The sequence below is a fragment of the Quercus lobata genome, chromosome 8, assembly GCF_001633185.2.
Source record: "Quercus lobata isolate SW786 chromosome 8, ValleyOak3.0 Primary Assembly, whole genome shotgun sequence".
NCBI lineage: Eukaryota > Viridiplantae > Streptophyta > Magnoliopsida > Fagales > Fagaceae > Quercus > Quercus lobata.
The window spans coordinates 36,613,993-36,758,171 of NC_044911.1; the positions used below are offsets into that span (position 1 = coordinate 36,613,993).

Genomic DNA, 144,179 nt, shown 5'->3' on the forward strand with positions numbered 1-144,179 from the left:
CTATTCTCATATGGGTCTATCTTTTGTAAAGAGCATTCCCTGCTAGGAATGCAAAATTACCATGTAGAAAATAAAATACCAAAAGATACCCCCATTAGCTGGTGCATGATTGTAGCAAACAATATGCATATTATTGTAGCATGGTGTAAAACATATTTTGATTGATTTTTTTTTTCTCTCTCTTGTTTTGGTTATAGTGGGCTTGTTACTTTTGTTTTTTGGGCTGTTAGTATTGCTGCAAGTGGTGTAAAAGAACATATTATTTTATTATAATTTAGTGTAAAATAAAAAATGAGATGTATGATATGTTGTTTATGTGGTAATGTAAAATAAATAATGTGGGTTTTGGTAGTGTACAAAAATGCATATTTTTTATAAGAATCTAATGGAAATGCAATAATACAACTGAATAGGCTCTTGACCAATTTTTTTTTTCTCTGTTTTTCAAAAGAAAGTATCATGTATAAATTCACAATTATCTTAGATTAGTTTGTTTGTTTGCTCTCTTTTATTTTTAGATAGACATCTTATGATTAATTTTGAACTTGGGTATATAGGAATAAGCCCAAATTTAGGTAAGCCCACTTGAGAGAGAAAGAAGATAGCAGAAACTTGTGGCTGTGTGGCACCATGTTGTCTATGCGCCTTATCCACTGGCTGTTGTGGTCGTTATAACTTCAACTATAGTGATAATACATTCTCTGACATTTGCTTCCCTCTTCACAATACCACCAAGAATTCTCTACCATGGCTTCCTCCATTGTGTACCCAGCAATACCTTCAGAGGTAAGCTTCATCGATATCATCTAAGACTAAGTTTCTTCGTTCATAAATGTAGTCCTCAGGTTGCCAAATGCCAAACCTTTGTTTGGAACTTAACATGGTGTTGTTTTTCAGCTATGCTCTAGAAAGAGTGCAATTTTCTCTTCCTCAAATGCACTTCTTGTCAAGCCCACAAGGACCCAGATGGTGGGGAAGGGCAAGGGAGTGAGAATCACTTGCCAAGCCACAAGTATTGCCGATGATCGAGTTCCTGACATGGCTAAGAGGGAGACCTTGAATCTGCTTCTTCTAGGTGCTCTTTCACTTCCGACTGCAGGCATGTTGATTCCTTATGCTACTTTCTTTGCCCCACCTGGGTGAGTCTTGCCCCCTTCCATATTCTTTTTTCTTTGTTATTTACTTTCCCCATTAATTTCTTTATATGATCGATTACTTTATTTTTTTTTGCTGATTAGAATATGGTTGGCTGGGGCTGGGGTGTGGGAGGCAAGTCCGGGATTCAAGTCACTATAAGGAGTTTCATATGCCTATACACTTAAATTAGGTTAAAGTAAAATTTTTATATTGTATAAAAAAGAAATAAGAATATAGTTGGCTAGCTGCTATGTGATTTAGATTAAAGTTATTTATATAGTCTAAAAATCGAATGCATTTATTCTCCCACATTAAATCGTCTGTGGTCTTTATTTCTTTCCATAGAAAAGATTTTCATTGAAAATTTCTTAAGCCGAAAGCTAACTTTTTTTCCTCCTTCCCCCACAAATCTAACTAAATGAAACATGATATATTTTATCTCTCAAAAGTTTAAGCGGTTAAAGCAGTTAGAAAATGGTTAATTCAATCATTTAACCTTAATTCTAATACTCATTTTTCATGTGTTAGTCTAAACTCCCATTTAATAAGTGAAGCCCTCTAGGTATGACTTTTAACTTTTTAAATGGGAAATAGAAAGGGAGACAAGGTTCAGGACCACATGCTCCCAAAAGGCTAAACGGTTAGGATTTGTGAATTTAATTGTTTAACTATTGTTCTAACACTTTACCTAACGTGCAGATCTAGACTCTCCCTTAATAAGTAGGGATTAAGATGTTGGGTTTTTTTACTTTTTTAAATGGAGGTAGAGTAGAGACATGGTTCAACTTCAGGACTTCTTGCTCTGGTAAATTACCGACTTTTCTCAAAAGTTTAAGTTATTTGACAATGATGAATTTAATCATAATTCAAACAATGTTTAGAATGGAGGGAGACAATAGGGAGAGGAGAGGAAAATAGAAGGGAAAGAATATAATCAAACATCATGATAAGATATATACAAAAGAAATGGAACCTTAAATTTTCTTGGTGGTATTTTGACTTGAAACAACAATGACAGGTAGCGAGGCAAATTTTCAGTAAATTTTACAATATTGATTAAGAATGAATTTAAAGGCTGTTGCTTTTCAAAAATTTACTTTGTATGATAGTTGAATACTCTAAAGTCTAAACTCACCTTTTGAAAGGAAACATCAAAAAATTTTGAATGAGCAATCATCTCCTTATCTGGGAGGAAAAGAAAATGATGATTGATGATCATGATTGGCACATTAGAATGCAGATATGTATTATATAAATATTTCTCCCCCATTATGCTCATCCAATTATCTGTCTTCATTAAGAAGGTATATTAAGGTGAGCAATAACTTCGTTGGTATAAATGGCTGATAAAAGTAGCGTTTTTCCCAGAGAACAGGATAATAAGTAAGTCTAGACCTATATTTGCAAGTTACTGGAAGATCCATCTCTACAGTGGCTTCGATTTATATTTTGACATCCTTTTGAGGCCAAAGAGATGAAACATAGCATTGTCAGCATAAACTCTTTCTTATTTTTTATTTTCTATTTGAAGTCAGCATAATCTCATTGATTTGCTTGAAATGTGAGGGAAAGTTGTCTTCTACAAAATGGAGTTCCTTATTATTATCTTGACTCTATTGTCACTATATGAACATTGCCTCTGCCTCTAAATCCAACTCTTTGCAGCTAAGTTCTAAAATTGCACTGGCATCATGCCTATTGCTCATTGTATTTGGCATTAATTTGCCGATAGTTATGTTTGTTATCATCAAGATACCAATTTTTTGTTCAAGTTGGAATCTGAGTTTTCTAATCTCTCTTCTTATGCTTAATTGGAAAACAATTACAGATCAGGAGGTGCTGGTGGTGGTACCATTGCAAAGGATGCCCTTGGCAATGATATCATTGCAGCTGAATGGGTCAAAACCCATGGCCCAGGGGACCGGACCCTTTCACAAGGACTAAAGGTACTGATATATCACACTAGTCACCACTGAAACTATTTGCCATAAACATGGATTCAGAGAGTTTTTATTAATATGTTTTCAAAGGGAAGGAGCATTGAATACGCACGATTGAAATTTTACATGGAAGGCATGTTTGGGCACCCTATAACTCACAACATGCTCTCAAAATAAGGTGTTGGAGTAAGAATATAATAAAATATGTGAAAAGCAATCCATAGGAAGGCAGAGACACTAAGGATATGCTAGGACTTAAAAAATATGTGACAATCAGAGACTTTTCTAAATGTAGGCATGAAGTATATACTAGGAATTTAAGATCATGATAGAGCAGTTGTTATGATTGAAAGAGAGAGAGTAAATATTAACTTGGTTTGACTTGATAGCCTACATTCGTAAGCCCTAAACAACTAAATCTTTACTATATTAACTATATTATTGCAATGAGTTTATTGAGAGTATATAGAATGCAATCAACCCTAAACTAATTATTACCTAGTCCTAGGTTGTAGATATACAATACAAACTATTGTTGTTAAAGCGGAAGTACTTATATCTATTTGTTGAAATAAAGGAAGTTGAAAAAGAAAATTGACATAAATATACATGATTGACGATACAACACCAAGAATTTACGTGAAAAAGGAAATTTTACTAGCTAGTATAATAAACCTAGACCAAAGTCAGTGGGTTTTAAGCAGGATGTCTTTCAAAGTGCTGTATACATCGTCAATAATAGATTATAGCACATTTCAAATTTAGACTCATGTACAGTTATAGAAAAAGCAGTATGGATTTTTCACTTTTGATTTCCAGGGAGATCCAACCTACCTTGTTGTGGAGAAAGACAGAACTCTGGCAACGTATGGAATTAATGCTGTCTGCACGCACCTTGGGTGTGTTGTGCCATGGAACACAGCTGAGAAAAAGTTCATTTGCCCTTGTCATGGATCCCAGTACAATGATCAAGGGAGAGTTGTTAGAGGACCTGCACCTCTGGTAATTGAAACATAACTTTACCCTTTCTTGGTTTCTTGGTTATTCAATTTCTTCTAGTTCTAGATGACATTGCATGTAAAAGTACCATTAATAAAATGACCTACTTATTTGAATGACCTCTATGTTGAAATGGTATCAATGTTTAATGTGATTTAAAATATTTTTGAGAAATTTAGCCATCTGAATTCCCTTATGATTACCAAAAGTTCTAGTTCTTTGAACATCTGAAACATATGAAGCATGCGGATGTATAACTTTCCTTCGCATATTTATTGACTTCTTTCTTTCTTTTTTTCTTTTTTTTTTTTTTTTGTACTTGTTGGAACAGTCTTTGGCCTTGGCCCATGCAGATGTGGATCCTGATAATGGAAAGGTTGTGTTTGTACCATGGGTCGAAACAGATTTCAGGACCGGTGAAAATCCATGGTGGGCTTGATTCCCTTCTCAGCACGTCCCTCCATCATATATCCTAAGTTGAAATGGGTAATTAATCAGAATGTTATGCACCATTGTTTAAGCATACTGTAACATTGATTTGAAAAGTTTGTAATCTTAGCACCAAAAAAAAAAAAAAAAAAACGGAGGGTTGTATTTTGTAAAATGAAACAAAAGATTTTGATTCTGTCACCGTAATTATCTGATATTGACAGTTTCTTTTGTTCTATTGATTGCATCTTATTGCATTTATTATTTGTATCTTGTACGTATACAGTTTCCACAAGAAACAAAACACGTTTGTTTTTTAAAGATAACATTGATTCTATAAGGGTTCTTTGAATCCACTAGAATAATATTAGAGAAAACTCTTAATAAAGTTTTATTGATTTATAGGTTATAATGTGTTTAAATAGAAATCAGAAGGCTATGGGGAGATGCTTAGAAAACACTAAAGCAAAAAAAAAGGTAGGAAAATATCTAAAAACCCTAATTTGCATTAAAGTACAAATTTGATGGCAAAATAGGAAAAATTACCAAAAATGAAAAAAATTGATATAATTGCGAAATCAAATATATTGTCTCCAAGAGACTCTTAAAAATTAAAATATAAGAGACATTATTCTAAATTTTAAGTTAAAAGTTATAACAAAAATAAAAATTACTAAAAATGGCAAAAATAAAGATTTTAGAGACTAACTAAAGAAATTTTCCTAAAAAGTGACTAGTCTTAACCGAAGGCAATGAGTTTTTTTCTTAGTGCCGTTTCATATGATATCACTAATTTTCACAAAATACGATCATTAGAGCATTTGCAGCTGGCCTTGTATATCCTATATGTTGATATATTTTACCATCAAACCCCTAAAATTATGCTCCAACTGGATTGCCAAATTGTGCCAATTGTAAAAAATTTTACAATGTTGCTACAGTACCATCCTATTTCTAGGATGGTATTGTAGCAAGATTGTAAAAATTATAACAATATTTTAATTGGAAATATCAGCTCACTCTCTACACAGTCTCTTTCATCCCTTCTCTCTCTCTCCATAGCACATCTCACCAAGAGGTCCAAGCATCTCTTCTTCTCTCCCATTCCTCTACCAAGCACTCTTTCTCACCCCATGGGTCAGCTGGGTCAATTTTCTCAGCTTCATCACGGTGATCCCTCCCTCTGAACCCAAACCCAACTCTCCCCTCTCTCTTCTGATCTTGCCCAACTCATTGAATCAAAGCTCCATGGCTAGTGCTTCGAGCTCCATGGTCTAGATGGCTAGATCTTCAAGATCCACAAAATGTTTGGGTTTGTTTTGGGCATGCAAAGGCCATGGGTGGCTGAATTTGTGGTGGTTGGGGTTTTTTATCTTTGAATTTTTATGGTTGCTAGTATTTTTTTTGTTTGGGGTTTATTGCTAAGATTTTATTGCTAATTTTTTGTTTAGGGTTTATTGATGAGATTTTATTGCGATGGTGGCAAAATTTTTCTAGCGTGATTTGTGGGTCCAGCGTGTGGGTGATGGCTAGGTTGCTAGCCAGTGGGTATTGCTGAATTGGGTATGGTTTTGATATGGATGGTGGTTGAATTTTATCTCTGCTCTTCCTTTCTTTGTGAGTATGGCTGAATTGGCATTGGAGAGAAAAAACATCAAGGCTTTTTTCAAGTTTCAGCAAGGCATGTATTGTTGGGTGGTTGGTCTGGGTTTGGGTTGGTGGTCGGTGGATGAGAAAGAGAGAAAAACAGAGAGACAAAGAACAAAGATGAAGAGAGAAGAGAGAAGAGAGAGAGATTTTATATATATATATATATATAATTTTATTTTGTAATTTATATTATTTTAATATATTGTAGGTAAAAATAAAGGTTGGGATGCCGAATGTATTGTAAAATGATATTATATAATTGATAAAGTAGTTTTTTGGAAAGGTAAAATAGGATATGATGGCATTTCCGGATGGAAATGCTCTTATCATCAGTGATCTCCATTAGCGCTTTTCTATTTCTTGGATTTCTTGCACACTAAATTTTGGCCATTTTTTGGCACAAGGAAAGCATGTGCTATTCATATATTCTAGGCAAAAACATCATTTTGGTCCCTACATTTTGAGGTCACGGTTAATTTGGTCCCTACATTTTGGTAGCAGTCAATATGATCCTTATTATTTTCAACTTCTAATTAATTTGGTCCTTACCGTTAACTCACTAATGAAAAACGCTTAGGTGGCAAATGGTTTGCATGATTGGTGCCCATGTGACTAACATAATAATATAAAATTAAATAATTAAACATCAAAAATCCACATAAGCATTTTAATGAAGAAAAAAAGGCTATGTCAGATAAACAAAATCTAAAATAATAATAATAATTGAAAAAAAAATTAAAGATTTTTTTTTTTTTTTGGGTAAATCCTCGATTTCTTCTAATTTCTTTTGTATTCTTGCACTTTCTTAGGTACCAAACATAGTACCCAGCAACACAACAATAAAAAAAAGTTCCTCTATATCTTGAACAAATACCAAACACGTAAAATGTAAAGAAACTGCAAAAAACTTGGACAAGAAATAATTCAATAAAATTGTACAAGCTAAGAAAAGACTCATCAAATTCCCAATGCCTTGCACTTCGATTAGTCAATTCACATCAACAAACAACCCAAATCAAATTCAAACGGCATTTTTCCTTCGAATTCTTTGCATCAACGAAATCCACTATAGAGGCTGATTTGCCTTTGTCCTCAGTCCAAGCATGTCGCACTGCTGCAGTTTAGCATCATTCAACTATTGGGCTTTCTTGGCGTCGTTTATGGCCCAGCAGTCTAAAGTTGCCCTTTCTCTCTTTGACTTTAGGGCGAGGGTTTGTGCAAGTGATGTGAATTTTGTTTTGTTAGGTTGTATTTAAGAATATGGGTGAATGGTTAGGGGTCGAGGCAAATTTATGCAGCCTAATATTTTTTTATTTTATTTTATTTTATTTTCCAGATTGTTGTGTTTCTAGGTAAGCGTTTGGTAGCTTAAAAACTGGAAGAGTACAAAAGAAAATAAAAAATAAAAAATAAAAGCTGAGGAATTTTGTTTTGAATTCTTTTCTTTTTTTTTCTTTCAAAATTTCTTTTTCTTTAGATTTTGTTTATCTGGCATGGCCTTTTTTTTCTTCATTAAAATGCTTATGTGGATTTTTGCTGTTTAATTATTTAATTTTATATTATTATGTTAGCCACATGGGCGCCAATTATGCAAATCGTTTGGCACCTAAGCATTTTCCGTTAGTGAGTTAACGGTGGGAACCAAATTAACTAGAACTTAAAAATAACAAGGACTATATTGACTGCTACCAAAATGTAAGGATCAAATTGACCATGATTTCAAAATGTAAGGACCAAAATGATATTTTTGTTCAAAAACACGTGGCATAATTTGCTTATGTAAGTTGCCTACAAAAACACAGGAACCAAGCCAGTAGTTAAGCAGATAAAAAGCCTTCCAAAAAAAAAAAAAAAAAAATCAATGAAGGAGCAATCAGAACTAAATTATATATTCCAAAACAAATTGCGTCGATATCTGTCTCCGAATTCCTAACTTTTTTTGTTTGTATATGCTTTACAATTAAGTTAGGATATCTCCACATTTAAGTGAGATGATAGACAAAAAGGATTAGTCTCAGCTTCTCACTTCCTAATCGTTCAAATTAAATGAAGTGGTTCCACATTCCCATAAAGTCAATTACAAGTTGTCTCAAGTTCTCAACAAAAAAAAAGAGAGGGAGATAGAATAAGGTTCAACTTCCATTTAAATATACATTATACAATAATTTAAAATAGTATTCTAAATATAATTCAGTATAAATATCAGTAAGACAACAATCATTGAATACATAAATAAATATTCCCTTTGTCTCACCTTTTTTGTCCTCTATTCCATTTTGAGATGTCTCAAAATATTTTTCTGTTTCCAAAAATAAAAGTCATTAATTTACTAATGTTCCTATTATACCCCTATTAATTTACTAATTCAATTTTTTGATAAATTTTTTTAAGGGTAGTTTTGAAAACTTATACATTTTTAAAAAATAGACAAGATAATAAATGATGTTCCCTTAAAAAATTTAACTTTTCAAACAGGACAAAAAAAGTGAGACAGAAGGAGTATAATTAAATAACTAATCATATACGTGGTTAGTCTCTCGGAGTTAGAGTAATGGTAAATGTGAAACTAAGAAAAAAAAAAAGTAACTAATATAAGTTTTTACTTTTAAAGTGCATGACTTTCTAACCATACACGTGGTCAATTTCTTGAAATTGGACCAAGCACTAAAAGACTTTTTGGATTTGAAAATCTGTAGAACATTTATCAAACTACTTGATTAAAATGAGAGAAAAACTAAAAAAAACATAGAAGGGAAAAAGAAAGATAAAGAGAATGAGAAAATAATCACAGATATAAATAAAGATCTATTAGTTGTAACAGTGGTGTATTTTTTTGTTGATGAAGAAGAAAAGTATAGGGAAAAACAAATTTATTTTGGTGTCAATGGAAAAGTAAGCCAAAACGCTAGAATTTTTTTTTTTTTTTTAACATATGAGCAAAAATTTGAAACTTTTTTTTTTTTTTTGGTTATAAAATTAAATATTTTCTAAGTAGTACTATTGATAGAACACTTTCACAATAAAACTTAGGTAATAAGTTGTTAAAGGTAGGAAAAAAGTGATGTTAGTTGTAGGTACGGAAAAAAACTAATTACAACTTGCCACTTAACCTTTATATGTGAAATTATTGTGAAAGTAGTATTAAGATGATCGTATTCAAACTTGTATTAGCTAGGTTTAAACAAAATTTAGGATTAGAGGTTCAAAAAAATTAATATATATGGCCAACCCCCTACCCCTAAGGTAAGGTCACCCTTTTTTTTTGGAAGGGGGGGGGGGGGGGGATGGGTGGGTTCAATTATAGAAGAACTTGGGTGCACTAATTTTACTAGGTGAAACTTTCAATCTCTCTATGTAAATTTTTTTTTTTTTGGTAAATAAAAAATGGTTAAAAGGGTTGACTAATGTGACTTCCCTACTAAGCATATTCATTAGTTTGGTTGTAAGTTATAACATTAAAATGAAACTTAACATTTATTTTTGGAAATTTCTTACTCATACAATTATATTTCCTTAAAAATTATTATTTTTAAATTTAAGAAAGATATGTGTTATTTTTTATGATTTTTTATTTTTATAATTGTTAAATTTATATGAAAAGTTTGTTTACTTGAAAATATATTAAGTCTTGAAATTATTGCACTTACTAAGAAATACCTTTTTTTTTTTTTTTAGGAACCCCCCAACTCGAGGAGAGCAAACTTCAAAAAACTAAGGCAAATCTCTTACAACATAACAGTAAATATTTGGAGGAACTTCCTCCATCCAAACCCTTAAAGGAAAAGAAAATCTAGCATCCTTAGCTAGAGAATGGGCAACATTGTTACCTTGCCACCTTACATGGATGATATTAGAGGACCGAAAGTGCCCCCTTATAGACATAAAGTCTTTTACTAAATGGCCAACCAGTGCATTTGAAACCATACCCAACTGTAAGCACTTCATCACTAGTTCAACATCGCCTTCAAAACACACCTGGCTGAAATCGAGGTCCCTGGCAAAAATAGCAGCTTTCCTAGCCGCCAACATCTCAAGAATTTCCACTGTTACTGGCATCCGCACCTTCTCCAACAGAGCCGCCAACACCTACCCTTCGTTGTTGCGAATGACCACTCCAATACCAGGTTCCTAATCCTCACCGAACACCGCCCCATCGAAGTTAGCTTTGAATGAAAATCCAAACGAAGGCTGCCATCGCACTGGGCTGGGTCTGTTTCCTCTCACCATTCCCTGTTTTCCTTGCTAAAACTCAGCCAACAGATCCGAGGTAGAGTGGGCAACTCTAGAGCATGGCTGAGGATTATTGTTCGCTTTCAACTTGTTTCTCCGCATCCAGATCAGCCATGTCGTCATCGCAAACAACTCTAGACTAAAACCTTTTGCCTTGGTAAAACTCACAAGGTCACTCATGACTTGAAGGCTTTGGCCCTTTCTCCTCACCTCCCCAAAAGCTGGCACCCAAGCCTCATGGACCTTCTCGCAGTCCCATAGAGTGTGAAATTCATCTTCAGCCATGCATCCACATTGGTCACACGTCGAGTTGTTCACCACCCTTCTTTTTTGGAGATTAACCTTCGTTGAAAGGGCTCTTGAGCAAGCACGCCATAGAAATACCTTCACCTTATTTGGCACTTTCAGCCGCCAAATATCCTTCCAGAAACGTTTAATCACCTTCAAATTTGAACTAGAAGGTAGGGAGTTCATCTCAGACTCGCACAACAACTGATAGCCAGTTTTGATAGAGTAGGAACTCGACTTGCATCTCGGCCAAGAGAGACAGTCCTCTTGATCTGTGACACATAAGGAAATACTCTTGATTCTTTGGGCTTCAAAAGGCAGGAAGATGTCATCCACTAGTTGCTCATTCCAGCCTCCTTCACCCGGCTCCAACTAATTAGCTACTGACCAATTTGAAACCTCTTCAATTCTTGGAGAAACTACACAAGCCGAGGCCCCCCAGGCAACCACTTGTCATTGTATATGTTTATCTTAGTGTCATTCCCTACTCGCCAAAGTAAACCCGACTGAACCAACTTTGAGGCCTTTACTATGCTTTGCCATGCATACAACCTTGATGCTACCTTAATATCAAAAACTGACCCACTTGGGAAATACTTCGCACTAAAGACCAGGTAAAAGAGACACTTACTAAGAAATAACTAATACAACCTTTTAAAAATGAATAATTATTCCTCATTTTCAAGAATAACTATTCATAAGAAGTGATTATTCTTTGTAATAAAAATATAATCAAATTAAAAAATAACTAAATCATAAGAATAATTATTACATTGTTACGCTTATTATAGTCTGCCAAGTATGCTCTTAACATTTTGATTTTATTTCAGAATTTTTCCTAATCATCAAATGATACAAGGAAGACCTTCACAAATTTTCCGGCCGACTTTGACTTTGTCCAACTTGGAGGAAATAAATCGTAGTAACCAACAAATACGGTTGAAACTTGAAAATATAACACACTGCCACATATAATTAATGTCGTAACAGGTGCTGGTACAGCTTTATTAATTATGTATACCCTTAAGAATGGCATCAGCTCCTTCCTTGATCAACTTCCACGCAGCAGCCACGTGGTGATCTTCAGTAAGGGTGGCTCCCACAGCAAACCTCAGGATATATATACCACCGACTATTGTGTGGGTCATATAAACCCGCCCACTTGAGTTGACCCACTCAAGTAGCTTCCGGTTCAACAACTCGGTATAACCCGACCCGGACCATGAAAACGGGTTTAACCGAAAACACACTAACCCGAATCGCCTTGGCACGAGGATTTCGAACCGTGGATCGGATTTCACGAGCCCCTCGAACACCTTCGCCATCCGAACATCGGACCGGATATGACTTTGGAGGTTTGCAACACCATAGCTACGCAATACAAGCCATAATCGGAGCGACTTGAATTTCCGACCCGTACCCACTTGCCAATCCTTAAAATCCACCACAGACTCGGACTCACTTGCTCTGTTTCTCAAATACTCCGGGTTTGTACTCAATGCCTTCACCAATAACATTGGGCTTTTGACCCACAAACAACAACAATCCAAGTAACTTAGTAGCCACTTATGTGGGCTTAGACTCAATGAATCAACTCCTTCAATCCCATTGAAATGTTGCCTAAACTCGGGACAAATACATGCACTACCACCATAAGCAGCATCAACATGCATCCACATACCGTACTCACCTGCCACGTCAGCAAGAGGCTCGATAGGATCAACGGCTGTGGTTGAAGTTGTCCCCACCGTAGCACAAAGGTAAAGTGGGATCAACCCGGCTGCCACGTCAGCCTCCACAGCCTTACGAAGGAGTACAGGGGATAAAGAAAAAGCTGCATCAAGGTTTGTGTGGATGGATTTTATGTTACATGGAGTTATACCAGCTAGTTTAGCAGCCTTGGTGAAAGTGGAATGTGTCTGATCAGAGCAATACACAACAAGCTTTCGAATACTTTGGTTGCTGCCATTTGTAGCTAGCACGCGATCTCTGGCGGCAATGAGAGTGACAAGAATGGCTTCACTAGTGGTGTTTTGAATGATACCACCACCAGTGCCAGAGAACATGAATGAGTTTGGGAGTTTAAGCATGTTAGCCAACCAATCCATGACTATCATTTCAAGTTCTGTGGCAGCAGGTGAGGCTAGCCAGTTGAAGCCAACAGAGTTGAATGAAGTGCACAACATTTCTCCTATAAAAGCTGCAGTACTCACTGTAGCTGGAAAGAATGCAAAGAAGTTTGGACTTAACCAATGGGTCATGCCAGGGATTATGTTTTTGGTCACGTCGGAGAGAATGGTTTCTAGGGGTTCAGGAAGGTATGGTGCAGTTTGGGGAAGGAGAGTACGGAGGTAACCAGGTTGGACTTGGCTTAGAACTGGGTAGGTTTCGATTTGTTTGTAGTAGTCAGCTATGAAGTCCACCATTTGGTGAGCTTGTTTTCGAAATTCTTCAGGGTCTAAGGGCTTGAATTCACGTTGGGGTGAGGAAGAGTTATCGGAGCTCAAGTCTAGGCTACCCATTTTGAAGGAGAACAAAGAAGTTGAAGAGGATTAATGGTGGTGTGCAAAATGAGCTGGTTAGAGGGGTTTAAATTAAGGGAGATAGGGAGCATGTGGGACAAATGGGACGGATGGAAATTAGACGGTTTGGTGTTTTTTTTTTGTAAAAATGTCCAGTCATTATAACTTTTGATTACAAAGTGGTTGTGGAGTGGAGTGGGGGTAAGTACCGGTGCGTAGATGGATTTTTTTTTGTTGTTGTTGAGATTTTGGTCATTGAATAGGAGTACGTTGGCTTGTCTTTACAGAAAGTGATCGACGTTCTTGTCTGATAATTTGGTCAATGCACACACATCCTTACATTGAGACTGGTGCCTCCACAGTCATTCTATCATGACTTTTCTGATTATATTACTGTGCTGTCCTTCATTTCATCATGACTTTACTGATTGTAGAAATGTAATAAGGACTGTGCTATACGCCTGCCTATACCTCGTTTCATCATGACTTAAATTCTCGAAATAGAAGAAATGTATGGATCGTGCCGTGCCTCTTTCCATCATGACTTTCCTAGATGTAAGGGTATTAGAGCATTAGCATTGGAAAATTGCAATGTTATTCTATTTTACAATTCTAAAAACCACTTTATCATTTATACCATCCTATTTTATAATACTTCCACATCTCAAACTTCTATTTTTATTAAAATATTATTTTTTAATCCTTCTTTAATATTTTTTTCTAACTGAAACTTTTGTTTTCCTAGGCTTTACAACAGTTTTTTTTTCCTCTCTTTCTCCTTCAACCTTTAGCACCAGCTCAACACACAAAGCCACACACTGATCCATCGGAACAAAAACCCAGAAAAACCCAAGCCACCACTGCCCACTGCCCACTGCTCACCAAAATCCCACCGAAACAAAAACCTATACTAAAAAAAAAAAAAAAAAAAACCCAGCGTCACAACAGAAGGAAAAAAAAAAAAAAAAAAAAAAAAAAAAACCCATCGGAAACCCAGAATAACTAGCCGCTTCAGCCACAACCCAACCACAACAAAGCCACACACACACAAACACAAACCATCAACAGAGCCACACAAACCAGGCCGCCGATCAACAAACCCACCACCCAAGCCACTGATCAAACCATCAACGGCCACCACCCAAGCCACCGATCAGCTAACCCAAACCACCGATCAACAAACCCACACCCAGGCCGTCGAAATACCCAAAAATCGTCATCGGAGCCACCATCGAAGCTACCGATGATCCACCCAAACGATCCACCCACCGATCAACGGATCCACCATTTCAAACCCACCGATCAACCGATCCCAGCCCAATGATCCAAACCCAGCTCGCCGATCCACGCTAATCCAACCTCCAACCTCAAAAATCCAAAACCCAGCACCGGTGCAACGAGAGAGAGGCAAGCCGTGCGATGAGAGATGAGGGAGTGGCCGTGTGAGATGGGTGAGCAATTTTGGCAATGATGCTTCGGAGAGGAGAGAGCAGATGGAGAAAGAGAAGGAAGAGTGAGAAGAGAAGAGAAAAAATGAGAGGGATGAGAGAGAAATTTCGGTTGAAATAGGAGGAGTATAATATTATTAATTTTTTACAATTCTATGAACAGTACAATTCTATGTTTAGAATTGTACTATAGCAGTATTGCAAAAAAATTTGCAATACTGCTGTTTACAATTTCCTGATGCAATAGTTTTTTAGGTGTAAAATGCTAAATTTCTCTTAGATATAGCATTAGCATTTCCCAATGCTAATGCTCTAATAGTATTGGGAAATGTTAATGTCAAATTTTTCAAGAAAAAATTGACATTTTAAACCTTAAAAACTCTTGCATCAGGGAATTGTAAACAGTAGTATTACAAATTTTTTTGCAATACTGTTACAGTACAATTCTAAACAAAGAATTTCACTGTTCACAATATTGTAAAAAAATAATAATATTTTATTATGTTTTTTCCCACGAAATCTTCTCTCTCTTCCTTCTCTGTTTCTCCGTTTGCTCTCTCCTCTCTTCAGACCCAAACATCATCTTCCTCCCAACATCAACATTACACCATCATCCATCGCTGAAGCTTCACCAAGCCTCTCACCCATCTCCATCGCTGAAGCATCACTACCCACACCCACTGTCACCACAGCCACAGCCACAACCACAGCCATAGCCACCACAGCCACCACCACCACCCACAACCTCAACCCCAACCACCATCAACCACCATAAACCAAAACCCACTCACCCACCCACCTGCCACCACCGTAAACCCCAACCCAAAATCAACCCACCACTAGCCACCACCACCATAAACCATACCCACGATCAACCAAAACCCACTCACCCACCTACCTTCCATCACCGTGAACCCCAACCCAAAATCAATCCGCCACCAACACCATAACCCATACCCATCCACAACCAGCACCCAAAGCCACTCCGATCAATCCACGAACCCAACCACAAAAATCAAACCCCAACCCAAAATCAATCCGCCACCAACACCATAACCCATACCCATCCACAACTAGCACCCAAAGCCACTCTGATCAACCCTCAAACCCAATCACAAAAATCAAATCCCACCAAAATCAATCAAAACCCAACAAAATTAAAACTCACCGAAAAACGATCTACGATCCACCGCAGAGACCCACGATCCACGATCCACTGCAAAGATGCAGAAATTCCATGATCCACGATCCATCGCAGAGACCCATGATCCACGAAAAACCACTGCAGCCCAGCCACACCCAGCACCAAAGAGACCCACAAACTCGAGAGGCAGTCAGGCATAGAGCAAGGGAAATGGAAGGGCAGAGAGAAAGTGACAGAGAGTATGGAAGAGAAAGTGAAAAAAAGGATGAAAAAAATGATGAAATTCCAGCCAAGTCTGAAAAAATGTAGCAGTTGGAAATAAATAATAAAGAATGATTAAAAATAGTATTTTAATAAAAATAGAGTTTTGGGATGTAGGAGAAATGGTAAAATGGAATAGTATAATGATAAAGTGGTTTTTGGAATGGTAAAATAGAGTAGAATTAGAATTTTCTGATACTAATGCTCTAAGGACTGTGCTGTGCCTTTTTCTATCATGGCACTTCACTACCTTTGTAAAATACATTCTCAAAAAAAAAAAAAAAAAATTACCTTTGTAAAATACAAAATACAAACCTCGTCAATGAGGTTTGGGCTAATATTATTAGGTATTATCAAGATTTTTTGAAGTTATCTAATTTGTTCCTATTGGGTCTCAAATAATAAGTGAAAATGTATTTTTCGTCCTTATATTTTACCTTGATTTTCATTTTAGTCTCTACATTTTATTTTTATCACATTTAGTTTTTATTTTAAAAAAGGCCAACCATTTTAGTCCCTACAGTCAGTGTCCTAACGAAAATATCCTAGGTAGCAAACGACGGATTAAAATATTAATTTTTCTCTCTTACATGTCACTACTCCTGCCAAATCACATTCCCACCTTAATTTCTTACACGTGAGCCTCATGTGACACACACATGTGTGTGTCACTCCCTTTTAAACCACCACCTCCAACAGAATATCAATCCCTAAACCCTATTTTTCACGATCTGAGCTCCTCTGACCTAAATTTCTTGCTCCTCTCCTCTCGTACATCTGAGCTCCTCTACCTCTGCCCTTACCTCAAAATCACAGACCATAGAATCAAACTCTGTATCAACTGGTGGAAGCTTGAGGAGAAGAAGTCCAATGAGATGCTTCTGTGGTGAGAAACCAGTGGTAGTGGTGTCATGGATAGCAAACAACCCTGGCAAAAGATTTTACGGTTGTCCAAATTACTAGGTAATGTCTAATATTAAAGATTTTTTTTTCTAGTATTTTGCTGCGATTTTGGTAAGCATACATATGGGTTCAATCTTTGATTTCAATTTAAGTGATAGCTTTGGGCTCTACTTAGCGCATAGGAAATGGAACTAAAGTGCTGATCAGAGTAGATAAAAGGCTACCTAATCCTCACTCTCGAAAGGTGATCACACCCACTGGCAGCTCTACAGCTAACCCAGGGGGTTCAAATGAACCCCTGGCTTGGCCCAAAAAAAAATTATATATAATTTTTTTTTTGAACCTTAAAATAAAATTTTCAACACCCTAACTCTAAATTTTGTTTAAACCTAATTGAAGTAAATTTGAAATATGATTAAATTAGTGCTATTTTCACAATATTTTTACAATAAAGGTTAAGTGACAAGTTGTAATTGACTTTTTATCTAAACCCAAAACTGACATCACTTTTTTACATTTCTTTGACAACTTGTCATCTAGATTTTATTGCGTAAATGTTTTGTCAGTAGTACTACTCTTAAAATTGCTCATTTGTTAAAAAATAAATAAACCTTCTTTACTGTTGATGGTAGAATGAAACTATTTTTTCTTCCACTTTTCTTTTTCATCAACAAAAAATTACACCACTTGTATAACCAAGTGTATTTACATCTATGATTCTTTTCTCATTCTCTCTTTCTCCCTTCTATGTTTTCTTTTAATCAAGTAGTTTGATAAGTGTTCTACAGTTTTTTGAGTCTAAAAAGTCTTTTAGTGCTTGCTTCAATTTCAAGAGAATGACCACATGTGTACGTGGTTAGAAATCCATACATTTCAAAAGCAAAATCTTATATAAGTTACTATTTATTTTCCTTAGTTTAATGTTTATTTTCAGACCTACTCTTAGATGTGTTACTATTCTTCTTTATCATATATTTTTATTTAATTAATATTACATATGATTATAATAAATTATTATTAATTTGACAAATATTATGATTAGTTATTTATTTATATTTATTTATGCATTCTATCATTGTTTTCTTACTGATCTTTAAACTATTAATAATTATTTTAGACTATTTTACAATCTAGTTGTATTGTATACTATTTAGAATACCATGTTAAATTATTGTATGTAATATGACAATTGTATATACAAAAAAAAAAAAAAAAAATTATCATTTTATTTTTTACTCCCCCACAACAAAATCCTAGCTCAAGACACTATTGACCCCCCTAAAAGAAAATCTTGAAGTCGCCACTGATCACACCTCTCAGAAACTTCCTAGGTAATATATGGGTTTGTGATCTAACAAATGAGGAGGAATCAAGTTGGCTACTTGACCAGGTCCATCAAGAATATTTGCCCCATGAAGCTCAAGCCATTCTCAGCATTCCTCTCAGTATCCATAAGCTAGATGACTCCCTCATTTGGCATGGTACCTCTCAAGGTGTTTACTCAACCAAGAGTGCCTATAAACTCCTATCTGAATCTGATTGTCAAGCACAAGCTAGTTCTTCAAGTCCATCTGCTCATAGTGGTTTTTGGAAGTCAATCTAGAGTCTAAATGTCCTTAGTAAAGTGAAGCATCTTATTTGGAGGGCTAGCTGCGATTCTTTTCCCACTAATTAAACCCCTTAAAGTGACATGTTACCCAAAATTCTATGTGTGAGATGTGTAAGGAAGATCATGAGAATGCAATCTATGCTCTTTGGGGATGTATTTCAGTCAAGGAAGTGTGATGGGAAGGGCAACAATTTAGACCTTCTTAATCAGAAAGGTTTGTTAATTTTGCTAATCTTTTTGTTGGTATTCTTAGTTTCCCATATTCACTTGATGCTAAGATTTTTGCTATGGTGGCCTGGAGCTTGTGGTATAGAAGGAACGCTCTTCGACTTCAATAACCTTCCCTACCAATCTCACATATTTTCTCTTTCGTAGTAGATCACCACGAGAATTCCAGGAGGTTCATGATTATCCTCTCCCTCCCCCTCTCCCTAAGCCCACTCACGGAACTTCCTGTATTCCCCCCTTTCACGCATCTTTCAAAATCAACTTCAATGGAGCTTTGTTCAAGGACATCTTTGCTTTTGGTCTAGGAGTAGTTATCTGCAACAACCAAGGGGAGGCCATTGGTGCAATGTTAGAGAATATCTCACTCCCTTACTCGGTGGTGGACGTGGAAGCTTTGGCCTGCAGAAGGGTTTTAATTTTTGCTCGAGAACTTAGTATTACTGAAGCTGAAGTTGAAGGGGATTCGGCCACGGCCATTGATTTCATCAATTCTGAAGGCTGATGTATGGCAAGTCGTGGTCACATAATTGAAGATTCACGCTTAGCTATGCTTGATTTTGGCTTTATTTCTTTCTCTCATGTAAAACAATCTAGTAATTCTGTAGCTCATCATTTAGCAAAAAAAAAGTAAAAGTTTTGTTAGAACCTCAGTTTTGGTTGGAGGAGGTGCCTAAAGACATCACTCCTTTTCTAAACCATGACAAAATTTTGATTTAATAATACTCACGATCTTGATTCTAAAAAAAAAAACAAAAAAAGGGGTCAACCCACCCATGTAATCTACAAGTTGAAATGACTAGTGGATCCAACAAGTTAGTGAATGGTAAAATCGTCTTTCTCTAGGGATAAAAAAGTCACTGCATATACATATAAATATATATATATATATTTTTTTTTTTCAGAAAGTTTAAGAATATACTACCGATGATGTGGCCAATTATTAGTAATGAGTAAAAATATTATATCAATGATGGATTGAGATAGCAACTAAAAATTAGTTTCATTTAGCTCAATTAATAAAAAAATTTATAATTGAATAAAAAATTTAGAATTTAATTTCGTCGTATACTAAAAATCGATTAGTATCTTATAATAAAATATAATCTGGAAGCTTTTGAAACTCTCAATCAAAAAAAAAAATAGACAACTAATATAAACGTGTCAACTTAACTAACTATTATTTTGAATGGTCCCAATCCACTTTTGTCAGGCCTAAATGTACACGCCATTCCATTACGACTGTCATGTGCCTTGTACTATTAGAGCATTCACATCAGTTCATGCATTTTACACATCCATTTTTACACTAAAAACCTACTTTTTCTATTTTACACTCTCACTTTTACAAAATACCCACGTCAGTTCATCTATTTTAACACCTTCTTTATTAAAATAATCAATATTCTTAATTTTTTTATTATTTCCTCAACTACCGTGCGCGTTCTCTCATTTACCAGATAAAAAGCTCTTTCTCTCTCTCACTCTCTTTCTCTTAACTCGTTTTCTTTGTTATTTTTATCTGATAAAGCTCTCTCTCTCTCTCTCTTTCTCTCTGAACCCAACCCATTTTTCTCTCATTTTTTCTGTTCAAAGCTCTCTCTCGCTCTCTGTCTCTCTCTCTGAACCCATTTGCTCTCTCATTTTTCTGATAAAGCTCTCTCTCTCTCTCTCTCTGAACCATTTTTCTTTCTCATTTTTTCTGTTAAAGCTCTCTCTCTCTCTGTGAATCAACTCTCCCTCTCGGTCTATACCGATCCACAACTCCCTAGCTCCGATCCACAGCTCCCTAGCTCCGATCCACAGTTCCGATCAGGCAAGCACCGATCTCCCTAGCTCCGATCCACAAGCGCCGATCAGATCCGACCAGATCAGATTTGACCGAGATCTCCCTAGCTCCGATCCACAAGCATCGATCAGTTATTGCATCTTCCTAGCTCCGATCAGGCAAGACCCATACCCACGAGCTCCGATCAAGCGAGACCCACGAGCTCCGATCATTCCGATAAGCACCGATCTCCCTCTTTTTTGTTTTTCCGTTTGGGTTTGTTTGTTTTTCCGTTTGGGTTTTTTTTTTTTTTTTTTTTTTTAGCAAGTATATCTCTGTGTTGGTTTAAGCACCGATCTGTCTCTTTTTTGTTTTTCCGTTTGGTTTGTTTGTTTTTCCGTTTGGGTTTTTTTTTTTAGCACCGATCTGTCTCTTTTTTTTTTTTTTTTTTTTTTTTTTTTTTTTCCGTTTGGGTTTGTTTGTTTTTCCGTTGAGGTAGTTGTGCACGGAGAAGAGAGAGAAAAAATGGTGCGAACGGAAATTAATAAAAAACTAAATACACATGCTACAGTGCCCGTGTAAATTTACACGGGTACTGTAGCTCGTTGAAAATTTTAGATGATTATGCATGATTTTAGCTGAACTGATGCAGTGTGGTTTTTGCTCCAAAATGTGTAAAAACGGTCAAAATGTGTATTTTACACATTTATACACAATTATGCCAGAACTGATGTGAATGCTCTTAGGCCTTTACCAATGATACAAATATACCATTCACTGACTTTCTAGACCAATGAAAAACCATCAGATTGGCCCATTTCCTCCATCACTCAGGATGCTACTGACATTAGTGTATTTTTTGATAATGGTGAGTTTTACTGGGTTAAGAGATCTCTAAACTCAGCAACTCACTTATTGTGTAATAACTGTGTTTTGCCTCCCCCTATCTTGAAAGCTTGTAGGAAAGATTATTGTACCTCCTGTTGTTCTTCTTAGTCTAATGAAATGATAGATTATCAAAAAAAATAAAAATAAAAAAAAAAGACCAATGAAAAAAATCAGAGCCATATAGATATCTCTTTGCACCTGGCCCTAACTTCGTTCAACAATGTTGTTCAAGCAAATTATCAAATTCTTATTTATAAAAGTTTCAAGACATCAAAAATATTCCCCTTAACTCAATTGGAACATATTTTTGCCTTTGAATAAAACTCATGTCTGAACTTTGAATTCCTACTATTCAAAAAAGATGTTGCACAAAAGAGCCATTGGAAACACTTCGACACAAAATATTTTGAAAACTATTATGGAAGTAAGAAAGATATCAAAAACAAATAATATTAACAAAGAGAAAAATTAGGAAAAAAGAAAAGAAAAAAGTGGACCCAATCTTACATAATAGAGGACACCATATAGACTTATGACCAACCAGAGAAATTTTCACTAATAAATATAAAGATTACAAAAATAATATAAAGACGTTCTCCCAAAACCTAAATCCCAAATAAACTTAATGTACTTTTTCTTACCAATAACATGGACTAGAGAATTTTTTATTCATCAATTCTAATTTGCCTGACAATGCCACAACACTTATATATTAGGTTTTCCTCCAAATTTTTCCTGTGAAACGATTTGCTTGTGAAAGTCTCTATTGGGAATTATTTAAATGTTAGAAACTCATGAGTAAAACTCACCCTTGTAAGGAGATGGTGCCCAAGAGTTTATAGACATATGGTTAAGCTTACACTTAAACCATGCAAGACATTAGAATCATAACATACCACTACACTCTACAGCCAACATCCATGACAGCTCACTCTAGCGACATTGACCCAATGGTAGCCTTTTCTCTTTTTGGCGGCTCCACTCACTTATTAGTTATTTTAATCTAGCCTTTAGGTTGCCCCCTTCAAGATCCGATTACAAAGTCACAATCCATTTGATCCCATATTCAATGAGCTATGTCTGATTACTTGACACGGTGGTTGGCTCTAGTACCAAATGTTAGGAACCCATGGTAGAACTCACCCTTGAAAACCGGCTTGCAATGGAAGGATACCCAAGAGTTTATAAACACATAATTAAACTTATACTTAATCTATGTGGAACATTAGGATCATAACACTAAATCTCTTAAAATTGCTATGAAATTCCAAAAAGAGATAAAAATGGCAAAGCTTGAAAAAGAGGAATTCATTGTGAGATTGGATAAATCAAATAAAAAGAATGAAATTTGTAGGAAAAAAAATTTCCACTTCAGATGAAAAACTTAGAATAAGAGTTAGTTGAGTCTAAAGCTAAACTAGAAAATTTGTGTAATACCAAGCCTACTGATGATAACATATCAATTTTTGTTCCCATTAAGCTTAAAGATGACAAAGTTTATATTCCTCCTCTTAAGAGGATTCAAAAAAAAAAAAAAAAACCCACTAATTTCGCTAGGTTTTAAAAAGGTAAAAACTCTGATATTGGTACTTAAATTTCCAAACTTGTGTCTAAACCCACCAGTAAATTGCAAAAAAAAAAATAATAATTGATTTTGTGCCTACCTATCACCACTATAGTATTGTTGATCACATTAGACCAAATTGTTCTTCGATGAGGCAAGAACCAAAATATGTGACTAAAATTCCTTTTAGGAATAGTGATGTTCCTAAATTTATTCATGTCTGTCATTTTTGTGGTGTCTCAGGTCACATTCATCCTCACTATCATAAATTAAAATTTAAACTTTCTGTGTTTCAATCTAGGATATGTGATCATGTACACAAATGCAGAAAAATTGTTTGATTTGCTTTAGAAAAATTTAAGATTGTTAGCTTATGAAATAACATTTTAGGATTTTTGTCTCTCTCAAAAGAATTTTATTCTTCCTAAAATACAATCTATTTTTCATAATTTTTCACTTTCAAAGCCAAAGACATGTGTTATGAGGGTGAAAAAAGACTTTTTGAAGTGAGTGTTGTTTCTTTATCCTTAATTTAATTCTTTCAATTATTAATGGACATGTTTCCTTTCTATTTTTGGTTCTTTTATTATTTTTGTTTGTTTTGATTATTTAAAAAAAAAATCCAAAAACATCTAAAATTTTCAAACAAACAAAAATATTTTATTTTGTGTCTTATTTTATTTTTCTTGAGATGTATTATATGAATTCTAATATCTCTCTCAACTTAGAACATACTTGATATTGTAGAGTAACATAGAAAGTGTGTGTTACATAACTAGGTGTATGACTATTTTGAGATAAATACAAATTGTGGTGTCAATTGTATAAAAGTCATGTATGCATTGTATTTTCTACTTTAGCACATGCACACTTATTACTCGTTATTAAATCTGTTGTAGGTTAATTTTATGAAATGAATATTCATTGAGAACCTTGAGCTTTTTAATCGAGCATTGATATGAGTCTTGAAAAAATTCTATAGTAAAAATGGCTATCTCTATTTTTGTATGGTGAGTATTTACTAGCTTTTATATATACTCATAGGTTAATTAAGAAATTGACATTTTTTGTTTATGTGCCCTTTATAGCTTAGTTGAGTACTGTTTATGCACTTACTAATTTAGTTAAGCAAGTGTTGGTTTCTATGTGATTTATGACTAAAATTTATGATTGAATTACTTGAGTCAAATATCACTCATTTTGACAGGAATAACTAAAAAATCCAAAAAGAAATGTATAAATGACAATCTCACCACTAATGTTCGTCAATCAAAAATAACCTAGTGCTAAAAACAAATCCATGCAAATTAAGGGATGCACAACACTTTAGAAAAAGAAAGGGTAAAACAAAAATATATATATTTGGGTTGAAAATAAAAAATTTACAAAAAAAAAAAAACTTGTATGCCTTTGCTAAAAAACTTTATTTTTTATGCACATGTCTTTTGAGAGATGTGAAAGTTATTGGATGTATATGGAAGATGATAGTCCCCATCAAACCGTTATGATATAACTCAAGTGATTATTTTTTATTTTTGTAATCATACCTCTCATAGGTTTTAACACTTGCTCACTAACTAGTTCCACAGACTATATGCATACACTTTGCTAAACTGGGTATTGAATTTGATTCTTCAACTACTTGATCATATTTTTAGTTCTGCATATGTTAGTACATGCTAATCTTGATGTGAGAATTGTTGAATTTAAAAAAAAAAAAATATATATATATATATATATATATATAAATATATATATTTGGAAAGATAAGGTGGATAATAAATGTGCAAATCTGAATAAAATATCTTAAAAAAAAAATGTGCATAGAAAAAAAAGTTAAAAAAAAAAAAAAAAAAAGATGTATCCAAGTTCAAAAATCTTTGATTGACGTAAAAACGTTGGAATTTTGATTATGTTTGTGTTCATAATTTTTTCTCTACTCTTGAAGTTGATTTTAATTCTCAAGACACCTTGCATTCTGAATTTTTATATCATTGAGATCTATATTATATAGTCTAAATTGATTGTGCTTGGAAGTATTTGCATGCATCTGTTTATGAGTCACATAGTAACAAATTTGCATATATTCAAAGAGAAAATATTTGTATTCATGTGAATCTTTACTTATTTCTTTTAAGTTTGGTTTGTGTTTCTTTATTTATTTTTCCCGCCTAATAAATTTCCCCAAAATTGTTTTACCCAAAAATTGTTTTATCATTCTTATATTTTTATAAAGGGAGAAAACTGTTTTTAAAACCTATGCTCTTCATAAGAGAAGTTGCCTCTATTTTCTATAGAGCTTATTTCTTTTGTGTTTCCTTAATTGTCACCTATCTCTTGACCTCTCTTGTGCATATTTTCTATCTACCTTTTAATTGGATTGTCTTTGTCAATACGTGACAAAAAGGGAGAGAGAATTTGAGAAATTTGGGAATCCTGTTTAAAATGTTTTTAACTATTTTTATTTAGGAAGAGATGAAATTGTTTTTGAATGGGGAAGGAAAAGAAGTTTTCGATATTTCTAACTTAGGGGGAGAGTTAGTTTGAATTATTCTTGCATACATGCTATTTCAGTAGGCTTTGCAAGTTTATGTATTTGGGGGGGTGTTGTACTGATTGCTTATGATTCATATTTTCTTAGTTGTGTTCAACAAGTTAGTATCAAACTATTTGCTTTATGCCTCACATGTTTTATGCTTATATTGATAACAATTTATTTTATAGTATAGTGATTCATATTATTTATCTGCCTTTATTTTCACACATGCGTTTATGTGCTCTTTTGAGTGTTTCAGAAAAAGACAGGTACATTCCGATCAAGATCTTCTACATCTTCTTACAACTTTTGGATTAGGAATCTTAGATTGGGATTTGTGATGTATTTGGGCATTTTATTGTATATGGGCAATATATTGTAAATGTGATTTTGTCACGAATTGCCAAAGGGGGAGATTGTTAGATTTTGTTTACGTTGGCAATTCATGAGCAAAAATATTTTGTAAGTGTCTTTAGAGATTTATTTTTGAAGATAGGATTGCTACAAAGTTCTGCAATTCAGAATGAGAATTTGGAAATTTTGACTAATCAAGCACATAAATTCAATCGATCGAAATTCGTATATCAGATCAGTTTGCAGATTTTAAAGCCCAGCTTATCGTCCAATCTACTAGGGTTTCGTGCCACATATTCTACTGTATAAAAGAGACTCTATAGGATGAGAGAGAGAGAGAGAGAGAGAGAGGTGTCTCTTATGCGTCTTATTATATATCTTGGGTTTCTATACCCAAAGCTCTCTCATATCTTCCCCCGATAATATTCTTTGAAGCAACTCAAAATCTGGTGTTGTAGAAGTTGTTGATCACACTAGTCATCAAAGGTGCTAGAGATTCAAATCTTCAAGGGAATATTGACGTCGTGGCTTGGAGGTTCACATTGCAGCAAATTACTATCAGAGACATCTGCTAGATTCAAAGCTCAATCTGATAGCTGTAGTTAGATTTATAACGAATAGGGTTATTCTAATTGTAAATTTATATCTAATAGTGACTTTCTTAAGCTCAAGATTGATATGGTCAAGTCCTCCCAAGTTTTTCCCGTGAAACAATTTGTTTCATTGGTTTTCTAAGTCATCATATCATGTCTTATTTAATTTTTTGGACTTGCATGATATTGATGATTTATTTAATCTAAGACTTTTATAAAATATCTAATTAACAACTCGACCTTAAAATTGGTTAAATACAGTATTTTGACAGGGGTCTAGACCTTTTTTGTAAAAAAAAAAAAAAAAAAAAAAAAAAAAAAAAATTATATAAGATAGAAATTCTACTCTAATCTAATCTAAGTATATATGTGTATAAAACCCTCTACTGGAGATTTGATTCCCGATCCTTACCCTCCACACCTCACAAGTACTTATACTTGTAGAGTAATCATCGTACTAAGGCTGTGCGGTGGTACAGGGGTCTAGACCTTATAAAATCAATCCCAATAGAATTCTCTAATTCAAGATAACTATAAAGAATACTATATTTATAAAAGAAGGTACTTAGTATGGCAAAGTTGACATGAAGCTTGAAGACATGAGAGGTGCTTACCTAACTTCACAAATAGCCAAAGAGGACCTAATAGGCTAATACACGTATACACACTGTATAATAACTTATTAAATGCAATATATAATAATGCATTTGACAAATAATAAATTAATGAAATATTTTTATTCAGAAATCTCTTCAACAGTACCAATTGTCTAAGAAAACTATACAATAAAAATTAATATCAACATTTAACAAAATAATATGTCCATGTAAATTAATATCTAAGCATTAAATTAGTATCAACATAAAATTCACAAATTATAAGCCATCCAAATGTATAAGCATTAAAAAAAAAATCAATTTTCTATATATATATATATATATATATATATATATATATAATAAGAGAATTGATTGAGCATCACAACTCTTAGCCTGCTTGATGATGTAGTTGAAATTCTCCATCATATTATACTTGGGTGATGCACGACTTATTTAAAATTTATATGTAAATAAATTATAGTCATGTTGATAATAAGCCATGTGATAAAAATGGATTAATTTTATAATTTGTAACTTCGTGCAAGTATGGTATTTAGTATGTAAATTTTATTATATATATTGAATTAAATTTATTTAAACTGCCACAAACATTTAGTAATAAAATTATAGTTGAGGAGAATTTATATTTTAGATGATAGAGTTTAATGTAGAGTAAAGTATTGGCAATAGTTTTTTTAATTTACAATAATCGGACAGTTTAAACACTTGTCGCAAATATATAAATAAAAAATTTTAATCAATGCATTCTATGAAACCCAAGAAATAGCCTGGTGTAGTTATCGAATTATAAAAAAGAAAAACCAATGAAATAAAATGGGAATCTACCTAAAAATCCTATATTAATAATAAGTAAAAGGATGAATATTAAAATTGAGTTGAAAAAATGATATTGAGATAAAATGAGAATCTACCTTAAAAGCCTATACAACCTTTTCTTTACAACATTGAGATTGAGTGTCAAGAGTCTTCAACCGTCTTAAAATCCATGGAATCTCCTACGACAACACTGAAAAAGAAAAGAAAAGAAAATATATCTAAAAAAAAAAAACACACACACACACACACACACACACATATATATATATAGCAATAACTAAAATTGAAAATGCAAATCAGAAAGAAATTAAAATCTAAGTTAAAAAAATAGAATAACATAGATCACAACCTTTGAATTGTATGTCAATTTAGGAGTCTTCAACAATTTTATAGGATGCTTGCTTGGAATCACTTGTGAAAAAATCAAAAATAAATTTTTTAAAAAAAGAATTACAACATATAACAAATGGAATGAAATATATACCAATAGATAAAATTGAAAATATAAATTAGAAGGAAAATTAAACTAAATTAAAAATAGAATTGTATATTATACAACCTTTAAATTTGATGTCAATTTAAGAGTTTCCTATGACAAAATTGATATAAAAATAAAATAAAAGATCTAAAACTATATAAAAGAAAGCGAATGGAACATGTATTTCATCAATCCTTTGAGAGATTTGATTCTCTAATGAAAAACAACAATAATTGACTCCATAATGAAAAACAACACTATTTCAAAAGTACTAAGAATTAGCTTTCAATTCCTATTAAAAAAATAAGTATGATAATCACTAACCTTTGTTGTTTATTGTTGGATTGAGATTGTGATATGGTGATAGATTGAACCTATTAATAACACAAATTTCCTTACCATTCCATCTTAATGTTACAAATTGCATCTAGATTGTACCTACCTTTCATGATGGCATAACATCTGTCATCTTAGATTCATTGGATACAATTAACAATTTTTCACCCATGCAAAGTCGATGGAACATAACCTAATTGATTTAGGATTTTAAGATAGAGAAATCATACAATTTTTTTGGAAAAGATTATTACAAATTAGTTGTACTTTTCATTAGTTGCTTTATAACTTCTTTGGGTAAAGTTATGTTGATGACAACTTCTTCTTCTTTGTGGGCTTTTTATTTTATTTTAATTACAATGATTTTTTAGATAAATATAACATATTATTTGTTCTTATCAACCTTTCTTCTATTGTTTTATCACTTCTTAGGATAAATTTATTTTTTTCTTTGTGGATATTTTTATTTTATTTTAAAATTTATACGTTTGATAATTAGGTTTTAATTAAAAAAAATCATATCCTATTTCCTTGCAGATCACGTTTTTTTTTTTTTTTAATTAATTCTATTTTTTTTAGTATGGCAATACAACACATTGATTAACAATTCTATTTTCAATAGGATTTAAATTTTATATCAAATGGGACTCTAAGAATATATATCCTTTAAAAAAAAATCTATCTTATATCCTTATTGCCTAATTTTATTTTTTATTTTTTAACATTATGTTGGTATCAACATTTTTTTTTCTTTCTATCCATAAAAGCATGACCCTTTTTATTCCATTTTTCTCATAGGATAAGAACAAACACGTTAATTAGAAATCTTAATTATAATAGGATATAGTGATATACATAATATTTATTATTTATTTATTTATTTTATTTATTTTTCTTCAATTTTGTGCTGTCACTTGGCACAATTACGACTTCTAAGCTCAACTTTTATTATTCTTTGATTTTTCTTCAATTTTGTGCCGCCTAAAAGAAGAAGAATAAATTGACAAACCGTAGAAATCAAAAATTGGGGGAAAAAAGAAGAAGTTTTATTTTTTATTTTTAATGGATGAGAAGAAGTTAAGTTGATATTAAATTATTAAGTTTTTGTGTCTATCAAACTTTATCCAAAGAAGTGGTTTCAAATTAAAATTTTTATCAACCTAGAAATTATAGGAGAAAAAGATAAGAAAAAAAAATTATATCTATTTTTTTGAAAATCTATAAAAAAAAAAAAATTTACAATTTAGTGGAACTACTTGACGCAACCATGGTTTCTAAGTTCAGCTTTTATTATATAGTATATGATATATATATATATATATATATATATATATATATATATAAATTGAGAAAATGAAGCGTTACATATTGATTATTTACAAATGCATATAATTTATGAATTTTTTTTTGCTAATAATAAATAGTGCTATTTAGGAAATGAATAACAAATAATGGTAGGGCTACTACTGATTTTATCACAATAAATTTATAATCTTATGAGGCAGCGTAGGGTATGTAGTTCGACATCAGCCCACTTAATTATCCAATTGCCATGTCGATTCATTAATTAATCAATTAATTATTCTCTTATTAAAGTAATTATAAGTTTTAAAAATTAAAGAAGGAAAATACTAAAGTTACAGACTATTTAACAATATCTTTTACAAACTGAAGTAATGAGTGGTTATTAATAAGTAAAAAAATAGTATCAGTAATGGGCCCAAATTAGAACCAGTAATAATTTACTAAATCAACAATTTGTAAAAATGATGTAAAATAGTTTATGGCTATAGGCAATCATCGCACAACCCTCCATAAAACTAAGGAAAATGCTTAAACTACAAATTTTTATTTCAAATTGTTGATGTGGTGATGGGTTATTAATAAGTAAAAAAGTGATGTTAATGGTGAGCTCAAATGAGAACCAGTAAAAATTTGCTATATCAACAATTTGTAAAAATGATGTAAAATAGTTTATGACTATAAGCAGTCATCGTACAACCCTCCATAAAACTAAGGAAAATGCTTAAACTACAATTTTTTTTTTTTTAATTTCAAATTATTGATGTGGTGAGGGGTTATTAGTAAGTAAAAAAGTGATGTTAGTAGTGAGCTCAAATGAGAATCAGTAAAAATTTACTAATCAACAATTTGTAAAAATGTTGTAAAATAGTTTCATCCAACATCATTGACTCATTGATCTAATCCTCACTAGCTATAGCTTTGTCACCGCCATTCTGCGTTTGCCTCTCCTCTTTGTTGCTGCCCATCGCAAGGTCATTGTGGTTAACAACCAATTATGTCTTGAAACGTTTATTTGGGGTGTTAGGACATATGTGTTTCATGTGTTAAGAACATATGTCATGATTTTATGTAATTGGCTTATCCTTTGACAAAACGCACTTTACTTGTATTTGGGTAGATTTAGGATGTCTTTAAATACTTCAAAAAACCTTGTTTCAAAATCAAGTATTGAAGTCTTCAAGTCTGTTCAAGAAAACAAGTTTAGAGTGCAAATTCATTAAAGCTCGATAGCTGCATCTATTGAGCTTAAGGAAGCTGTTCTTCATTCGGTGTGCTCGACACCTGCTCAACAACTGCTCGACACCTGCTATCTGTCGAGACTTAAGATTTTCAGAATTCCAATCTGATTTTCTTGGGATCCGTGAATGTGTCTATGGGCTTTCTTTTCTCCTAACCCTAGACATATAAAAGGATCAGTTTAAGGGCCGTCAAACTGTTCACAAGTTGCACAAGCTTTGAGCAAACTCAGTTCAAGCAAATTGTGACCAGAGACGAAGTTCTTGCCCTAGTTCATCTCTTTCTCTTGAAGAAGTTGCTGTGTATGTGCATCGTAGGGTTTTGTGACTAAGCATCTTTTTAATCTTCATCGTGTGGATGAACTGAAGAATTTTGCAACCAACAACCTTCTTAGTTGGTGATTGAAGTCGCGTACTGGGATCCGCGCAATTGGTTAGTCACGTATTGGGAGTCGTGCATCTGAAAGGGGAACTGTCACTACAGAACAAGTCCAATTGGGTATTGGGGTAAGGGTTCAACTGTAGGTTGGTAAAGTACTTGGATTCCTTTACTTGTAACCGCTTGTTGTGATAATAGTGGAGTTTTGGGAGTGGTGACCTGAAAATCACCCGGTGGGGTTTTTGCCGTTAGGTTTTCCCCATTCGTAAACAAATCACCATGTTATTTATTTTCCGTTGCATATTTAGTTTGTTGGTGATTTGTTTGTACTACCACGCGTTTGCTTGATAAATTGATTAACTAATAACTTGGCTAATTAATTAATTAATTTCTATCACAAGTGGTCATTCAGTTTGTGACCTATCAAGTGGTATCGAAGTAGACACACTTTGATTAGGGTTTAATCTTTGCTGTGTTGATCCATTGACCCCTATTTGTCATGGATAGAGGATAGTCATTAATCATACCTCCTTTATTTGATGGCACTAACTATGCATACTGGAAAGTACGCATAAGAGCTTTCTTGTAGGCTTTAGATGAGAAAGTGTGGCAAGCTGTGGAGATAGACTGAACCAAGCCTACAGAAGCGCTAGCCGACTGGGATGACGCCAAGATTAAGGCGGCAAACTTCAACAGCAGAGCATTGAATGCATTGTTCAATGCTGTCACCAATGAGGAGTTCAAGAAGATATCCTCAACTGAAATTGCCAATGAGGCTTGGACCATTCTCCAGACAACCTATGAGGGTACTAAGGCTATTAAGGACTTAAAGTTTCAGAGGCTCACTACAAGCTTTGAAGAGATAAAGATGGAGGAGGATGAGTCTTTCGATGAGTTCTATGCCAAGCTAAAGGACACAGTGAACTCAGCCTTCAATCTTAGGGAAACCATTCCTGAACCCAAGATTGTGAGGAAAGTGCTCAGATCTCTGCCCGAGAGATTTCATGCCAAGATTACAGCAATAGAGGAATCAAAGGATATTGACAAGATTCCTCTGACTGAGCTGGTTGGAAACTTACAGACCTACGAGCTAGGGTTGACAAGAATAGGCAAGTCGGGTAAAAGCAAAAGTATGGCACTGAAGGCCAAGAACAGTGAAACAGATGAATCTTCTGATGATGAAGATTCCAAGATAAAGTCCTACATCACCAGGCAGTTCAAAAAATTTATGAAGAACGCTAATGGAAAGGGTTTCGATAAGGACCACAGGCAACCCAGTTCTTCTTAGATTAAAAGCCAAGACAAAGGGAAGAAAGATGCTAAGGAGGTGGTTAGAACACTGTTCCTTCAGGACCTAAGTGCTTTGGGTGTCAAGGCTTCGGTCACATAAAGCATGAGTGTCCTACATACCTCAAGAGCGTATGGCAAGAGCAAGGCACTTGCTGTTACCTTGAGCGACACTAAGCCTGAGGATGATTCCGACAATGAGGATGACGGAATCTTAAATGCCTTCACGGCCACTGTCAATCATACTCATGGGATTGTTAAAGATGTGGTTGAAGAAGAGGAATTGGTGGAATCCAAATTTGAGAAGATGGATGATCAAGATGACATCCATACAACCTATGAGAAACTATACAAGCTTTCTGAGAAGCATGAGAAACTGTATAGGCTAACCACCAAGAAGCTCAGTGATATGGAATTTGATCGTGAGGAGCTTTTCACAAAGTTTGATGAGGCTAATCAGACTATTGGGGTGCTGAGGTTTGAGAACAATTTCTTGGCTGAGAAGACCAAGAAGCTTGAAGCAGAGCTATGTCAAGTCAAAGCTCAACTGGAAAGGACTTCAAGCACAAAGCTGGATGAGATGCTAAGCATTCAGAAATTTGCTTCAGATCGAACAGGCTTAGGGTATGGTCTTTCTTCCTCTAATACTGCTTCTTCTAGTACTACTATTTTTGTTCCCCTTGCTAATAATGTTAAAACTGAGAACAATGAGATTAAAATTGAATTAGCTAGTGAGAACTTAGACAAGGGAAATCTATCTTAGGAGCACCCCCTAAGCTTGAAAAGAAAGATGTTAAAAACCCTAGGGCTAAGAAGGCTAACTTTTAAAAGCCTAAACAAAAGAAGCAGCATCTCCGTCATCATTGTGGAGCTGCTGGTCATACTCGACCAAATTGCTACAAGTAGCTTGCCAATCAACAGAGCAACGGCATGATAGGATCTGGGAACCAGAATCAGCTTCAATCCTCTCTTACTCCCCTTGGAGATCTTCTCAAAGCCCTCATGTTCTTTTCGAACTTGAACGGTTTTAATTCATCCCCTTCACCGTCAGTTCAAGGGTTTGCTAGACGGAAAGGTTCTTCCAAAGTATGGAAGGAAAAGGGCTCCAAGTGATTCTATCACTTTTCTATCTCCCTTCTTGTTATTGTGTGTGCATTTCTTAGGTGCTTTTATTTCATGTTTTGAGTCAGTCTAGTTTTTATACTTTGGTTGTTTAACATGTTTTTGTTTGGTTATTTTTCAGTTTTTACTTGTTTTGTTTTTTTTAAAAAAATAAAAAAAATTGAAAAATCAGAAAATACAAAAACAGTGTGTGTTTTGTGTACATTAGTACTTGTGTACCTTGAATGGCCATTGAAACAAAGTCTTCTAAACTTTGTATCATTTGTAGCTTAGATGAGCATCTCTATGCACAACTAAGCAGATGAGCTTTGTGGCTCATGTTTGTGATGAGTACGATTAAGTTGTCTCTTAAACTTAACACTAATATCACTCTTTTTGACGGGAATGACTAAAAAATCCTGAGAGAAAGGCATAAATGACCATCTCACCACTGTTGCTCGCCAATCATAATAAGACACCTATATGCTTAGACATAGCAAAATTGGAATGTTAAATATCATTGGGTATTTCTTTTCTCTCTCTAATAAGCCCATGCATGATATGCTTAAAAGAAAAATATGCAAAGAAAAATCAAAAGCAAAAAGATCAAAAAATACTTTAAATATGACTGCAAGCGTGTATTCTAGGAGATGTGAGAGTTATAGGATGTACCTCAATGGTGATAGTCCCTATCAAGCGGTTATGATTGTGTGTGAGTTAAAGTGATTTTCTCATATCTCAAATCGTTATAACATGCATACACTTATGCAATCTTGCGATGCTTTTCACACACAATACGCAATATTCTTTGCTATTCTTGATACATGTGTAGATACAATGTGATTTGGCCATCACGAGATTTTACATGTATTAATGTATGCTTACTAAACTGTCTTGACTTGTTTTTGAAATATAAAATTGGTTAGACTTGTTTAGTATGTGTGTGTGTGTGTTTTTGAAGATCCATGTGCTTAAATTTTGTTTAAGAGATGATTTTGAGAGCTTAATATGTTGATCGGATCATTGGTTGAGTTGCATGTTGGATTGCATTCATGTCTATGTTTTTCACATCTCGAAAAACTTCTTTTAAAAGCTGGCTTGACACCTCCTCGATACCTCTTCAATAGCTAGCTATCTGTCGAGCTTCCTTAGCTTTTTCTTAACGCAATCTCACCTGCACCTCGATACCTGGTGGATCGATCGAGATTGGGTCTGTATGCTCGATAGCTTCTCGACACCTGGTGGATCGATCGAGCATCTAATCTTGATTCTGTTGAATTGATCCTTGATACCTTCTCAACACCTCAACTGTCGACGAGTATTTTCTTGACACCTCCTCAACAGATCCCTCGATACCTGCATCTGTCGAGATTTACTGCTTGTCCTATATAAGCAGCCTGTGCGATCCGGTTCTCATTTCCATCGATCTCTCTCTCGATACTTCTCTATTTCTCTCCCCAAAACACTTAAATCTCACTCCAATCTTAGTTCTCAAGGATTCTTCAAGGTTTTTCAAGTTTTTCTTTACTTGGTAAGCTTCTAATCCTTTCTCATTCATGCATTTCATGTTTTGAAACCTAGGTTTTGGGGTTTTTGAAAAATTTTGGGGTTTTTCAAAATTGATGAGCTTTCATTGAAATTTTGGGTTGGGTTTTCACTTAAATGTGTTTAAAAACTCATACATTGCATCACATTAGCATTATAATGGTATTGCCATGCATTTAGATGTGTGCTATATGTTTGTGTGCTGATAGGTTTGGATTGGGCTGAGCCCATTATGCAATTTCTTTTGCATGTGTTAGGACATATGTGTTTCACTTGTTAAGAACATATGTCATGATTTTATGTAATTGGCTTATCCTTTGACAAAACACACTTTACTTGTATTTGAGTAGATTTAGGATGTTTTAAATATTTCCAAAAACCTTGTTTCAAGATCAAGTATTGAAGCTTTCAAGTCTGTTCAAGAAAACAAGTTCAGAGTGCAAAATCATTAAAGTTCGACAGCTAGCTCGACAGCTGTATCTATCAAGCTTAAGGAAGCTGTTCTACATTCAGTGTGCTCGAAACCTGCTCGACACCTGCTATCTGTCGAGATTTAAGATTTTCAGAATTTCAATATGATTTTCTTGGGATCCGTGAATGTATCTTTGGACCTTCTTTTCTCCTAAACCTAGACATATCAAAAAGATCAAGAAATTCATGAACCCAAAATTGTTAACTTAAAAAAAAAAAAAAAAAAAAAAAAAAAAAAAAAAAAAACCCAAAATAGTGGAAAAAAGTGAAAAAAAAAAATAAAGAAAAAAAAAAAGCACAAAAAATTCAATAACCCAAAATTATAACTATTAGAAAATAAGAAATGAATAGCCCTAAAACAATTAACAAAAAATCAAAATTGATGAAAAAATAAAACCCAAAATAGTGTAAAAAGAAAAAAAAAATACTCAAAGAAGAACGTTGGTTGAGTATTTTGGTCTAAAACTATAGAAGTGTTTGCTCCACATTTTCACTCCGGTTTTCTCTTTATTTTGGGGAGATTGAGTTTTAGTGGGACTAAGGAGAAAATGTTAAATTACCAATTGTCCCAAAAGTTTAAACTATTAAGAAAATAGTGAATTTAATCACTTAACCATAATTCTAATACTCCCCCTCACTTATATGAATTTAATCACTTAACTATAATTCTAACACTCCCCCTCACTTGTGGACCTAAACTTCCCCTTAATAAGTGGGAGCCCAACAAGTGAGCATTTAACATTTTAAATGGGAGGTGAATTTAATCACTTAACCATTATTCTAACACTCCCCCTCACTTGTGTGAATTCAATTACTTAATCATAATTCTAACACTCCCCCTCACTTGTGGAACTAAACTTCTCCTTAATAAGTGGGAGGTGGAACTAAACTTCTCCTTAATAAGTGGGAGCCCAACAAATGGGAATTTAACATTTTAAATAGGAGGTAGAGTAGAGTCAGGGATTGAACTTAAGATCTTCTGCTCTGATACTATATTAAATTACGATTGTTCCAAAAACTTAAGCTGTTAGAAAAATGGTAAATTTAATTACTTAACCATAATTCTAACAAAAAACACTCGGTCCCATCATTTTCTTTCCCCATTTTCCCTCCCAACCAAACACACATCTCCTTCCCATTTTCTCACTACTTTACTCTCTTCCATTTTCTATCGTCCTTATTTTTCTCTTAAAATTCAGCTATGTGACTTCTTCTTTTTTTTCATAGGATGAAAGTGTATTTTTAATTAAATATAATTATATGGCTGAATTTAAGAATTGAACTTAAAATATAATACCTACTAGTCTACTACTTTACCTAAGTTTTGCTTGAAGACTAAGAGCATCCACACCAGCTCTTTTATAAATGTGTAAAATACACATTTTGACCATTTTTACACATTTTGAAGCAAAAAACACAATACATCAGTCCATTTAAAATCATGTAAACCCATCTATAATTTTCAACGAGCTACAGTACCCGTGTAAATTTACACGGACACTGTAGCCCGTTTATCCCTTAAAATAATATTATCTGTATAGTATAATAAAAACCTCATTTTCGCTCTTTTTTCTCTCTCTCCTCTCACTGAGCACACCAACGCCTCTCTCAGGTCTCAGCTTCCCTCTCCCTCTTTAGTTCTTCCTCTCATATTACAGTCCGAATTCTTTTACTCATTCTCATCACCACAAGAAATAAAATGTGATTCGTTTGGGAGTTTTGTAGTTCCGTGAGGAGGGTGGATCAATTGACAGACGGAATCTTCTCTATTGACAGACGTTGGGGCTGATTTCTCTAAAAAAGGTATGGGTTTTTCTCATTGAGATTTTAGAGTTTTTTGGTTTCAATCAAGATTCTTGGGAGTTTCTCTAAACTAATTTTTTTGGGGGTTTCTTGTTTCAAATTTTTTCTGGTTTGGGGTTTTTTTTAGAGATTCTTTGGAGCATACCCGAAGTTATTTTTGAGAGCTGGTGTGTTGTTTTAGTACCTCCATGGGATAGTTCTACATAAAAAAGAAAAAAAGAAAAAAAAGAGAGAAACTCTTGCCACACCAACAAGAGAAACTCTTGCCACAAATATAAATCAAGAAATGCATAAAAAGATAGCTTTTTGTGTTATGCATGGCACCACCTGATTGGATTTGAATAGATAGTCATCGTATTCACCCGATTCCATATTTCCATGCCTATACCCCACTAATGCGAGAACGAGTTTTAATTTATGAAATTTGTTCTTGATAGGTCAAAAAAGTTTCAATCTATGACCTATCTATTATTTTTTCCCGTCACTTTTCAGCTTAAATTATGAGATTAAAAGTTGTAAAAATTGTTGCAACGTAGAACAGAAGCATGTCTTCTAGTTCCAGCTACTTTCTTATAAAAGCCAGGCACTGAACAGGAGTACACCCGAAGTTATTTTAGCAATTCTAGTTATAAACTACTTAGTTATATACTTAGCTTTCAGACTGTTTTCCCTGTGCTAGAACTTCAGTTTTGAGTTGAATACTTACCTGGGGACATTATCCCCCTTGCTTTGTTTGATGTTCATAGTTTTCTTATGTTTTAATAAGAAAACTATATAAATTATTGTAGCGATAAATTATTGTAAAATTCTCAACGATATAAATTTATTATGTTCGGTTACTTAATTTTGCAAGTAACTTATTCCTCAAAAAGATGCTCAAATTATTTTGTTTCTTGCAGCTGGATCTAAAAACTTTATCCGTCACAATCTGTTTCTTACGGGCCAAATCTCCTGAGCAACGGGCAGCTGTGGACTTGGACACCCACTACTCAGAGGTAAAAGATGCTCTCAATTCTGTCTAGAGTTTTGCTATTTATGTATTTGGATGTTCAACTGGTGAAAAAAACTGTTTTATTTGAACATTTAGTGGAAGATAATCTTGATATTCGTTTTACAATTTCTTTGGGATATACTTGAGAAACAAATACTGTTTGTTGGCCATGAAAGAATTGCCTAGTACGTCTTTGCCTCTGGAGAAATTTTAATTTAGGACTAATATTTAATTTTTTATTTTTATTCTAGGACTAATCTTATAGGTTGCAAACAGTATAGCTAACTGCTTGTCTTTCTGTCTCTCTTTTGCAAGCTAAATTTGATCAAATCAGTCTTTTTTTAGTTCTTCATTTGAGAATAATTTGTGGGAAATCAGTTTAAATTTTGGTTTATTTTTGAATTTTGTTGAATACTTATTATTTCTAAGGTTGAATTCCATGTGGGTTTTATCTTGTGTTTGAGGTTTGAGGTTTGAGGTTTGAGGTTTGAGGTTTTATCTTGTGTTTGAGGTTTGAGGTTGAATACTTATTATTTCTATGGTTGAATTCCATGCTCTCAATTCTGTTGCTTTGAGGTTTGATTTTCTTGTGTTTGTACATGAATTGGTCAATGAATTAGACCATAAGGGTGCTTGGTTGTGATTGTGGAATTTGATTAACTCTGTGCAGTTAAATGAATTTTGGTTGTTGTATTGGCTGTGAGTTTCCTTGATTCTGTGTTAATATAAGTACAAATGCATATGAGTTTTACTTGAGAGTTGAGAGTTTTGTTGATAATGTTAGTGTTTTAGACATGGATGGATCATGTGTCAATGGGGACGGTTGGTGTTCTTTGTGTTTTCAGCGAGTTAAACTCTTAAATCTATGTTAAACAATGCCTTTTCTTTTTTGTTTTCAATTTTGTTGCTTATTAGTGCTGCTTCTAAATTACTTTGGTGTTTGTTAGGTGATGGACTCACAAAATCAAAATCTCTTCTTCCTTGACATTTTATAAGACAATGAACAAGGTTTTGAGTCTTTTGACAGTAGTAATTTGATGTCCACTCCGCATTTAGACGTCAATGTCCATCAATCTCCACCCCAAGTTGAAATGGGACAATCTATACCCCCCATTGCAAAAAAATCAACTACTAAGAGAGGTCAACGGGGAATCAACTTCACCATAGATGAAGACATTAAGCTAGTGTCGGTGTGGCTCAATGTTAGCTTAGATGCCATGATATCGACGGACCAAAAACACACAACATTTTAGGAGAGAATTTGGTCTACCTTCCACAATGACAAGAAATTTAACCGCATCAAGGATTCTTTAAATAGTCGGTGGTCAACAATTCAAAGGGAGACCAACAAGTTTTGTGGATGCTTGGCCCAAATTGAGAACTGAAATGAAAGTGGTAAAACTGAGCATGACAAGGTATTTCAACTCAACATCTAATATGTATTGTACATAAAAACACTTTTAGTTTTATGATTCTCATTATTTTCAATTTTTTACTTTTGTAGATTGAAGATGCAAAAACTATGTATCAAATTAATTGCAAAAATGCATTTCAATTGGAACATTGTTGGAGAATTTTGAGGAATGAAGCTAAGTGGTTGATTCTAAGAGATAGTTTGAAGGCCCGCACAAGACAACCAACCACACGACCAGCCACACAACCAGCCACACAATCTTGTCATACCTTTGCAAGCTCAATAAATGTAGATGAAGATAATGATGAGATGAACTCTGGCAAAACATTGGAGAGACCCATAGGCAAGAAGGCCGAAAAGGAGAAATTAAAGAAAAGAAAGAATTGTGATGACATGGTCCCAACACTTTCCTCCCAATTGGACGAAATCAAGGAAGAAAAGAGAAGAATGCATGAGGAGAAAAAGGAAAGTATGCGCATTGCATTAGAAGAACGAAGAGAGGCAATGCGCATTGCATCCGAAGAACGAAGAGAGTTGATTCGTATCAAGGAAGAGAAGAATGAAGTAGAAAAGAGGAAAATGGAATATGAACTTATGATGAAAGATACAAGAACCATGGATCCTGAGCAAAAAGAATATATTTGTCTACATCGTTTGGAAATCTTGGAGAGGTTAAGGTCTAAATATACATCATAATGGAATATTATTATTGACAATATCTAATCAAGTAATTTTTTGTATAGTGCAAAAATACTAGCACATAGTTGACATAGATGATTTGATGTTAGACATCTCTAATCATGTTAGATATATTTTTGTAGTCTTCACTTGTGCAAGGAAATAGATGCAATGTTGTAAATTTCGTATTGTGCACGAACAATAGCACTTGATTATTCAATTTAATTTGTGATTCTGTTTTTGTCATTCTGTTTTGGGTGAAGCAATGTCTTTGTTGAAGGTGGTTGTACTTGCTGATTTTATTGGTTGTAAATGTTATTTGAATGTAAATATGCTATTTTATTGGTTGCTGATTTTATTAGTTGTATATGCTATTTTTTTGCACTTTCTCAACAGGTGGTTGTACTTGCATTGTGTCATTTTCTACATAATGTTATTTTTCTGCATAGTGTTATTTTTCTGCATAATGTTATTTTCTGCATAGTGTTATTTTTCTGCAGTGTTATTTTTCTACATACTGCTATTTTTCTGCATTGTGTTATTTTTGTGCATAATGTTATTTTTGTGCATAATTTTTTTCTGCATAGTGTTATTTTTCTGCAAAATGTTATTTTTCTGCATTGTGTTATTTTTCTGCAGTGTCATTTTTCTGCATAGTGTTATTTTTCTGCACTTTCTCAACAGGTGGCTGTACTTGCATAGTGTTATTTTTCTGCATAATTATTTTTCTGCACTTTCTCAACAGGTGACTGTACTTGCATTGTGTTATTTTTCTGCATAATGTTATTTTTCTGCATAGTGTTATTTTTCTGCATAGTGTTATTGTACGGCACCAAGGTCCCAAGACCCAAATGGCCCTGGGCTCAGGCCCAATGACACGGCCCCATCACTCTAAACTCTGCTTGAAACTACCTTCAAGAAGTACGAGTTTTGAGCCTCGGCCCCTAAACTATGCTCAGCATAAATTCCTCGAACAATCAATGAAACCTTGTCCGGACATACCATAGGATGCTCGGTAGTTCGGGGAACATCACTACTGAGCATATTCACCTGAATTGGAACCAAGTTCCAAAACCATAATCGCTGCATTCCACTCTCACCTAAACATCCACTTATAACAGATAATATTGGACCTTCAATTGCACTAACAATGGTAGTAATCATGATCTCCCCACTAACTTAAAGCTATAAATAGGAGAAGTTAGGGAAGAAGAAGGGGTTCAGAAAAAAGAGAGAAAAAACAGTCATTGAGGAAGGGAGGAGGGATATTACTTTGAGTTTCTATGCCGAGAACAACCCAAAGTAGGAAATCCTAAAACCCACTTTATAAATAAGTTGTGAGCCCAAGTGTGGTTAAGCCCAATAGTCTCATTTCAGGCGCGCACAATTGGCGCCCACCGTGGGGCTCTCCTACGAAACTGTGGTTCAATTGAGACTCAAATAAGGGAAATGTCTGAGGGGCATTTGGGAGGGCGCACCCAGAGCGGTTCGATAGGATCTTCTCGGGGATCCACGTGGCGGGAAAGAAGATAGAAAGGGTGCGAGGATAGGGAGCGTCTGCGAGGAGAGGAAAAGTCTGGCCTGGGAGAAGGATCGGACCAGACCCACCGAACGATGTCGGGTGTCTCGGGACACGAGCAGTATGATGATAGAGACTGAGAGCTAGAGCGGTTGCGCAGACTGGTAATGGATCTAGAGCTGGAAGCAAGGGGTCGACGCCAAGAAAGGGGCTGAAGCCACCGATAAAGGAGAAATGATAGCACGGGAAATCGAGGCGAAGAGGGCTCTAGCCAATCCGGTACCCAACGATTCCAAAATCGATCACCCTCTCGAGAATCACGTCAGCGCAGGAATCACTCACACTCCCGAGAGACACGTCATCGCCAGAACCATTCACGTTTGCATGGATACGACGACCGAGGATCAGATTCGCCAGAGGAACGGCGACCCCACAATGCTACCATGGACGCCATGAGCCGAGCCTTACGAAGGGCTACTTGGTCACCATTCTCCAATGAAATTGAACGGGCCCCTATGCTGAGTCGATTTACACGACCGCCATTCAATTCCTATGATGGGAAGATGGATCCTGTGGAGCATGTCAGTCATTATATCCACATGATGTCCTTGCATGCACACAATGATGCGTTGATGTGTAAAGTATTCCCCTCTAGTCTCGGCTCCATGGCCTTGAGATGGTTCAATGGGTTACAAAAAGGCTCTGTTCGTAGCTTTGCCGAGCTGATCCAATAGTTCGGCAATAGATTCGTGACATGCAGCCGAGTGCTGCAGCCGGTGGATGCGCTACTTTCCATAAAGATGAGGGTCAGTGAAACCCTTCGGAGTTACACTAGCCGGTACTGGGAACTCTACAACGAGATTAGTGGAGGAAATAAGAAGATAGCGGTAAGCACCTTGAGGATGGGGCTCCCCGAGGATTCTGAACTACGGGGGTCGTTAACGAAAAGACCTCCCGAGGATATGAGGCAACTTATGAGATGCATTGAGGAGTATAAACGCCTAGAAGATGAACGGCTGCAAAATAAGGGGAAAGCCCCGTTACTCGGGAGATCTCGGCAGGGCATTATTCCGGCAAGACCGAAAAAAGATTTCAGGATGCAGGAACCAGAGGCGCAAATTGAAGGAGTTAATGTGGCGTTCAAAGAGCCTGTGCACAAAATTCTAGATCGGATTAAGAACGAATCGTTCTTCAGGTGGCCGAACAAAATGGGGGGTAACCCATCTCGGAGGAATCAAAACTTGTACTGCACATACCATAGGGATAAAGGGCACACCACCAAGCAGTGTCGGGTACTAAAAGATCATCTTGGGCAGCTAGTAAAAGCAGGGTATCTGAAAGAGTTTGTAGTGGACTCCGCAGACCGGGAGGCCGGCCAGGGTGTTCAGCAGAAAAGGAATCCCCTCCCACCACCGCTAGGAGTGATCGAAGTCATCCACACTGCCCCGAGAGGTACTGTAGTAGCTAAGGGAGTACTGACAGTGGCCTGCACGGAGGGAGAATCACCCGAGAAGAGGATGAAAGTTGGTCGGCTGACCATCTCTTTTGGCGAGGAAGACTTGGAGGGGACAATCCAACCTCATGATGATGCGTTGGTAGTAACAGCTCGGATAAGCGGGTTCTTGGTGAAAAGAGTGATGATAAACCAAGGAAGCGGAGCTGATGTAATGTACTCGGATCTGTTCGAAGGGCTCGGATTAAAGAGTCAGGATTTGGCGAAGTATGATACGCCGCTGGTCTCGTTTGACGAAAGAGTCGTGATTCCCGAAGGACAAATTTCTCTCTCGGTGGACATGGAAGGTAAGGAAGTAATAGTGACCTTCATAGTATTCCGATCATTCTCACCGTACACTGCAATCTTGGGAAGGCCGTGGATTCACACAATGAAGGCCGTTCCGTCCACCCTGCACATGAAAGTGAAATTTCCCACTGAGTATGGAGTCGCCGTGGTACAAGGGAACCAATGAGTGGCTAGGTAGTGTCTTGTCGCCGCGGTCAGGTAGAAGAGCGAACAGATCGGACAAGCGGAGGCCACCGAGAAAGAAACTTTATAGCAATTACAGAAGCCTCGAGGGGAAACAGGGGCGGATGTTGCCAAGGAGTTTTTGAAGGTTAGAATTTTTCCAGACACTGACAGGTATTTCCAGATAGGCACAAGCATGAATGACCGAGAAAAGGTAGAGATGTTGTTGTTCCTTTTGCAGAATGTGGATGTTTTTGCCTGGAGTCCGTATGAAGTGCCCGGCGTAGATCCCAAGTTCATTGTCCACAAGCTTAACGTGGACCCATCATTCCCCCCGAAAAAGCAAAAAACCGAGAAGAGCATCGAAGGAGCATGTTGACGCGGTAAACTTGAAAGTCTAGAGGTTGAAAGAGGCAGGAGTGATAAGAGAAATATTCTTCCCGAAATGGTTAGCGAATACAGTGGTAGTAAAGAAAAAGAACGGTAAATGGAAAGTTTGTGTGGATTTCACAGACTTAAATCGGGCATGTCCCAAAGATCCGCTTCCAATGCCCAAGATTGACCAATTAGTAGATGCCACATATGGGCACCCGAGGATGAGCTTCTTGGATGCTTTCCAAGGGTACCACCAGATTGCCTTGGCGCCCGAGGACGGAGAAAAGACAGCATTTATCTCCTCGAGTGCAAACTATCACTACGAAGTCATGCCGTTTGGATTGAAGAACGCTGGAGCCACATACCAGCGGATGATGACAAGAATATTCCGAGAGAAAATTGGGTGCACAGTGGAAGTATACATTGACGACATGGTGGTAAAGAGCAGAAAGGAGTCGCAACATATAGAAGACCTCCGGGGAGTATTTAAGATACTCCGGCAGCATAAGTTGCGCCTGAACGCCGAGAAGTGTACTTTCGATGTGGGGGCTGGCAAGTTCTTGGGTTATCTAATTTCTACTCGGGGGATAGAGGCCAATCCCGACCAGATAGAGGTCGTGAATCGCCTCAGACCGCCGGCCAATCCCAAGGAAGTACAAGTGCTAACCGGGATGTTAGCCACCCTAAACCGATTCATCTCCAAATTTGTTAATCGCTGCAGACCGTTTTATCAACTTCTGAAGAAGTGGAAGGGGTTTCAATGGGACGAGGAATGTGACAAGGCTTTTCGAGAACTGAAGGAATACTTGGCAAAAGCGCCCATGTTAACGGCCCCGGAGTCCGGGGAGGATTTGTTTATGTACCTCTCGGTGACCGACCATGCCGTAAGTGCTGTGTTACTAAGAGACCAAGGAGTGCAGCAGCCAGTGTATTACATAAGCAAAACCTTAGTAGATACCGAGACGAGATACCTGCCCTTAGAGAAGTTAGTGTTGGCAGTGGTGCACGCCACGAGGAAGTTGCTGCATTACTTTCAGGCTCATACGGTATTCGTCCTCACCGAGTATCCCCTGCAGTCGTTGTTAAAAAGATCGGACTTCACGGGCCGAATAGCCAAGTGGGGAACTCGGTGAAGGGACAGGTTCTTGCTGATTTCATTGCAGAATTTACCCCTAAGAACGACGGGAAGATAATCTGTAATGCAGAAAGTCATCCATGGAAGGTGTTTGTAGACGGCGCTTCGAATGCTATGGGGGCCGGAGCTGGTATTGTCATAATCACCCCGGAGGGCATACGACTAGAACACTCCTTCAGATTAGGATTCAAAGCCTCAAACAACGAAGCCGAATACGAGGCCTTTCTAGCCGGATTGAGGGCCGTATTACATCTGGGCGCGAAAGATGTTGAGATTTATTCAGACTCTCGGCTGGTCGTTTATCAAATCATAGGAAGCTTTGAAGCTCAGGACTCTCAGATGAAAGCCTATCTGAGTACAGCTAAGCAAATCATTAGCCAGTTCGGGACAGTGAAGGTGGCCCAGGTAGGTCGGGCACAAAACAGACATACCGACTCACTGGCCACGTTGGCTTCATCTGCTACCAAGGATACTCCTCGGCTCATCAAAATAGAGCTTATAAGGGAGCCAAGTATCGATGTGAAAAATGATTATGACCCGGCCAGGGTTGAGGTGGCCATGGTGTCAGTGGCCAATCCATGCTGGATGAACCCGATCATAGATTTCTTAGCCGAGGATAAAGTTCCGGACGATGAAAAGGAGGCTAAAAAGATTCAACGGGTGGCTCCCCGATACTGGCTGTCGGCAGATCACAAATTGTACCGGAGGTCTTTCGCAGGCCCTTACCTTTTATGCCTACATCCCGAGAAAGTAAACGAACTTTTGACCGAGCTACATGACGGAGTGTGTGGTGGCCATGTTGGGGGGCGGTCTTTAGCACACAGGGTGATGACCCAGGGGTTTTGGTGGCCACAAATGCAGAAGGATGTCGCGGAATATGTCCGGAGGTGTGAACAATGCCAAAAACACGCTCCTCTAATCCACCAGCCAGCAGGTCATCTAAACCCCGTCAGCAGCCCATGGCCGTTTGCACAATGGGGGCTAGACATCCTCGGCCCTTTTCCCCGAGCAACAGGTAACCGCCGGTTTGTATTGGTGGCAGTTGATTATTTCACAAAGTGGACGGAAGCCAAGGCCTTGGCCAACATCCGCGATATCAACGTGAAAAATTTTGTATGGAAAAACATAGTCACAAGGTTTGGGGTGCCGAACTCACTGGTATCAGACAATGGGCTACAGTTCGATAGCAAAGTTTTCCGGGCCTTCTGCAGCGATCTCGGCATTAAGAACAAGTATTCAACTCCGGCATACCCTCAAAGCAATGGCCAAGTTGAGGCAGTGAACAAGACGATTTTGAACGGGTTGAAGAGGAGGTTGGACGGGGCAAAGGGAAGGTGGGTTGAAGAGCTACCTAACATTTTTTGGGCTTACCGTACGACTCCCAGAAGATCCATGGGTGAGACCCCTTTCTCTTTGACATATGGAGCGGAGGCCGTGATACCAATCGAGGTGAGCTTGTGCAGTGCACGGGTCGCAGGATTTGACCCCGTCCAGAACGCCGACCTGATGATGGAGCGCTTGGACTGGTTAGAAGAATGCCGGGAGGCAGCAACCATACAGCTCGCGAAGTATCAGCAGAAACTTGCCCAAAGATACAACCAAGATGTAAAGGGTAGGGAATTCAACGCCGGGGAATTGGTGCTAAGGAAGGTTGTGGGAAACATGCGAGACGTAGCTGCAGGGAAGCTTGCTCAAATGTGGGAAGGACCGTACAGAATTACCGCCATTGCCGACATGGGGGCTTACTACCTGGAAGACCTTGACGAGAGGCCGCTCCCCCGGCCATGGAATGCCCACAACCTAAAGAAGTTTTACCCGTGACCATCCATACACTGAAGTGTAAGTCGAAACTTTGTACTTTTCTAAAGTCAAGTTAATGATGAAGTTACTTGTCTACGCTGTTTTCGATTCCGTCATTGCACTTTAAGAAAATTGCATGTTTTGTAGAAAAAGAAAAAAAAAAACTCTAAGGACAGAAGCCTCATCCTCGATTCGATCAAAATCACCGAGCAGGTGGGAAAAAAAAAAAAAAAGTTCTCTAAGGACAGAAGCCTCATCTTCGGTTCGATCAAAATCGCCGAGCAGGTGGAAACCTTATCGTTAAAAAAAAAAAAAAAAAAAAAAAAAAAAAAAAAAAAACTCTAAGGACAGAAGCCTCATCCTCGGTTCGATCAAAATCGCCGAGCAGGTGGAAACCTTATCGTTACAAAAAAAAAAACTCTAAGGACAGAAGCCTCATCCTCGGTTCGATCAAAATCGAGCAGGTGGAAACCTTATCGTTACAAAAAGAAAAAAACTCTAAGGACAGAAGCCTCATCCTCGATTCGATCAAAATCGCCGAGTAGGTGGAAACCTTATCGTTACAAAAAAAAAAAAAAAAAAAAAAAAAAAAAAAAAAACACTCTAAGGACAGAAGCCCCGTCCTCGGTTCGATCAAAATCGCTGAGCAGGTGGAACCCTTAACACCCTTACAAACACTAACTGCAATTTCATTCTCGGATCATCCAAAATCGCCAAGCAAGGGAGAACCGTGCAACAGGTTTTGAGGCATCATGCCATTTATGGTCAGGGAAACTAACTCTCGTTGTATGAACGCGATATATTAAGGCATGATTTAACCCACCGAGCAGGCAGCTCCCGACCCAACTTACTACAGAAGAAATAACCACAAAAATAGATAAAGAAAGGCAGCACAGAGGGTCAAAATGAAACACTCGCAGACATAATCTAAGCAAACACGCAATGAATAGAACGTCATTCAAAAAGTTAAAAGCTAAATTAATGTCTCATCGCCAAAACTCGGTAATCGTTTACGGGTCATCCTCGCGAAATAAGGAAATTGTTCAGTCACCACAACCCAGTGACATAGGCAAATATACCAATAATAAAATAAAGTAAAAAATGCTGTAAAAATAAGTAAAAGCATGAAAAGAGCTAGACAGCAAGTAACTTAATCAGGTGGAGGGCCTGGTTGGATCTGTCACTTCGTGCTGCCGCTGGTCGATCACGGGAAAATGCAGGTCCTCACCGAGTAGGTCTTGTACAGTCGGGATGTTGGTTGCTTCCATCTCATCTGGCACTGCATGAGCATCAATCTGTTCCACCAGCTCCCTCATGCTTGCTATTTCTTTCTTCTTAGTGGGCACTGTTGGGTCCTGCACGGCAGTAACGAGGCTCAGAAAGGGAATCTGGCCGGGGTCTCTCAGGGGGGAATCCTCGGGAACGCCTAGAGCTTGCAGGGCGGCAAACCACCCAGCCTCAAAACCCAACCTTCGAGCTTGGGCCACCACTAGTTCCGCAGATTTCTCGGCATCGGCAAACCCCTCGTTGTACCATTTTTGCTCACAGGCCTCCCCCAGAGCTGCCCTCAGGTCGGTGAGTTCCTCGGCTTGGGAGGTGTTTAGGCTAATCGCTTCAGCTAGCTTCACGTCTGTTTCGTTCTGCTTAGCCAAGAGCTCTGAGCATCTCTTCTCCGCCAACACTCTATTCTTCTCCGCGGCAGCAGCCTTCTTCTCGGCAGATTTAGCTACCTTCAGTTTTTCCTTCGCTGTTTTGGCAGCTGACTCCCGCGCCCTCTTCTCACGATCGACCTCCTCGGCAAGATCCTTTGCACGGCCAGCCAGTATGTGAGCCAGTTGAGCAGCCTGACAAACACAGAAGTTAGTACGGAAACGAAAAGAAATGTATGGAAAGTAATAGATGAACAAGGAGTTACTGCAATAGTATGCCACTCTAATCGGCGCCCCACGGACTCCTCTAACCCGTCCTCAAAAGCATGCACGTCGTCAGGAAGAAGAAGACCCTCGGCCAGGGTCTAAGCAATGCGACCACCCTCGCCTTTCTCCCACATCCGCACACAGGCGGTTGAAGGCAGAGGCTTGCCGTTCAGCAAAAACTTAGGCTTCCACGCTGGTGCGGCTCGGGAGGAGGACGCAACGCCCGGCCCGACCTGGGTTTGCGGCTAGTGAATGACGATACCTCCTGTTGGCCGGGGAGGAGTCTGGACGGCAGCGTCTCACGGACCCGTAGACGGTCGATCAGTAACCCTCTATTTTTTCCGAGCTCGTCCAGCTTGAGAAGAGGATGGAGGGGGAGGCACCTGGCTTCGACCCTGAGAAGGTGGGGGTTGGGTGGGCTACCGTGCACCGAGCACGAAACGATCAATGGTCATGACCCTCCTAGCCACCATGTCTTCGCCAAGATGGGTATCTGTAGCCGACAAGTTAGTTGCTTCAAGTGCAGGATGCTCGACCTCCGCAACAGGGTTCTCGAGCTAAGCTTGCTCTTGAACAAGGGCCTCTTCTTGAATGGCCTCATGAGCTAACTCTCAAAGACGCCGAGACATGCGCTCCGCAAACTCATCCCGCAAAGGAGCTAACTCGTCCGAGCAGGTGTAGCGCTTTCCGAACTCCCTCGCCTCCTCGGTCGTAAGCTTCGGAGGCAGAAAATTCACGTACCGAACGTCGATGTACGACAGAAGTGGATTGTCAACCAATAGCGCCTGTTTAAAGGACTGCCAGGTGGAATAAACGGGCTCTACTCCAAGGATCAGGTGCGAGGCTCGGAGCTGTCCGTCCTAGTGCACGAATACCTCAAAACGGAGGATAAAGTTTAAGTCTTTTACATGGACTGTTCTGATGTCCGGAACGAACACTTTGTCGTCTACAAAATAACAAATGTTATATCAATATCCGATAACGAAAATCTACGTCAATAAAGAAGAAATAAAAGGAAAAAGGGGGGGGGGGGAACGGTTAGGTCAAGAGATTGGTATGAACCCACTTCAGGCCGTGAAAGAGGGCAGGGGACCTCCCCGGCAAACCAGTTGCCACGCACCCGAACAAACTCCCCGGCCGAGTTCCTATTCGAATTAGGTAGGCATGATATCAGTCGTACCCGATTATCTCTAGTTTTTAGGTAAAAGTTGGAAGCTTTGTTCGCACAGAGACTATACATGTGGTTAATATCATGGTAATCTAACTGTAAATCAAAGGTGTGGTTCAACCTACTAACGCAGCTAACTACCTGGTAAAAGTTGGGGGTAAGCTGGTCGGGACACAGCTCGTAGTACCTAAGTGTGTTTATCAAAAGGGGATCCACGGGGAACCTAACCCCACCCTCTAGAATTGCCATTAAAGGAAAAAAGGTTGTACCATGCCCTCGGTGGAGAGCGATTTCACTCTCGTGGTAGTAAGCCACTTCCACGTCATCGGGGACATTAAACTTTTGCCTAAAGGTGGCCAAGGCAGCCAGGGTCTCCAGGAGATAAGAGTAACCCATCTTTGAAACTTAATACTATGAAAGGGAACTCGAAGAAATAAGCTGAAGGAATAGGAAAGGGAAGAGAACTTACTTTGGGTTCTAACGAAGAAAGGAACTCTGGGCTGGTGAGTAAGCGCATAAAGAAGTGGTCGGCAGAGAGTATGCTCAAGAGATCAGAGGTGGAAAAAGTGAAAGAATGTTCTGAAGAGAGCTATTTATAGGAGCAGAAGAGGGCATGGGAACGTTTAATCAAGCAATAAATGGGCACGATTCATGAAAGACCCTACGAATGCCAAAGATAACAGACATGTGCACCGCTTCGGTTTGCGAACCGTCAGGCAATAATAAAAACTGAACCTGGCCCCCCGAAATAGCGCATCTTTTGAGGAGAGCATTAATGAGAAGCCATAACCGCATGAGTCCCTGGCCGTAGGACTTTCGAAACCAAAAGGCTCGGTTGGCTCCTTGATTCTTCCCGGCAGCCGAGTATGAATCAAGGGGGGGCTAATGTAAGGCACCGAGGTCCCAAGACCCAGATGGGCCTTAGGCTTAGGCCCAATGACATGGCCCCATCACTCTAAGCTCTGCTTGAAACTACCTTCAAGAAATACGAGTTTTGAGCCTCGGCCCCTAAACTATGCTCGGCATAAATTCCCCGAACAAACCTTATCCGGACGTACCATAGGATGCTCGGTAGTTCAGGGAACATCACTACCGAGGATATTCACCTGAATTGGAACCAAGTTCCAAAGCCATAATCGCTGCATTCCACTCTCACCTAAACATCCACTTATAACAGATAATAATTGACCTTCAATTGCACTAACAATGGCAGTAATCATGATCTCCCTACTAACTTAAAGCTATAAATAGGAGAAGTTGGGGAAGAAGAAGGGATTCAGAAAAAAGGGAGAAAAAACAGTCATTGAGGAAGGGAGGAGGGATATTACTTTGAGTTTTTGTGCCAAGAACGACCCAAAGTAGGAAATCCTAAAGCCCACTTTATAAATAAGTTGTGAGCTCAAGTGAGGTTAAGCCCAACAATCTCATTTCAGGCGCGCACAGTTATTTTTCTGCACTTTCTCAACAAGTGGTTGTACTTGCATAGTGTTATTTTTCTGCATAATTATTTTTCTGCATAATGTTATTTTTCTGCACTTTCTCAACAGGTGGCTGTACTTGCATTGTGTTATTTTTCTGCACTTTCTCAACAGGTGGCTGTACTTGTATAGTGTTATTTTTCTGCATAATGTTATTTTTCTGAATTCTGCAGACATGATTTTCTACATAGTTCTACATTATTTTTCTGCTGTTAGCAAGGGGTTAAATACCCCCGTTTGAGATAAACAAAGAAAAATTATTGTTCTGTATAGTTCTACATTATTGTTCTGCTGCGTTTTAAATTATTGAATAACTATAAATTATGAATGGACTTTTAGCAAATGAATTATTAGGTATAGAATGTCAATGTATGGTAGAAAAGGTATTTGCTTTAGGCTACATATACTAATTTACTAAGCATATAAGCTTTGTTGAATAGCTGCAGTTGTGTTAAAAATGACCAATGATCAAGATAGTATCTAGTGTAAGTTTACAACTAAACTTGAGTTGACAAACTTACCTAAGGGTTTGTCAACTTATATACGCCTTTTTGTTGTCTCAATTTTTTGGAAACTTAGTAATATTAAACTTAGAAAATTTCAAATTCCAACGAAGGTTCACATTAAATAAAAGTAGTAATGCTTAGAAATTTAGAATTACAAATTCCTACGACTGGCCTTGCAGTTGCCATAGATGCTCCACGAGATCTGCTTGAAGTTGAGAATGAATTCCTCTATCTCTAATGGAATTATGACATTCAATGAACTGCATAAGGTTACAAGTGGGATTATGTGACACCAATTCGGGTCCATTATCGTTGATTTGATCATAATTAAAGTCATTTGCTCCAAGGTAAGTATGTCGCTCATCTTCAACGATCATATTATGCAATATTATACATGCCATCATAATGTCCTTAAGCGTTTCAAGGTGGAAAAAACGTGCAGGCCCACGCACAATTGCAAATCGCGCTTGAAGTACTCCAAATGCACGTTCGACATCCTTCCTGACCACCTCTTGTGCGGAAGCAAAATGTTGTCTTTTACGGTCTTGTGGTGCTGGAACTGTTTTGACAAATGTTGCCCATGATGGACATATACCATCTACAAGAGAGTACCCCATTGAATTGTTATAACCATTTATCGAGTAATTAACCGGAGGAGCATGCCCTTCAGCAAGCTCAGAAAATACAGAAGACCGCTCTAGGACATTGATGTCATTGTGAGACCCCGGTAACCCAAAAAATGCATGCCATATCCAAAGGTCATACGACGCCACGATTTCCAAAATTATCATTGAATCACGTGTATGACCAATATATTGACCTTTCCACTTACTTGGACAATTCTTCCATTTCCAATGCATGCAGTCGATGCTCCCTAGCATTCCTGGAAATCCACGATGTTGGCCAACCGCTAACAACCTTGCAATGTCATTGTTGTTTGGTGACCTCAAGTACTCTTCAGAAAAGATTGAAACTACCGCTTTAACAAATTTTTTTAAGCTTTTTGTTGCAGTGGTTTTTCCAATCCTTCTGTATTCATCCATGAAATCAGCCGACACTCCATAAGCAAGCATTCTGATTGCAGCAATCATTCTGATTGCAGCAATCATTCTGATTGCAGCAATCATCTTTTGAAGGGAAGACAACCCAAGTGTGTTAGCCGCATTTCTTTTTTGAACAAAGTATGGTTCAGTAGCTTCAACTCTTGAATGGATACGTAGAAAAAGAGAACGACTCATTCGAAACCTCCTTCAAAATACATTAGGAGGATACACTGGTGTTTCAGCAAAATAATCATGGAAAAGCCTATCATGACCTTGCAAAGGATTACGCTAGATAAACCTGCGAGGTTGAACCGAACGACGACATGATGTTGATGCTCCTTCATTCTTTAATTCTTCTATGGCAATAGCTAGAGTAAGTTCCATCTCATCATCATCAGAAGATGAGTCAAACGGAGGCTCATCATTTGGAAAAATAAAATCAATGTCATAATGGAAATCCATTAAGAGATAACAAAAACCGAATGGAATAGATAATTTTGTAGAAGTGGGTGGAAATTAGAGAGAAAATGGTCATATTTATAGAGCAAGAATGTGACTTGAGTTTGAATTTCAAAAATTTGACCTTTAGGTTTGAATTTACCATTGGTTTAAAGTTAAAAAATATGACCTTTAGGTTTGAATTTACCATTGGATTTAAAGTTAAAAAAAAATATGACCTTTAGGTTTGAATTTATCATTGGGTTTAAAGTTTAAAAAAAAAAAAATGATCTTTAGGTTTGAATTTACCATTGGTTTTAAAGTTAAAAAAATATATATGACATTTAGGTTTGAATTTACCATTGGGTTTAAAGTTAAAAAATATGACCTTTAGGTTTGAATTTACCATTGGGTTTAAAGTTAAAAAAAATATGACCTTTAGGTTTGAATTTACCATTAGATTTAAAGTTAAAAAAAATATGACCTTTAGGTTTGAATTTATCATTGGGTTTAAAGTTAAAAAAAATATGATCTTTAGGTTTGAATTTACCATTGGGTTTAAAGTTAAAAAAATATATATATGACTGTAAGGACACGATTCGGGGCGGACCGTAACAGTGTTGGGTTCGCACGTAAAAAGGCCCAAACAACATCATTTGTAGAGCGTGGGTTTGAAAGGTTAGGTCTTGGTCGACAAACGGTGGGTTTTATGTGATATGCATACATGGTTAGGTTGTCTTCGCCTCAGGAGTCTTTCTCCTGGAGGCGGGTTGGGAGGCTCTGGTTTTTGGCCCTTTTTCCCAGCCCCTGTTCTAGATTACTCCTTTTTCCTTTTATACTGGCCTGCGTTCACTGTCCTTCATCCACGTATAGGGTCAACCTTTCCAAGGCTGATACTTGTCCCATCAGCCCATACCCAAAGTCGTTGGGGGTGGTTGTAAAAGCTGAAGAATACGGCTCTGTCAGGTGCAGAGTATTGAATGGCAGTAAGGACAACTTTCCCTGGATATTTTTAGATTTTCTTTCAAACTTAGTCCTATACCGTTTTTGCCCCTCTTTCCGGTGGGACTTTGGGTCTGCCGAGAACTGAACTGTCCTCGGCTGTACCCCATGGCCATCTTATGCTTTATATTATCGAGCTTGGGCCATAGCCCTCCTCGGCTTGGGCCTTTGGACTCCCCACGGGTAAATGGGCCTGGCCCATAAATTATTTGGGCCCCACAATAGCCCCTCAAAACCCTGTTGTCCAACCTCCTGGTTGGAAAGGGGGATTTTGGTAATATCGAGCCTTTATTATGGCTCATTCAATTCGACCTTTTACTAATGCTGGCGGTTCTCCATCTGCCCAGGAAATGTACCGGTCTACGAGACATTCTTTTGATCTTACTCCTGACGCGTTTTCGCCGTTTGGTTATCCAAAACGCGCTTTTAATGACTTCTATTTACGAGACTATTTAAATTCGACGGTTTGTTTGATGAGGCGGGGAAGTGGAACGGATACGTCTTTGTTTATAGGTTCTTCTGGAAACCTGGACAAATTTAATACCTTCTGTTTCGCCCTTCCTATAAGAAGATGAGTAGGTGGCTATCACTCTCGTACAGAGACCCTTTTTATCCTTCTGAGATCTGAAATCCTTAGCCTCCCTTAGCGTTTACTTTACCTACTAGTTATACACTAAATCATAATACGTTCACCATAACAACGAGTAATGAAGGAACCATACCCCCCCCCCATAAACACCACATTCCAATAAAGCTCGTAATAGCTCGGTCAGGGCAGGGATGGCGAAGACTCAAAATCTATCTCACCTTCCTTTCAGCCAAAATCCGAAGCAGGAACTCGTCACGTCAGACTTTCGGCGTGACTGAGTCGAGGACACTCATCATCAGTACCAACCGCTCTCTCATGAGCATACCTAACATGGCACCAGTGTGTTAGGAGTCAGGACTGAGGCAGAGGCTAAGTGCCCCTGTTTCTTCCTCTCTTCGTTCACTGGTGCCTCCTTTTGCCTCTCTTTCTTCTTCTTTCCACCACCAGATCCATCCTGATGCTTTTCCTTCTCCCTCTTTTACTCCTTTTTCTTTCTTTTCATCTCTTCCCTCTTCTTCTCCTCCTTCTTTTCATTCATCTCCTCCATCTTCTTCATTCATCTCCTCTATCTTCTTCCGAAGAAGGTCCTTCTCTCGATATGGGCACTACTGAGACAGAGTTTGGAAGGACTTCGGAGACGAGTTTAAAAAAAGATCTGACTGTTTACTTAATGTATTTTTTTTTTTTTATTGTTTTGGCAATCTACTTTTTGTATAGGCTTGTCTAAGCCCCTCTTTGTACGTTGTAATACATCTTTATATTAATAAAAATTGTTATCACTTTACTTCACATGTTCTTTCTCTATATTTTTGAAATGATAGCGCAATGCATAGACATACAATCTTGTGAATTCTTTTTATTTTTAAACCGTGGCTGACGTCTAGGACCAAAGTCCCAGTTAATAAAAAGATCTCGCTCTGTGTTTATAAAAACAATCTGGCTTAATAATAATGAATTGAACAAGTGATACTTAGGGGTGAAACTCCCATTAGGCAGGAAAAGAAAGATCATTATGATGAGCTTACTGAGTCAGCCTGGCGCAATACCGCCGACCTTAGAGTTCAATACTTGGGGCTCTAATCCTTTATCAAAGAGAAAGGCGCTATTATGAATTTGCAAGTGCTGTTCGGCACAATAATATAGCATTTGAATCAATGACACCTAGGGCCAAAATGCTTGCTAAGAAAAAGATACCACCACAACTTTAATAGAGTTGTTTGGCACAATAATGCCGACCTGTGAAAAATGATACTTACCCCAAAACTAGCCGAGATGATAGCTCAATGCCCGATGCAGTGTAGGAAGTAACCATCCGAGGACATATCACCCGCAAAATGAACTGCCCCCCTATGCCACTGAATAGTGGGGTGTTTCACCATCTTCTTAACACTCCTATTGGCACTAACCTTTTACAGTATTTGAGCCGAGGATTGAGTAACTTAGAATTATTATTAAGTAGCCAACCTTACAAAATTCAATCTTTTCCTCATTTAAGTAGTTGGTTTCCCCATAGGCTTGAGTCCGAGGACCGTGCAATGCCTTGGTTCTGTCCAAAACTCAGTTTTCTCATCCAAGTAATTGGTTTCCCCATAGGCTTGAGTCCGAGGACCATGCAATGCCTTGGTTCTGTCCAAAACCCCATCCAAGTAGTTGGTTTCCCCATAGGCTTGAGTCCGAGGACCATGCAATGCCTTGGTTCTGTCCAAAACCTAGTTTTCTCATCCAAGTAGTTGGTTTCCCCATAGGCTTGAGTCCGAGGACCATGCAATGCCTTGGTTCTGTCCAAAACCCAGTTTTCTCATCCAAGTAGTTGGTTTCCCCATAGACTTGAGTCCGAGGACCATGCAATGCCTTGGTTCTGTCCAAAACCCAGTTTTGATAAGTAGTTGGGGGAATTATCCCCTCGGCTATGGCGTAGGATCTTGGTTTAAAGGGACCAGCCACTCGGCCAAGCCCCTGGAACCAATCGTGCTATTGACGCTACAAAGCGCAGCCCCTAGTGAAGAAACGTAGCCCCTGGTGGGACTTTACTCTAAAACACTATATCCGACTACTGAAAATGATGGGAAGGATGGTATCAACCCACCACCAGTGCCAAGACACAAACCTTCCCACAGACGGCGCTAATTGTAAGGACACGATTCGGGGCGGACCGTAACAGTGTTGGGTTCGCACGTAAAAAGGCCCAAACAACATCATTTGTAGAGCGTGGGTTTGAAAGGTTAGGTCTTGGTCGCCAAACGGTGGGTTTTACGTGATATGCATACATGGTTAGGTTGTCTTCGCCTTAGGAGTCTTTCTCCTGGAGGCGGGCTGGGAGGCTCTAGTTTTTGGCCCTTTTTCCCAGCCCCTGTTCTAGATTACTCATTTTTCCTTTTATACTGGCCTGCGTTCACTGTCCTTCGTCCACGTATAGGGTCAACCTTTCCAAGGCTGATACTTGTCCCATCAGCCCATACCCAAAGTCGTTGGGGGTGGTTGTAAAAGCTGAAGAATACGGCTCTGTCAGGTGCAGAGTATTGAATGGCAGTAAGGACAGCTTTCCCTGGATATTTTTAGATTTTCTTTCAAACTTAGTCCTATACCGTTTTTGCCCCTCTTTCTGGTAGGACTTTGGGTCTGCCGAGAACTGAACTATCCTCAGCTGTACCCCATGGCCATCTTGTGCTTTATATTATCGAGTTTGGGCCATAGCCCTCCTCGGCTTGGGCCTTTGGACTCCCCACAGGTAAATGGGCCTGGCCTATAAATTATTTGGGCCCCACAATGACATTTAGGTTTGAATTTACCATTGGGTTTAAAGTTAAAAAATATGACGTTTAGGTTTGAATTTATCATTGGGTTTAAAGTTAAAAAAAAAAAATATGATCTTTAGGTTTGAATTTACCATTGGGTTTAAAGTTTAAAAAAAAAAAATATGACATTTAGGTTTAAATTTACCATTGGGTTTAAAGTTAAAAAAAATATGACCTTTAGGTTTGAATTTACCATTGGGTTTAAAGTTAAAAAATATGACCTTTAGGTTTAAATTTACCATTGGATTTAAAGTTAAAAAAATATGACATTTATGTTTGAATTTACCATTGGGTTTAAAGTTAGGTTTGAATTTACCGTTTGAATTTCAAAATTATGACTGGTGGATATAACAATAAAAATTATGACCGTTGGGTCAAAAAAAAAAAAAAATATGACCGTTGATTGGAGACATCAATTCGACAGCATCAGTTCGGTCATCGATTCTAGCAATACGGTGGTCGGAGACATCGATTCGATGGCGGTCGTCGGAGACATCGATTCGGCGGCGGTCATCGGAGACACTATTACAACAATCGGCCAACCGGTGATGGTGGTACAATGGTCGGAGACACCAATTCGGTAGGCCATCAGACCTCCACCACAAGCGGCTCCATTGGTCGAGCCACCGGTGTTGGTAGTTTACTTAAAATATATGTTTAAATTAAAAAAGTATAATCATTAGGGAAAATAATAAAAAATTGATGAATAACGAATATTTTATTGAAAAGTCTTGTAAAATAGATAAACTGATGTGGGTGTTTTGTAAAAATGATAGTGTAAAATAAAAAAAAGTAAGTTTTTTGTGTAAAATAAATAGAATCTTTTCCACGAGCTGATGTGGTTGCTCTAAATCTAACAAAATTAAGAAGTGAACCTAAAAATTAACATCTGCTACTGTACCTAGGTTTTGCTAAGATACAAAATCTGGCAAAATTGAGATTTGGTGTCATTTTTCAGACTAAAAACGGGATCAAGAGAGCGTAAATCAAAATGAGAAGCCTTAAAGATCACGGGATGATGCCTAGCTTCAATTATTGGGATTTGTCGACTAGGCTAATAAATGAAAGGAACCGAGTATTATTATGCAGGGCCAACAACTGAACAGTTTGGGAACTATCAAGTTGACTCTGCAAGTCTTAATCACCTCCTGCTTTATCGTGATGCGATGTGTAAGCTCCGTAGGAAGTTGAAAGTGTCGTAAATGATATGACATTTATTATTGTCTTGGTGTAAAGGATTGAACCATTGAAAAAAACTATTATAAATAGGAAGTTGTGCCGTTTAAATATGGAGAATTCCTCACTGTATCCAGGACAGAGCTAGAAATTTTGATTTGGAGGGATCAAGTTGTGATGTTAATGTATTAGTTTAAGACAAGTCTCTATACACACATGTATATAAATTAATTTAATAAGAGAATTTATCATTTTTTAAATTTCAATGAATATATAAAAGTCATATATTTCTTCTATTAGACATGTATAAAAATTTATCATTTTCTACATAGTTTAATTTGTTAAACCTCTTAAATTATATGATTTTAATATAATTTCTCTTTCTTTTAAGAGCACCATTGAAATAACTCAAAATTTAGGAGGCCCAACTTCAATTTTTACATGCTATATTTTTTAAAATGTAAATAATATACATATTATAAATTAATTTTTTAAAATTTTGTGTGTGGCTCGGCCCCCCCACCTTTGTGTGTGGCTCCGCCACTGACTGTATCTTTGATCTTTTCGTTCTTTATTAGTTGTTGAGTTTTAGTTGAGCTTCACAAAGAGTCTATCAACTATTGCTATTGGGCTTAACCAGTTGTTTGAGTTGCAATAAAAGTTTTCTCATTCATAAAAAATAAAAATAAAAAAATCCTAATTATGTATGTGTTTGGATTCGAATTATAACTGCGTTTGCGTTTTCTAAATTCTTTTTTTTTTTTTTTTTTGGTTTCAGCTACATTTTTTGACCAAGTCAACCGTGAACAGTGCATGGGTGCACTGTTCACAGACCCACAAATTCCACTTTTTCATTAAAAATAGGTCCCACGATACTATTCACACATTTAAAAATTATTTTGCTACAGTGTTTTCAGTTTTAGTTTTCACTTTCAGTAAAAATAAGCTCAATCCAAACGGATCCTATGATTAAGGAAATTTGTTTTAGTGCTGCAGTAGAATTCACCTACCACTCCATTATATAATATGGGTAGTACCGTAGTATCTTGATAATTTAGCAGACGGATAGAGAGAGCTCAAAAAAAATAGAGTCCACAGTTTTGGTGACAATGAGTCCTAGTTCAATGCAATGGAGACACCACGTTATGGTCAGGGTGTTCCCAAAAACACCCTGACTTGAAAAAAAAAATTATATATAATAATTAAAATTTTTATTTGTTTACCCTTAAAAATAAATTAGGAACACCCTTAAATTAATATATATATATATATATATATATATGTTCTACTTTCAAGCAAAAAATAAAAAAAAAAAAAAACCAAAAAAAAAATTGAACTAAAATCTTAAAAAAAAAAAAAATGGTAACAAAGCAAACGGCAAGCCCACAGATTCTCAAAAAAAAAAAAAAAAAAAAAAAAAAAAAAAAAAACGGACGGCAAGCCCAACATCAAGCCCACAGTAAGCCCAACAATAGCAACCTAACGGATTCTCAAAAAAAGAAAAAAAAAAAGAAAAAGAAAAAAAAAAACCCCAATACAGAGCAAATCACTAAATCAGAAATCACTAAAGGCTAAAGCAAAACCCTAAGCTCCCAGAATCTCCTTCATAGTCCCACTAAGATCCTTCGCCATAGACCTAGGCTTCATCACCTTAGCGATCTCGATGACATCGTCGAGCGAGATGATACCGTTGTGCTTGATGTTCTTCATCTTCTTCCAGTCGCGCTTCGGATCCTTCAACGCCTTGATGACCAGCGCGGCGGCGGAGGGCACCACGGACACCTTGGCCTGACGATTCTGGATCATTAGCTTGACCGTTACGCGGAGGCCCTTCCAATCCTTGGCGGTTTCCTTGGCTATGTCTTCTCCAATCTTCTTCGAGGAAAGACCCAGTGGACCGATCGTCGCTCCGACCTCACCTCCGGTGACTCGGACGTACACGTGCACCACCTATGAGGGATCGAGCTTTGGAGGCATCTTTTGGGTCTCTGGTGGTGGAGCTTAGGGTTTGAGGAGCTAGTATGAAATAGCTATGAGGGCGCTGTGAAAGTGAGTCGGAGAAATTGTGAGGTATTTCATTTTTCTAACTTTTCTCTCTTTTTCTCTCTGACTCTCTCTCGATCTCTCAGTCTCTCTCTCTTTTTATATGAAATCACTGAAATGAAATGAATGAGAGTCTCTCTCTCTTTGTTCTTTAAGACTAACTTTTATTTGTGATTGGCTGAAACTTTAACTTTATTAATATTTTGCTTGGTTTTTGACTTTTTGAATTTGGCTTTATCCTATCCGTTGGTGTTGGTATGATATTAATTGTCTTTTAGTGTAATGTGTATTGTGATTTGTGATTGTGAAATTTTCTGATTGGCAGCTGGCTCTTGTGATTGGGGGTATCAAGCATGAGGCTTGTCTGTTGAGTGGGATATTTGAATTGGGGGAAGTAAATGCACATGAGATGAGATGTGTGCTAGTGCAACTAATAAACAATAATTTAATTAACTAATAATTAATTGGGAAAAGCAACTGTGGGGGCCGGTTAATCAATAATTATTAAAACCAAGCTAACTGGGCCTGTGGCCCATCCGAGGACGTAAAACCGTCCGAAGAGGCCCATATAAGGTTATAAGGGGAACCAAATGAAAAGAGAAATAGATATCACATGAGATGGGTCCAGTATTTGTCTGAGGACAAAATTCTTCTCGGCAATGTGTCCGAGAACGACCTGAATGCCATATTATTACAAACACACTTCAAAGCTACATTACCACTAAAGGTGGGACATGGGACCAAAGGTAAGAAAGAAAATATTAACAAATATCTTTAACAACTACTGCCTCCACATTAATTGTCTCTCAACCAACTCTCTGGCCGCATTAATGTGGAGGTGATGCCTGAACAGTGATGAAGCAGCCTTACAGCTGCTGGTTGAAGGTTCCAGGAAGTGTTGGATGGGACAGGAAGGAATCTCCCGAATCCAACCTACACGTGTGTGGTGAAGATGACACCAAGAAGGTAGTATATAACATGGAAGAATTCATTGAGAGAGGGGATCGGAACTTCTACACAAGTGACGCCTAGAGGAAAACCTTAGGAAATAAAGAACTTAGTTTGTTTCAAGGAGAAATTGATCGTAATATTTGTGTTAATCCATCTAAAAATGTTAAGTTTAATCATTTTTCTTTTGAAGTTAATCTAGTTCTTTTATATCCACGCTCTACAAATTTATTGTTTAGGCCTTTAGCGTTCGAACCTAATACGAGTTTGGAATCGTTACAAATTGAGTCCTTACAGCAACTAATAAACAATAATTAATAATTTAATTAATCAATACATTATAAAAGACAAACAAATTAAATTATGTTAGGCTAAATAACAATTAATAATTTTATAATTAATGAAATAACAATATAACAAATTATAGTTTATAAAAGACAAACAAATTAATGAAACAACTAAACAATAATAATTAATAGTTTTATTAATATTTTAAATGAACTTATAGTTTATTGTTTATTCTTTTGCTACCTTGGGAAAAATTATTGGGAACTTATAAGAACACCTTGGGAAAAATTCCTAGAGTTGCCACTGGTTCAATGTATACTCTTTTCTGTTGTTAATTTATTGATGGTTCTGGGTTATACCCTCTATCTTTTCCCTGTACCCTGCATTGGGTTTATTCCTGACTGGATTGGTGTTGTGATAGATAAGGAAGTCAAGGCGGTCATGCTTCCCTGTGTCCAGCCCCCAATTAAAAGGAAAGATAAGGAACACATTAATAAATATCCTAAAGGCATTTGTTAATCCCTTACGATTTATATTTATTTCACTTGAAGGTGAATAACTTGTAAAAGAATGTAGTCATGTACCATCCCATGCTATATTTTCAAGCAAAGCCTTGATATAGGAGAGATCATCCAAGGAATGTTGGATGAAACATCTTCGAAAACCACCCAAATGATGTGCATGAATGTACCTTGATGAGTCCAAATTTTATCAGAACTATCAGTTGTTATGGGCAAACTCAATACACATTATGCATTTATAGTAAGCATTTATGCCAAAGAGTAACAGACGAAGCAACGGTAACAAAGACATAATGCACATAAGAACACCGATTTACAACGCATTAGCCATTACAAATGAGAATGAATAACTTGTAAAAGAATGTAGTCATGTACCATCCCATGCTATATTTTCAAGCAAGGCCTTGATATAGGAGAGATCATCCAAGGAATGTTGGATGAAACCTCTTCCAAAACCACCCAAATGATGTGCATGAATGTACCTTGATGAGTTCAAATTTTATCAGAAGTATCAATTGTCATGGACGAACCCAATATACGTTACACATTTATAGTAAGCATTTATGATGGTGTGTAAGATCGTCAGCCCAGTTGGTTTGTCTAGATGGAGATGAATCCTCGTCACTATTCCTGCAAACCCAGGACAAAGTCTCTTCTAAGGGGGTCACCGGTGTGGTGCCTGCCATAACGTCTCTAATGCCAAAGTCAGTATATGGAAGCTTTTTGAGAATAATAAGAAAGTTCTGAATATTAGAGTATTTTTGGGTGAATCTTATGTACCTTTTTTACCTCTGATGAGTGTCTATATATATAGCTTCATGGTTTCTAGCCGTTGGGGCCTTAATTGTGGTTTTAGTGCTCTTCCTGTAATGCCTTAGGGCTTATTAATGCGAGTCTTGAAGAGGCTCCAATAGTTTGACAGCTAGTTGGTAATTATCTAAAGTACTAAATCCTCTTATTAATGACTTGCCTGCCTTCGTCCATGTTGTGTTGAGGTGGACGAATGTACTTGATGAGGTCTTCCAAGGGACGTGGTTTCGTCAGTCCCATCAGTTGCGCCCCAGGCTCTGTGGTCGTTATGGCGTGCAAGATGATCATCAGAAGATGAAAGGTTTTTTTACTGGACATGACTCTTAGGGTTTCATTCCACATTTAATGCATAGCGGTGGCATTACACACATCGTGGCCATGTGGCGTGTTCTAATCAGTGGAGTTAATGCCCCATTTGTGTGACTCTTGGATTTCCCGTTGAATTTTAGTTTTTTGTACCTAGTTTTTAAACTTCCTCTCTTTCCCTTTTCCCCTTCACTTTATCCAACTCTCAATCATTGCTCTGTGCTTCTTCTTCCCCAATCTATCCTTGCGATTTTCTTCAAGCTTTCTCATTTTGTGGTTGAGCTTCCTTTGAGGTATGTTTGTCTTTTCTCTTTTCCTTCACTTTCTATGGCATAGATAGATTGTGCTTGGTTTCTGATTACTTTTTTGTTTTGGGGCTTTTAGGATTATCTTCTCTCTTCCTTTGTTTTCTAGTTTTCCATGGTTAGTAGCACTGAAGTTAGGATAGCTTGCCCCTCAATGTCATTCCTCTTTGCGTGTTTGGGGGCTTCTTTAAGTGTTTCCCGTACCTTTCTCCCTTTAGTGGAAAACTTTGTCTTATAAATATAATAATATCTTTTTAAGAGAATGAAAATTTTGAATAATGTATTTGAAACTCAAACAGTTTAGTTGTACAGGAAAAACAAATTAGGAATAGGAATAACACACAATAACATAATGTATCAAAATATGGACCGCCTAAAAAATGAATAATATCAATCAAACAATCCAAATAATAAAATGATGATATTTTTTTGAGATAGATAAATGAAAAATAATTTTAGAAATTGTTTAATTTTTTTGAAGAACAAATTATAAAAGGAAATGCTAACGAGTAAATTATACCATAACTAAAATATAATTATTTATTCTTACCCATCACATGGGTTTGCGACTAGTTTGTATGTAAAAGTGGGAGAATAGCTCACAATGGGAGGTCCCAAATGGAAAAGAATTAAAAGATCGATGGTGGAGCTGGCCTAAAACCCAAAAAAAAAAAAAAAAAAAAAAAAAAAGCCTAATATCCGGGCTATCAGAGGAGAAATTATAAGGTCCTCTGGTGGACCACGTCATTTATCTATCATTCCACTAAAAAACTTTCACTTGTTTAAAATTGCTGAGTCTGTAATTATTTTCTGTTTAAAAAAATTTTCTAACTAACAATTTTAAATAAGTAGAAGTTTTTTAGTGGAATGATAGACCACATCACTTATCCACCATGTAGATCTTATAATTTCTCCTATGAAGAGGTTTTCAAGTTGTCAGATACGCATGCAACAATGGCTGTTTCCCTAATTCCCCTCACTTTCACATACGAATTAATTGAACTTAGTTTTTTGAAAGACCCTCCACCTTTTTTTGGAAGATTACTCAATATGAGTAATTATCAGGGGTCGATCAAATTTTGAATAGGGATAAGAATTTATAACTCTCTTCGCATTCATTTTTTTTGGAGGGTACTATTGATCGCTCTATGAATAATGGCACTGCTTCATACGTTTTTCGTTTAAATAGCCAAAATCATCATAGAATTGGATCTCTTATTCCCGTTCATGGCACTGAAAATAAAATAGCAAATAGAATCAGTGCTGTTATAGGTGATGATCGTTGAGATGTTGTGGATATGAATATTGTCATCGGTGCTATTTTTTTTTTTTTTCAAGTATTTTTCCCGTGTATTGCACAAGCTAATGAATAGAGAATGATGAGAAAGGGAAGCAAGCTTTTTCAATCAAATCAAGTGAGTTCGTTGACATTCATTTAATTGTATGGCATTTAACTCATGTATCTTTTTACCACTTACAACCTTATTGGGCCAAAAAATAAAATGTTTAACCAAACACATTTAAAATCAAATCTAAGGTGCACTACAAATAATATGAGAAATTTTTTACTGGGCCAAAGAATCATCTGTAGTGGATCTCTAAAAGAGTTCTGAAAATCAGGCTTGGGTCCTCAAGAATGCCAACAGAGGATCATATACTACAGTTTTCGCATTCTCAGCCATGACAAAATCAAAATGAGCATAGTCATCTCTATACCGTAGCACAAGCTTGTCCTTCTGATGATCCTTTAGGTTGTCTAGCAAACGGTTCACATCTTTAACGTCAGAAAGCGAATCCGCCCCTCCATAACCAATGAAAAGGGGAATGTCTTTACGAATGCGTGTCAGATTGTACAGAGGAGGAGTGGACTGCCCGTAGTGCTTCATGTTCTCACTTTCGTCTCCGTAATCATACTTTGCTATGTTTCCAGCTCTGAGCACTATCCAAAATTTTAAAATACGAAGAATTAATATATGTATAAAGTCCTTGTGATTTATGGAACTCAATTAAATAAACCTATTAATTACAATCGAAATAAAACAACCCTGACTATTGGTAGTGTAACTTTGTAATTAAGCCTTGGACTTGAACGGCTAAATGACAATGAGATATCAGACATGCACATATAGGTTTATTTTTATGTTCAAAGAATATAAAAAGGAAAAAGTTGAGCTTAGCTGAGTATCCAAAATTCAGAGACTTACTCTGAGACAAATGGATCATGTTCTTTGTTGACGTTGACTGGGGTGCATGATCCAGAAAAACATCATATGTGGAAGGCTTTATGCAGCAATTTGGGCCTATAAATAGAAATTTCACATTTAATTCCGTAATGGAAGGGAAAGGGAGATTATATTTATCAAGTTAAGCAAGTGAAAACAACCTGCAATGGTGGAAAACAGGTTGCTACAATCAATGAGTGGTAAGTGGCAGACACCTTCCAAAAGTTTGCCAACAACCGACCTGTTTACTAGGAAAAGAAGATTGTTAGGGGTGTAATTTTTCACAATTTGGCTAAGTTCTTCACTTGGAATGTTTCAGAACATTTTTAAACTAGTCTCAGCAAGTGAGAAAATTGTTGTACATATTGATTAATGTTGAAATATAAAGATGGCTAATTGCTTCCTCACCCTCCAGCAATGAATTCACGGAGACCCAGCAAGTATGCGCCCTGTTAAGTTTTTTTTTTAAAAAAAACATCGAGGTCACCTGACCTGTTATGATAATGAATTCGAAAATAACAAAATATGGGGTTTCACAATTGAACGGGAGAGTTTCATAATTTTCCTTACGTCGGCTAGAAATGTATTGGCAATAGCTCTTGGAAACATCGAGGTCACCTGACCTGTATAAGCAATTGGGCAAAGCAAAGCAGCGGATTTTGTCATGTTCACCAGCTTCTCTTGTGAAAAGGAAGCTAAAGCAAGCAAAGTTCCCTACAAATTAGAAAAATTGGCCTTAGTTTCACCTATCTTATGCCTAGCAAAACCCAAAAAGATAAGTAATGTCCGTAAATAGAATGGAAGCAACAATTCCACATTTTACCAAGGAATGCCCAACATAGTACAGTTTCTGCCCTGTCTGATTATGTATATAGTCATACATAGCAGGAAGATCATCACTGACTAATTGCTCCCACGTCCAATCCCAGTAAGCCTATAGGGTAAGAAGAGATTAAAAATTACAAAATATTTCAATGTAGTTCATATAATGCAGTTGACATTTTGTTAAAACAAAGAGAACCGGATCATTAGCACTGAGTGAAGTGTGTCCACGGCTAGATATTGTCCCTCGATTGTTGCCCATCCACACATCAAACCCATTATCTGCTAAAATGAAAGCCAGAGATTTGTTTGGAGAATTGAACAGCCATGTTGCAGCATCCTGTTACCAACCATAACTTGTCTTAGTTCATTGATGTTATATTTTTCCATGAATAAATTAAAATACCCCACGAGCACACATACAAAAAGAAACATAGTTCAAATATATGGTGTAGAGGGTCCAAACTCCTAACCATCAAAATCCCATGCTGTAACAAAACCGGTGGCCTATTTGCCATCTTACTAGTCCTCCCCACCGGAATCCTCTGCACGCCAAGAATATAACCGTCTTTTGTTGTTACCTGAACCATCAAAGTTTAATCACATTACACAATAGTTTAAGTCACAAAATAAAAAGGCTTTATAAACTAAAAATCATGCAATCTTGGTAGATACTTTATGTTCTTCACAAATATAGCCTTTTGTCTCCACCATGGATTTGCAAAGACTATCATGACTAATGTCATCAGCAACTGCTGATGCAAATAGTAGAACAGCTAGAAGTAGAGTGGTTGATGTGTAATCCATTCTCATTTCAGTGGTGTAAAAAATTTCACACTTCCTGCTATTTAAGCTTGAAGAATCCAAATACAGACAAAATAGGATGTTGTTTAGTGACTTAAATTACATATGTTTTAGTATGGTCTACTTTAATATCAATAAATTTTTAATAGAAAATTTTGGAAATAGAATGTGTAACTTCCTTCTATTGTTCGGTTTCACCTTGATAATAAAATGAGGAAATTCTAGACCGGGCAAGTGTTTGAGCCTAGAAGGAAAGTACTGAACTGGTTATACTAAATTAATAAACCCTGGACCAATTACTCCCGGCTTTTTTTTTTTTTTTTTTTTTTTTTTGAGAGAAAGTTTCAACTTATGGCATCCACTCTTAATAATAACTCTTTATCATCAGATCAAGACACTAATCAGTTTTTGGTGTAGATGGGGGTTGAACTCCAAATCACTTATACAATTATCAGAGATTTTACCAGTTGAGGTAACTAAAACCCACTACTCCCGGCTTTGTTGATCGGTTTGAATTGCACAATTAAAAAGGTCAATATGGACCATTATGCATTTAATTTAGAGCTTTTTTTTTTTTTTTTTTAATTGTGGAGACCACTAATTTTTGCTCAAACACACTTTAATCAGTTACTTACCCGCATTTATACAGTAGTAATATGTGGAGTGTGTGGGTTTCTTTTCTTTTTTTTGTTCCTTTTCAGCTAAAAGTAATAAAGATCTTATTTAGGTTTTTATTCAACGGTTGATTTGTTTTACTATATCTGCTTTAATGCTTTTCCCTTTTGTAGCAAACAGTTTTTGACAATAACTTTAAACCCAAAGATATTGTTCAAAACTATAGATCTTTGCTTGCTAAATTTTAATCCTAGACCAAAACCACCCAACCAAATTGCTATTTTTCAAAAACTTATATCTTAAACAATAAAAAATAAATAAAATCAAAACCACCATATCTTCTTTGTCTCTACCTGCAGTTTGGCTTATATAGATAAATCGTTATTAGAAACTGTTTTCACTTTGCATGCCATTCTGGTTCTTGGAAAATTTGCTGTTGGAAATGTTTATTTTGGAAGTTTTTGGACAAGGAACAATATTTGACTAAAAAAGCACTCACTTACCATACATAGGACATGGTCAGTGAAACCTTTCAAATGTTGAAATTTTCTATACTGTTATTCGTGATAGGACTAACACTTTGATTCCATTCAAACCTTAAAAAAAAACAGTAGGATGTCATTTCACTTAAATTTTAAAGGGGTGTCATTCCCTGCCCCCTCCCACTAGGGTGGTCACAGTACCACTGAATTTTTTTTTTTTAATATATCTTAAAAAAATTTAAGTTTTAAATTAATATGGGTCTTTTGACCACCTTAGAAAAAAAACTTGACCACCCTAAACAAAAAAACTTAAACACCCTTAATAACAATTGAGCCCATTGAAAATAAAATTCAACTTCTCCAAAATTTTGGTCCATTAGAAGTTGAACAAAAAAATTGCAAGAAATGCAATGTTCACAATATTTTTACAATATTTTCGTAACAAATCCTAAATAGCAGGTAGTTACTGGTAATCAAAAATAATAATTTCAATGGTAAGTTCAAATTAGAATCAATAAAAACTTACCACTTAGACTTTGTTGTGAAAGTGTTGCAAAAATGTTGAGAACATAACACTTCTCAAAAATTGCCCAAACAAAAAAAATTAGCCTAAAATCTCAAATCAAACATTTAATTGTGAATTTTTAAATTATGTTTTCAAATAGCATATTTTAAAATTACTATTTTTTATATAAAAAATGCACACTTTTTAAATAGTTAGTCTGTTAGTGCTTACTTTAGTCTTTAGCCGAATTTGTTGGATTTATGTGATATATTTTTTCAAAAAGATAATGCATTTTGTTTATATTAGTACTTATTTAGGCAATATGTTAGAAATTGAATGGGGGATTAGTAGCTTAATAATTACTTGGTTTTATATATTAAAAAAGATGTAACTGACAACATTGATAGTGAAACTATCATATCACACAATGATTTCAAGAAAACTTGTGAAAGGAAATTTTAAAACTTTATGTATTTGCATATGTTTTTATTTTATGATGTTAATATATTCAAGTTTTATTATTATTAAAAAAATTTAATTGAATTGTTTTTAATGACCACCCTAAAAAGAATTTCTGGAGCTGCCACTGCCCACCAGACCTTAAAGGAGGTTTTTGTAATTTAGTTTTTAAGGGGACTATCAAGTATCAAACGTTCAAATTTAAGGCAGACCAAAAGTATGTTGATTAATTAAGGTGAAAAAAAAATTAAGTTAATTACATGATAATTGATTTTTTTTTTTTTTTTTTGAGAAGATAATTGATGTGGTAAAGATTTTTAGAAGTGAGTTGATACTTATTTGAAGTAATAAAATAAAACCCAAATTAGTTTATTTAAGTAGTCTCATTTTGATGTATTTGTATTGGCTTTATTATGTGCCAATTTTACTTATGATTCTCCATATTTTGATGTATTTTCTAGGGGGATTACATGTTGCCTTAGCTAGTGTGCTTGAGCCCAAGAAAAAGTTCGTCAAAGCAATTCATAGTGGGTTTGCGACTTGCTTGCTAACAAGATTGCCCACGCAAAGTTGCCACACATCAATAAAGGAGGAGTCTTTCTGTCCATTATGTGTTGTAACCTAGCTAGCTCGCTATTAAATATATTAGCAATGTGATGTGTTATATCATGTTGTATGCTAGAGTGGATGCAAAAGGGGAAGTATAGAATAGAAACATTGAAACACGAGGGTTATGTGATTCAACCTTGTCGGCCTACGTCCATGGAGGAATTTCTTAGGGGCTACATCTTTATTATATAAGAGTGTAGTACAAAGTATGTGTTATAATGAACTATAACATAAGTATATATAAGCAACTAAACTCTAGACTACTAGTACAAGTAGGAGTGGGCTTGGGCCTATTACATTGGGCTAATATATTTAATATATCTCTAACACCCTCCCTAAAACTCAAGACGAAAACTCAATGAACCTTGAGGTTGGATAAGCATGAGAAGATTCCTTAAAGAATGCCCTTGAAGAAACCACAATGAATAATGTGCCAATTGACCAATTTTGGAGCTTCAAATGAAGAAACAGAGTCCAAAATCGAAATCTACACGAAAACCTAAGCAAGATAGGCCCTTTTTGGAAATTTTGACTTCTAGTCAATGGTCAATGCATAAAGTCAAAGTCAACGATCAGCAACAGTGCAGCGATCAGAGTGATCCTGGTCGGATCCAGGTTTTCAGGTCAATTTCGGTTCAGGTCACAAATCTGTGCTGCAATATTGCTGATGTCATCTGATGACGTGTTCTAGGGCTTGTGTGGTTGCTGACGTGGAGTGAGTGACGTCATGAAGACATCAGCAAAAAACTTCTAGTGCGTGTGAGACCCAGGAGGCGTGTGCAACCAACAGTTAGCACGTGGAGGCGCGTATTTCATCGGATAAGGGCCAAATTCTCAAGTTTCGTAAATCAACGAACAACAAGGCCAATATAGCGATGCAAGTGACCAGAATCTGATCAAGGAGTTGAGAATCCTTGGCAGCGCATGTCAAGAGGTTCAGAGTCTTTGTCTACGTGTGGAGCCGTGTGCGGCTACCGATGGGGACGAGTTTCTTGGGTTTTGATCATGGTAAGCCGTTGAGCATGGCTATGTGGTTGGTTTCATTAGGCAAAGCCTCGATGTGCATAGATCTAAAAGAGAGAGGCACGGATTGTTTGGTCTTGTGATCTGAGACACGATAGCGACACAACAACGGTGGTTCCGTGGGAGCTGTGTGATGCAATGGGCCCTAATCTGAAAGCAAGCATAGACACTGTTATGGATTTGTGCTACGCATGTATGAATCTTCTCTGTTGTGTAGAGATAGTTGTTTAATTCCAAGAATGAAGTTTAGCTCTGATACCATGTTAAATATATATTAAACGCGATGTCTTATATCATGTTGTATGCTAGAGTGGATGCAGAAGGCAAAACATAGAATAGGAACACTACGAACATGGGGGTTATGTGGTTCAACCTTGTCAGCCTATGTATACAGAGGAATCCCTTAAGGGCTACATCTTTATTATGTAAGAGTGTAGTACAAAGCATGTGTTATAATGAACTAAAATATGAGTATATATAGGCGACTAAATCTTAGACTACTAGTACAAGTAGGAAGGGGCTTGGGCCTATTACATTGGGCTAATATGTCTAATATATCTCTAACACTCGCAACCAGTTAAAAACTAGGGTTGAGACAAATTGATCTTACCTGCAAGCAACTCATTTCCACAACAACAACACACAATAAACACCAATCCTTTAAATGATGAATAAATAATTAAAAGAGTTATTTTCTATATGGACAAAATTTAGCTACAAAATTTATTGTAACTTTAGGCTATAACCTTACTTAATATCTTTTTATTAGAGGTGAATTTTAACAGATCTATCATTGGATTACATCTTCTTCTTATATGCTCCATATTTGCAAAATTTCTTAAAAATTAATATAAACTTATAGATTATATAGTAAATAATATCTGATTAACATAAAATTTGACATTTGTATTAAAAGCGTAAAAAAATGCAATTTAACATTTAAATTTTCAAAATATGTAGCAATGTTTATTTTATTAAGTAAATTTGTAACCTTAAGTTATAACCAATTTTGTAACTAAACTTTATCCTTTGTATATTTTGTTAAGGACATATTTGATGTAATTGACTAATCCTTCGACAAAGTGCACTTTACTTGTAATTTAATAGATATAGGATGGGTTTAGTACTTCAAGAAACAAGTGTTCAAGTTTAGTATTGAAGCCATGCAAATCTGACCAAGAAACAAGTGAAGAATGTGCTGCTCATTAAAGCTTGACAGAAGTCTCGACAAAATCCTTTCTATCGAGAATTACTATTGAAGCTCGACAAAAGCTCGTCACAAGTTGTATCTGTCGAGAATTACGAAATCGAATTTTCCAGATCTTATTACACACATATTGTAGACGCTCAATTTTACACTCATGATTTAATCAAGGAGAATGACTTGAATGGCCATCCATGTACCACAAAAATCATAATTACATCACATGCATCAATTGGTTCTTGCATTACATGCATCAACTTGTCTTTGCATTACATGCATTAATTCATTTATTATATATTATAAAAATTATCTTAAGATTCTAATGATCGCAACGGTGTTTTCGGTTTTCAAATCAGGCCATCGGATCAAAAGATATCGCATGATCAAGTTTGCACGGTCAACATGCATTGTGTCTAGTTAAGGTCGACCACACATGATTATTTTAAATTAATTCTTGATGATGTGAAGAAAATCAGTAGGCTGAATGCTCTAGGCTTCAATGATCTAACAACTGCTTGAAAGGCTTGAAGATTAATTCTTAAGTTAATTCTTAAGAAAATTAATTCTTAAGTTAGTTTCTCTCTTAAATTCTGAAGTTCCAACTTTTTGGGAGTTGTTTCACACTTACCTTTGTTCATCATGAATGAGTGTTTATATAGTGTGCTCTTGAAGCGGTTACTTGTCTTGTAACTTCCCCTATATTTGAGAAGGTCAAAAGGGTTCAAAGTTAACTTCCACAACTGTTATAGGAGTTACAATAACCGTCGTTGGAAGTTAAGTACTAAACAGGAAGTTACGGTGATGAACCAGGATTTTACTCATGCCTTTGAAATAATAACATGTGGTTCAATTTTACTGACTCTTGTAAATAAATTTCCATAGAATTTTCCAAGCGCTGGGGGTTGTCTAGACACTTTCCTCATGGATGACCCATAGGCTCTTGGATGGCCATTTTGCTAAGTAGTCCTTTTTGCCTTCTTGGCTTGGACGACCCTCATGGACGAATGAGAGTTAAGTTTTTAGTTTACCATCAATTCTGATTGGTTAAACCATTAAAATTAATTAAATAATTCTGTAATTGGTTGATAATTAGTTTTTAAAATAGAATTGCATGCATAAGAATAATAGGAATGATTGGATAACAATAAAATTGTGGATAATTTGAACTTTATCAAAATTTATTTTAGGGTATCTATCTACAAGATAATTGTTCTTAAATAGCCTGAATTATCTAGAAAAAAGATGAAAAATCATAGATGGAGGATGAAAACACGTCTAGGTACAAGGACCGGCCAAAAAACCCTAAAAGAGGAGTCCAAACGGCACTCGAACACGAAAGAATGATTGGAGTCCAAAGGCCAATTCGGCACTTTAGGAGTGTCGAACGGCACTCTAAAAGGGCCAAATTTCCATGTATTGGGCTTTGGCCTAACGGCCTTCGGGTGGTGATAATGCATACCCTTTTCAACCTTTTCACAAAAGGATACGTCCAGATTCAAACCCTAATCATCCGTACCTATTTTTTAGAGCCCTCTAACCTCTATAAATAGAGACTGAACCTCATAACTTAGAACTTTTTTTTCAATGCTCTGGGAGGCATACGTTTTAGGCTCTTAAATTGCTCATATTTTCTAATCCCCTCTTTGAGTGTTGCTGCGTAAATTAGGGTTTTTATGTTTCAAAGAGAATTGCATAAATTTCTTTGAACCCTAAAACATCCTCTCAAGAAGAAGAGTGCTCATGCAAGAGGTTGCTTTCTAACCCTTTTTTTTTATGCTTCTCTTATAATGATGATGCATGCTTAATTGCTTTAAACCTTCATATTCTATCTTGTTAATTCAGTTTATGAAAAACATGTTCTTGATTCTTTTGTTGTTGCTATAATCTGTTTCTTAGTTTTAAAGATCTACATGTAATCAACTCTTTTTTTTCATAACATAAAAACAGATTTGCATATTCCTTAGATGCAGATCTGAATTTTTCTTCACAATAAAACGGATCTACATCTTCTTTAGATGTAGATCTGAATTTTTCTTTACAATAAAACAGATCCGCATCTTCCTTAGATGCAGATCTGAATTTTTCTCCACAATAAAACGGATCTGCGTCTTCTTTAGATGTAGATCTGAATTTTTCTTCACAACAAAATGGATTTGCATCTTCTTTAGATGGAGATCTGAATTTTTCTTCACAATAAAAAAAATTTGCATCTTCCTTAGATGTAGATCTGAATTTCACAACAAAAAGGATCTGCATCTCCCTTAGATGTAGATATGAATTTTCTTTAATCAAAACTGATTTGTATCTTCCTTAGATACAGATCTGATTTTTTAATACATGCAGGTTTTTGAAATAAAGAAAAGGATTAAACATGATTGAGTTTGTATTTGTTTTATGTAAATCATGTTGCATAAATTTAAATTATGAGTGAAACTCTTTTCTTAAAAAAATCTTTTTCATTCTTTTAAAACATATAAAAACAGATCTGATTTTTCTATCATTATAGATCTTTTTTTTTTTTTTATCATCACAACACAGATCTAAATTTTTAACTTAAAAAAACCATTTTTCTACATACCACAAAACAAATCTGGTATTTTGACAAATCAAAATCAATTTTTTTACCAATCAAAACAGATTTGATTATTTTCAAAAAAAGAGACTTCACTCATAAGTAAATTTGTGTGATTTAATTTTGGTGTCACATGTTCAACATATCATTCATAACATGCATAAAATGGTACATTGGTCACAAGAGTCCAGAAAACCAGACTTTGTCTTGGCGGAATGGGTACCTAACACCTTCCCATTCCGTAACCTAGCCTCCGGATTTAGGTCTTTGGCTAAGTAGATCTAGCTTTATCTTTATTTTTGTTTTGGGTAGAATGTAACTAAGATAGAAAGCCATGTATTTTGGTAGATTGTAACTAGGACCCAAATCTATGTAACTTTTCAATTTTCCAGATATGTAATTTTTTTATTCAATCAATGAAGAGAACAATTCAGTCATGTGTTTGTATATATTATTTTTTCTTATTTTTTCATAAAAAAATAAGTGGCGACTTCATACTACTTACCCAAAAAGAGAGGTGCCTAAAAGGTACCCAAATCTCTTTTTTGAATGACTCTTTTTTTTGAGGTCTCTCACACATATCCTTGAGTATTTGTGTAGGATTTCTTTCTCACAACCCTAGACATATATAAAGATTATTTTAAGAGCCGTCACAAAGTATGCAGGATGATGCAAAGTGATAATACAAGCATATTGTGACTGGAGACAGAAATTGCTCTAGTTCATTATACTCTCCGTAGAATCTACTGCGTTTTTACGCCAAGGGTTTTGTGACCAAAGAACTTCCTAATCTTCATTGTTGGATGAACTGAAGAACTTTGCAACTAACATTTTCCTCAAGTTAGTGTGTTAGTCATGTACTAAGATCCATGCATCATTGGTTAGTCACGTACTGAGATTCGTGCATTGAACAAAGAAATTGCCACTACAATACAAGTCCAATTGGGTATTGGGGTAAGGGTTCAACTGTAAGTTGATATTGGGTACTGGGATTCCTTTTACTTGTAACTACTTGTGATTGATAATAGTGGATTCTCGAGAGTTGTGATTTTAAATTCACCCAGTCGGGTTTTGCCTCGGTGGTTTTCTCCATTCATAAACAAATCACATGTGTCAAACTTACTTTCCACCACATTTAACTTAATTGGTGATTTGTTTGGGCTACCACGCTATTACATGTTAAATTGACTTAATTAGTTAACTTGGATAATTAATTGATTAATTTACCAAAGGGATCAATATATTTTTGGCCTATCATATTTGTTTTTAATGATGATAAAGAATTGCCAATTATTTAAATAGTAATTCATTTTCTTATGTCCACTCTTTTTTTCTTTTTTCTTTTTTCTTTTTAAAGTTATATTGTGTACCTATTTATGATTACAATTCTTTTTTATTAAAAAAAAAATGATTACAATGTCTATTGGATAGCATTCTATTTTGTGTTTCAAATTATTATAGTTTTCCTACTTTCTAAAATTTATATCAATAATTTCCAATTGGTATCTTAAATAATTGTATTATCAATGTCCTCACTTTTTTTTTTTTTTTTTTTTGAGAATCATCAATGTCCTCACTTATTTACAAGCATTTCATGCACTTTTGCTAAGTACTCAAACTCAAAAATATTGCTTTTTTTTTTTCAAACTCATCTAGTAGCTCACAGGTTAGTGACTAGTATCTTAAATCTTGAATTATATGAATTGCCGAACTGAATTGAATAATTATATATTGTACGAGTTTGTATATAGTTTCATATGATCAAATTTTTATTAGGTGAAAACCGAACTATATAAGATAATTAGTAATTTTTATTAGGTGAAACCGAACTATATAAGATAATTAGTAAGAGTTTCCACACACACAAAAAAAGAAAAAAAAAAAGTTTCCACTGATTTTTTTTTTTTTTTATAACAAACAAAAACTTCATTAAATAGTGTTAGGTTTTTAGACCCCTTAACACAATATTTTTAACCTAATATTAAGCCAAGTTGAATAACAAGTTTGTTATTTAAGTCTAGGTTAAACTATTGTGAACAAAACAAATATGATGTGGAAAGTAAAAAACACAAAGATCTGAAGACCCAAGAAAACCAAACCAGTAAAAAACCTAAGAAGAATTTAACCTAGCTATCCTCAAGGAAAAAACAAATCCATTATGAAAGAATTGAAGTTTGTACAATAGGACTTAGACCACTAACATCCTAATGCTACATCGTGTAGAAAACTTACTGCCACGACCACATGACAGCTCCGAGTCCACAGACTACTTCTTTCTTTGGATCTGCACCAGCACAAGTTCTCCTACTTGTGACTTTGAGACACCGCTCAAAGGTTTTGGATCTTCTTGAATGTTCTTTATGCAGTAACTGAAACAACCATCGAGTTCTTGATGTGAATTTTGATCTTAATAGCTCTATGTGTGTGTTTGAAGGTAAACACCTCTCAGATCTCACAAAAGACTCAACACACAATTCAACAAAGACATCTAAAACATGGCTAGGGTTTTTCCTTTTATACTAGGAGTGAAACACTTAACTCTACACGTCATATAGGCTTGGGCTGCATTTGAAAATTCTGCAGAAAATTTCTGATCTACGATTCTCGATCGATCGAGTCTATTCTTCGATTAATCGAGCCTTGCAAAATTGAACAGTAATTTTCTTACAATTACTCGATTCCAAACTTACATTAAAACAAATTTTGAGCAAGTCTAAACTTAGACTAAATGTTTTGATTATGATTTGCCAACATATACAAAATGAAGTTCTAATACCTAGCACAGTAATCAACAATGTCATAAGCATGTTTAGCTAAAAAATGAGTAGGTTTATTTCCATTACGACGAACATGTGAGAAATTCAAACTCCAAAAATCATGAACAGCTGCTACAATTCCATAAACCAAAGAGGCCACCGAAGAAGGAGCTAGGGCAAATTCACACAATGCTTGAACCATGACCATTGAATCAACCTCCCGTACAAAATCCCAAATACCAATTTCCCCAACAAAAACAATTCCAGCTTCAAAAGCTTTAGCTTCAGTTTCAATGGCCCCCAAAGGAACATGAAGCTTCTTACTATGTCCTGCAATGAAATTCCCTTCATTATCTTTGATTACTACCCCCACACCAGCAGCTTTTTAAGAAAAGAACACCGCTACATCCGCATTCACTCTGTACATTAAACCAACTGGAGGCACCCATTTCTAATCCACGACCTGCCGTTTCTTCACAGGGATGACATTAGCCGTGCATTATTCATCCAAATATTGAATATCCCAATGTATAATATACTTCCCACACTTTTTCAATCCACCATATTGAATTTCATTCCTGTTAGTCCACAAAGCCCAGACAATGGTGATGACCAAAGCCAAATCCTCATTCGGCCATTTAGCCTTCATTACAATATACCACAAAAAATCTATAAAGCTACGGAAAGTCATTGAGGACAAAAGATGAGAAAATACGGAGAGTCATTGAGGACAAAAGATGAGAAAACTTAGTCAAGCTCCAAGCTTCTCGAGCTTTAGGACATTCCAAGGACAGGTGTAACAAAGATTCAGCATGCATTCCACACTCCTCACATAAATCATTTGCAATTGCATGCCTATGGACTAAAGAGTCCAAATTTTCTGTCTCATCAATTGTGCTCCACTTTATACTCCACCAATAAAATTTGGACAATTGACCTCTCTCATTAAATGAGATAACTCTGACTTTAACACTCACATTAACGTTAAAATCCCTTTCTTTTTCTCTTTTTTTTTTTTTTTTTTCTTTCGCAGTTTTTCTTCTTCTCTCTGTTTCCAGCTTTTGGCATCTTTTTTTTTTCCTCTTCTCCATGTGGTTGACGCTAACAAGGAGTCCAATAAGTTTTGTCTATTGAGAAGCAAAACCCATGTCACTTGCTTTGCATTCTTGCCTCTACTTTTCTTTACAAGCCTGAAGGCAGAGAGACTGGACCATCAATCTCCACAACTGAGAAATTTGGGTTCTCCATTGTGACTACCACTGGGTTTCCTTTGCAGGTATCTTTTGCCCACCAGTTAGAAAAGTCCAATCTTGAAGCCATTAAAGTTTGGAACTTGGAACCTCAAACTGAAAAAGTAACACAAAAATTAAAAACCTTTGAAGAAAAAAAATTTCAGAATCCAGATCTCAAAATTGAGAAATGAGCAAAACCCATTTGAGAAACCAACTAAGAATATAGAAACCAATAGAAGCAGATGAACACTTGAAGATGAAGATGACGTGAGGATGTGTCTGTAAGTCTGTAACTGGGGTGAAGAGGATGAAGATGAATGTATGAGACGTCAACCACATAGAGAATAGAAAAAAAAAAAAAAAAAAAAACCTTGAAAGCCTTGATGGTTGTGAAGAGTCCAAATCAAAAACAAAAGCCGCGGCAAGAGACAAAACTCATTGGACTCCTTTGTTAACGTCAACCACATGGAGAAGAGGAAAAAAAAAAAGATACCAAAAGCTAGAGAAAGAGAGAAGAACAAAAGCTGTGGAGAAAAAAAAGAAAAAAAAAAAGGATTTTAACGTTAACGTTAATAATGTGAGTATTAAAGTCAGAGTTATCTCATTTAACGAGAGAGGTTAATTGTCTAAATTTTATTGGTGGAGTATAAAACGGAGCACAATTGACGAGACAGAAGATTTAGATTCATGGACTAAATTGGCCTTAGTAGGAAGAATGTCTTTAGCAACTCTCCAAGCAAAGTTTCTAACCCTGTGAGGTACTTGTATTTTCCATATATATATATATATATATATATATTTTCTTTCTAGAAAGAACACAAACCACTACTATCTGAAGTAGAGCCACACACATTAGATCCCTCCATCTCCAAAAGCAATCTTGTAAGCACTCCTAACAGTAAAAAAACCATTTGAAGTCTCACACCAGATTTGTTTTATCACTTGGCAACCGGTTGCTTGAGGGAATTCCAGCAATATTTTCAACCTCAAAAGGAAGGAAAGCTTGTTTAAAAATATCTAAATTCCAGGTCTTCTTATCCACATCAATTAGATCACTTACCAAAGAAACCCGTGGACATGAACTTCTAGGAGAGATAATTTTATGTGAAGAGGAATTAGGAATCCACTTATCATCCCAAATTCGAATACACTGACCATTCCCCCCACAAGCCAGCTAACACCCCTATTAACAATCTCCTCAGCCAAATGAATACTCCTCCAAAAATACGCCGACCATTCCACCAATAACTTGGTGGCTTTGGAATATAGTAACATGTGATTGGATTATTAATTTATTTTGCCAAATTTATAACAAAGCGAATTTCTTTTTCAAATAAGGGTCAGGTTAATGTCTACTCTTAAAAAATTATTTTAAAATAAAAATTTATTGATAATTGAAAAAGTCATAAAAAAGTTCAATAGTTTTTTCAATTTTTAATAAAAATTTTCCTAAAATAGTTTACTATCATATACCCTAAAGATACATGATAGAAAACCCCTAAAAAATAAACAAAGCGACTTTCGTGGAGGATGGAAAAAATTTATTAAAAAGAAAAAAAAAAAGTTTATAAAGCGACAGAAGTTTACAAGTATCGATATAATAAAGGTGGGGGATCCTCACACACAGCTCACCGTTCTGAATTGGCAGCCTCAAAAATGCTTTGGCCGCTCTATTAGACTATTACTTAAAAATGATGAAGATGATTTTGTCACATGCCTAAATTAATAAATAAATAAAAATTTGGGTGCGACTGTATTGGTAGTATTGAATTTTGAAATCATCAATCAGTTTGGTCAACGAATGCCACTCAAAGATTCAAATGGGAATGTAAAAAAAGTAAAACACGGAACGAAATCTCTTGCCGTTTTGGTTCGTATCGTAACGGTATCAGAGAAAGAAAAGTCACAATCTTCGAACAGCTATAGCCAATCTTATCGTCCAGTCCAACAAAACATCTTTCCTTTTTTTATACTGTATTATTTTTAAAACAACCAGCGCAGAGTTTTCATACTCTGTCTGTCCATTATTGTCAAAGTCTATATTTTTATTTATTGGGATTCCTTTTTTTTTTGGTAAAAGATTTATTGGGATTCCTAGTATCTTATATATATACAAGTGAATAAAAAAAACACGGTGGCTCCAGATTCCCAAGAAGATACGTACTCCATACAGCTTCTTAGAGTGAGTTCCACCTCTGCCTCTGCTTTTTTTTTTCTTCTCCTTGTATTATTGGTTGTTTCATTTGATAGATGTTCCTTTGATCTCGTGTTTCTCTCTGCCTAATCAATGTTCTTACATATGGAATGAGTTTTGTTTTCTTTGTTCGGTTTTTTATTAATGGGTTATTGGTTCTGAAAATTAGAGTTTTGAGTCATTTGAAAATGTACTTTCTTTTTTTTTCCTTTTTTTTGGCCATGAATTTTATGATGAATGAAAGCCTAAAAGTCAGCTTGATTGGTTGTAGATAAAGATGAAAAGTCAGCTTGATTGGTTGTAGATAAAGATGAGTTGATTAATAGGTTGGAGCAATACTTTTGTAGATGTGAAGAGTCTCTTGTTTCATTGAACAGTGTTTGTGTTCTTCAAATGAGCGTTCATTGTTTGATTATATTTACAAGAAATAGGTGGAATGGTTATGATTAAATTATGAGTAAAAAATCACGGAATGGTTGGCTTAAGCAACTCAATTGAGTGGCATTTCACACTAGGAAGTCAAATTATATAGGTGGTTTAGTTTTATTTTCCTAATAAATTAGAATTATTTTAACAATAAAGGGAATACAAAAGCATGAGGGGCCATAACCTGGATATACTAAAAGAAGCCCAATTGAGATACTAGGCATGGACTGGAACATATATATATGAAAAGTGAATGGACTACTAAATAACTACTCATTGATACATGATTTGCAATTGCTTGTAGGACCTGGTTGAAAGGAAACATTCGTCATGGCAACCGCTCATGAAAATGTGCCTTCTGCCAATCTTGAGGTTTGTGATCAATTATCCATTTCCTTCAACTAGGGATTATTGCCGCAGAATACTCTTAAAAAAACTCTGACTTACATCTGCTGTCATTTACAGGGAAAATATATTGCAATTGCAGTATGCTGGCTTCTAGGAAATGGGTGCCTCTTTTCATGGAACAGTATGCTGACAATAGGAGATTACTATTCTTACTTGTTCCCGGTAAACCAAATCTCTTTTTATGCATTATTTCATTATATTAGCTTTTCGAGATATTTGGATCTGTAAAGGCATGCCTTCCATGACTTGCAGGCCTGCAAATCCTTTCATCAAAAATAAATTCTATGATTTAATTATATGATCTAACCTCATTGTTTTTCTTCATTAAACTTGCATTACATATTAGTTTGAGCAGAGATTTGTACTACTTTGTTCAATAGCATGCTTTCACATTTTTTCCAATCAAGTCACTGAAACTGAAATTGACCACGTTTTTAGTTGGTATCATTTAAAACTTATCAAGATTTTGAACTATTTAGTCTGTGAAAGTCTTGGAGATTCTTCTCTACCCCTATCATTCTTCTGCTGTCCCATGCTGCTTCACAGATTTCATCTTTGTTATGGTGATTCTATAGACAAATCTAGAACAACTATCCTGATATTCTGATTGATTTACACACTAGTCTTGTTTGATTGTCCAGAATCAGATAAATTGATTTTATTATGTTATCATTTTGTTTAATTGGGTTCATTTTACCTTAACTCAGAGTTGTTCTTGATAGTACCCAATGAATATCTTTTGTATCATGTTATAGGTCTAAATTTCGTGAACCATAATGTATATTTTGTACTCCCATATTTTAGAATTTTTCTAAGTTTTAATTATAAGAATGTTAATAGTTGTTGTTGCAGCAATAAATTTCCTGAATGATTAAGGTTCTTTCTTTTTTACCTGTGCAGAAATACCATTCTTCAAGGGTCCTTACTCTTGTTTATCAGCCATTTGCATTTGGAGTACTTTGCGTTCTAACATACAAGGAAGCAAAAATCAATACTAGACGAAGAAACCTCTTTGGATATATCCTGTTTTTCATAAGTTCTCTTTTGATTTTAGTAGTACGTACAGTCTGCCTTTACAATACTTATATATTCTAATATACACCTGCACTCTACCAGATCCTGTTCATTACATAAATTATTAACTCAAAAGAAAATTATTAATCCTTTGAGATAATTTTAATTCCATTCTTTTTTTTATCTTCTATTATTCTGTCATAGTTGGATTTAGCAACTTCTGGAAAAGGAGGACTTGGACCTTTTATTGGATTATGTGCCATTAGCGGTGCTTTTGGAGTTGCAGATGCTCATGTACAGGGTGGAATGGTTGGGGATCTCTCCTTCATGCATCCTGACTTCGTTCAGGTCAGTATTCATGATTTGCAATATTACATGTTGAATAGTTTCTTTGAACATTTACCTTATCTAATTTTTAGTTTATGATTGGTTACTTGTCTTATAATTTTCAGTCTTTCTTTGCTGGTTTGGCTGCATCAGGGGCTCTAACCTCTGCTTTGAGGTTAATTACAAAAGGAGCTTTTGAAAATACCAGGGATGGTCTTCGCAAAGGAGCCCGTATGTTCAAATCCCTATTACTTTATATTCCCATAAAAAAAAAGGGGGGGAGTGGGGAGAACATCCCACTATTTTTGCTATTGTTGAGCGATAAATGCTAGATTTTGTGGTTACATATTTCCTATTATATTTTAGGAATCCATATTTTCAATTCCCTGTTATTTTGTGTGTCCTTTCATGGAATTCCATAGTACATGTTGTGTTTCTTCATCTTGGATGGTTGTTAACTTGACTCAGGATTAATTTGAGATCCCAATCCACTATGAGTTTCTTGCTCTCTATTTGTGAGCTCATCAAATTCATTTCAAGTCTAGATATGTGTATCTCAGATATTTTCTGATTGCATGCCATTTCTTGCATCCATTACTGTTAATACATGAGTGATACAGGAAATTAATGAGTAGTTTATGCTAATACTTCATTAAGTAAAAGGTCATAAGACACCAAGAGCCTTGCAGCACAATTGGCTGCTTCTAGTGTTTTCAACAAACACTTCTAAGGTTCAAATCCCCCTTTTCCGTTGTAAATATCAAATTATCAAATAAATAAAATAAAATGCATAAGACAAACAAATTGATTTAATAGCTGCATTTCTATCACTCAAGGTATGCCTGACTTTGGGGACACGTTCTGATTGTAAGGGTGTGCAATTCATTAAATGGCTCTTGCTTACTACTGAGTGCTGATTTCTTCTCTAGCTTGTTGCTTAGAAAACATGATTTTGTTGTCATCTTTCTATGTTACCCTTTTTTTTTGTTGATAATTTATTAGTTAAGACAGAAAAGCATACTCTTACACTGTCTGAAACAATGTTTCTATAACTTAAATTATTTTGTGTCCACTGCAGTTTTGTTCTTTTCCCTTTCCGCCTTTTTCGTGTTTCTTTGTGTTCTTCTCTATGCATTTGTCTTTCCAAAACTCCCAATTGTGAAGTATTACCGCTCAAAGGCAGCCTCAGAAGGATCAAAGACTGTTTCAGCTGACCTTGCTGCTGGTGGCATTCAAACATTACCACATCAACAGGCATTTCTCTTTCTTTAATGAAATGTAAGAAAAAATCCCAAGTAATTATGTTAATCTTTGGTAAGATATTGAAATTTTGCAGGCAGAGGAGGATCCAAAACAACTTGAACGGCTAAGCAACAAAGAACTGTTACTTCAGAACATTGATTATGCACTCGATATGTTTCTGATATATGTGCTGACATTATCTATTTTCCCTGGGTTCTTATCTGAAGATACTGGTTCACACAGTTTAGGTACATGGTATGTGTGTATCCACAGTTACAATATTAGTTTAGTGCCTGGCTGGTTCCTTCAGCCAGTAAATTATTTATTCCATCCATCTCTCTTTCCTTAATTATCATTTTTTTCTCTTTCCATCCATTTTCAGATATGTTATTCCATCCATTTCTCTCTGTATGCTTTTCTTTTTTGTGTGTATGTGAGGTGATGTTCCCGTAACTGGTGATAATTTCAGGTATGCTCTTGTTTTGATAGCAATGTATAATGTGTGTGATCTCATCGCAAGATACATTCCACTCTTGAAATTCCTGAAGTTGGAATCACGGAAAGGTCTCATGATAGCAATTCTTTCTCGGTTCTTACTCATTCCAGCATTCTATTTCACTGCAAAGTATGGCGACCAGGGCTGGATGATATTGCTGACGTCCTTCTTGGGGTTAACTAATGGTTACCTCACTGTTTGTGTCATGACTTCTGCACCAAAAGGCTACAAGGTTAGTTCACTAAACGCCACTCCAAAGTAGCAGATATTTTAAAATTAAAGTTGATTTCTAAGAGAACATATATGCTTCTGATACTTCTAGGGACCGGAGCAAAATGCCTTGGGAAACCTTCTGGTGTTGTTTCTTCTAGGAGGTATTTTTGCAGGGGTAACACTGGACTGGTTATGGCTAATAGGTAAAGGCTGGTGAGTGCTGATTCTGGCTGATTTGAAGGAAGTGAAATGTTTTTAGATTGTGAAGGAAAACGTATTATGAGATGAAGATTCATTTAGGATGGAAATATGAAATGTGAGCCACACATACACACAAAAAGATTCTTTAGAACTTGCTTCCACACTTTTTCTGAATTGTAATGTTGTTAGTGTTGAATTAAACTATAAGTGTTTTTCCACCATCAAACTCACATCGTATTCCCAAAGCTAGCAACTCTTTTTCTTCCTTTTCTGTATGATGGAATTTGTTTTTAAAGAAAATGATTAGTACAGATGCAACATACTTTAGACTACAGAAAACATAAGGCCTCCAATAGAAGCTTGAAGTAAAAGCGGTGAAGCATAACTTGCTGGAAGTGAAAGAAGACCTCTAACATTATAGCACTGAATGGAATGGAAGCTCTAGAGAAACACAGACTCTACCTTACTTGTAACCTTTCCTTCATTTCGTTTGTCCTTGATTGCTGATGTTCCACTCTTCTTTTCTTTAATATGGCTGGTCTTAATTAATTGTGAAGGAAACAATGTATTCATCAAATACGTATGTACTGTATTTGATGAATAAATGTGGAAATGATACTTATTTCCGATGATACCTTTGATATCCTCACTTTATCTTACCATAAGTGGACAGGCTGATTCGAGAGAGTGATCTACAGCTCAAAGAACTAACCAACCACACACCATAATACAGTGCATAATACGAAGAAAAAATGGTTCTTTATTTAAAACAGATCCATTTAATGATTCTGATTAAATATTACAAATTAAAGGTTGTATCTAATGCCACACTCTGTTTACTATTAATTCAATATATATATATATATATATATATATATATATATATATTAACCTTGAATTTGAATCATCTAATTTAAGTGAAAATGGAGTGAGATTCCAACCGTCAATCCCTCTAGCAAGTTATGAGTTAGCTAGAGTCCACTAATAGCAATAACAGAATGTTGAAGAAGGAGGAAATAACGTGCAAATATCGTTACATCCAAGCCTCAAGCCCCACCATCCTTTTTTTCTTTTTTTGTTTTGCTACATCAGGCATTTTACGTTGTATATGAATGTGAAATATTGAGGCTCTTATATATGAATGTGCAAGTAAATAAATAAATAAATATATAAATTTTTACCCCCCTCCCCCAAGAAATAGTCAATAGCCATTATTGTTATTATTCTGTATTATTGTACTACAAAAACAATTTATTTATAGATTGTATCATTGCTATAACCACTTTGTAAACAAGGATGGGTAGCATTTCATTATTATCTTTTATTTTGTCTTTTTATAAGACAACTTTTGTTATAAATAACTATACACTCTTTTTTAAAGAGGCAATGAATAATATTCAGAGACTCTTAGTTTAGTGTAATAGAAATTTTTATCCTAATTATCGGAAAAGTTTCTTATTTAGCCTGTCCCTATTTTAGTAAATGATACCCTTTTTAAAAATAAAATAAAATAAATGCATAATGGCCTTTTCCCCCAAGGAATCTATTTATAAGAAAAATTTCTTACAGAAGTCCACCTTGTGAGCTTGATCATGGGCCTTTGAGAGCTGGGAATGAATAACCAACTTTTTTTTTTTTTTTTTTTTGAGAAAAATGATTTACCAACCTATAAAAAAAAAAAGTAACTATTTATTGACCCAATTCTTGAGAGTGCTTATCTATCAACTCCACAGAATTCCTAAATAAGAAATTTCTCCGCTCTAACACATCTCTAATAATTGAAATTAGGCTGCACAATGTCTGAGTCTCATTCTTCTTAACATGTTCCAACACCAAACTAGCATCACCTTCAACCAAAATTAAATAATTATAGGACCATACACTTTTACACAAATTTTAACACAATTGTTTTATGCAACTGACTAAGTGGTAGAGAAAAAATGTTGAGTTAATGTGAAAATGTCAAACAATCAATTACAGTTTACCATATAAGATAATTGTGGCAAAGGTGATGTAAAATCTCTGCTCCCAAAATTATTCACCAAAATTCCCTTCCAAATGCTGGCTAGGTCCAAGGCCTATTTCATTGCTAATGCTTCAGCCTTTTTTTTTTTTCTGGTTCACATGTATAATCGTTGTGTCTAGGCTATTTAGCTTGATGCATCGAGAACCCAACATTGGATAGCCATTTTTTTGGAATATTTTTTAGCCATTCTTCAATGGTCTGTTTGGATGATTTGGATTTGGATGGCCCAAATCCAAATCCTTTGTTTGGGTGAAGTTAAAAGAAATGGATTTGGATATGGCCCAAATCCATCTTGAATTTCAGGGGTCCAAATCCATGGATTTTAAATCCCCTCACAAACCCAAGAATTTTGAAATCCCTCGCCCAGCCCTCACGCTCGTGCTCTCTTCTCAATCCTTCATCGGCTCCAGAAACTCTACCAAAAAAAAAAAAAAAACTCTGTCACGCAGACTCACGCTCTCACTTCCTCGACCAAACTTTTCTTCTTTCTCTCTTTCTCGCGACATGGTTTGTCTCTCTCAACTCTTTTCTTCCTCTTTATCCTCTCTATTTCTCTCTTTCTACTAACTACTAAATCCGAATCATAATGGCTTTGGGGTTTTCTGTGGGTTTCTTTTTTTTTTTTTTGTGGGTTTGTTTGGGTTTCCTTTGATTTGTGTGTGGGTTTTGTTTGGGATTCGTTTGATTTGTTTGTGGGTTTTGTTTCATAGTATTTTCAATGATTTGTTTTGGGTTTGTCTTTATTTTCTATTTCTATTTTCTTTTGTGGGTTTGTAATGCAAATGATGTGTTTGATGAAATGCTTCTATGAACTGTCTATGAGTTGTGTAAGTAGTACTTTTACTCTTTGCTCTGTTATGTCCAAAGGGTAGTGGCTGGAGCTACTTGGTTCACACGGCTCTGCTGGAACTACTTGAATTTGTATGACTATTTTTAAAACAATTGAAAGGAAATACCATTTTCTATTAAGGGCTTTGTATCCAGTGCTAAAACTTATCATAAATATGTCCATGGAAGCCTTCTCATGATTTATGCCCGGAAATGGTCTGTCCAAGCCATTTGCACACTGCCTTTTTACTGAGCAATGTCTAATTTTAGTGTCAAATTATATAATATCAGAGTTGGATACTTGGATGCAATTATTGTGTTGTTTCAAGTGGCATACAATAATCTTTCCAATTTATTGCCGAGTAGATGTTAATGTTAATTGTGTTAGAAAAATTTGTTAATGCAAAACTAGTAGGCAATGGTTTGTAATTACTCTGAAATCTTTTTGGAAAAGTATGTTGTTCCATTATTTGCAAAAAAAGCATTTTTCTTCATTTTTTTATTTTATTGTATCTGGTGTCAATTCGGTTTGTTTGTACAAACAAACAAGTTTGTGTATTTGTGGTGGTTTTAGTGAGAGGTACCCAGTATGTTATTAACTGGGATGGCAATAGAAATGGATCTTGTAGTCTTATAATGTCAAGCTAAGCCAAGAATAAAACTTTGGCACAATTCTTTATTGTGCCCAAGTTTTATCTGTTTAGCTAATCATGGTATGTCTTGGTGGGTGGTTCTTTCTATTGGTTGATGAAGACTTTGCAGAACAAGCTCCTCCGTTGTTTCTTCCATATCATCTGTGGAAGGCCCAGTAAAAAGAGTACTTTAAGAAATTAAATAAGAGAGTAGTTTGATGCTTTAAAGCTTAATGTTTAGCATCAGATGTTGAGGGTTATTTGTGTGTGTGTGTGTGTGTGTGTGTGTGTGTGTGTTCAGTTTCATAATTGCCAAAGAAACTCTTGAAGCCTGTTATGTTATAGATGAAAGTTTTGATTTTATTGTGACTTCTTGGTTGTTGAAAAGATTTAGCATATGAGAAATAAACACCTTAAATTTGGAAGTTAGGTTGTCATGTTATCTAATCTACATAGGTATATTTGCTTCTTCCTTAATTTTGTGTGAAGACTGTTGAAATAATTTTGTAACTTATCTATTAGTGGGAACTGAATTTTTGGCTTTATTTTTACTTTTTGAATTCTTACTGCATTGTTGTTTCTCTTAGTGAGAAAGTATTAATTCATTTTTATATGCATAGGATGGCCTAGTATAGATAAACTGTTTGTATGTTTTTTGATTGCTGGATGAAATTGGTTGTCTTTGTTGCAGCAGTGCTGTGTATCCTTTGAATTCTCCCATTGCACAACAACCATGTCAACATTCGTTATCAACAAGTTCTGTAGCTGAGCCTCACCAAAGAAAAAGGAGTAGGAAAGATCCATTAATTGAAGTTGTTGCAGATATTGGTTCCTCACTTTTAATTGTTAAGAACTTTGGAATATTTTTTTAGTTTGAGATTTTGAATGTTGTGAAAAAAACCATGCATTTGGGTTCTCTCTATGTTGATATAGAACATTTTAGTTGTCATTAGTTGGCAAGACATTTCATCGTGACAATTGGATTATCAATGGTTTTTTCATTAAAGTTGTTACTAAAATTAAAATGTTGAAGGATTAAGAAAAATAATAATTAAAAATTTATCTTAAATCCAAATCCAAATTTAGGTATCCAAACAATGGAATTTCAAATCCTTTATTGTTTAAAAAGACCTAAATAAGAAATTTTAAAATCAATGGATTTCAAATCAAGGAATTTCAAATCCAAATCTAAATCCAAATGTTGCCATTCAAACACAACCCAAAGGCATCATCTATTGACAACCCTCCAAAGCTATTGAAATTCTTTATAGTGATAACGACTTCTTCCAAATGAACTTTCTCCTTTTCCATGCAAACTGTATTCTGTAGCTTCCAAATAGAGTCGAATGGTCATGACATCAAATAGGACGTATTCATGCTCTCATATTCTCGAATTCATGCTCTCTTTGGACTTACAATAAACTTCTCCAGTTTCCACTAGCTCTGCACTCTGTAGTGTTAATCGGTAAGGTGCTGATCCTAAATCGATTTTTTATTTGTTTTCCCTATTTCCTCTGCCTCTTATTCTAAGGAGGCCTGGCATCTCGAATCTAGCCAATTTTATAAGTCCTATCCGTAACCACATGACATCCAAGATAGTAAAGCATTCAATTGGTCTGTCTATAATAGAAAAATGTGTAGAATTTACGCAGTTTTATCGTAAAATAATTCACATCAGTCTATGTATAATTATGTAAATTTACAAATTTGCTGCTGTAATCATGTAAATTTACACTAATATTATTCATTTTGCATTTGAATGTTTATTCTTTCTTTACGTATCTTGAGGATAAAAGAAAATAGTAGATGATAGTTGTTGTATATGAGGAAAGAAAAAAAAATTAATCAAGAAAAATTAATATTTAAATTAAATGTAGTATAAAATAGATAATCTAATATGTGGTTTTTTTTTTTCTCAAAAAATAATTTATGGTATTTTAAAAAATGGATATGTAAAATAGAAAAAATAAGTTTTTATACTGAAATAAACATAAATTTCTGCATCAACTATTGGAAATGCTCTTACTTAAAATATTCATGTCCTTTGATAGATCCATGGGTCCATCCAATTATATGAGCCAAAACCGATGGAACCTTAACCGCATGCTCAAAGAAAGGATAGTGATTACCAGGCTTTAACCATTCGTTGGCCCATTAATCCAATGGTTTTGGATTATGGGCTCAAACATCCAAAATTTCTCTTTGGTGGGTCCTTGAGCCCATGCAAACTCAAATGTTTCTGAACCGGCATGAAACCCTAACCACGGACCAAGAGAAATGGTAATAAATAAAGCCAAAAAATATGTGCATCGGTTTGAACAAAGAGTAAATAAGATAATTTTAGAAAGATGGAAAATGTAAAAAACATTATGTAAATGATTGAAATATAAATAACATTAAGGTTGTGTTTAGTTCGAGGGAAAATATTTTCCAACCCTAAAATAAATTCCAAGTGAAAATATATATTTTCAAGTGGTTAATTGCATTCCAAAAAATATTTTCAAGTTTTTGGTTGCGTTTTGAAAATGCTATGAAAAATTGGCAATGACAGAGAACAATGACTAATGATGATGGAGACTAACTATGACCAACAAATGATGATGGTGGAGACAAGTGGTCGTCAATGGTTGGAAACTGGAGACTGAAAATTTTAGAGTGGGTTGGTTGGGTGGCTATCAGTAGGGGTGGAAGTTCAATTGATAAGTTTTGAGTGATTCTAAAAATAATTTACGGAAAATGAAAACATAAACCAATTTCCACCGTAAGTACCTATATTTTACAATCAGGTTGACCAACATTTTCAATTGGCCCAAGTACCAGCACATGCGGAAAATATTTTCTTGAAATCAATTTTTGTCAAACCCACCATAGCCTAAGTAAATCTGTAAATGATGGAATTTAAAATATACTAAGTAAATTGAGGATCCTTGGGTCCATGCAATCAAATAGACATAAATCCGCACAGAACTCTAAACACAGTCAAAAGAAAGGATATGAATTTTGGAGAAAGTTTATCCTGCCTCTAGTGTATGAAAACAGCCCTCTCATAATATATATAGGTTCCACACATTGGTGAGGCCCATTCGTTGTGAGACATCCCATGCATACACCAAATGCAAGATATACTTTCTCTGATTTTTGGGCTTGAAATAGTTGTCATGACAGGCTAATAACACATGAACCCACAAAAGTAAATAAATAAATCATAAGAGTCTCTAAGTGTAATATCCACAAAAACAAAGCTAGAAAGATAAAAAGCTCTCTCACTCTCACACACACACACACACACACACACTTTTCCAAGTACGTAAAAGAGACGGTAAAATAAAATTTTGCCTAAACAAAATGTTGGAAAGTGAGAATAGCTTGAGGATAGTGGTTGTGCTATTGGAAAAGAGTTTGAAGATGAGTGCTTATGGAAATTTTTTAGAGAAAGGGAGAGTTGGTGGTGGAAGAAAGAAGCAAAATGTGTGAAATGGAGAGGTAAAGGGTTTTGGAAAGAAGGAAAAGAAAGAAAATATAAGATTTTTTGTGTGAGAAAAATAAAGAAAATCAAAGAGGAAAAAAAAAAAAGAAAAAAAAGAGGGGGTTCCAATTTGATAGATCAAAAGAGGGAGAGGGAGTTTTTGTGGACGAAAGAAGAAAGAAAAATTAAAGGAGTCTTGAGTGGCTGGATATAGAGAGAACAAAAATAGAGAGCTTCGTGTGAAAAAAATAAAAAGAAAAAAGAAAGAGAAAAAGAAAAAGAAAAAGAAAGAGAGGTTAATTTCACTTTGCCTTCCTAAAGTATAAAGACAAGTTCAGTTAGAAAATTGAGCAATGTCCCCTTCAATTTGCCTCTATTATTAAAAATTTTATCAATTTCAATATTTTTCACAAAAATTTCAATTACCTTGACTTGCATGCCAAATCCAATTATATTTTATTTAAGGGTTATGTTAACTAGTGCTCTTAGGGTATTGGTTAACAATTCATTTTAAGAAAGTTTTGACACAAATTTTATAGAAATGAAAATAAGTTTAAAAACATTAATTGTTTTATTTAATTATTAACAAAAAAAAAATGTTAATCTTACCCATAAAATCTAAGATTTAATTCTTATACCAAAATTAGATAAAGTGTGAAATTAGAGGGAACTTGGTATTCTCACTATCGAAAAGGGTGAAATTTTCCCTCTTCAATCTAAGGATGGGCCCTCCAGCTTGCATATAGTTGGCTTGAGACTATTAAGAATGTCTGTAACTCCTTGGGTGAGGTTTCATTTTGTTGGATCATGGATCCATTGAGAAGAAGATATGGCTACTTAAAATCTAACTAAATGGTCTATCAACCATTCTATTCTTCGGCTGTTTTGAATTGGGCGTTGTCCCCTAAGGGCTAAGGCCCATGTCATCTTGGAGGAGCCATCTCTCTAGTGTATTTTGTTGGTGTGCCTATGTTGTTTTTGTTTTTCTGTTGATGTTGATGTTGATAAAAAAAAATTATTCATAAAAATAAAAAATAAAAAAGATGAAGAACAATAATTTATGGTGCACTTAGGGCTGTAAATGAACCAAGCCGATCATGAACAACTCGGATTCAGCTGGATAAACAGCTCATTCATGTTTGTTTATTTATAAATAAGCCAAATTTGAGCCTTAGTTTTTAGCTCATTTAATAAACAAGCCAAGCCCAATCAAAAAAATTTGTTCACGAATAAACTCGTAAGCTATTAGGCTTGATACATAACAATTCAAGTATAAACTCATTTATAAGTTTATATGTGTTAGCTAAATATACTCATTACACATATCTTAATACTGACATGGCCAACATAGGACCACTACTTATTACCTTAATTTTTTTTCTTCTCTCTAAATTGATTAAGAACCACTTTAGACTATAATTACATTTAAAAATAAATTAATTAAGTAAGTAAGCCACATATAATACTTTCCTATCAATCATTTAAAGTAAAATTATGAAACATGTTAGTATTTTTCTCATTCATAATAGTTACAAATAAGTATCTTTCTAGTTCTTCACCATCTAACGTAAATGTAAAAATTGTATTTTGAACAACTACTGAAGCTGTAGACAAAAAATGATAAATGAATGAATTTAATTATAAAAATTTTTAATTTGAATAATGGCTAATCATAAGTATGCATGATAAAATAAATATACTATTTTTTTTTTCTTAATTTTAGAGATTAAAGCATTTAATAATGTAATTTTTTTTAGATCTCAAGCTCAAAAACTTGACCCAAACTTGAGTTTGAGCTTGATATTAAGATTGAGTTTGGCTTGACTAATTAATCAAGCCAAATTAAGTCAAGATCAAGTTTTTTGGTTTTTCCACGAGTTTAACCCCAAACACTATTGTAAGGACGTGATTCGTAACGAACCGTAACAGTGTTAGGTTCGCACGTAAAAAGGCCCAGACAATATGATTTGTAGAGCGTGGATTTGGAAGGTTAAGCCTTGGTCGCCATACGGTGGGTTATTTGTGATATCCATACAGGTTAAGTTGTCTTCGCCCTAGGAGTCTTTCTCCTGGAGGTGGGCTGGGAGGTTCTGGTTTTTGGCCATTTTTCCCAGCCCCTGCTATGAATTACTTACTTTTCCTTTTATACTAGCTTGTGTTTTTTTATCCTTCGTCCACGTGTAGGATCGACATTCCAAGACTAATACTTGTCCCATCAGCCCATACCCGAAGTGGTTGGGGGTGGTTGAAAAAGCTGGAGAGTATGGCTCTGTCAGGTGCAGAGTATTGAATGGCAGTAAGGGCAGTTTTCTCTGGTCGTTACACTTTCCAGCATACCCTTTTCTATTGGCACAGATATTTTAGATTTTTTCCCAAATTGTTTCTATACCATTTTTGGCCTTTCTTCTTGTGAGATCTCAGACATACCGAGGACTGAATCGTCCTCGGCTGTGTCCCAAGGTTATTTCGTACTTGTATTGTCGAGCCTGGGCCATCACCTTCCTCGGCTTGGGCCTTTGGACCCCAACGAGTAAATGGGCCTGGCCCACGAATTATTGGGCCCCACAATAGCCCCTCAAAACCCTGCCGTCCAACCTCTTGGTTGGAGAGGAGGATTTTGGTAATACCAAGCCTTTACTATAGCTCGTTTAACTCAGCATTTTATTAATGTTAGCGTCTCCTCATCTGCCCAGGAAATGTACCGGTCTACGAGACATTCCTCTGAATTCATTCACAACGCGTTTATGCCGTTTGGCTATCCAAAACGTGCCTTTAATAGTTTCCCTTTACGAGGCCATTCAAATTCAATGGTTATTGATGGTGCGGAGAAGTGGAGCGGGCATATTCTCGTTTACAGGTTTTCTTGGAGATCTGGACATATTAAATACCTTCCGTTTCGCCCCTCATATAAAAAGAAACAACAAGAGGTTATTTCTCCTGTACACGAATCCCTTTAATCCCCCTGAAATCTGAAACCCTTAGACTCCTCCAGAGTCTACTTTTACCCGCTGGTTATACTTTGATTTGTAATTCGTTCAAAATAGGAGCAAGTAATGAAGGAGCCATTCCCTTCTCAGAAATTCCATGTTCTTATGAAGCTAAAGATGGCTCGGTCGGGGCAGGGATGGCAGAGACTCAAGATGCTTCTCACCCTCCTTTTAGCCAAAATCCGAAGCAGGGGCTCGTCTCGTCAGGCCTTTGGCGCGACTGAGCTGGGGTCACCCATTATCAGTACCAGCCACTCTCTTGCGAGCATAGCTAACATGGCACCAGCGTGTTAGGAGTCAGGACTGATACAGGGACAAAATATCCCTGCTTCTTCCTCTCTTCCTCCACTGGTGACTCTCTTTTTCTTTCTTTCTTCTTCTTTCCACCGCCAGATCCATCCTGGCGCTTTTCCTTCTTCCTCTTCTTCTCCTCCTTCTTTCTTTTCATCTCCTCCCTCTTCTTCTCCTCCTTCTTTCTCTTCATCTCCTCCATCTTCTTCTGAAGAAGGTCCTCCTCTCAATATGGGCGCTACTGGGGCAGAGTTTGGAAGGACTTCGAAGGCCAATTTAAGAAGACATTTGAACGTTTATTTGTTATATTGTTGTTGTTTTTCCTTTATTATTTTTGTAATCCACTTTCTGTATAGGCTTGTTTAAGCCCTTCTTTTTACGTTGTAATACCTCTTTATATTAATAAAAGTTGTTATTGCTTTACTTCACACACTCTATCTCTTCATTTCTGAAATGGTTACGCCGTGAATAGACATACTATCTTGTAAATTCTTTTTATTTTTACACTTTGACCGATGTCTAAGACCGAAATCCCAGTTAATAAAAAGATCTTACTCTGTGTTTATAGACACTATCCGACTTAATACTACTGAATCGAATTAGTGATACTTAGGGTTGAGACCCCTATTAAGAAGAAAAAGAAAGGAACATTATGGTGAACTTATTAAGGCGGCTTGGCACAATACCGCCGACCTTAGAGTACAATACTTAGAGCTGAAATCCCTTATCAAAGAAAAAGGCGCTATTATGAACTTATGAGTGCTGTTCGGCACAATAATACAGACTTGAACTAATGACACTTAGGGTCAAAATTCTTGCTAAGGAAAAGATATTATCACGACTTTAATAGAATTGTTTGGCACCACAATGCCGACCTGCGAAAACAACACTTACCCCAAAATAGCCGAGACGACAATTGAATGCTCGGTGCGGCGTAGGAAGTAATCATCCGAAGACATACAACCCCCAAAATGAACAGCCCCTCCAGGTTGCTGAATAGTAGGGCGTTTCACCATCTTCTTAACAACTTTAATAGCTTTAACCTTTTATGGTATTTGAGCCGAGGATTGAGTAACTTAAGATTTTTTTTAAGTAGCCGACCTTACGAAACTCAGTTTTTCTTCCAAAACTCAGTTTTGCATCTAAGTAGTTGGTTTCCCCATAGGTTTGAGTCCGAGGACCATATAGTACCTTGATTCTGTCCAAAACTCAGTTTTCTCATCTAAGTAGTTGGTTTCCCCAGAGGTTTGAGTCCGAGGACCATACAATACCTTGGTTCTGTCCAAAACTCAGTTTTCTCATCTAAGTAATTGGTTTCCCCATAGGTTTGAGTCCGAGGACCATACAATACCTTCGTTCTGTCCAAAACTCAGTTTTCTCATCTAAGTAGTTGGTTTCCCCATAGGTTTGAGTCCGAGGACCATACATTACCTTGGGTCTGTCCAAAACTCAGTTTTCTCATCTAAGTAATTGGTTTCCCCATAGGTTTAAGTCCGAGGACCATACAATACCTTGATTCTATCAAAAACTCAGTTTTCTCATCTAAGTAATTGGTTTCCCCATAGGTTTGAGTCCGGGGACCATACAATACCTTGAGTCTGTCCAAAACTCAGTTTTTGGCGTGGGACCTTGGCTTTAGGGAAATTAGCTCCTTGGCCAAGCCCCTAAAGCCATCCATGCGATTGACGCTACCAAGCGTAGCCCCTAGTCAAGAATCGTAACCCCTAGCGGAACTTTACACTAGAACTTTATAACCAGCTGTTAGAAATGACAAAGGAACTCTCTCGACCTACTGCCTATGCCAACACACAAGCCTTTCCTACAGACAGCGCCAATTGTAAGGACACGATTCGTAACAAACCGTAACAGTATTGGGTTCGCACGTAAAAATGCCCAAACAATGTCATTTGTAGAGCGTGGGTTTAGAAGGCTAGGCCTTGGTCGCCAGACGGTGGGTTATTCGTGATATCCATACATGGTTAAGTTGTCTTCGCCCTAAAAGTCTTTCTCTTGGAGGCGGGCTAGGAGGCTCTGGTTTTTGGCCATTTTTCCCAGCCCCTGCTATGAATTACTTACTTTTCCTTTTATACTAGCCTGTGTTTTTTTATCCTTTGTCCACGTGTAGGATCGACATTCCAAAACCGATACTTGTCCCATCAGCCCATACCCGGAGTGGTTGGGGGTGGTTGAAAAAGCTGGAGAGTATGGCTCTGTCAGGTGCAGAGTATTGAATGGCAGTAAGGGCAGCTTTCCCTGGTCGTTACACTTTCCAGTATACCCTTTTCTATTGGCACAGATATTTTAGATTTTTTCCCAAGTTGTTTCTATACCATTTTTGGCATTTCTTCTTGTGAGATCTCGAACATGCCGAGGACTGAATCGTCCTCGGCTGTGTCCCAAGGCTATTTCGTACTTGTATTGCCGAGCCCGAGCCATCACCTTCCTCGGTTTGGGCTTTTGGACCCCAACGAGTAAATGGGCCTGGCCCACGAATTATTGGGCCCCACAACTATTTTTAGGCTTATCACAAGCTAAAGTCAAGCTTGAACTTTTGATTTTTCTTGACGAGCTAAGTTTCTTGAACATACACTACTCAACAAAGTTCAGCTCGTTTAGAGCATGTACTACATGAAATTAACATGGAAAAAAGTGACAGCCGACCAATTTACAATTGCAATAGTACAATACAATAGCAAAATTATCAGCTGCAAACTAAGAACAAAATTATTAAGTTTGTAAATTTGTTACATTAAAAAAAAATAAAAGAAAAACCTCTATCCAACCAAATCAAAAACTCAAATTTCACAAATTTCATGAGTTTATAAATCTATTACATAATTAAAAATAAAATAAGAAATCACCTTTATCCAAACCAAATAAAATACCTAAATCTCCCATTAATTCGTAGATTACAACCACCACATTGTTATAATCAAGCAGCAAACTCAAATAAAGCTATCAAACCAAATAGAAGACCAATGTCAACCATGGAAATAGAGTCCTAGGGAGAAGCTTGTTGTGGGTCTAGATGTGAAGGATGAGCACCAAATCATGGATATCGCATATCGGTACTAGCGGAGTCTATCTAAGAGGCTGGGAGCAGAAAAATATATTTGAGTTGAAGTAGATAACGAAGGCGAGTGGGTTGAGGACAAGCCAAGGTTCAGGGAGGTCTAGAATAACTCGGAGAAGGGAACTGAGTCAACAATGGAATAGTGAAGATGGAGGTGGACGAGGACAAGAGATCTGTGGTATTAACTCTTATGATTTTCTTTAAATTTTTTATTTAAAAATCCCATATGGCCCATTTTGTTGTTGGATAAAAGTATTTCTCCAAAAAAGAGTTGTTGGATAAAATTGGTATTTCATGTTACTTTTATTCTTTTGGGAAAAAAAATTTTCTATCTTATCTTCTAAACCTATTAATTTTATGTTTTTATGTTTGAAAATGAACAGATATCCAAAATCCAAATTCATACTTTTTCAATTAAATCCAACGAAATCACAACAATTACGAATATAATCCAAGAAAACAACAATGCAATTTTCAAAATTTTATTTTCTTTATGATGTACGAACAATAATTTCTTCAAAAGATTTTATTGAGAAAGTAATAATATATTGAGGATATTTGTTCATTTCCTAAACATAAAGATGAAAATTGTGAACTATCACAAATATAAAGGAGGAAAGTGTTTTTCCCTCTATTTAGTTATTTATTTATTTATTGTAAGTAATAATAAGAATTGGCACATGATTTGTGAAAATATAATATTTTGCTAAATTACAAATTACACCCTCTAACTTTGAATTAAATTAAATTCATTTGTATAAGTTCGTTCTCATTCAATTCAAATCCTATAAATTTTTACTTCGTTCTCTTCGGTTCTCCTATCCACTTCCATTAGAAGATTTTTGTCTAGTGTTCTTAAACAATTGTTTTAAACAATGTCGTTTTAAGTGTTATTGTTGACGTAATTTTAATGGGATTGACAGAAAGAATATATTGAATAAATTGTAAATTTAAAAGATTTAATTTAACGAAAGTGAAGTTATAAAATTTGAATTTTAGGCAAAATCAAAGGATTCCATTTATAATTTTTTTTTTAATTATACTTTAGCGAAATTTGTTAGCATCATACAATTTTGCCTATTATAAATAATTGAATGACAACATTTTGCATTTGCATACTTTCGTTGAGGTGGCGGCTTTGAAGTTTGAACTTGACCCATAGTTTAAACTTTAAAGAGTAAAATTAAATCCAACGAGTGAAAGATTTGGCACCAATAGTAATGGGTCGTGCATTGGGAGTCCAAATCTTTTGTTTTGTTCTTTCTATTCCACTATATACTTCACAAATAAAAACATGTCATATGTCACCACCGTACACTTTTAGTGCGATGGTCACTCCACAAGTATAAGTGCTTGTAGAGTGTGGGAGGTAAGGGCCGGAGTTCAAGTTTTCAGGAGGGAACTTCACACACATATATAGTTAGATTATATTAGAATAGAATTCTATCTTAAAAAAAAAAAAAAAAATGTCATATATCCACCTAATTTATCGTAATATTGCTCAAATTTGATGAAAAAAAAAAGGAAAAATTATTTTATTTTAAAAAAATCTAGTTTAATTATTTATACGGCAAATCACTCCACAAGTATAAGTGCTTGTAGAGTGTGGGGGTAAGGGCCGGAGTTCAAGTTTTCAGGAGGGAACTTCACACATATATATAGTTAGATTATATTAGAATAGAATTCTATCTTAAAAAAAAAAAAAAAAAAATGTCATATATCCACCTAATTTATCGTAATATTGCTCAAATCTGATGAAAAAAAAAAAAGGAAAAATTATTTTATTTTAAAAAAATCTAGTTTAATTATTTATACGGTAAATCACTCCACAAGTATAAGTGCTTATAGAGTGTGGGGGGTAAGGGCCGGAGTTCAAGTTTTCAGAAAGGAACTTCACACACATATATAATTAGATTATATTAGAATAGAATTCTATCTTAAAAAAAAAAAAAAAAAATGTCATATATCCACCTAATTTATCGTAATATTGCTCAAATCTGATGAAAAAAAAAGGAAAAATTATTTTATTTAAAAAAAATCTAGTTTAATTATTTATACGGTAAAAATGAGATTAAAACTGGATTTACAGAATAACCCCACAACAAATAAAGTAATTTAGTCTTACAATAACCCAAATCAATCAATAATACAATTGTTTACATTGCAATTTGCAATGCGACCAACATACTCAGTCCTAGGGAGATGCTCTCCTGGTGCTCCGTGAGTTGGTACCTCGTCGAGTGTATCAAATTGTTTAATCCGCGTAATCCAAGCCGATTTCTTTCAGTTTGTAGTCTTTTTTGCACAAATCCCAACATAAAAAGGTTCACTACTGGTTGAGTGGTTGGCTCCTTAATCTAGACATATCACATCTCACGAAAATCATCATCACGATTGAATATAATAATTGCTAATTTAAAATGAAGATTGAATCCAACTAATTATTTTTGTCCTTTTAACTTAAATTATTAAAAAACAAATTATTTTTGTCCTCTAAACTTTTTTTTTTTTTTCTATCTTCAAATTATTGAAAAATGTTCTCATCGTATTTTTGTTTCTAAATTATAAGGAAAAAAAAAATCTCTTCACAAAATATTTTTGAAAAATTAGAGAGGAAAAAAATCTATTAGTAAAGTCTTTGAGACCAAAATATAATTTAACCTGAATTTTTTTTTAGAATTAACAATATATCAATTTGTAAAAATTATTAATAAAAAATTTATAATATTCTTAGCACCGTTGTAGGGCGCTAAGGACATGACTTTGTGATGTCTAATAATTGTAGAATCAATTATCTTGTATACAATTTGAAGCAATCTTAAATTGGGTCAATTGCCCAATTGTTCTTACATAACATGGCAAAATAGGTCCCATCCAAAAAAAAAAAAAAAAAACATGGCAAAATAGGCGGGTCAGTTTGGGTTTGGATCGGGTCAATTGGATTGCGAATCAAACGGGATGCTGGTAAAAAACATGTCATTTTAAGCGAGTTAAAATGGGTTTGAGTCAATCGGGTTGCGGGCCGGGTTGATCCGTATTTTTTACATGAATTTTTTTTTTTTAAGAAAATATGTATTTGCCATTTAGAAAGTTATGCAACAAACTACTTGATGTAAAATACATTACTTTGAATTCACCACTTATAATAAGAATGAATTACACTTATTAATATTTATTCAATAATTTTAAAATTATATAAATCCTAACATTGCTATCTAAAACAAAATAACATAAAGATAAGTAAAACAAATAAACATGTTTTATTTTTACACAATATCAACATGCCAAAATATAAAACAAAATTACAAATGACTTATTGGATAATTCATTTAAAAAAGAATAAAAACATATAAGAAATTTACAATCTTGAAAATTAATTTTATAATCTATTGTTAATTGTAGTTAACACTCTATTTTAATTTGAGATATATATTAAAATTTGATTGTTTACTTATTTATACATGATCTCTTTTATGAATATCATACCATTGTTAAGCAATACACACTCTAGAAAATATCATAATTTATTTTGAAAAGCCATTTATTTTGGACATAAATTGTTAAAAAATAGGTTTAAGCATTTATAATTTATGTTAATTTGATACTTTGACTTCAGTATTTTCACACTTGTGAATATTTTTCACACGTCTACAAATTTAAATCTATATTTTTAACTGTACTATAACCAGATTATCTTAGTATGTTCTTTGCTATTTGATATATAAAAAAATCTTTACTCATGACAGAATGTTCAATCATTCATCTTTCAATTAATTTGCATATAGTTATGTAAATGTCTTAATTGTTTCCTTAAAGCTCACAATAAACAATTAAACCAATAGTCTTAATTTTATTATTTTTTTATACCAAAAAAAAAAAGTTTTAAAAAATGGTTCAGGTTTGGGTCGAACAGCAAAAGTATGGATTGGATCACTAGTCAATCCATTTTTGCTTCGCGTAAAAAAAAATAATAATAAAAAAAAATCAAATTCGAATTAGGTATTTTTCAAGTCGGGTTGGGTCAGAAAATTCTTACCTGTTTTGTCTACTTCCCTACTAGTCCTTTACCCAAACAGTTTCAAATTTGGAAGAGAGGCAATGCATAAAAACATGGCTCCATCAATGCTGAAATTTTGGCAAAAATAATGGAGGGTAAAGAATCTACATATATAGTGTATGTTTTAGCACAGCTGCAAAAGTAAGACCCTCCCACGTACAAGTATGGATAACAGGCTGAAATTTACAATGGGACAAAAACAGCCCTGACAACCCGTTTGTCAACTAGCTTCACGTGACCTGACCCGACACGGGATACCAAAAACCAGGGCAATAAGGCACAGAGGCCACGGCCCCCCTTTTTAAACAAACAGAAACAGAGAAACTAGAATGATTAGGGGCAAAACGGGAAACCAAGAAATGGACGGTGCTGATGAGGACTCCTCATTCTCGAATTGCAGGGAATCAACGGCCAGCGGCATGTTCTCTTGGTCGGGGCTACACGTGGACTCGTGTAGCAGAGGGTGCGCACTGTACATGATGGCGCGTAATACAGCAGAGACCGTTGGAATGTAAGCCGTTTTGTTACGGGCAAGAAGCCACGTCAGCCCCATGAGCTGGCAGTCCCTGTTGAACATCTTGCTTGCTCTGTCGGTTGTGGGCTTGTCCCCCGTTCCGTTTTTGTACCCACCCTTCAGCTGTAGATATCAACAATATACAAGGGTATTTTAGTCAATGCAAATTCAATTATCGTATTTTCATAAAAGTTGAAAAAAAAATTTTAGTGAAATTGGTATTTGTGTTAGCGTGAATAAGAAGTAAATCTTGGTGAATGTCCGAATCGTGTGTGATTGACAAGATGGGAAAAGAGGAGAGGATGCACATTGTAAGGTCATTTTCTAGGGTGTATCAGAATGACTGTGGTTTTACGTTCATAAAATGGCAAAGCGTGACTTCCACTTTCATTGTCATGTTAGATGTGCCACTTATCATCAGGTTTGAGGCAAATCAATATCTTTCATTTGTTAAAAATGTGTACCCTTGGGCTTTGCTAGAGCTTATTTTCTTGCTTTGTTTAAAAATTATGATTGTAATTGGGATAGTTTATATTAGACATTTTTTTTTAAAAGTTTATTTTCAACTAACTTGTAGTTTTATTTATAATATTTTCAATAAATTTTTTTTAATTTCAACTAAATATCGGATCCTAAGTTGGCAAAAAGTTTTTATTTTTTAATAAAAAAAATCGGTTGGACAAAAGTATATCTGAATTTAAAAAATACCAAACCAAACATGCACTAACTATGACCCAATTAATAATGAATTTGGCATTAGAGCATCGGACACATGTCCGAAAATAAACCAGTCCTGATTAATGATAATCCGGTCATGCAGATAGAATTTTATGTAAGAATCTACAAAATGAGCGTGTGGAGTGAACTTATTTCAGTCCAATGGACAGAAATTTAACCTATAAATCTTAAACAAGTACCTCTATCTCATAAAAAAATACCGTAACTCAAAAATACCAACTTAACATATCAGGATTTGGGAACAATACTAAAATATAACGAATAAAAATCCAACAATGCATGAGACCTTCACTGCAATTGCCATGCTAAAAGCTTGAATGCCCATAGCCTAATTCCTACCTCAATATTAGATTATAGACCAATCCAATCATTCCCATATGATCATAATTTCAAAGCTAAGTACATGACTTTCAAAGTTAGGTAACACCCCACCCACCTCCCCTCCATATAAATCCAAACTATTAAACTAAAAAAGAACCACGTTGGATAACAAATCCGGGAACCACTACACTTAATAAATCAATTCTTGACAATGCAAAAATCTATAATTCTTGAAAGTTCAATAATTGAAATTGAAATTGAAATTGAAAGTGAAAGTGAAAACTGACCTTTTGGAGTGCCCCAAGGCACTTAGTACAGCCAGAATAAGAAGAATTGCGGCAATTCCTCTCCAAGTTTTTGACTGCAGCAGTAGGAGTGGCATTATGAAACCCAGTAACATTAAAAGCCGCTGGACAGCTCAGTGAGCTGATCTGGTGCAGCCGAATCCCACAGAAACAAAGTATAGCATCGCAACTCGCGTTTGGCTGTGGGAGCCGAATGTTTCGGCTCAGCAACGAGCTCTGCAGCGCATTAACGCACTTCTGTGAGTCATCTGGCATCATTGGGAGATCGGCTTCGGCTCCAGTTGGAGCCGAAGCCGATTGAACCTGTAGAGCTGTCCTGGCGTGAGCCGCGTAGAGCCACGCGGCTAAGACTGGACAGCATCGGCTTCGGTCGAGGTTTTTCCCGCAGGCTTCGTTGACGCCGCCGAATAGCTCGGCTGAGAGGTCTAGCCGGCAGGTTTGGCTCTGGGTTTGAACCGGGAAAGCTGGGACAGTGTTTGGGGTTGAGTACACGCCAGGGTCTAGTGGTTGGTCGTGGCCGTTAACGGGTTCAGAAAGTATACCGGCGCGAGCGTTAAAAAACGTAATCCATAATACAATGCAAGCTGACCTGAAAATGAACGTTAACGACACCATCTTAAGGGTAAGGTTTTGGAGTTGGGAGCTTGACACTTTTGGTTTGGTTTGGTTTGGTTTTTGGTGTTTTCTGAGAGTGGTAGTGAGAGGGTTACTTGGGTTTTGTTTGGAAAGCGAGAAAAAAAAAAAAGAAATGATTGTCGTGAAAAGTTGGAAAAAGATGGGAAAGGTAGGACATTCACTTGGGAAATTGGAAGAAAAGAGAGATGGGGTGTAAAGTCTAAAGCCGAAAACTTTGAATCAAGTTGCTTTTAAAGGGTTAATCAAGGTGAGAACTTTATGTTTCTGTGAAATTATGGGATGGTTAAAGTTGAAAAAGAAGAAAAGGATTCAGGAGAGATTCAATTATTGAAGAACCCTACATGAGCAAATGAAAATATATGTTGTTTCTCTCTCTCTCTCTCTCTCTTTGGCCTCTCTTGTCTCTTGAGCTTCTTCTCTCTAATAAGAGCTAAGAATGATGTTTATATGATGGGGGGTTTCATATTCATAATCCACGTGAATAGTCCCACTCTCACTTCACTTCAGTGTATTGGTCATGAGGACTAAACTAGTAGGACTTGGAGTCTAGGAGGCTCCAATGTCACGAAGCAAAGTGAGCACTCATTAAACTACATTATCATATATTATTTTATTTTTTTGTGGAAAAGTGTTTGTGATTTTTTTTTTTAAAAGAAGGGGAAGAAAAAAAGCGTGAAGGAGGGTGGGGGAGGGGCCCACGAGAAACAGAAAGAGATTCGTTTGGTAGAGAGAGAGAGAAAAGAATCAGAAATCAGAAGAAAAGAGGAGGGGGGGTTTGATAAGAAAGGCTGTCTGAAGTTTTGGCAGCTTGTGGTGTCGTTTTCTTTTTCATTCTCTATCTTCCTCTTAGAGGCTGATGGGAAAGTGCTTCTCTCTTGTGTGTGTGATTGCTGGACATTGCTCCTACGTGTTTGTTCTAATGTCCACTCACACTCAGTGCTCAGTAGTGACAGCGTCATGCTCACTGCCTCAAGGCTCATGTGAAAAACTTCACACGTGCAATGGTTGTCTTCGGGTAATTTAGGTATGGGAAGAGTGAGTTTTAGAGCATTTGCAGCAAAGGAAGTATAATGCTATAATGCTAAATTTTAATTTCACAAACATTAAAATGATGCTCTAGCAGTGGAGCTAAATCTATTTTTTTTAGCTTCACTGCTACAGTACACTTCTATCTGCACTGTTCATGAGAGTTAAAAAAAAAAAAATATTATTTTATTTGGTCGGGACTTAAAATAATAAAAAGTCTTTCTTTTTTTTCTCAGTCACCCTCGCCTCTCTCTCTCTCTCTGTCTCTCTCTCTCTCAGTCACTCTCTCTCTTAGTCACTCCATCACCGGCCCAAGTCGACCCAAGCCCCAAGCCTTCGACCCACGCCTCTGCCGGCCTCAACGTCACCGGCCCAAGCCGACCCAAGCCTCTATTGACACACAATCCACGTCTCCGATCCACCGGCCCACGCCTCCCAAGCCTCCGATCCACCACTGTCGCCTATCTCTCTATTCTCTTTGCTGTGATTGAGTTTTTTTTTTTTTTTTTTTAATATATTTTCATATGGGTTTGGTGGCTGTGGTGGTGGTGGTTGATTTTGGCTATGGTAGTGGTGGTGGATGATTTTAACAGTGGGTTTGTGGATTTTGGTTGTGGTGGTGGTGGATGATTTTGGCTTTGGCAGTGTGTTTTGTGGATTTTGGCTATAAGTTTTGTGGTTTATGGTTGTGGTTGTGGTTGTGGTTGTGGAAGTGGCAGTGGCAGTGGGTTGTGGTTGTGGTTGTCATGGCTGGTGGTTTGTGGTGATTGGTGGTGATGGGGTTGTGGTTTTGTTTTTGTTTTTTTGTTTTTTTCTATGTTGTGTTGTGGTTGCCAAAATAGAGTGGTGGTTGTGGCTGTGGTTGATGGTAGAGGTGGTTGTGGCTGTGGTTGATGGTAGAGGTGGTTGTGGTTGGTGTTGTGGGTGTTTTTTGAGTAATGAGATATATTATTTTATTGTAGAAGATATATTATTTTATTGTGATGTTTATATTATTTTATTGTGTTGAAAACTAAAATAGATCTACTGCTGCAGCATGTGTATAGGTAAAATAAATAAAGTAACTTTTGATGGAGCTAAAAAACTAAATTTTTAGCTCCACTGTTGTGGATGCGTGGTAAAAATCAATGTCAAACTTCGAACAGTACCATTGGTGGGTGTGGGGTTATTCTGTAGTGTAGAGATAAACCAAGGGGTTTACTGGTTTAGCTTTAAAAAGGAAGGAAAAAAGCATAATAATTTGGTCCATATGAGTAGAAATGTAGAATCATACTAATGTAGAATAATTTGGTCCATATGAATCGACCTCATAGCAGCTTCAAACCTTCAGTTACATGATATACTTTCACTTTCAGAACTAGTAAAATGCCTAATGCAATGAGGCAAAATGAAGAGGGGAAAAAAATTGTTTACAATTGTACTTAAAATTTTTTTTTTTTAAAAATGGATAATTGTCTCATATTACTTAAGAGAGTGTGTTGTGTGTAGTATAATTTGTCCCACTCTCCCTTAAAAGTTACCATGGCTTTTGAATTGAGTTATAATGTGTCTTTGTGTTAGAACTCCTTTCCCTCTCCCTTATGTGTACGTGTTTGTTTCTAAAAAAAAAAAAAATTGTACTTCAAATAATATTTAGTTGAAAATATAAATTACAACCTTTAAAAATTGTAGGGATGAAGGGTCCAAGAGTGTATATTGGGTCGTGGGCCTTGTCCAAGGACATTTAGCAGTTCGAGGACAGGTAGGCTTTAATTGAAAGGTATCAATTGGTGAGTTATGGAAGGATTCTGGCTATAAAGGTTTGGTAAGATTGTCCGAGGAGAAATGCCTCCTCGGCTAAGTAGAGCAAATGTTAAAAGGTTTGGTTTGTCATTAGGAGCTATGCTCTGGACAATTCTACCGATAAGGATAAACATCAAGAGGGAATAGAATAGAGGGAAGCTAAGAAATATTTAAGAGAAAACTGCTACCACCACGTTAAAAGCTCTGCAGCTTAATATAAAGAAGAAAAACCCCAATTATAGGGGGATTATCTGAGAATCTATAGAAAAAACACTATAGCAATAAGAACTGGACTTGTAATCAAATTGAAAAGAGGCCTATACAAGATCTACTCTCCTCGAACTTTGCCGAGGAAAATTTTCTTTGCACAAAACTTGTTTATCTTTACTTTCTTGTCATCTTTAACCCATTATGATTGTTGTCTAACTCATTGAAATCTAGTTTCCAGCCCACTCTCTAAAAATTCATTGTGTTGGCCTTTTTGGACCTAAATCCTTTTATCTTTTGGGCTTAGTAATCAAAATGTGCCATTAAAAAACTAAGGCAAAAAGCACCTTTTAGTTCTTACATTTTCAGGCGATTCCCATTTTAGTTCCTACATTTTATTTTTACTGCTTTTAGTTCCTATCTTGAAAAATACTTCCTGTTTTAGTCCCTACCGTAACATCAGAAACGGAAAAAGCTGACGTGGCAAATGGCAGAAATAAATAATACTAAATTAATGTCCACGTGGCCTAAATTAATAATAAAAAATGCCAGGTCAACATTTAAATTAAAAAAATTAATTTATTAATTTTAACTAAATATAAAAAATTAAAAACAGAATTAAAAACCAAAAATCACATGAATTGAGATCTAAGTGTGTCTTGAACAAGAACAATAAGAACACAAACCCAGAAATTAAAATCCAAAAATTAAAATTTTCAAAATCACCATTTTCTCAAACCCAGCAAAATCATCAAATCCTAAAACCCCAAAGTACCAAATCAATCAAAAAATACAACACAACCAATCCAAACAAAAAAATCTCAAACTCAGAAAAACCCATCAACCACCACGTCTGAAGAAAGCCACGAACCCAGGGACAAAAAACCCCATCACCCAATGTCAATTCCTTGAACCTAACCCCGAGATCTTTACCGAAGCCTTTGGATCCTTCGAAGTAACGCCTATTGAGAATTGCCTCGTAGAACATGTAAGCCTCGATGAGAAACCTGGCCTCGCTGGTCCGCATGTACTAGCTGAAGTAGAGTTGGCCGATCCGACTTACGATCTCACTAATTTCCCAGCGGTGGAGACCAGAGTCGACGAGCTTCGACCGGTGATCCTGCTGGTACTTCTAGAGCTTCGTGTACACCTTGAAGACCTTGTGGAAGTACTGTTGGCTCGTCATGTGACCGTACACCGGAACGTCTTGAACCCTTGCGAACTTTCGGTCCGCGCCTTCCACTAACGCCCTGAACGTTTGCAAAACGACGTCGTTCTTCTCTCCCATTACCAGGGAAAAAAAAAAAAAAACACGTTTTGCTTCTTCTTCTTTCTCTTAGTAATGGCCACCAGATTTGGGTTTGCTTGAGGTGGGCTTGCTGGGTTCAACTTGCTTGGGATGTGTTTTTTTGAGTTTGAGATTTTTTTGTTTGGATTGGTTGTGTTGTATTTTTGGATTGATTTGATACTTTGAGGTTTTAGGATTTGATGATTTTGCTGGGTTTGAGAAAATTGTGATTTTGAGATTTTTAATTTTTGGATTTTAATTACTGGGTTTGTGTTCTTAGATCTGAGTTTGTGTTCTTGTTGTTCTTGTTCAAGACACACTTAGATCTTAATTCATGTGATTTTTGGTTTTTAATTTTGTTTTTAATTTTTTATATTTAGTTAAAATTAATAAATTAATGTTTTTAATTTAAATGCTGACGTGGCATTTTTATTATTAATTTAGGCCATGTGGACATTAATTTAGTATAATTTATTCTTGTCGTTTGCCACGTCAGCTTTCTTCGTTTCTGATGTAACGGCAGAGACCAAAACGAGAAGCGTTTTTCAGAATATGGACTAAAAGCGGTAAAAATAAAATGTAGGGACTAAAATGGGAATCGTCTAAAAATGTAGGGACTAAAAGGTGTTTTTCGCCAAAAACTAAATAGTAACAACAATGTGAACTTACAATATTAAAATTACAATTGACTAAACTTAAAGAGTGAAATTTGTTTTTTCTTTTTCTTTTTTTGCCTCTTTCTAAAAAAGAAATAATAATACATTTTTATGATTAGAGAAGTTTAACCGTGATTGAAAATGCAAATTTAAAGGATCAAAAAATTAAAATAAAAATTGACAAGACCAAGATGACAATTAACCAAACCCAGGGGATGGTTTCAAATTAAACCTAACACTTTCATGAGTTTTAAATTAAATTGTACACTTTCTAAAACAAATGTTTTAAAATTATACACTCATTTATGGTAACGTGGTTAACAAAAAATGTTTAAACAAAACAACATTATATAGTTATTTCAAGACATGTATTTATTTTATTAAGAAATTATTTCAATCCAAATCACATTACATTGTTTTGTTTAAGTATTTTTCATTAATGACAATGTAGGGTCGATGTTTGGAGCCCAGGCCCAGCAAGTAGGTGATTTTGGCCCAAAGAACCCTAGACAATGAATTTGTAGAGAGCGGGTTACAGAACTAGGGCTTGACGAAGTGAATGATAGTTAATTTTTAGGCCATGCAGCGGTTGAACGTAAGAATGTCTCCTTTATGTTCATTGGATGTTTGGTCCGAGGAGACGTATGGGTGCACCTCTATTTCTGATTAAAAGCTATAGTCTTCCTCTCTCTATTTCTCCTTCTTTTTTCTCCTTTTTCCGATCCCCTCTTCATGGGGATGCCATTCTCTTATATAGCCTCCTTAAAGTAATAAGAGCCTTACATTTGTTGATCATCTGGACCTTCACTTGAGTGCCTGTCCCATTGGACATCCACCCTACCTTTCTGTGAGTTGCAGTGGCCAAGGTAACACTGTTCGTCTGTCCTCTCCATATTAATGCGGCCAGAAAAGTAGTTTCCTTGCATTTAATGTGGCAGTTGTGGCCTCCCCTTGGACATCCTATACTCTCGTTCTTCTCCCTGCTTTGTGAGGCTCATCCTTACTACCAATATTTGTTTGGAATGATTCCTCATTATGGATAGGGTGCACGTTGGGCCCATATTTGGCACGTCCGAGGAGACATTCCTCCTCGAACATCTTTTTAAATAAGTTTGGACTTATTAGGTTTAGGCTAGAAGTCTTTTTGGCGCCCCATTTTCTTCTTGGTTGTAGTTGGACTCTGTATGGGGCCCAAGGCCCATTGTTTGATTTGGGAATTTTACCCTTACAGACAACATAGTAAATGGGTATATGATTTGAATTGAAATAATTTTTATAAAAAAATATTTATAATTTAATTTAAACCTTCTAAAATTGTTAATTTGAAACCAATATGAATTATGGGGTTTAAAACGTATTTTATGCTTGTAAGGACCAGATTTGAGTCCCTAGCCTAAAAGATGAATGTCATACGTCCAAAAAACCCAAAACAATGAATTTGTAGAGAGTGAGTTGGAAAACTAGGTTAAAATGGGTTGGACAACAAATAAAGTAGGCTCATTTGACAATAACCGGAAAATAGATTGAATTAAACTAAAGAAAATCATGGGCTCAATTTACATCTTTTTTTTTTTTTTTTTTTTTTTTTTTTTTATATTATAAAGTTTAGTCAAGTTTTGAAGTAAATAATATTTAAATAAATTACACTAACACTCTTGAGTAGACTTATTATATCAGATTTTCAAGAAATCTCAATCAGTTACTTTTTCCACACCCAAATAATCAAAATAATGGATACTTGTCATTTCCTGAAATCGAATATAGCAGATCACTATGACTATAGCCCTTGGGAAATTTAGCAAGTCTAATTTTGCTTTACCTTAATAGTGTCACTGTAATTTACCCTAAATATTGTTTCATCCCGATTTCCTCTACGTGGCTTCTTTTTTGAACTACACTCAGATCAAAAATATATTTAAAAACAGTAGCACGACCAAGCTTAAAAATCCAAATCCAATAATAAATTAATCAACCTACTCATGGCTATTTTATATAATTTTTTTTTTTTTTTTATATCTAGGTTTGGTTCAAGAGAAAATTGCCAAGGATGATCTGGTTAGAGGGACAATGGGATCTAAAAAGTGAAATCATATATTCAATGTGTTTTCCTCCCCCAAAAAGGAAAAAAAAAAAAAATCAAATTACACTGACACTCATAAGGTATAATGAAATGAGACTCGTTATACTCGATTCTTAAGAGATGAGACTTCGCTCCAAAATAATCAAAACAATTGATACTTCACCCTTTTTCCCACCCCTAAAATAATTCAAAAAATGGAATGGAATGTCAATTATTTGATCATCTCTTCAAAATTGAGTATAGAGAGTTTAGTCCAGCATATCTTGAGTTTGTCAATATAATTTACCAAGTGTGAATTTACAACTCGCTTGAAGATGAGATTTCAACTATTCACCTTTTAAGTAAATCACACGTTGAAGATGTACGGAGTATTTCATCCAAAGCTAAAATTACATCTTTAACATGCAATTTAATGTTTCAAATTTAGAATCTCTTGCTATCTTGGCAAGTTCCATCACAACAAGAAATTTCATCTTCAAGATGCCGATGCAATTTCAAATAACATTGCATTATTTTTCAAATAATTGATATTTTTATATTAAAAGATAGATTTCAACCAAATCAGTCCCAGTACGTGCTGCAAAATTAATTAGTATGTAAATGAATCCATTTATAATTAAATAAGGCAAATTTTCCCATTAAAACAGAGAAAAGAGACAAATTTAATAGATCATAGAATTTAATATCTTAATAATATAGACAAAAAAGATGCATATTTTTTTTTATGCAACAAGATTCGAGGTAAAATCAATGATCAAGAATTCAAGATGAATCAAACCAACGCCACACACCCTTGGTGCGATGGTCACTCTATAAGTATAAGTGCTTGTGGGGTGTGGAGGGCAAGGGCCAGGGTTCAAGTTTCCAGGAGGGAGCTTCACACACAGTGGCGGAGCCAGGAATTTAGGCCAGGGGGGGCAAGATTAAAAGAGAAGATTAAAAGTAAAAAACTAATCTAAAAAAATTTAAACGTGAATATTAAGAGTATGTAATATACTTGTGAATATTTAAAAGTGACTCAATGACTTGAATGTTTTTAAAAACTCACCTTGAATGCTTTTAAAAACTCAACAGAAACTCTAATAGCTTATTTGAAAGGAGGGAGAGTAGAAGAGAGTAAAGTAGAGGGAGCGATAGTAAGTTAAATTATCTTATTTGGATTTTTTTTAAGGGAGGAGGGGGAAGGACTTGGAGGGATTCTATCTACTTCTAACCCCTCATTTTTAATTCCCCAAAATTAGAGAAATTTAGAGTGAGAGTAGAGTATATAAATGTTTGACCAAATGAATTACTAAATTTAACTTTACCATATTAACAAAATTACAAACTATGAAAAAACTAATTAATTTCTTTCCCTTGTTTAATTTTAAAAACATACAAAAAAAAATTTTATTTTTTATTTCTTATGGAAGGTGTGCTTTATACTGTATTATATATACACTGTTTTTTTCAGAGTTCTATTAGTATTAGGCTGCTGTGATTCCTATTCCGTATAGGCATATAGCATTAGCAGTAGGTTTTTTATTTTTTAATCATTACTAGATGGGACCCATAGTTTTATATTAGAGTTATAGTAGTCTTAGAGTTTATTAGTTAAGGCCGTGAGTTCTGAAACATGTAGCAGTAAATAGAAAAGTTTTTTTGTCTTTTGTGTAGAGGGGCAAAGAATACATTTCAATGCAATGTACTGTCATTATTAGTAAAAACTTTGGGAAGTTCAGGGGGGCACCTGCCCCCCCTCGCCCCTCCCTCCCTCCGCCCCTGTTCACACACATATACACTTAGATTAGGATAGAGTAGAATTCTATCTTGTAAAAAAAAAAAAAAAAAAAAAGATGAATCAAACCAAGTATCCAACTGAAAAAGAAATACTATTCAAAGATAATTATGAAAAATATAATTTTATATAAAGTAGAAAATACTCAACGATGGGAATGAATACTGATTCTGCTTTGGAATGGGAGGGCATCCCAGGGATTTTGACATTTTCTGTGTTATACTCTTTTCAGCTAGCCGTATCTGCGCGACTTAAGCGTGTGGTTACTGGCTAGCTATGGCCTAGCGTGCGTGACAGCCAAACCAACTTACTTTTTTTCCAAAAAACAAATTTTACTTGAATGCAATTGCTCAGAGATAGAGAAGACAAATTTGAATCTCCAGGTTCACATGGAATGATCCATCCTTCATTGTTTTTACCAAATTAAATGAACAAAAGGCAATGGCACTGTTTTTATTTAATGAAGACAATCTTTCTTGTTTGCATATGAATTAGGTTGTATCACAGAGGAGAGAGAGAGAAAAGAATAGTGACAAAGCGGAAGAGGCATTAGTATAAAGACAAACATAAATCCTCAATCATGTAAAATTATTCCAACAAAAAGTCTGCCTTTGCAAAAGCTTAAAACTTTTAATTTTTTTATTATTAATTAATTAGTATTTTTTTTGTGGGCTCTGATTATTCTTGGGTGTTGGAGAGGGTCCCTTCATTTCAAAAAGCCGAGGAAGAAGTAAGGGCATTGCCCTTTTCTTTTAGGTCTTATATTAGTCTTTTCCAATCAAAAAGATTGAAATTATATTTGGATTTGGTTCAAAGGAGAGACCATTCAGCAAAGTCTTTGGTGAGCTAAAAAAGTGAAGGGAAAAGTTGTAATCATGGCGATGTAAATTGGGGTTGACGGACCCATATGTTTACCTTCTAAACGTACGGTTGCTGGGTTTTTGTTTGCTACATCCATATGCATGCAAGAAAAGCGTGGTGCATGACTCTGACTGCTGCTTCTCTGATTTGTCTTCCACGCATTTGAGCTGTAAAAGTATCCCACTAATTGTTTCACACTTTCTTTCTCACCGGATGGTTAGTATGAAATAGAAATCGACATGGAGATGAACTTTCCCTGTATCTTTTTATTAAATACAAATTTTAAAAGTCTAATAGAGTAATAGTTTAATGATATGTTCCTATTATATTTTCACGTTCTTAAAATTTTAAGAAAATAAAAAATTAATAATTATATCATCAATTAAATATTTAAATTTTAATTATCTAAAGTTATGCATAAAAAAAAATAATTATCATGGAGATGAACTTTCTCCGTATCTTTTAATTAAGTACAAATTTTAAAAATTTAATTGTCTGATGGCATGTTTTTATTATGTTATTATATTTTTCATACTTGTAAAATTTTAAAAAGATAAAAAATCAATAACTATTTATCAATCATATGTTTAAATTTCAAATTTTTTGTAGTCTAAATTTATGTATTAAAAATAAATTTATTAATCAAATAGTAAATAACATCTAGGATTTACGACTAGTTGAGTAACCTTAGATGTAAAAAAAAAAAATATATATATATATATATATATATATATATATAAGGGGAGTTTGAAGGCTTTCTAGGTTGGAGAGAAACATTTTCCAACATTGTTTGTGTTTCACTATTCTATCAATTACAACTTTTTTTTTTTTCTATTTTAAACTTTAGTGACCTCAGAAGGAAATAAAAAATATATGTTGCAAGTTGTGATTAGTAAAATATAAGATGGAATAAAAAATACATAAGGGTGTGATAAGATTTATGTGTTTCTAATTTGTGATACACCTTATTACTTTTAGGGATTTTGGTGATTAGAAATGCATCAATCATGAATTATGATGAATGAAAAGTTTTATCCTTTAGAAAAAAATGGAAAAACCTCTGAACATGTGCAACGCGCATGTCTAAAAGTTAGTATAACCAAATTTTTAAAAACAAGTGGAATTTTAACCATAGATTTAATTCTATAATTTGAGGATTTTTTAAAGCCAAGGCAGTTTAACCATGGGAAGTACAACTGAAATTTGAGAATATTTTAAAGCAAATGGAATTTTAACGACGGAGGGTATAATTCCAAAATTTTGGAATTATTGAAAGCAAACATAGGGTTTAATTCCAAATTTTAAAAAATCTTAGAAGTTGGGAAGATGTTAACCATGGAGGGTCCCGATGCATGCATGCATACATTCGAGAGGTGGTTTTGATAATAACATTCAATGTATAGACGATCTTGAAATGCTTTTAGAATATAATTATTTTCTTTGTTAATAATTTGATATTTGAGGGAGAGATTTGAACCCTAATGTCACCATTAAAAACACTAAAATGTATTGATGGGAATGACGATGCTGCATCCCTAGACGAAGATAACGCTAGTGACGGAGGAAGCATCCTTGACGAAGTCATCAGGAACAACGAAGAAAGCTATCGTCACTGATGAAGACAGGGAGTCACTCAATGCAGTCAATCAATGACTTGAGCGGTTACGAAATCAACTCAGCAGACCATTGGGAACCTCTTAAAAGTCTCATCATTGGACCAGGGGCATTACTTGAGAAAGCATTAACCATCCCAACGGCTAGCCCCCAAGGTTGCAGGTATAAAGCTCCCACACAGTCAGTAAAAAGGTACGAAATATAAAAACACAGATCCACATCTTGATTTTCGACTATTTTTATCATTCTAACTTTGGCATCGGAGACGTTGTGGCAGACACCACACCGGTGACCATCGTTGAGCATATTCTCTCGCACCACGAAGGATTCCATCCGTTCACCGTTACTGACGATCCTGTGCATCATCAGTTTGGCGCCGTCTGTGGGGACGAGTTTTCAGATTCACATTCGAAAACGTAGTTTCCATCATTTCTCCATATTCAGATGGAATCCAACCCAGATTCAGCAACCTTGGCCCAGCAAGTTCAAGCCCTTGTAGCCACCATTGAGGAACTCACCAGACAGAACCAGGAAATGAAGCTGCGGCTCCAGCAGGTTCAACAAGCTCAACAGGAAGAAAACCGGTCCAAGGGTAACACGGAGGGAGAGGGGGATAGCCAACAGAGGGAAACCCCCCGGAGACCAATTACTCCGGACGAACAGAACTCAGATCTTCTTCGGGAAATGAGGAAAGAGATGGACGAACTAAGGAGCGCTATCAAAGAAAAGACAGACCGGAGCGTAGACAAAATGATAAGGGCTACAGATTCGCCCTTCACTGCAGCGGTACTTGATTGCCCTGTGCCGTCAAAGTTTCGCCTGCCTCAATTAGAGCCCTTCGACGGACTCAAGGACCCTCAGGATCATCTTAATACCTTTAAGACGACTCTGGGTCTCCAGCAGCCACCTGACAAGATATTGTGTCGTTCCTTCCCTACGACTCTCAAAGGAGCTGCAAGAGAGTGGTTTACTAAGTTGCCAAACTCGTCCATAGACAACTTCGATCAGCTGAGTAGTGCTTTCTTGCGCCACTTCATAGGGGGACAACGCCCAAGGAGACCAGTAGATTACTTACTCACCATAAGACAAGGAGAGAAGGAGACTCTGAGGTCATATGTCAAGCGATTCACCCGGGAAACCCTGGAAGTGGACGAAGCTGATGACAAGGTGCAGCTGACGACCTTCAAAGCAGGGTTGAGATCCAGAGACCTTGTGGCCTCTCTTGCAAAAAATCCCCCGAAGACAATGGCTGAGATGCTCCTGAAGGCACAAAATTACATGAACGCGGAAGATACTCTAGCTGCCATAAAAGATACTGAGAGACTAGGGGACAAGTCCAAAGGGGAAGACGACCACAGAGGGCAAAAGAGAGACAGACCAGAACGTCGGAACAATGACGGGAATAGAAGGAGAGACGACAAAAATCCTCGTCAGGTAAAATTTACTCCTTTGGTTATGCTTGTTGACAAGATTTTCACGCAGATCAAGGACGAGCATCATCTCAAATGGCCCAGGCCATTACACTCGTCCCCCAACGTACGTGACAAGAACAAGTATTGCCGGTTCCATAGAGACCACGGCCACAACACAGAAGATTGCAGAGACCTGAAGGAACAAATAGAGGAATTAATACGGAAAGGAAAGTTACAGAAATATGTAAAGAAATGAGAATATAGCAAGTTCAGAGACGACAACAGGACCCAACATGAATCCTTTACTCGGGATGACGACCATCTGTCCCAGCCTCCACGCAAAGTGATCAGGGAGATAAACATGATCACGGGAGGACCATCCTCAGGAGGATCATTCAAATCACTCAAAAAAGCATGCCACAGACAGGTGAACAGCGTCCACACCATGCCTCCGTCCAAGCACCGACGAACACACCAAGACATGTCCTTTAATGAAGGAGACGCCAGGGGAGTAAAGCAGCCTTACAACGATCCCCTGGTCATAGTGCTGAATATAGAAGGGTTCAATACCAGAAGGATCCTTATTGATAACGGGAGCTCAGCGGATATCATCTACCTCCCAGCCTTCCAGCAGCTGAGATTAGATTCAAAAAGGCTCCGCCCTTTTGACTCTCCGCTCGTCAGCTTCAGTGGAGACAGGGTCTACCCCAGGGGAATAGTGACTCTGACGGTGACAGCAAACAACGACGTGGGTGAAGTGAAGGGTGACCAAGTCCTGGCAAGGGAATGCTATCAGGCCGTATTGGCAAGAAAGGAGAACCACACGTGGACGATTGAAGAAAAAGAGGAGGGCGGGATGGAGACCCTGGAAGCAGTGGAGCTGGTAGAAGGAAATGCGGACAAGACGACCAGGATAGGGACGACGCTAAGCCCCGAGATGAGAACGAAACTCATAAAATTCCTTAAGGGGAATCTAGATGTCTTTGCATGGAGTCACGAGGACAAGCCAGGCATATCTCCAGAAGTCATCCAGCACAGGCTGAATGTGGACCCCAGCAGGAAGCCCGTTCAGCAACGACGAAGAACCTTCGCTCCAGAACGAGATCAGGCAGTAGCCGAGGAAGTAACCAAACTCTTGACGGCTGGATTCATACGGGAAGTATATTATCCAGAATGGCTCGCCAACGTCGTCCTGGTAAAGAAAGCAAACGGAAAGTGGAGAATGTGTGTAGACTTCACCGACCTGAACAAAGCATGCCCCAAGGACAGCTTCCCTCTACCAAGGATAGACCAGCTCGTGGACTCCACCGCCGGACACAAGCTACCGACGTTCATGGACGCCTTCTCAAGGTACAACCAGATAAAGATGGCTGAAGAAGACCAGGAGAAGACTGCCTTCATCACAAGCCAAGGACTCTACTGTTATAAGGTAATGCCCTTCGGACTGAAAAATGCTGGAGCTACATATCAGAGAATGGTAAACAGAATGTTCAGCCAACAGATTGGCAGAAACATGGAGGTGTATATAGACGACATGCTCGTCAAGAGTAAGGAAGAGCTCACACATCTGGACGACTTGGAGGAAACTTTTGCAACCCTCAAGAAACACCAGATGAAACTGAATCCAAGCAAATGTGTTTTTGGAGTAGCCTCGGGGAAGTTCTTGGGATTCATGGTGTCCCAAAGAGGGATAGAAGCAAATCCAGAAAAAGTACGAGCAATCATTGACATGGCCTCCCCCAAAACCGTCAAGGATGTTCAAAAACTCACAGGCAGAATAGCAGCTCTAAACAGGTTCGTCTCTAGGGCCACAGACAAATGCCTGCCCTTCTTTAAGACATTGAAGCAGGCCTTTGCTTGGACCGACGAGTGCGAAACAGCCTTCCAAAAGCTAAAGCAATACCTGAGCAGTCCGCCTCTCCTAAGCCCGTCCAAAGAAGGAGAAAACTTATACCTGTACCTGGCGGTGTCAGCCTCGGCAGTAAGTGCAGCTTTGATTAGAGAAGAGGACAAGAAGTAACTCCCAGTTTACTACGTCAGCCAAGCTTTCCAAGGGGCTGAGTCCAGATACCCAAGGATCGAAAAGATTGCGTTTGCACTAATAGTGGCCTCGCGCAAGCTCAGGCAATATTTCCAGTCAAATCCTATTCTCGTAATGACGGACCAGCCAATCAAGAAGTCAATGAGCAAGCCAGAAGCAGCAGGGAGAATGGTCCAGTGGGCGATTGAACTTAGTCAATTTGACATTGAATACCATCCAAGAACAGCAATCAAGGCACAAGCTCTGGCGGACTTCATTGCAGAATTCACGTTCCCTGACGAAGACAGTATTACCGACGAAGCAGATAAACTAATAATACAGACTAATGGTTCGTCAGCCCAAAAGAAGGGGGGAGTAGGGGCCATCATAACCACCCTCGACGGAGAAGTACTGAAATATGGAGTCCAGCTAAAGTTCCCAGCTACCAATAATGAAGCTGAATACGAAGGAATACTGACGGGACTAAGGCTTGGGAAAGCTCTTGGTGCCAAGAATTTGTTGATCCAAAGTGATTCGAAACTAGTAATTGGACAGATCAAGGGAGAATACGAGGCAAAAGAAGAAAGGATGCAGAAGTACCTCAAGTTGGCAAGGCAGTTAGCCCAGGAATTCGATGCAGTGGAGTTCATACAAATTCCGAGAAGTCAGAACATGGGGGCTGACGAAGTGTCAAAACTAGCGTCGTCAAAAGAAGAAGGGACTAGCACGGACCTGGCGATGGAAGTCCAAAAACACCCTAGTATTGAGGAATTTGCGACCTTCACCATCCAGGGCGCCGACACCTGGATGACGCCCATAGTGTCATTCTTCCAGGATGGGCACCTACCTCAAAACTTTGAAGAAGCCAGAAAGATCAAGAAGAGGGTAGCCAGATTCACGATCCTGAATGACGTCCTGTACAAGAGAGGCTTCTCAATGCCCTACTTAAAGTGTGTCGACGAGGAAGAGGCCGAATACATCTTGGAGGAAGTACACAGAGGAGTTTGTGGCGACCATGCTGGCTCCAAATCCCTAGTAAACAAAGTAGTAAAAACAGGATATTTTTGGCCAACCATGCAGGCGGACGCTGCTGAGATCGTCAGGAGGTGTGACAAATGCCAACGATACGGGAATGTGCAGCGGCTTCCAGCGGAGAAAATGACGACCATATCTTCCCCATGGCCATTTGCACAATGGGGAATCGACATGTCTGAGAGAGCCCTTAGGTCCTCTGGGGTAACAACCTCATGAGCCCTGTCCAAGGCCAACCTCTCATCGTCCCATATTGTTGACGAACAAACATCAGCCTTCTTCTTCTCCTTCCCTTTACCAGCCACGCGCTGCCTTTTTGAGCCAAGAGTAACGATCTCCTCTATTGACGTAGTTGGAGAGGCAGTTCTCGTCGTCTCCAGAGCTATGGGAGGAATGGTACTAAGGGGAGTGGGAGCAGGGCCCTTTCCGGTCACGCGCACGACCTTCTTCCCTAGATTGGACAGGGGCTCGTCCTTCTTCGACCTCATCTTCGCGTACATATCCTTGTTAAACTTTGTCATCATCTCTGCAAGAAGAAAACACTTGTCAAAAATGCCTAAGTACACAAGAAGAATCAGCAGTGACGAGGATAATACTTACTCTTTTTTCCTTCAATATCAAGCTGACGAAGAACGTAAGGCGACGGGTCGGGACCGAGGTTGTAAAATGCAAGAGACCGGGGGTCAACCAATTCGTCCCAGCTCTCAATCGTCTCTGCGTACCCGATCGCAGTCTCGATGCGCTCCTTGTAACGGCTCTTAAGCCCAGGTCGTCTCTTAACTAGGCCAAACGAAGAAACAAAGGAGTTAGCAAAACCAGAAGCTCAAAAGTAGCAAAATTAAACGACGGGGAGAAATACTGACGCACCTAAGGTCGGGGTTCCCCACCGACGGAGCAACCTCGGGATATCACCCCAATCACTGCTGGATTGAGTCTCGAAGTCATCCCCAGACACAAAGAAAAAGCGCGACTTCCAATACCTGAATGAAGAGGGCAAGCCCTTGACAATCCTAGTCTTTCTCTCCCAGGGGACTAACTCATAATATCCCCACTCTTTGGATTCTTTCAAGTGGTACAAGTAGGTGAGCTCAGCCATCCTGATCATATCCCCGTTGGAGGCCAACCATATTTGCATACAGTTAATCACGATCCTCCACGAGTTAGGCATGAGCTGCCCGGGGGCAATACCGAAATGAGCTAGAAGTTCCATCAGGATCGGGTGGACGGGGAATCTAAGCCCGCAGGTGAAAGTTGACTCATAAAAACATATTTCACCTGGGAAAAAGTGGCAGGCCCTATCTTCTTCCCTGGGTAGACGAACACGAACCCTAGATGGGAACTGAAACCTATCCTTGAATCTATTTACGGTTTCAGCGTCCAGGCCACAAACCTCCTCGAGGGCGTAAAAAGCCCTAACCACCCGTTGGCTAGAGACGGCTGTATCTCCTTCAGCCGGGTCGTCACTAGAAGACAACCCTGTCTCAAGATCGCTAGATCTAACCTCAGACATTGACCCACTCCTAGCTAAACCCTCGAACCAATTCAGCGATTGACGGAGCAAGGGCAACAAGTCGCCCAAAACCACGCTCAGACAATTACCCTCAAACACAAAATTTTCCAGAAACGGATAAGTGCCCAAAGACCCCCCTAGACGCGCGAAAAGGAAGGAGACCGACAGACAAGCTATCCTAACCTCCAAACTATCAACCATGGAAATGCAGAAATCAAAGGGGCAGAAGAATACGACTCAAACTAAATCCCCAAAAAAGAAGAAAAACAGAAACCAACAACAGAAGAAGAATAAAAGGAAACATAGAATCAGGAATTATGCAAAAAAAAAAAAAAAAAAAAAAAAAAAAGGAAGTAAAAGGAAAGAGACACGCACCTCCAATGGCGGAACGGCGAAAACACGGCGCAAGGTGATTTGGAGAAGAAAGAAAGTCTCAAAAGAACGCTCAGAGTATCACTGAAAAATTTTCTGTCTTTGCTCTCTGAAAAATGAAAGAAAAAATTAAAGAAGAGAAGTTTTAAACTTAGGCCAAAAAGCGATTGAAAAACCAGCGGGAAACCCAAGGGTCATACCATTAATTCCACGGATCGTCACGCGCCACGTGGCCATGATTGCCTGTAGCGCCGCCACTAAGCATTAAAAGCGGAACAGAACCCCAAGAGTCACAAGAGAAGCTTTTCATCTTCTGTGATCATCATGACACGTCACCGACGACCACAGAACCTGGGGGGCAATTGATGGGAATGACGATGCTGCATCCCTAGACGAAGATAACGCTAGTGACGGAGGAAGCATCCTTGACGAAGTCATCAGGAACAACGAAGAAAGCTATCGTCACTGACGAAGATAGGGAGTCACTCAATGCAGTCAATCAATGACTTGAGCGGTTACGAAATCAACTCAGCAGACCGTTGGGAACCTCTTAAAAGTCTCATCATTGGACCAGGGGCGTTACTTGAGAAAGCATTAACCATCCCAACGGCTAGCCCCCAAGGTTGCAGGTATAAAGCTCCCACACAGTCAGTAAAAAGGTACGAAATATAAAAACACAGATCCACATCTTGATTTTCGACTATTTTTATCATTCTAACTTTGGCATCGGAGACGTTGTGGCAGGCACCACACCGGTGACCATCGTTGAGCATATTCTCTCGCACCACGAAGGATTCCATCCGCTCACCGTTACTGACGATCCTGTGCATCATCATCAACTAATTGAGTTAAAATGTCATTGATAGAATATGAAAATTTGTTTATGACAAATATAGTGAGTTATTGATTTAAAATTGAGACTCTTTGTACAAAAAATAGATGACATCAATGTATTTAATTATTTTTATTTACTTAGTATCTGCACCCACCGAAGAAAAATCTTGACTCTCACAGTTAACCTTCAATAATATTGATCATGTGGGAGATCACACTCAAAAAAATAGCTACAACTAAACCTCTATAAAAGAAAGGAATACCATTTGGTTTAGGGGCTGCCTCTCTCTCTCGGATTATCTCTAACTTTTTCAGGGACCCTCTCAATTGAGGACATACTACCAAGGACCCTCTCTTTACTTGTCCAACTCTTTCTCTAATCTTAGTCTTCTCATGCTTTTCATTTGGCACCTAACTTCAGCATAGCCTCCTTAAATCACTAAATTTATTGTAGGAATGTCAATCGAACTAGATTATTTGGACTCACTATAAATCATAATATTTTGATTAATGTTTTAAGAACATACAGACCACAATGACTCTTTTTTCTTTTTCTTTTTTCATTGAATTTGCTAATTAAAATGAAGTGGGAGAAAACCATCCGAAGATGTAGCAAATTGGGCCAAAGGTTTCAGTTAGGAATATATTTATTTTTGAATGGATAAGGAAAGAATATATTTATTTTTTAATGGATTAGGAAAAAATATTTTTATGGAAAACTGTTTCTAAGGATGTATTAGTATCAAATAAAGAAGAGCAAGAAGATGAAGCTGTACACGCAGGAAACAGGGGCGAGCAAGAAGAAGAAGTGGACAGAACGGCAAGTAGTTTAGCTTAATGAAAACGACTTGTAGTGTAGCCTCTTTGTATATACTTACTTAGTGTTCACATGTGACACACGTGTTAAAGTTAGTTTTGTGTTAGTTTTTCTGTTAGCATCTTTTCTGCTAGTTAGTTGCTTGCTCAGGCTTGTATATATAGATTAGCTTCTCTGTGATTCTAATTATTTAATTAGAAATCATTTTCCCAAATCTAGTTTTCACAATTAGTGCTCTCCAGCATAGAAAGTTAAATATAGTAGTGAAGATTATTTTGAATAAAGTTTTTGTCACGATATTTAGGTAGAAAGTGTTGACAACTTGATTCCTTGTGTCCACTACCCTGACTTTTAATACATATTATTGAGCCATCATGACAATTTGTTTCATTCTAGCCCTCCACCTAACCTCTCTTTCTTTACTAAACACTTGCTTTAGCCTCTTCTAATTTTATCTTAAGTTAGCACTTGAATTATTCTTCTACTTTTGGTGGGCCTTTTCATTGGTAGTGGCACGTCTCGAAGAAATAGTGAATGATCCTTGGATCTGGGCTCGTCATGAGGAGTCCAAGTAGAAACTATCGCCAATTGGACTGTTCCTTAGCTTGCAATTGGATCTGGGCTCGTCATCGGGTCTACACATGCACAAAAAAAAGAGGTGAACAAAGGATTCTAGCAGGGCCTAGATTTATTCATCCAGTTTCATATGGACTCAGCATCAATGTCACTACTACGCACTACCCAATAGGACTAGTTAACATCGTAGATCTATTAAATGCATTAATTGAAGTACTGTGAAATAGACTCAAAGAATTTTACTTTGTTCAATTTTTATTTAAAAAAAAAAAATGGTAAAATATTATTTTGGTCCCTAAATTTTATCAAAAATTTGTTTTTCATCCCAAAACTTTAAGAAGTTCATTTTTCGTCCCTAAACTATTGAAAAATTCATATTTCTTCTCTAAACTATTAAAAATGATTTATTTATGTCTTTAAACTTTCTTAAAATTTGGTTTTTCATTCCTAAACTATTGAAAAGTTCTTTTTTCATCATTATTTTTGTTTCTATACTATTCAAAAAACTATTTACAAAATTTAGGGATGAAAAAAAAAACTTTTTAAAGTTTAGGGACGGAAAAATTTTTTTTAGTAAAATTTAGGAACCAAAATAGTATTTGTAAGGACACGATTCGTGGCGGACCGTAACAGTGTCGGGTTCGCACGTGAAAAGGCCCTAACAATATCATTTGTAGAGCGTGGGTTTGGAAGGCTAGGCCTTGATCGACAGGCGGTGGGTTTTTCGTGGTGTTCATACAAGGTTAAGTTTTCCTTCACCCCTGGAGTCTTTCTCCTGGAGGTGGGCTGGGAGGCTCTGGTTTTTGGCCATTTTTCCCAGCCTCTCCTTTAGGTTACTGATTTTTCCTTTTATACTCGCCTGTGTTCATTGTCCTTCGTCCACGTATAGGGTCAACATTTCCAAGGCTGATATTTGTCCCATCAGCCCATATTCAAAGTTGTTGGGGGTGATTGTAAAAGCCAAAGAATGCGGCTCTGTCAGGTTCAGAGCATTAAATGGCAGTAACAGCAGCTTTCCCTGGATATTTTAGATCTTTCTTCCAAGTTTCAGTCCTATACCGTTTTTACCCTTCTTTCTAGGGGTACTTTGGGTCTGCCGAGGACTGAACTGCCCTCGGCAGTATCCAAAGGCTATCTTGTTGAGTTTGGGCCATAGCCCTCCTCGGTTTGGGCCTTTGGATTCTCCCCGGGTAAATGATCCTAGCCCATAAATCATTTGGGCCCCACAATAGCCCCTTAAAACCCGGCTGTCCAACCTCTTGGTTGGAAAGGGGGATTTTGGTGATGTCGAACCTCTTCTTACGGCCCAATCAATTCGGCCTATTAATAATGCTGGCGGCTCTTCATCTGCCCAAGAAATGCACCGGTCTACGAGACAGTTTTTTGATTTCGCGCTTGATGCGTTCTTACCGTTTGGGTATCCAAAACGCGCTTTTAATGGCCACTATTTACGAGACTACTTTAATTCGGCGGTTTGTTTTGATGGGGTGGAGAAACGGAACCGGCATGTTTGTGTTTGCAGATTCCTTTGGAGATCTGAACCTATTAAATGTCTCCCGCTCCACCCTCTGTATAAGAAGGAAGGGAGGAGGTTTTTGTTTTTGTAAAGAATCCCTTTTCGTCCTTCTGAGATTTGAAATACTTGGCCTCCCCTAGGGTTCATTTTACCCACTGGTTTATACACTAAATCGTGATACACTTTACCATAACAACGAGTGATGCAGGAGCCAAACCCCTCCCATAAACGCCACGTTCCAATAAAGCTCATTATGGCTCGATCGGGACAGGGATGGCGAAGACTCAAAATCAACCTCACCCTTCTTTTAGTCAAAATCCGAAGCAGGGACTTGTCACGTCAAACTTTCGGCGTGACTGAGTCGAGGACACCCATCATCAGTACCAACCGCTCTCCTATGAGCATACCTAGTATGGCTCCAGTGTGTTGGGAGTCAGGATCGAGGCAGGGACTAAGTGTCTCTACTTCTTCCTTTCTTCCTTCACTGGTGCTATCCTCCGTTTCCTTTTCTTAGTCTTCCCAGCACCAGATCCATTCTGGTGCTTTCACTTTTCCCTCTTTTGCTCCTTTTTCTTTCTTTTCATCTCTTCTCTCTTCTTCTCCTCCTTCTTTACTCATGTCCTCCATCTTCTTCATTCATCCCCTCCATCTTTTTCATTGATTTCTTCCTTACTATTTCCTTCTCCTTCATTTTTTCCCAAAGAAGGTTCTTATCGTAATATGAGCAGTATTGAGGCAGAGATTGGAGAGACTTTGAAGACGAGTTTAAAAGACGCCTGACAGTTTATTTATCTGTACTATGGATGTAATTATTGCTTAGGCAGTTCGCATTTTGTATAGGCTCGTTTGAGCCCCTCTTTGTATGTTGTAATAATTTTTCGTATTAATAAAAGTTGTTATTTTATTTCGCATGTTTTGTCTCTATGCCTTTTTTTTAAATTTACAAACGCTGCTCGGCACAATAATATAGCATCTAAATCAATGACGACTAAGAGCAAAATACTTGATAATAAAAAGATGTCGCCATAACTTTAATAGAAATGCTTGGCACAATAAGGCCGACCAGTGAAAAGTAATACTTACCCCATGCTAGCCGAGGAGAAAAACGAATGCTTGATGCCGTGTAAGGAATAACCATTTGAAGATATATCACCCACCAAATGAACAGCCTTCTTAGACGACTGAATGCTGGGGCGTTCCACCACCTTCCTTACACCTTTGTTGGTCTTAACCTTTTATGGTGTTTAAGCCGTGGATGAAGTGACCTGGCATTTTTATCAAGTAGCCCATCTTACGAAATTCAAACCTTTTCTTATCCAAGTATTTGGTTTCCCCGTTGGCTTGAGTCCGAGGACCATACAAGACCTTGGTTCAGTTTATCCCTTTCCTCAGGTATCTCACAAGTTGCCGAGCAGGAGGTTGTCCTCGGCAACGGTTATTCCCCGGCGTGGGCCGTAGTCCGAGGACCCCCATGCAGAACGGGCCTGGGCCGCGATTTTACTAAGCCCACAAATTAAGAGGCATTTCTGTAGTCTTTGGTCACGCGGTACTTTTTGGCGTCCCAGTGTTCGAGGTGCGCCTTTGCGAGACTCCTTTAATCTCAGGTTTGTAGACGACATTGGAAATCGAGCCAGAGACGTTTTGTCTGTAGCGTTCCTTGGGACGCTGCATGAATTAAATGCCACCACCTTATCTTTTAAATAAATAGGAGAGAAAGTTGTTTTACTTTCGCACAAACCCTTCAGTCTTTTCTCCTAGTACATCATGTTTGAGGCGAGGATTGGGGCAAAGGAACTCTCTCCGCCACAAAGGTGCCGTGTCCTCCTGAGACTCCAGATAGTGAGGTACGGGCAAAGGAAGCATGAATTCAAGAGAATATTCTAGTTTGACAGAGGGGAAAGGGTGTTTCTCCCTTTTTTAGTCAAAATCCGAAGCAGGTTCTGTTCATGCCAGAATTTTGGTGTGTCAGAAGAAAGGTTCTCCGCCCCCAGCGCCTCTGCCTTGTGGCAGGAAAATTTTTGGTGAAGGCTCCTCAACTTCCGGCTCCCTGCACCTTTCCCTCAGCGGTGTGAGGCTTAAGTCGGGTTCTTTTGCTGCCTGAGTTATGGGCGTGCAAAAGCATTGAGGAGGAATAAGGTCTCGAGGCAGTAGCCAACTTCTCCTCTGTGCTACCTCCTCGGCTTTATCTTCACTCTCTTGTATTTTTCGTTACTTACGTAGTTAGCTTCAATGCAAGTTATGTTTCAGCTTTTCATTGTACACTGTACTGTTCCTCTGTCTTAATAAAATATGTGTCTATTTCTCTATACATACCTTTCTTCTCCGTAACAACTACTTTATGCATGAATATTAAATGTAAGCTTGCCCTTAATGATATTCCAGGCAGAAAGATGCCTTAACACAGATTCCTACTAGTTTAAACTTACAAATATTATCAAGCATAACAAGGTTAATCTTCAATAAATTAAACTCTTGGAACTAACCGGGATAATCGCTGAGGGCTGCGCGATGCATGCTAGAGCGAGGTTCGAGAATGATAAACTCTAAATAATTCGTCCGAGGGGGTAGCCGACTAGTGAGGGACTTTGGTTGTGCTTTTGGGTAATATGTTGCACCGTATCGCATCAACCCCTTTGATATTGGGGATCCGAGGGTAGACCGAGGAATCCGCGCAATCAAGGTATTAACCCATCTGTTAACGCGGAGTTCTTTTCGGATGGATTTTGAGGTTTATATGCCATAGTTTTTTTTTTTTTTAAATAGTTGGTTCCTCATCCAAGTAGTTGGTTTCCCCATAGGCTTGAGTCCGAGGACCATGCAATGCCCTGATTCTGTCCAAAACCTAGTTTTCCTCATCCAGGTAGTTGGTTTCCCCATAGGCTTGAGTCCGTGGACCATACAATACCTTGGTTCTGTCCAAAACCCTGTTTTCCTCATCCAGGTAGTTGGTTTCCCCATAGGCTTGAGTCCGAGGACTATGCAATGCCTTGGTTCTGTCCAAAACCTAGTTTTCCTCATCCAGGTAGTTGGTTTCCCCATAGGCTTGAGTGACTATGCAATGCCTTGGTTCTGTCCAAAACCTAGTTTTCCTCATCCAGGTAGTTGGTTTCCCCATAGGCTTGAGTCCGTGGACCATGCAATGCCCTGGTTCTGTCCAAAACCTAGTTTTCGTTGGCACTGGAACTTGGTTTTACGGGAGTTAGCTCCTCGGCCAAGCCCCTAAATTATTCGCGCGATTAACGCTGACAAACGTAGCCCCTGATCAAGAAGCATAGCCCCTAACGGAACTTTACGCTGAAACTCTATAACCAATTGTTAGGAATAAAAAAGGAACTATTTCGACCTACCGCCTATGCCAACACACAAGCCCTTCCCACAGACGGCGCCAATTGTAAGGACACGATTCGTGGCGGACCGTAACAGTGTCGGGTTCGCACGTGAAAAGGCCCTAACAATATCATTTGTAGAGCGTGGGTTTGGAAGGCTAGGTCTTGATCGACAGGCGGTGGGTTTTTCGTGGTGTTCATACAAGGTTAAGTTTTCCTTCACCCCTGGAGTCTTTCTCCTGGAGGTGGGCTGGGAGGCTCTGGTTTTTGGCCATTTTTCCCAGCCTCTCCTTTAGGTTACTGATTTTTCCTTTTATACTCGCCTGTGTTCACTGTCCTTCGTCCACGTATAGGGTCAACATTTCCAAGGCTGATATTTTTCCCATCAGCCCATACTCAAAGTTGTTAGGGGTGATTGTAAAAGCCAAAGAATGCGGCTCTATCAGGTTCAGAGCATTAAATGGCAGTAACAGCAGCTTTCCCTGGATATTTTAGATCTTTCTTCCAAGTTTCAGTCCTATACCGTTTTTACCCTTCTTTTTGGGGGTACTTTGGGTCTGCCGAGGACTGAACTGCCCTCGGCAGTATCCAAAGGCTATCTTGTTGAGTTTGGGCCATAGCCCTCCTCGGCTTGGGCCTTTGGATTCTCCCCGGGTAAATGGTCCTGGCCCATAAATCATTTGGGCCCCACAGTATTTTACCCAAAAAAGAATTTACTTCGTTCAAATAAATTGTTTTATTAAAGAAGAAAAAAACTGTTTTTAAATTGGGACAAGAGTAAATTCTGCATAAATCACAATCATAATTAGATTGCTTTTTAGTTATTTCAACCATACTTTGATTGCTTTCATTATGACATAGACTATCCCAAAGAGTGATTATTTAGTAATTTGAAAGCACAATAGCATTTTTTTTTTTTTTTAAATCAAAAAGCATGATAACATGATATTTCTTTTTCTCATATTTGTAATGGGTTACACTAACTATTTTCAAATACATCCTGAATTATCATACAATTATTTTACTAGAATGAATCACAAGATAAAATATATTTGGCTAACATATATTGTTGACCCCTAAAGTTTACTTACAAAACATTTTTAATTCTTAAAATTTAAAGTGAGCGTTACTGATTCCTAAAACACCTTTAAATGAATATTGTGTGATTATAGATTACCTAATAATTATAGGAAAAATTTTATAAGACTAATAAAAACACCAAGTATGATCTATTGAACTAAATGTTTAACAGTTGAGAAGTAACATGTTAATGAAATATGTTTAGCATAAATGAGAATATTAAGATAGATTAGTGGAATTGCAAGAAAATATTGAATTTGATATGGAAAAAAAATCACCACAAGATATATGTGGCCCCTATTGATTAAACAATAAAGATAAGTCACTTAAGATGGTTTTATTATATGTAAAGGAAAACAATTTATACAGTATGCACTAACTAGCAAGAGAGAATGAGTTAATTCAAGTTAGGGGAATGAAATAAGGTAAATGAAGACTTTAAAATAACATTAGTAGATATAGTAAAAAGGAACAAGTCAATTAAGGAGATTACAAAGACTATATATGTGACTTACCTTGATTACTGAATTCGAGATCAAGTTGATCCTAAAATTTTGGGAAGAATTATTGTTTCTTTTGTTGTTCTTGATTATATTTTCAAATTTTAAGAAAATTAAATCATTATTAAAATCCACTGAAAATTGAAATTGGGGGAGATTTCAAACCACAATTGCTTATAGGTCAAATTGGAGGAATGTAAAATTGGAGCTCAAAATGGGTTTGGGTTGCATAAAGCCACCACTAAAAAAAATTGCAATTAATATTAAAAAAAGAGAATTGTTACATTCATAATATTTTCATAGTTGACATCATTATATTACACAAGCACCGAACTTTTATTTTTTCCTTCCGAATTCTATTAAACGCAGTGTGTGTTTCAGAATAACTGAAAACGTAAGATGAATTTTAAGTAGGCTGAGGCCTGCACCCGCGGTTGCGAGTGTTATAAGGGTCATCACAATGGTCGTCTGGCGGCTGAACTCCGTTCTTTCGCGGAAGGCAGCTTGTATAGGTCTTACCCCGCCCACAGTCAGCCGAAGATTTGTCCTTCACGAGAGTTCCCGGACTTATCTGAGCGCCCAGCATTCTTCTAATCTCCGAATCCATCAAAAACTCTGTCTCCAAGTCATCTGCAATGAGGCAGCAGGCTGTGTCGTTGTTGCTGCTTTTGTTGTACAGTGCTGCTGCTGCTGCTGCTGCTGTATTAGCACTTGAAGAAATTGTTTTGAGAAGAAATACCATTGTGATCATCACTAGTGAGATGCCCCTCTTTGCCCTAACTCCCACCATTCTTCTTCTTGTTTTTTTTTTAGTTCAGTCTCCTTTCTTTCTCTTTCTTGGCAACTGAGCGTGGGTCTCATATAGGAATAGGGAGGAAGACTGAGGTTGAATTTGTTGGAGTGGAATGACAAAAGTGCCCTCCGCGATTTTTATGGAATCACGCTACTACCCGTAAATGGCGTTTTATTGTCGGAAGCATTTTCGTTTTATCATTTATGATCTGGTCGTTGTCTATGTAATGTATTATACTGTATATAAAAGAGCGACTTACTCTTTGAACTACTTTTATAAAAAAGAAAAAAATGAAAAATAGTGACTTTGTCAAGCAGCTTGTTTTGCAGAGAAAATAAAGAAATTTACTGTAATATCTAGGTAAAGTGGGTAAAAAAACTTAAATACTAATAAATTGATTGCTATCAAAATGTAAGGGATAAAATGATATTTTTGTCTTTTTAATAAAAAACATAGATTATTTATATATACAATTCATCTCTATACTATTTGACCCATCACGATTTAGTCAATAGATTGTAAGTATTACATTTGATTTTTAAGATTTGAATTAAAATAAAATTGCTAGGATTCCATTCAAAATATCCATAAAGGTTTTATTTTCATACAAATTTTAGGGGATCAAAATGTAGCAATTGAAAGGGATTTTTTTTTTTGGCTAAAATTTTTGTAATTTAATAGTATTGTTCAGTCTCATTTATAATGGGAACTAGAGTTTGAATTTCCGTTCTTCTCATAAATATATATATATATATATATATATATATATATATATAAACAAAACTTATTAGACTAAAATCGTGATAGAATATAGAGACAACATGTGATATTTGTAATTAAAAAAAAAAAGGAACTAATGCAAGTAGTTAATTCATTAATAAGTGCTTCCTTTATGAGATGATCTTATAAAACCATCTCATAAGAACACACTCTCACATCATAAAGAAAAATGTCTTCCTTACACATAAATAAAAAGAATGGAAGCAAGAAATGCCATCCCTGCTTCCTTTTTTTTTTTTTTTTGGGTAAGTAAATGTGATCCTTGTGAATGGAGCACAAAACTATGACATCACAGAGCACATTAAGTAGCAATGACTAATGTCAATAAGTAAATAAAGGTATATTTAGATACAATATTTTAAGTGTAGTACTTTAAATTTCTCAATTAAATTTAAATATTAGATGGTATTGACCAATAAAAAATAAGCATTGTTTTCTTTCTTAAGTCATTCCACCCACCTTGAAATGAATAACACATTTGTTGTTTCCCAATAAGGCCTAATCGGATTATAAAATACTAAAGAAAAGTGAGATTTTCTAATATATTTTTAACATTGTTCATTTGCTCTATTTATTTTTTTCCACAAATTTTGATCTAGTTTGCTAATGATCCATCTAGATTCGTGTAAGGATCCAGAGTTATAAAGTCTAAGGTAAAGAATAAAATAAAGAACCAAGTGTTTGAATGTAAGTAAAATCTAATGTGCTACACGTCTATACTTAAGGTGTTCTACATAAATTTTACTTAATAAATAAATAAGAAAAAATAAAGAAAGAAGGTACTAGGCATTGGAAAATCCAAATAAACAAGGACGCGACTGACTTGCATTCATTTTTAGTCTTTCTCACATGGCCATCATAATGCATGCTTGGCTCTTCTTTATAAAAAGTTCTTCCCTAATGTTCTCACGAATTTATTTTAGTCTTTTCCTATGTCTTGTGAAAAGGACCGGGGAACAGGCAAAGGTGAGTGGGTATCCACCTACCTTCTTTCCTCGAAATAATTTTATAACTCAACTGTAATGATAATTCGGTTAATATATATAATTCAAACTTTTCTATTATAAGTGTCAAAATATCAAAAAAAATCTATTGAACTTTTAGACAAAAAATAAAAAGTATAGGACCACACATTTTTGTGCCACAGTTTTGCCATAATTTTAATATAATAAACTGTAACTAGTTGAGAAAAAATAGTAATCTATGTGAAAATGACAAGCATGAGGCTACCAGTTATAGTGTGCTACATGTGATGGTTGTGAAAAAGGGTGTTGTAAAATATGTTATCCTTGAATTACTCTTTAGATGATGAAGTGGCATAATGGAAGAAAATGATAACATGACAACTTGGTTTAATTGGTCTCCAAACTCAGCAAGATCTCGATGCGTGAGTTGATGCCCTGGCCCAAAACAAAAAGAGAAGTGCTAGCTCACTATATTTTCTATCTTTTGGCTCAAAATATATCTTTTTAATTGGATGATGCCCCATTGGTCCAATGCGTTTATTCTATGTGTCTAACTCATAAATTGACGGGAATTTATGCTCATAAGTTGACGCTAAAGAGGCATTTTCTTGTTGTGAGAGCAACTCGCCATGGAAAGAAAGAGCTTGGCGCAGTTGAACTTAAGCGCTACCTACCCAATGGGAAAGCAAAGTTTATCACTAGTTCACCATATAGAAAGGCATATACATATATAATTATAAACCTCAATTGATCACCGGGATTCGCGGGGCTAATTGCTATTGTTGCGATATTATACTATCCATCAATAAAGAGCGGACCAGGGTCAACCTAGTGAATAGTGATCAACTATTTTATCAGTTAAAAAATGTCGTTTTCGTTTGTGAGTTTTCCTTTGGACAAAATGTCACATGGGACTAGTCACAATTAGAAAAAAAAAAAAAAACCCAATTACATGCAATAATAGGAAGGACCCTTGACTTTGTCAAGATGATTCCACGAACTTGCACAAAGCATGCATGAGGTCTTGCAACAAAATACCTGATCCTCCTGATGTGCTATATCTTGTCCCAGGGGCAGGGAGTACCCAATCAAGATGTCTTCCAGAAGTGGCCTGTTGCCACAGTTGCTAATGTGGTAGAAAGCGAGATATATAGGATACCAATTGGAAGGCATAAGACACACTACAAGGAGCAAGAGGGTGAAGAATTGGAGGTCCTTAATAAAGTTTATCAAAATGGAACAATAGCTTGATGGATTTTTGGAGGCCCTAAAAGGAAAATTAACTGCAACTAGGGAAGAATTAGTTCAACGGAGTGGCATACGACCCCTTCATGCCATGGATCATGAAATGTCCTTTACTCTTCTACAAGTTTGAAATTCCTAAATTGGAGATCTTTTAACCAAGGAAGTTAATATCATACTTGAAACCATTTCGGTTTGATTTAAAAAAATGAAATATTTTGGTATCGGTTGATACCAATGTACTCTTTCAGGATTACCACTATTTAAAAAAAAAAATATATATATATATATATTAATGAATTTAAAAGTATATATATATATATAATATTTGCATATTTATAGATTTAATTATTTGATAGAAGCTCATTAATTTATTATTATGGATCTTTACAAATACAAGTTACAAGTTTATAAGTTAAAAAATAAATAAAAAAGTAAAGGATTTGTAACTTTTATAATAAAGTTAAAACAAAATTAAAAAATATCAATAAAATCTTTTCGAGGTCTTGATTCTAAAAAAAGAAAAAAGAAAAAAGGTGAGGTAGTGAATAGTGACGTGGGGGTCTGCCTTGGTTAGTAAAAAAGTATTAAATATATATTTAAAAAAAAAAAACTAAATAGTCAGAGAGGGTGATAAAACCCAAAAGAATGCTAGCCTATTTTTTCACTTCTCCCAATCCGGCTAGCTTTTTAAGTTTTCCACCCAGGTTATAAAATTAATTGAAATTCGAGTTTGATAAACTTAATTTTAGGTTAGAATTCGAGTTTGATAAATTCGAGATCTAGAAAAAGTCTACGCAATTAAATAACTTTGTCCTCATGTTATCCACCTAAAATTTTCCTTAAAAAGTATTATTTAGCAAATTTTGCCGATTTTAGATCCCAAAACTCTCTCTCTCTCTCTCTCAAAGTTTTCAGATCTCAAAACTTTTCTTCTGTTTGAGTCTCAATTTCAAGCTCTCAATCTCATTTCACAGCCCTAACAAATTGCTGGTATAGTTGCTTATCACCATTTAATATCACAGTAGCAGTGTGATGTTGAGAGAATGTTTCCGCCTTTTTGGTTTGTAACTTCGGTATCGGTCCAGTATTCATTATCGGCTAGATTCTGGTATTTATATTGGTACGGTAGAAACGATCCCGGTATGGCTGGTATTTGAACTAGCACAAAATTATTGTGTTTCTGTATTGGCCAAGCCAACAGTACGACAAATGTTGGTGACATCGGCCGGTACGGTATGAAATTGTCTCATTTTCCTTTAATATAGTTCATAAAGGAATGAAAAAAGAGTGAAATAAAATGGAATGAAATGTATTTAAGCTATCTTATTTGGATGTTTTAAAATAATGGAATAAAATGAAATAGTAATGTAAGTAATTTTATTTGGAAGTAACATTATTAAAACATTACTATTATACCTCTGTTATTTCCTCCTACACTCATATCATTCATCCCCATTTAAATTTCCAAACAATGAAATGACTTTTTTCATTTTTTCTATTAAAATTTAAAACTCCCAAACAAGGGAATCAAAAAAATGGTTTAATTTTTAAAATTATTATTTTCATCAATATTCATTCCATTCTTTCCTTCTAAACAGAGTTTAAGAGAACTAAGGACCCACTTGAACACCTTGAAATCTACAATGCATGTGTTTTTAGGAGGTGGTATTAAGTGTTTCGAATACATGCATCCTCCCACTAACATGAGGATGGGCTCCACATACTCATGTTCTAGACGAGATCATGCATAGAATCTTTCCCACCATTCTAAAGGCCTCGGTTTGGAATGTATTAGAAAACTAAGGTCCAACTCAATCGCATTTTTCATTGATTTCAACAAGTACTTTGTTAGATATTTTATCCGTGAGCAGTGCTATAAAAAACCAACCACACACCTCTTTAATGTCTATTGAGAATCGGGGGAGTCACTCTGGAACTACGTGAATCGTTTTAGCAATGAGACACTTCAAGTGAAGGAGATAGACGGTGGTGGCATTGTGGCCCAAATTCCTATGAAATTCCTTGTTTAAATTTTAAAGGTAAAGAATTTATTAAATTTTCCATTAAAAAAAAGAGATTATGATCATAGTGATTTTAGTCTTACTTTTCGCAGGCGGAGGGGATTCGTCATCCTCAATATTTCTATAAGAGGTTGCTCTTTTCAGTGGGGTTTCTCCCTGAAACTTCTTACTGTCTCGTAGCATTGTAGTTCCTTCTCCGAGGAGTTTCGGTCCCTGTGAATAACAATGTTATTCTCAAGCTAGTAGGGTTTTTTTATTTTTTATTTTTTTTATTTTTTTATTTTTTTTATTTTTTTTTCTTTTGGGTTTATAGGGAAACACTCCTCACTCCCCCCCCCCCCCCACCTCTTCCACTCCTTACTCTTAAAATGGATGATTTGTCAATCCGGTGGAAATCCCTTTCTTTATCCGAAAAAGAAGGTTCAGGATTAGCTCTGAAATCCGAGCAAGCCACTTCAGAATTTTCCTTGGTGGCTCGATTCCTAACAAAACGACCGATCAACCTGGACGCCATAGCAAATACATTCAACCCCTTGTGGAGGACAAAAACGGGGTTCAGAATGAAATACATTGGAGATCATCAGGTACTTTTTTCCTTTGATTCCAAAGAAGATGTTGACAGAATCATAGCAGCAGAGCCGTGGAGCTTTGACAAATATCTCATGGTGGTTTCAAAATATGATAATGATACAGAGATGGAAAGCTCAAACTTAACCACAGTGTCTTTTTGGATACAAATACATGGCATTCCATTACGCTTCAGAAACAGAGGAGTGGCCGAGCAGATTTGCGAGCCCATTGGAACTGTTATGCAAACAGAGAATCCAAACGAATGGGACGGTGGTAGCTTCATCTGTGTTCGAGTAGCTCTAAACATTTCCCTACCCCTGTGCTGTGGTCGTCTTATCACTTTGGACAACAACGAAGCTCATTGGGTTTCTTTTAGATACGAATGCCTACCAAATGTTTGTTATTGGTGCGGCTGCCTCACACACCCTGATAAGGATTGTGAAAAGTGGATAGAAAGTGAAGGTTCACTTAGCAAAGAAAACCAACCTTTTGGCCCTTGGTTAAAAGCAGCCCCTTTCATTGCTTCTAAGAAAGGCTCCCTCTCTGTCCCGAGTTTTTATGCACAAAAGAAAGCCGGAAAATATGGCCAGAGCCACGCCGGAACTACACTCCATGCCCAGAATCCGCAAAATGCGATGGCGTGCAATGACACCAAAAACTTACCGCCAAAAAATCAAGTTCAAAATTTGAACCCGGCCCCCGACAACTCTGCAAAGGTGACTGCTCCCTTTTCAGTCTTTTCGGAGCCTCCCTATTTGGTTCCTCCACTGAAGCCTACCCAAGCTACCTTGTTTGATCAATTAATTGAAGAGATTGACAGAGATATCCAATATATTGACGGGATGGCTATCGAGCAGCAAAGCCAAAAAGAATCCAATCCGGACCAAACCATATCCCAACCAAATGGGCCAAACATCTCAAATGCGGCACCCCAAGCAAACAAATCTGTGGATAACATTAAGGCAAGCCCACTTACTGATATCTCTAATAGTTCCCAGGCCCATGCAGACTTTGACTCGGTTAGTGAAAGGAAATGGACCCGTATTCAACGGCCCAACTTTTTATCTAATGACGAGCAGCTAAAGAACTCGTTGGGCAAAAGGGGACCTCTACCAAACTCAGTAGACTCAACCCCTCAAAAACGCAGAGCAACCTCAAATGATGATATTCTTCCATCTCCTTCCCAAACGGCGGTGGCTGGTAGGCAGCCTCACCGAGCAAGATGAGTCTCCTTTTTTGGAACGTGCGTGGGCTTGGGAACCGGCGCACCGTTCGCGAGCTCGAATTTTTTGTTCGGGCACAAGATCCCTCCGCCCTCTTCTTAGCCGAGACGTGGGTGGGAGAAGCTAGGCTAATCAGTTTGTGTTCAGAGTTGGATTTCAATCAATACTGCGTCTCTCCGCAAGTCAATCGTCTGGGTTGTCTTGCTTTGTTTTGGAAAAACTCTCTAAAGATTGCAATTTCAACTTCATCGCTGAACCACATCGACGGCATGGTTGGCGAAGATCAAGAAAGTAAGTTTCGTCTCACCTGTATATACGGCTTTGCTGACCCAGCTAGGAAAAGCAATACTTGGGCTCTCCTATGCCAACTCCGTGCAAGCTCCTCTGTGCCGTGGGTTTGCGCAGGGGATTTCAATGAAATCCTCTGGTCTCATGAGAAATGTGGTTTGGGTCCTAGAAGTGAGCTGCAAATGAAAGCCTTTCGTGATGTCTTGGATGAGCTCGGTCTGAAGGATTTGGGTTTTGTGGGGAAAAAATTCACTTGGAAAGGGCGTCGGCATGGTGGCTATGTGCTTGAGCGGCTGGACAGAGCAGTTGCAAACTCACTTTGGCTCGCCAAAAACCTGGGCACAAAAGTTCAAAACCTCCACTCCAACTCGTCGGATCACCAAGCCATCCTGGTGAAGCCTGAAGGTATCACCCCTAATCCAAATCGTCCCTTTAAATTTGAACAAATGTGGCTTAAGGATAGTGGTTGTAGTGCCACTGTCAAAAGCGCCTGGGGTCCTCCTATGGTGGGGATTACAATGCCGGAGGTGGCAGGGAAGGTTAAAGATTATGGCTCGAAGTTGTCGGATTGGAGCAAAAACTCCTTTGGCAGCGTCAAGAAGAGGCTTGAGGAAAAGAAAAAACTCCTTGAAAAAGCTGAATTGGCCGCGGCTAAGGGAGGTGATTTTCTAGTTGTAAAGTCTCTTCAGAAGGAAATAAACGACATTCTGGACTCAGAAAATTTGATGTGGCAACAGCGTTCTCGCGCGCTTTTCCTGACTTATGGTGACAGGAATACTGCTTACTTCCACAGTAAGGCTTCCCAAAGATTCCGGAGGAATAGGATTTTGGGCTTGAAAAATGCTCAGAATAATTGGTGTACGGATGTGAATCAAATTAAAGAAATCGCAGTTGAGTATTACCAAGCTTTATTTTCCACCTCCTCTCCATCTGATTTTGGGGACGTCCTGGACAAAATTCAACCCTCAGTAACTGAAGAAATGAATGCAAAGCTTCTAAGGGATTTCAACAGGGAAGAGGTGGAAATAGCAGTAAACCAGATGAAAGCCATTTCAGCCCCAGGACCCGACGGTATGCCCCCTCTCTTTTTTCAATCTTTTTGGAATATTGTAAGTGATGATGTCTGTTCTGCTGTGTTAGATTGCCTGAAAAACTGTAAGATCCCAAGAGAAATAAACCTTACACATATTGCATTAATCCCAAAAGTAAAATCCGCAGAAATAATTTCTGAATTCCGTCCTATAAGTTTATGCAGTGTGATTTATAAGTTGGTATCTAAGGTGCTGGCCAATAGACTTAAGTGTTTACTGCTTGAAATTATTTCAGAAAACCAAAGTGCCTTTCAGGCAGGTAGGGTTATCACAGACAACATTTTGATGGCTTTCGAAACTCTGAATTACATGAAGCATCACCAGTTGAGCAAGTCGGGTTTCATGGCCTTGAAATTAGATATGAGCAAAGCGTACGACCGGGTTGAATGGAAATATCTGGAGTTAATTATGAAGAGTATGGGTTTCGCCGACAAGTGGGTGGCCTTAATGATGGAATGTATTTCAACAGTTAGCTACTCGATACTCATTAACGGTGAACCCTCTCAAACTGTCCACCCTACTAGAGGCATCAGACAGGGAGACCTGCTTTCCCCATTCCTCTTCCTTTTCTGCACTGAATTACTTCATTGCCTTCTCCGCCACTCTGTAGAAACCGGCCAAATCAGGGGGATTTCCATTTGTAGAAAGGGCCCTCAGCTAACTCACCTTTTCTTCGCCGACGACAGCATTCTTTTCTATAGAGCCTCTACTTCGGAATGCCTCAAGATCCCAAAACATTTTGGATAGCTATGAAAGAGCCTCCGGTCAGCAATTAAATAAATCTAAGACTTCTCTCTTTTTCAGCAAATCTACCCCAGCTGAAACCATTGATCAAATCACAAGTTTAATGGGAGCACAGGAGGTCAAGCAATATGAGAAATACCTTGATCTCCCTACCCTAGTAGGCAGAAACAAGAAAGCAAGTCTTAGATTTATCAAGGAGCGGGTGTGGGCCAAACTTCAGGGGTGGAAAGAACAGCTCCTCTCCCAAGCGGGTTGAGAAGTATTGTTGAAGGCGGTGATTCAAGCTATCCCTACCTTTGCCATGAGTTGCTTTAAACTCCCTATCACCCTATGCAATGACATAGAACATTAATCCGCAAATTTTGGTGGGGTCACAGGGGAAACCAAAGGAAGATTCATTGGTCTAAATGAAGCACTTTCTGCCTTCCAAAAGACATGGGTGGCTTAGGTTTTAAGGATCTTCAAAAATTTAATGAAGCTTTGTTGGCAAAGCAAGTGTGGCGTCTTTTGGAGGATAAGCCCTCTCTCTTCCACAGATTTTTCAAGTCAAAGTTTTTCCCAAGAGGCTCTATTTTTGATGCAAAGGAAGGCAGGGGTTCTTTTGCTTGGAAGAGTATCCTTAAAAGCCGAGAGCTTATTAAAAAAGGGACCCAATGGTGAGTGGGAAACGGCGAAAACATTCCAATATACGGTGCCAATTGGCTTCCTGACCCTCAATATCCAGAAATACAATCTGCTCCTACTTTCTTCGGCAAAGATGCTAAGGTATCTATTTTGATCGATAAAGAATGAAAATGCTGGATTGAGGAGGCAATTGACAATAATTTCCTGGTTCATGAAGCTAGACTGATCAAAGCAATCCCTCTGAGCCTCATTGAAGTAGTTGACAAACTTTGCTGGTATAGCAATTTAGATGGTCTGTATTCGGTGAAGGGGGGTTACAAACTTCTTATGAGCGAGGATCAAAACTCTAATGCTGTAGCTTCCCCAGGGTCCTTGCCAAAGAGCTCGTGGAGGAGTCTTTGGAAACTGAACACCCCAAACAGAATAAAGACTCTGCTGTGGCGTGCCATTTCAAATGCCTTACCAACTCGGGCTAACCTGGTTAAGAGGAAAGTCCTCACTGACCCAGCTTGTCAGGCTTGCGGTTTAGCTCCTGAGACATCCTTACATGCCCTCTGGTCTTGTCCTAAGCTGTCTAGTGTGTGGTCCGTGCATTTTAGCTTACTGAGAAATGAAGCTAGTGGATGCACTTCCTTCCGTGAGGTCTTTCACTTGTGCTTGGAGAAGTCACACCCCTCTGATCTTTTGCAATGATTTCTTATCAAATCTAGTTCAGGCGTAATAAGGTGAGATTAGGCGAAGTTGTGGCGGATCTGAAACTGGTTAACTCTTTGGCCAA

The 144,179-nt window shown here is 36.7% G+C and overlaps 10 protein-coding genes, 1 long non-coding RNA gene and 1 pseudogene across 11 annotated transcripts; 7 read left to right on the plus strand and 5 right to left on the minus strand.

Moving 5' to 3' along the window:
- Window positions 1–600: 600 nt before the first annotated feature.
- LOC115955685 (cytochrome b6-f complex iron-sulfur subunit, chloroplastic) lies at window positions 601–4,743 on the plus strand. The gene is made up of 5 exons (XM_031073933.1): window positions 601–786; window positions 898–1,139; window positions 2,966–3,083; window positions 3,897–4,079; window positions 4,408–4,743. Exons 1-5 carry the CDS (start codon window positions 748–750, stop codon window positions 4,513–4,515), a joined length of 690 nt encoding a protein of 229 aa, XP_030929793.1. The 5' UTR covers window positions 601–747; the 3' UTR covers window positions 4,516–4,743.
- A 6,715-nt stretch (window positions 4,744–11,458) lies between these two features.
- LOC115957769 (tryptophan decarboxylase TDC2-like) lies at window positions 11,459–13,276 on the minus strand. Its single transcript, XM_031076091.1, has one exon. The coding sequence runs from the start codon at window positions 13,193–13,195 to the stop codon at window positions 11,681–11,683; it is 1,515 nt and encodes a 504-aa protein (XP_030931951.1). The 5' UTR covers window positions 13,196–13,276; the 3' UTR covers window positions 11,459–11,680.
- A 29,990-nt stretch (window positions 13,277–43,266) lies between these two features.
- On the plus strand, window positions 43,267–44,433 carry LOC115956806. The gene has a single exon (XM_031075092.1). The coding sequence runs from the start codon at window positions 43,267–43,269 to the stop codon at window positions 44,431–44,433; it is 1,167 nt and encodes a 388-aa protein (XP_030930952.1).
- Window positions 44,434–45,133: 700 nt separating this feature from the next.
- LOC115956807 lies at window positions 45,134–47,760 on the plus strand. The gene is made up of 3 exons (XM_031075094.1): window positions 45,134–45,663; window positions 45,759–46,954; window positions 47,069–47,760. Exons 1-3 carry the CDS (start codon window positions 45,134–45,136, stop codon window positions 47,758–47,760), a joined length of 2,418 nt encoding a protein of 805 aa, XP_030930954.1.
- Window positions 47,761–52,968: 5,208 nt separating this feature from the next.
- LOC115956808 lies at window positions 52,969–54,312 on the minus strand. Its single transcript, XM_031075095.1, has 2 exons — window positions 54,149–54,312; window positions 52,969–54,055 (listed from the first exon to the last, which is right to left on the minus strand). Exons 1-2 carry the CDS (start codon window positions 54,310–54,312, stop codon window positions 52,969–52,971), a joined length of 1,251 nt encoding a protein of 416 aa, XP_030930955.1.
- Window positions 54,313–61,434: 7,122 nt separating this feature from the next.
- Window positions 61,435–61,827, minus strand: LOC115956809 (annotated as a pseudogene).
- Window positions 61,828–66,687: 4,860 nt separating this feature from the next.
- Window positions 66,688–68,922, minus strand: LOC115956810 (triacylglycerol lipase 2-like). The gene is made up of 9 exons (XM_031075096.1): window positions 68,791–68,922; window positions 68,589–68,696; window positions 68,315–68,455; window positions 68,117–68,227; window positions 67,864–68,007; window positions 67,702–67,742; window positions 67,455–67,534; window positions 67,276–67,371; window positions 66,688–67,010 (listed from the first exon to the last, which is right to left on the minus strand). Exons 1-9 carry the CDS (start codon window positions 68,920–68,922, stop codon window positions 66,688–66,690), a joined length of 1,176 nt encoding a protein of 391 aa, XP_030930956.1.
- Window positions 68,923–82,163: 13,241 nt separating this feature from the next.
- LOC115954497 (equilibrative nucleotide transporter 3-like) lies at window positions 82,164–87,217 on the plus strand. The gene is made up of 10 exons (XM_031072361.1): window positions 82,164–82,558; window positions 83,301–83,368; window positions 83,462–83,566; window positions 84,305–84,460; window positions 84,623–84,766; window positions 84,871–84,976; window positions 85,824–85,999; window positions 86,082–86,242; window positions 86,457–86,715; window positions 86,806–87,217. The coding sequence occupies exons 2-10, from the start codon at window positions 83,327–83,329 to the stop codon at window positions 86,911–86,913; spliced, it is 1,257 nt and encodes a 418-aa protein (XP_030928221.1). The 5' UTR covers window positions 82,164–82,558; window positions 83,301–83,326; the 3' UTR covers window positions 86,914–87,217.
- Window positions 87,218–89,155: 1,938 nt separating this feature from the next.
- Window positions 89,156–91,153, plus strand: LOC115955050. Its single transcript, XR_004084015.1, has 2 exons — window positions 89,156–89,430; window positions 91,075–91,153. It is a non-coding gene; the product is annotated as an uncharacterized LOC115955050 (long non-coding RNA).
- Window positions 91,154–104,348: 13,195 nt separating this feature from the next.
- On the minus strand, window positions 104,349–107,388 carry LOC115957755 (uncharacterized GPI-anchored protein At4g28100). Its single transcript, XM_031076077.1, has 2 exons — window positions 106,118–107,388; window positions 104,349–104,894 (listed from the first exon to the last, which is right to left on the minus strand). Exons 1-2 carry the CDS (start codon window positions 106,748–106,750, stop codon window positions 104,559–104,561), a joined length of 969 nt encoding a protein of 322 aa, XP_030931937.1. The 5' UTR covers window positions 106,751–107,388; the 3' UTR covers window positions 104,349–104,558.
- An 11,118-nt stretch (window positions 107,389–118,506) lies between these two features.
- LOC115956811 lies at window positions 118,507–119,730 on the plus strand. The gene has a single exon (XM_031075097.1). It carries the CDS (start codon window positions 118,507–118,509, stop codon window positions 119,728–119,730), a length of 1,224 nt encoding a protein of 407 aa, XP_030930957.1.
- A 1,899-nt stretch (window positions 119,731–121,629) lies between these two features.
- On the plus strand, window positions 121,630–122,745 carry LOC115956812. The gene has a single exon (XM_031075098.1). It carries the CDS (start codon window positions 121,630–121,632, stop codon window positions 122,743–122,745), a length of 1,116 nt encoding a protein of 371 aa, XP_030930958.1.
- Window positions 122,746–144,179: the final 21,434 nt, after the last annotated feature.

Excerpts from the sequence above, each read along its gene's own strand:
- LOC115955685 (XM_031073933.1), top strand. The coding sequence starts at position 748 with ATGGCTTCCTCCATTGTGTACCCAGCAATACCTTCAGAG. Across the intron at positions 787-897 it reads ACCCAGCAATACCTTCAGAG|CTATGCTCTAGAAAGAGTGC; the intron begins GTAAGCTTCATC and ends GTTGTTTTTCAG. Across the intron at positions 1,140-2,965 it reads ACTTTCTTTGCCCCACCTGG|ATCAGGAGGTGCTGGTGGTG; the intron begins GTGAGTCTTGCC and ends AAACAATTACAG.
- LOC115957769 (XM_031076091.1), bottom strand. The coding sequence starts at position 13,195 with ATGGGTAGCCTAGACTTGAGCTCCGATAACTCTTCCTCACCCCAACGT.
- LOC115956806 (XM_031075092.1), top strand. The coding sequence starts at position 43,267 with ATGAGGGTCAGTGAAACCCTTCGGAGTTACACTAGCCGGTACTGGGAA.
- LOC115956807 (XM_031075094.1), top strand. The coding sequence starts at position 45,134 with ATGCCGTTTGGATTGAAGAACGCTGGAGCCACATACCAGCGGATGATG. Across the intron at positions 45,664-45,758 it reads TCCGGGGAGGATTTGTTTAT|ATACCGAGACGAGATACCTG; the intron begins GTACCTCTCGGT and ends AAACCTTAGTAG. Across the intron at positions 46,955-47,068 it reads CCCTTTTCCCCGAGCAACAG|TCACAAGGTTTGGGGTGCCG; the intron begins GTAACCGCCGGT and ends GGAAAAACATAG.
- LOC115956808 (XM_031075095.1), bottom strand. The coding sequence starts at position 54,312 with ATGGATTTCCATTATGACATTGATTTTATTTTTCCAAATGATGAGCCT. Across the intron at positions 54,056-54,148 it reads CGTTCGGTTCAACCTCGCAG|GAGGTTTCGAATGAGTCGTT; the intron begins GTTTATCTAGCG and ends TGTATTTTGAAG.
- LOC115956810 (XM_031075096.1), bottom strand. The coding sequence starts at position 68,922 with ATGGATTACACATCAACCACTCTACTTCTAGCTGTTCTACTATTTGCA. Across the intron at positions 68,008-68,116 it reads ACTATGTTGGGCATTCCTTG|GGAACTTTGCTTGCTTTAGC; the intron begins GTAAAATGTGGA and ends TCTAATTTGTAG. Across the intron at positions 67,535-67,701 it reads CGTGAATTCATTGCTGGAGG|GTCGGTTGTTGGCAAACTTT; the intron begins GTGAGGAAGCAA and ends CCTAGTAAACAG.
- LOC115954497 (XM_031072361.1), top strand. The coding sequence starts at position 83,327 with ATGGCAACCGCTCATGAAAATGTGCCTTCTGCCAATCTTGAG. Across the intron at positions 84,977-85,823 it reads TGGTCTTCGCAAAGGAGCCC|TTTTGTTCTTTTCCCTTTCC; the intron begins GTATGTTCAAAT and ends TGTCCACTGCAG. Across the intron at positions 86,243-86,456 it reads TCACACAGTTTAGGTACATG|GTATGCTCTTGTTTTGATAG; the intron begins GTATGTGTGTAT and ends TGATAATTTCAG.
- LOC115957755 (XM_031076077.1), bottom strand. The coding sequence starts at position 106,750 with ATGGTGTCGTTAACGTTCATTTTCAGGTCAGCTTGCATTGTATTATGG. Across the intron at positions 104,895-106,117 it reads GCCTTGGGGCACTCCAAAAG|CTGAAGGGTGGGTACAAAAA; the intron begins GTCAGTTTTCAC and ends TGATATCTACAG.
- LOC115956811 (XM_031075097.1), top strand. The coding sequence starts at position 118,507 with ATGGAATCCAACCCAGATTCAGCAACCTTGGCCCAGCAAGTTCAAGCC.
- LOC115956812 (XM_031075098.1), top strand. The coding sequence starts at position 121,630 with ATGACGGACCAGCCAATCAAGAAGTCAATGAGCAAGCCAGAAGCAGCA.